Source organism: Pagrus major, chromosome 23 (genome assembly GCF_040436345.1).
Source record: "Pagrus major chromosome 23, Pma_NU_1.0".
NCBI classification, from domain to species: Eukaryota; Metazoa; Chordata; class Actinopteri; order Spariformes; family Sparidae; genus Pagrus; species Pagrus major.
The window spans coordinates 9785568-9927321 of record NC_133237.1 but is presented as its reverse complement, the minus strand read 5'-3'; the positions used below and the strand labels follow the sequence as shown (position 1 = coordinate 9927321).

Here is a 141754-nt window from a genome sequence, read left to right as displayed (position 1 = left end):
CAGAGTGACGGTTGACTCATCTAGTCTGCAGAAGAATCACGTGCTTGGAAACTGTCTGATTGTTTCCACCGTGATGCATTGCAAATGGTGAATTGATGCAGACCATGTAATTGATAATGTGCTCAAACCATTCAGTATTTTCAGAAACTGATGGATCCAACACACTAGTTACTGATGGAAAAAAGAAAATTTAAGATAAAGTACAGAGCAACAGGGCAGTTTGGCAATACCTTATCAAAAACCTCTTGCTGTAATCGTGAAGCCAAACCAGTGAAAATGTGTTTGAGTTAGCTCACACCAGAGTCAGGTTTGATCAAGCCAGTAAATAAAAGCCAGTATAGGACTTTAACTGAAGACAGCAGATCTGTTTCCCTCCGTGACAGAAACCATCAGATTCAGTTGTGTTCACTGGCTGATGGGGATGTGATGCCATGCATGTGATTTGCTTGATTGTTGTATGCTGTAAACAAAGTTTATTTCTCACACAGAGTTTTGGTCTGTCTATGCGACTGTCAGCTATCTCATGTAGTTGCTTGTTTCATTGCTGATTATATGGCTGTACAGACGGACCACTTAACACTGCATGAATACATGAAAAGGAATGCCTTTGAATGCCTATAGTTGCTTGTTTGTATGTCAGAATGCACTCTTTTGCACCAGTGTTTCCTTCAACCATAAATAAAGTCTGCATTGACATTAAATATCACACCTACAAGAATTTCCTCTTACTTAACTTTGGCCATTTTATGCTAAATGTTCTGGAGGAAACACTGGTGCATGTTCTTTCACAGTCATTGCATCTTCGATCTGCCTCATTATGAATGTGCTCCAGTATCTAAGTTAGATAAAATCTGTCAAGACGATCCTCTAATGTTGAAGAAGGCTTCTTTATGTTGTTTCAAATGCTTGTATTGCTGCTTTTGTTTCCAAAGTGTGTGATTCTTCTGATTTCAGTAGCTCCGTTCCCAGCTGAGTGCAGTCCCTCACATGATTCAGCCGGTCAGAGGTTGTACTGTAGGTCATAGCTGGTGTGGTGACCTCTGTTTTTCTGTGTTTACCCATGCAGGACTCTCTTAGGGGGCGGCCTAAAGAGATCCCCCACAATGAGAAGCTGCTGTCACTTAAATATGAGGTAAAACAGAATGCTGATTATTAGATGATTGTTCAAACCCTGGATTACATTCAACAGAACTATGATAACTGTAGCCTCTATGTGTGCCTTTCATTTTTGAAACTACTTTTTGGCTTGTCTGAGTTTAAAAATGACTGATGTTGCCAAATAATAATAGAAACGGTAAATTGAGTCCATAACCCAACAAAAGAGTGCAACAAAGAAGGAGATAATCTTCTTAAGCTGGCTGGTAACTCGAAACAGTTGATAAAATCAGCTTTGTGTTAACATATTTTTGGTTTGCTATGAAGCTGCTGACATTGATCTAAAGATATATATGGACACACAGTCAGTTGTGTCACATTTTCAAGATCTTTGTTTGAAGAATAGATCACCTTTATCTGTATTTTTCTCATTTATTGTACTTACTTTGTTCTATGTGTGTTATTCCAGAGTCTGGACTATGATAACATTGAGAACCAGCTGTTTCTTGAGGAGGAGAGGAGGATGAGTTATATGGTAAGTGGAGTGGGAATCCCCTGAATATATGTAATAATACCTTAATATTTTCCTGTGTATAAATGCATGGGTTTTCCTTCTTTTCATCTGCTCTCATCTCTCCTTCTCTGTTTGTTTCATCTCTCCTGCATCTCTTCATCTTATATTTTTAGGGTTTCCGCTGTCTGGAGATAAGCCGCTGGGTGGTCTGTGGTCTGATCGGCTTTCTGACCGGCCTCATCGCCTGTTTCATCGACATCGCGGTGGAGGAACTGGCTGGGTTTAAATACCAAGTGGTCAAAGAGAGTATCCTGAAGATCTGACCTTCACCTTTTGCAGGGTTTTTGGTGTTGTACTGAACGCCTGATGCCTACAAGTTCTCCATCTTTTGCTTTACATGTACATTTCATATTCAGGAGGTAACTGTATTAAGAATGTAATTATCAGGCAATATTCTAGCATCTAAAAGATCCCATTTCATCCTCATTTTCAGGTTCAGAATTTTATTTTGATTTAATTAAGAAAAAAACCCACAATTTTCCTCATACTGTCTGCAGCACCACTATTCATCCTCTGTCTGAACATTACATTTTAGTGCCTGTCTCTTAAAGGCCCCTCTTCCTGACAAGCCCAGTATGCTATGATTGGTCAGCTTCTCTTTTCGCATGGCTGTGGCCACATAGTTGTGACATCACAACCTTACATTTGTACAGCACCTAGACCTGCCTTATAATCAAAGAGGACATGTAAATCTCCCTTTTTTTGCTTACAATATGGGACCTTTAAGTGTTGATTCCTTAAAAAAATATGTTTTCTCGAATCCGTCTAGCTGTTGCAGAAAAGATTAGTTATTATGTTCCAGTCATTTCCATCATAATTATTGTCTAAATAATCACACTTAATATTAGTGTCTTCATCCTGCCTGATATTTGTTGTTGATAAGAGCTACTGAAACATCATAAGTGGCCGCAACAGTGTGACCCTGTTTAGCAAATTCCAGCCATGTGCTATAAGGACCCTCAGGTCTTTCCTTGACCTCTGACCCCTCACAGACATAGAGAAGTTTACAGAGGTGGGTGGCTTGTCAATCTCTCTCATCCTCTGGGCTGTCCTCAACTCTGCCATCGTCATGTTGGGGGCCATCATAGTTGCATTTTTTGAGGTAAGACTGGAGGAGGAATAATGTGACATCTTGGTAATGATGACTGTCTGTTTTAGGCACAATTCCTGTCTTTATATCAGTTCCTCTGTGGTGTGTTCTTCAAGCATGTGGGAAAGGATTTAGAAGAAGTGTGTCATCTAGCGTAATAATGTTTACAAGCCATTCAAAAAGATGTGGAAGTGAAAACGAATTGGTTAATAGCAGTGCGTATTACTGAACATTTGTAAAGATGGATCTGCTTCTCTGTTCGTGCCACTCTGGTTAGACAAAGTGTTTAAAGGTTTATTAAGTAACATTAAGTTTCATTTGCAACCAGACTGATCGTAGAAGTGGTGTAAGTGTGGTTTCTATTCCCACATATCAGTTGCTAATGCCATTTCATGTGATAATCAGTCAGTGAATGCTTTTTAGTTTCATTATGAATATGTTAACACCACAATTCTCACTTCCTCAGATATTACTCCTGTTATTATAAATACTATAAAGTCTGTAATTTTACTTTAACCCCCAACCTCCTCCTCCTTTGTCTCATCCAGCCCATAGCTGCAGGAAGTGGTATTCCTCAGATAAAATGTTACCTGAATGGAGTCAAGATTCCCCGGGTGGTACGACTCAAGGTACAGACTCATATAACACACACATGTGATTGAACCACTTTTGAACAGGAAGGACTTTCATAACCTGATGTTGTTTGTTTATCCTCCGCAGACGCTGGTGGTGAAAGTGTGTGGTGTCATCTGCTCAGTGGTCGGTGGTCTTGCTGTCGGAAAGGTAAACTGAAACTCTCACTGACTGTCCCCATTTACAAACCTCCTCATTTATAGACCACATACAAAAAGTGGGGATTTATAATTGTTAAACATAATTTTCATTCTTTGTATGTAACAGCCAAGTCTTGCCATGGACTCCCTTTCATAGCAGTCTTCTGGTTTACCTACAATCCCTTTAGGAAGGTCCCATGATTCACTCTGGTGCTGTTGTAGCTGCAGGAGTGTCCCAGGGCAGGAGCACCTCCTTAAAGAGAGACTTCAAGGTCAGTGTGTGAAGTGAATTTCTCTCTCAGTTGTGTGTGTGATGCTTCTCAAGTCTGTTTGTGACTAAGAATGATTGATAACAAGTATAATATGTTTATGTGTGCTTCTAGATCTTTGAATACTTCCGGAGAGACACAGAAAAAAGGGACTTTGTGTCTGCAGGAGCTGCTGCCGGAGTCTCAGCTGCTTTTGGAGCACCAGTCGGTAAAAACCTCAGAAACCACACCAGAGCAGAGTATACACATGCACTTCGTTATTAATCTGCTTGCCTGTGCAGGCAGTTTAGCTGCTATAAAGCCAATATGGCTACATGCCCAAACTAAAGACAAAGAAACCTGTGTGGAAACTCTCTAAAGTGCTTGTTCTCAAAGGAATAGGATTTGCGACATACTGTCAAGCTGCAGTTTTATGGCGATGATTGATTGACAATAGTGCGTCTTGATGAAAAATAAAGGTCTTACTCGATCTGGGTAGACTGCCCAGGTAGAGCCTTTGTATGGGAAATGATGCTGTAGGGAAACAGCTGCCTTGTGCTTATGAGGCTTTTTCCCTGCAGACGTGTTCACCAGTGGCATGGACATGCTTTACAAGCGGTGTCTGCTTGCAGTTTAACTTATGTAACCCAGTAAATGTTCAACTCCATTTGCGCACTAATCAATTAACACGATGTGGAGGATGTCATGTGATGCTACCAGCTAACTTGGCATCCATTTAAAATCAGCACATAATAGGATGGATGCTCATCATCAGAGAAGTGGAACAAAGGGATTATTTAGTTAAAATGCTGCTTTGGTTGTTGACAGTGTTTGTCTCTTTGTTTGACAGGCGGCGTTCTGTTCTCTCTTGAGGAGGGAGCTTCTTTCTGGAACCAGATGCTGACATGGAGGATTGTAAGTCACAGTGTCTTATGTGCATCGCGATCATAATCCCATTATTAATGATCGTGTAGTGTTGTCAAGGTGCTTGGATTTAGAGAAATGTTGTCACCCTTAATTTATTCATCATCCTCCCTGTTTTCTGTCTCTGTCTGCAGTTCTTTGCCTCCATGATCTCTACATTCACCCTGAACTTCTTCCTCAGTATCTATCACAACAAAACAGGAGACCTTTCCAGCCCTGGTCTCATCAACTTTGGACGCTTTGAGAGTGATGTGAGAAACTCATAAATTGTTTGTTTTTTTATGTGTTGTTTGTTAGTCAGTGTAAAAGCTGACATTATGTAACTTTGTTGTTTTTCAGAGTGTGGCTTATAACCTCTATGAGATTCCCTTGTTCATCGCTATGGGAGCTATAGGTAAAAATGCTTTTATTCTATTCTTCACCAGCTGCACTTGACTCGAGAATAATTAAGCCAGTTTTTCACGTTTTAAACATGACAGCCCCTCTGTGTGTATGTTTCTAAGTTTTTCTTCTCCCTCCTGTGCAGGTGGATTACTGGGAGCTCTGTTCAACGTTCTCAACTACTGGCTGACCATCTTCAGGATCAGGTTAGGCTTAAGAAGGCATGAAATGCTTACAAGTACAATGCAAATTGTCATTAACTTGAGGAAAAAAATTTCAATAAAGAGTCAGATGACATTTGAAAAATTGCTTTTGTACATGCAGTGTGCCAAGAAACACAAAACAATGTAGCACGAAGGCTTTGCTGTTGCCTGTCAGAGACAGGGTTGGGTGCAGGATGAGGAAGTTCAGCTGAGTGCTTTAAACAGCTTCTCAGAATCAAAGCATCTTGTGATTGAGTGTTTAAAAATAGTCACAAAGTTAGAACAGGTACGATCACTGGGGGACTGACTGACTGATCTGGGAGGAGACTTCTGCTAAGATACCTGCTGTTCCTGCTTCCTTGTCAGGAGCTGGATGGTACATATGTACAGATGTCATGATGATGATATGGCAAGCAGTTTTAATAATTACAAATAAAGTTTGTTCAACTAACCACAAGTAGAAGTTTATAGTTGATATTATATTGTAGATATATGCCAGTGGATAATAATTACAATCTGACCATGATAATCCAAATAACGTCAGTTCTAATCTGATTCATCAAAAGGATTAAGATTAAGATTAGATGCTATGATTTATTATTACCTCTGCCAAAGGATATTATGTTTTCGCCTGTGTCCGTTTGTTTGTTGGTTGGTTGGTTTGTCAGCAGGATTACGCTAAAACTACTGAACTCTACTGAGTTGATTGATTTTCCTCTTTAGGTACAACATTAAATTACAATGGTGGCTTTGATGAAGTCCTCTAATAGTCTTATTTTACTATCATAACTAAAGCTTTCAGACAGAGATACCTCAAATGTAATGTTATTTTATGAGATGATAGAGCCAGTTCTCCTGTATGGAGGTGATGTAGTGAGTATAGTAGCTTATGTATGCAATCCAAACTTAAGCTCAGGGATGAGTGCGTCTTTGCTGTTGTAGCTCGTTTACTGTGGAACAACATTCCCCTACCTAAAGGATCTGCATCCTTCATTGACTTTTAAGTTCAGACGCAAAACTTACTTTATTCACTAGTACTTAAATTTTCCTAATGTGGCTGACTGTAGTTTATGAAAACTCCCTCATCACATATCATCACATGTATAGAAATGAAAAAAATATATATTTATACATGTGATATTTAAAATAAAAAAACAGATCAACGAAGGACAGTATAAATAAAAACGAGTGGTTAAAAAGGAGCAGTGTAAAATAATTAGGATAAGGTAAAGAGTGCACTTGATATTAAAAGTTAGATATCCTCCATGGTGTTTGGTTTGCTTTTAAATATGTGAGAGTGGCCAGTTGCAGTCAGAATGGATATTTAAGTGTCACTTAGAGCAACACTTAAGAGATAAATGTACCCACAAGGAATAAAAACTTAAAGGTTCAAGATTATGGATCTACAGGGTTTGCATGATGATGTACATAGTGTTTCCATTAGTTTGGGAAAAATACTTCAACTTAGTTAATAGAAGTAATATGGCGTAAGTAAGTACTTATGTAAGTAGCCAAAATTTGCCAATATCAGAATGAATGTTTACAAGATAATGTGATAAGGCTGTGAAGTTGATATTAATGAATGAACAAGTGATCAAAATACTGAAACTAATTCATCTTGTTAGGTTAATAAATATGTACATGTTGAGTAGGATGCATGCAAAGCCTGTGTTTAACAAATACAAATAATTTGTAAAAGAAAAAACAACCATTCCATTGTTAGATTTATAAGGTGTTTGTGCGACATTGGTCAGCATAAATGGTAGTATATAAAATATTTTGATCTCTGGCATTTATTAAAACATTTCCAGAGATCAGCTGATGCTGTCGCTGCTGTTAAAAACGTATGCGCAGTTTATTATATTCTGTACCTGTCTGGGCAGCTTCTAAAAATATTCACCTCTCATCTGACACAGTGAGCGATTGTAAAGATAAAGTCTTGAACCCACTTGACATTTATACAGCCACAACGCCTGAAGGCAAAAAATGGCAGAGCTGGCAGTGAAGCTTTGTTTTCCACTCAGCTGTTTTTATTGCACCCAGAGTTGCCTCGTCACCTGGGAAAGTCCACATTGAGGCTGACAGTACATCAAGACTTTGGAAGTTTCAGATTCAGATTCATTAAAACCATTATATGTAGGACTTAAGATTTCCCGTGTGTGTGTGTGTGTGTGTGTGCGTGTGTGTGTGTGTGTGTGTGTGTGTGTCAGGTATGTTCATCGCCCTTGTTTGCAAGTGATGGAGGCCATGTTGGTCGCTGCAGTGACAGCGACAGTGTCATTCACCATGATCTACTTCTCTAATGACTGTCAGCCTCTGGGGCCGGACAACACTGAGGATTACCCACTGCAGGTACACACACACACACACACACACACACACACACACACACACACACACACACACACACACACACACACACACACACACACACACACACGTCACTTATGCCAGCAGTTAAAACAATCTCTTGCTGACTTTTCTTGGTTTAGCAATGACGTGTAATAAAACTAAAACTGGGGACATCATTCTTAGTCTCCAGAGCATGAATCCTACTGACTTTGTGCTGCCATAATGCTCACATTTGTGAATGAATGGCTCAACAATTGTTGATTGGATGCTATGAAATTTGGTACACACATTCATGCTCCCTATAGGATGAACTGTAATAACTCACAGCTGCTAGCACGGCTGTAGTGTCTTAGTTTAAATTATAGAGTCAATGTTAGATAGATGTAAATATTTATGATTACATCTTGGTTAGCTAGTTTTTACTTAGTTTTTTGCAATTTCACATTTTAACGGACAGATTAGGGACAGATAGAATTGGGAGAGAGATGTGAGTGACGTGACAAAGAAAATATTCGAACTGTATAATATTTACATGTTATGCATTTTGGACCACTGACCCAAAACAACACCAAATATACTTGACAATCATTGTGTCAGATGGTAGATAGCATGTAAAAGGACACAAAAACAGGAAGGACAGCTCTTTGTGTCTCCTCCTCTTTCTCTTATTGTGTCACTCTTATCATTTTCTGTCTCTCTCTCTCTCTAAGTTGTTCTGTGCAGATGGGGAGTATAACTCCATGGCAACGGCCTTCTTCAACACTCCTGAGAGAAGTGTTCGTAGTCTCTTCCACAACCAGCCAGGTAAAGCTGTTCACTTGCTAAAATAAGTCTTCACAAGCATGTGCACCAGCCATTTTTTCCTACCTTTTGTTCTTTCAAATGATCTCCTTACGTCACCTCTCATTCCTCTCTGTCTTAAAGACACCTACAATCCCTTAACGCTGGGTTTGTTCACTCTGACTTATTTCTTCCTGGCGTGTTGGACCTACGGCCTGGCGGTGTCTGCCGGAGTCTTCATTCCATCACTGCTAATAGGAGCAGCCTGGGGAAGACTGTTTGGACGACTGCTGGCCGCCATCACTTCCAGTGGCTCGGTTAGTGTCTGTGTCTTATGCTTCAGTCTGTGAGGACAAGACAACAACTTTCATCTCCTGTACTGATAAAAATACAAAACTCATGCCTGTGTGGTTTACTTAAGACCACATTTCCCATTGCGTTTCCACTGTGTCAGTGTTTATTATACCAAAATTAAACCAAAAATATATTTGTGTAGTGGAGAGCTTCTGTGAAAGTCTTACTCTTTAATTAAACTAATATACCATATGTTATGACTCACTGTTTGACTTTGCTGTGTGTGTGTGTTTTGTTTAGATCTGGGCTGACCCTGGAAAATATGCCCTGATTGGAGCTGCAGCTCAGTTGGGTGAGTAACGTTAATCCTCACATTGTTGGTGTTTTAGTTTTTAGCGCTTAACAGGAAATAAAAAATGGACCGTGTTGTTATGACCAATCACAATGACTCTCAGCTGTTTTTCAAGTAATCCATATTAACACATCTATTCTGTTAAATACTCTCTAAGATGAAATATAAAAGTATAGTATCTGTAATGCTGCACTGCTCTCCACAGGTGGTATTGTGAGGATGACTCTCAGTTTGACCGTCATCATGGTGGAGGCTACTGGGAATGTCACATACGGCCTTCCCATCATGCTCGTTCTCATGACTGCCAAGATAGTCGGAGACTACTTTGTAGAGGTGAGTATAGGAGTACAGACAACGCAATATTGCCTCCCTCTGTCTAACATCAGTTGATCGTTATAAATCCATATTATAGTATCCGTAAGCTCAGAATTCAAACTCAAAGCTGTTCATGAGCAAGTTTAGAGGACAGTATGAAGACTCAAACACAATGTAGTTGTGTCCCAAATACTTTTGACTGTGTAACACTTTTACATTAAAAAAAACTTTACAAACAACTTTTACCATTCAAAATATATTTTTAGTTTTTTAGATTAATATATAAATAACATTCTGAAGTTAAAGTAGTGTATTTTCCTGTCGGTACAAAGCAGTTTGGTATGTTGGTCTCTTAGTATACTACAAAGATAGGTTTATAGTGCATATGGTATACAGTTAGCATGTTGATCGGGATTGGGACACAGACAGACCTGTCTCTTCTGCTTCAGGGTCTGTATGACATCCACATCAAGCTGCAGAGTGTCCCCTTCCTGCACTGGGAGGCCCCTGCCACCTCCCACTGGCTGACCGCCAGGTAAGGTCCTACCTGTTTGTTAATGGCTGAGTTAGAGCCATTCTGAGTTGATGATGGTTAAATTCTACTCAAAACATTCAAGGACATGATTGGAGTGGTGTAGTGCTTTATTTGTTCAGTGTTATTGTGAAACAAGAATTCCCTCTTGTAAAGAACTCGGTGAACTATGATTTTAGATTTCTTACTCTCTGCTTTTTCTCCTCTCATTCTTTACATCCAGGGAGGTGATGAGTTCTCCGGTCACCTGTCTGAACAGGATAGAAAAAGTAGGAACCATCGTGGACACCCTCAGCAACACATCCACCAATCACAACGGCTTCCCAGTTGTCGTGCAGGTCACTGGTAGTGATGAGGTACTGTTTAATGGCTTGGGTTCTGTTTTTAAATGGGTTTATTTTGGGGGTTAGAGCAATTCATGACAAATAAATCTACCCTGTACCTTGTAACTGACTTGAATAAATAAAATGATCATATTTAAATACCTGCTTAATCCACTGATAGTTAAGGGGAAACACTACTGGTGAATAGGGTAAGCATTTTAACCAAAGAGATATCACCATGAAACTTCCCCAGTTGATTTCATTCATCAGTTTAAATATGAAGTGAGGCTGTTTTATTAAATATGCACTAATTTGCATTCAAAATTCTGAACTAAAATAGACACCAAAATGTGTATTTTGGACATTTTCTTGTCTGACAGAAGGCATGTCATAATGGCAAAATAACCCAAACCTCAAAATTGCATGAAAAAAAGGTGTAAGTAGATGATAGACTACAAAAAGGCACATAATCGCAGTTCTGGGACTACTCCTCACACAGGACATTATAGACTGATAATACTGTACCAGAAAGGGATTTTACTTTGAGGTTAAGCTTCAATGTGGATAGAAACTGTTTTTCTTTCATTTTTCACACTTTCCTTTCTTCATTTTTTTCCTCTTCCTTTCAGCCAGCGAAGCTGTGCGGCCTCATCCTCCGCTCTCAGCTAATTGTTCTCCTCAAGCACAAGGTAACATCAGCAATAGAAAAAGGGATGTCAAGATGTTGACAGCATTGTCGGCTACATCATCGATGTGACAGCTGACATGGAATAGCTAAGTGTTTGTCCCTGCTCTGTTTTGGCAGGTGTTTGTGGAGTTGGCTCGGTCCCGGCTGACCCAGAGGAAACTCCAGCTGAAGGACTTCAGAGACGCCTATCCCCGCTTCCCCCCAATCCAGAGCATCCACGTCTCCCAGGACGAGAGGGAGTGTATGATGGACCTCACTGAGTTCATGAACGCAACACCTTACACTGTACCACAGGTAACGCAGACACACACACACACACACACACACAATACAGACATATTAGACTACTAATGTAAAAGCACAAATTTGCACTGTTTTTAACTTCCTCAGTGAAAAGTGTTCAATGCAAAGTTTCTGAGACTTCTCTGTTGTTGTTTTTTTGGTACTATTATTGTGGAAATCATTCAAGCTAGTCTGGTTTTCCGTTCGTGTTCCTGTCTTTTTTCTGTTTTTATTTCTTTATGTAATTATGTTTATGCCTTTTGAACATTTCTTTCTTTTTTTAGAGGTCAAAGTTGTTTAAATGAATGAAGTTGAAAGAGGTGGTTTGTTTGCAGGAAACATCTCTGCCTCGTGTGTTTAAGCTGTTCAGAGCGCTGGGACTCAGACACCTGGTGGTTGCGGATGATGAGAACAGGGTAAGATTGTGTGTTTGTGTGTCTCTTTCTGTCATTATATATTTTTATTTCCCTGTGTGCTTCTGAGCTTTTTATGTATTGATTAAAGTCAAATTTATTGATCACATTAATGTTGCTGAATGCCAGAGTGCTGAGGATGATTTTTTGGGGTGTGACCCTCTGCAGGTGGTTGGACTGGTGACCAGGAAAGACTTGGCCAGATATCACCTTGGCAAACACGGACTGGAGGAACTTCAGCTGGCTCAGACATAGTACACACACACACTGACACAAATCCATGAACTATGACCACCCGATGCCTCGTCAGCTGTGAACCACCAGCTATGCAGCCTAAAACGACACCATCAAAGGTCTCAGTTATTCTTCGATGCCAAAATGGTCACCATGACAGCGTAAGTTATTAACAAAAAATACTCGTTTCAATTTCAAACGGCTGTTGGTTTAAAATTTGGAAGACAAAATAACTGACCTCTAACCTACAATTTGTCTGTCAAATCTGCGTATTGCTATTATCACAGTTTGTTTAATAGCTGCTGTGCTAGAACTTAAAATGATACCATAACATTTTGATACCTTGTTTACTTTGTTATGTTATGGTATCAAATAAAGCAAGAATGACCTTTTCAAAATTAAACAGCCTCTTCACCAGCTAGAAGAGAGGAGAAATCAGTTTCACGTGTGTTAATCTGATTCTGCTTCCCCATCGCTGTGTGAACAGTTAAATGTTACTTCCCTTGTGAAGTAACTTTACAATGATGCAGTGATACATTATTAATCGGTTATAACACTGGTTAATTACATTTTTAAACAATTCAAATGGATGCATTTAATGTCTTGTTATTCAACTAAACAAGACATTTCATTTGAAAACCTGAGTTTGAGTGTTCAAGTTGAAGAATGGGTTTGTAATATCAACAACTTCACTGACTGTTTAAGGTCTTTTTTGGCGACATTAGAAAGCATAGTCTTTTCCATTATTGTGTAGTTTTGCACTGAATGAATGCTGTTATTTATTGTTGACGTTGAAAACTTGTTTTAATTTTAAGTGTGTGATTTGGGTTCCACATATACCATAATTCAAGACACTTCCACAAGTGCAGTTTAAAAAATGGAGAGGAGTATTTTTGAATCTTGTGTGTGTCTGTTATTACATGGAGATACAGACTCTCCCTTCTCTCTTTCTGTCAGCTTTACTGAATATATATATTTATACTACTGTCAGTAAGGAATGGATTGATACTCAGAGGTACGAACATTTTTCACACATTCAAATGTTTGCACTTTGACCTACTGCTGAAGAAAGTCTGTCTTTGTTGATAAACACCCACAAGTGTCCCTCCTGAAGCTCTATATGAATGTAAACTGTTGTTTACCACCTTCTGTTTAAACCAATCAATTTAATCCTGCACAGTCAGGGTACCACACAAAACACAGATACTCTGATTTATCTTAATCTTATTTTTCTCAATTTGTAAATCTGACATTTCTTCAAGTATCAGTGTTATTTTTTCTGTCCTTGTGCACTTCATTGGTTTTAACCTTTGATTTTTTTTCTCTTTTGTGCCCTTTGTTTTGTTATACAGTTCTAGATGTTAAAATATAGACTATGCTCGATTTTATAACCACTGGATAATCCTTTTGCGAATTAATAAAGTTGAAATGTATCTATTGTTACATGATTTCTTTGTCTGTTTGTCGCATGGTGTTGATAAACACAGGTCATCATTTAAGTGAATAGAGTTGACATCAGAGAAATGAGCTTATCTTCATTAAGCATTTTCTGTGATCATTAAACACATTTCCCATCAACAGATAGGAGTGGATAGTTTTCTCTGAGCGTATACGTTATACAGCAGACAACGTCCCTCATATGTAGTATAGTGCTGAATTACTTAGACATTAAAAAGCTTAAACACCTGGCTGTAATAGACGCTGTCATTTCCTGAGGGATTATTATTATTAGCAAGATTGACAATCCAAATTAATGGATAACAGAAAAGGAAAAACAAACATAAGTGCGCAATAGCACAATAAGTTATTTCAAACATGCCCATACCCACCCTGTATACATCACTCTCCACTAGATGTCGGAAAGACGCCAGCTACCATCACTTGCTCTAATTGGAAATACCTACATGTGCATTGCTGAAAATCAGCTGTTCCATATTTACATATAACCTGCATGAATCTAAGCTCAATTTGGTTAAGTGGCTGTTCAATGATGTTTGCATTAAATACAGCAGAGTCAGTGATCACATGTTGGATTCAGGCAGATGAGCCACAGCGCCTAAAGCTACACGCACAGTAGGGCTGCATGATGTGGTCAAAAAATTATACTGCGATTACTTCAACAGATATATATGATTGCAATATGATTTATTATTGGTGGTAATGATTCTTACATCTTGATAAGGAGATTTATAGGCCAGGGCATCTCGACAGCACTTCAATACTTGTTTTATTACAAATTTTACCTTTATTTTAACAGGATGTTTTTTTTATCTGTTCTCGCACCTTTCACTGTACTTTCCTTGACTATTCTGAGTAACCGGCTGTTTGAGGTTTGGTTGCAAAACACAACATGTCTGTAGCCTTTTCAGTCCAAAGCCAAAAGTTGTGTTTTTGTACTTTTTCTATTCATCTGCCTCTCAAAGTCTCTTTTTAGCTATAAAATATGGATGTATTGCACTTTGTTAGAATAGCAAGAAATGTGTTTGGATGTGAATTGCTGTATTCAAGATTTATTGATTTAATAGAATTCTACAGGTGTCAAATGTGATGAATGTATGCTCACAACAGCATAATAACCATTAAATACCGTTTTCCAAGTTGCATCTGTGAAGGCAGAGTTCACACTGAAAACTGAGTATTTGAGGAGCATTTAGAACAAAGGTGCTGGCTTTGAACGATCGTTGCTTCTTTATATACACCCTTACACACACAATAAAGTGCATTTTTATAAACTGATGTTCTAGTCACCAGATACCAATTACAAGAAATCAGAATTCAGTGTCAAATAAGCGATGCTGTGACACTTTTTACAAGGAAATAAACAACTGAAACTGCATTTTTCATGTCACATTAAAATCCGCTCACCTATGGCCAATACATAAGTGATAAATACATGTAAATGGCTATAAATTAATATATAGTGCCCCTTTAATACATTGCATTCAAAACAGAATACACAAGAAGGCACAAGTGACTTAGAAGTTAATGCATCTGTTTTGCAAAGTTGTTAATGTTTCTCCTCATGCAACAACTTTTCCAGGAATCTGGGTATACTATGTTACAAGAATAATGCTTAGAAGAAACAGTGTGTTCAAAAACATCTGCTGCTAACACTGGCAGGTTAAGACAGCCTGAACATGTCATTTACATTACAGTGAACCAAATAGGGGGGGAAAAAAGGTAATCCATTCTGCCTGATGTGGCTTCATGTTGTTTCATGGAGGACATCAGCTGAGTAGGCGGCTCATCAATGTGGCCCAGGAGACGTGCGTACAAACTGCTAAAAGAATGTGATCAAATGCGGCTCAGCCCACCTCTGAATGTGGTCTGAGTGATCGGATCTCAGATGTGTCCTCAGTGCTCCTTACATGAAAAAGGTGGTGAAAGGAACTACAAGGTGCTAAAATAAAAGCTTGTCCCACTTGAAATATCCAGGGAAAGAAGTTCTGATTAAAATATATTAACTTCAATGATACTTTATTTAAAAAATCAATACACATGATGATGCTCAGATGGAAAACTGGCTCTGAGTCGCCCTCTATCTCTGTCTGTCCCATTCCCTCACTGGGCTCCTCTACTCATTCAGAGGAGCCTCTGAGTGTCTCTGTGGAGGGAGAGTGAGCGACGACATCTTCTGGCACTTCATTAGTACAACATGTTAAAAAATACACTGCTTCAGTCCCAATACACGGCCAGTGATGCAGGGAAATCTTGTGATTTGAAAATGTATAAAAAGGTAGAGTAACACATTTAGTGGGAGCTGTATTAAAAGCCCTAAGACGTGACATGTGCCTCTCACAACCTCCCCTACCTTCCCTTTAATGTAAATTATAATGTGTAATAATGTAATAATACATTTTCTTTTGTCATTTCACAGCAGTTAATGCCCATTTTTATCTATATTTGCAAGTATAAGTACATTTACGTTACGTTTTTTACGTTATCTCTTAGTATAAGTAGCCCCATAATTTGCCTCTTCCTCTAAATGCTTTTTTTTTTTGTCCACAACCCAAATATATTCAGTTTACTGTCATAGAGGAGTAAAGAAACCAGAAAATATTCACATCTCAGAAGCTGGATTCAGAAAGTTTCGACTTTTGTAAAAAAATTACTCAAACCGATTATTCGGTTATTAAAATACTGTAGTTGGCGATTAACTGAATAGTTGACAACTAATCAATAATTATTGCAGCTCTACAGAATTAACTGATAGATGTCTCCGAGCCCAAGATGAGATGTTCCACCAGGGTAAACACTCACTGGCCACTTTATTAGGTACACCTGTTCAATTGCTTGTTAATTATCCAATCAGCAGCGGCCCAGAGCATTTCTAACCTCCCTGTTTTACCGGACACGCGAAGTACGGCTGTGTTCCCCTACCTACTCCCAGACCGACAGGCGTAACATCAAAACAAATGATGGTGAGCTGATGAAACTCACACATTATATGTTTGAATAGCTGTGCTAAATGTTTATATAGGCCTAGGTGTTGTTTGTGTAGGATTAGTGAAATTAGTGAAATTTTTCGCGTGAAAAATTGTGAGACCATATTTGATCATTCGCCCTGTTCAGGTGAGACTAGTGCAGGTGATGGTATTATAACCATTATAACGTAGGACAGTAGTACTCAATAGTGTATTGGATGTTGCCACAGGTTTGTATGACATTATACAGTGATGCAATGAGAAATTTAACCCATTTATAGAAATCTTTAAGCTATAAATAGTGAAATATGTGTGATTTTGGTCAGTTTTATGACCTTGTAACAGTTTTTCATTATACTTCAATGGTATATATTGGTGTTTATTTTTTACCGTAAGCCTTATTACTGCTAAAATTGATTTAGTAATTCAATATTTGTGATTTATTTAGTTTTTCTGATTGAATTATAAGTGATACAGTGATGTTGAGTTAACATGAAACTTCTAAAATGCTGAATCCAAAGAAGGTGTCACAATATTTTTATGGGCTAAAATGCTTCCAAACAACTTCTTTATCATGAGTCTGAGTTTTCTGGAGCGAGAGCAGATCTTTTGACATCGGTCCATGTTCCAGATGGAAAAAAAATGGATTTAGTTAATCATCTTTATACATGAGGCTTAAACTGCCAGTAGTAACAGAACCTTTTTCATGCTTTCACTCTATCAACATGCCTGTCAGCCACAGTTACATCATGGTGATTAGTAAACTCACATCTCTCAAAAAGACAGCTGTCAAATAATGGGCAAGTATATTAACTTTACCGCATTTTAATTATGATTTTGTTATTAGTTGTGCTTAAAGACTTGAGCCTGCTGAGCATTTTATCTGGTTTGTCCTGTTTGAGTAAAAAATGTGTGTCTGCATGGCTGAACCCTGGGGACTCTTTATGACACCATCCATGACTACCTTGTTCAAGCACACATTTTATAGATAACACTCAGGCCATGGAGCCACTGCTGCTGCTGATTTATATTTCCATAAAGCAATATGAGGATAATGGGTTTATAGCAGTGGTTGCTTTAGGACAGAAAGGAAAAAGACCCACTGCTGACAGTGACAGGAGTGATTGGTGGGTCACAGCAATGACATTAAATCAGTCATTTAACATTTTAAAATGATAGGTTTGTACAATGAGGCTCGTAGATTTTTTTGCCAGTTTGAGGAGATTTGTATGCAGAGAAATACCTTGGTGATGTGTGATTCATACATAAACTACTGATGACCACACATCTATTCCTCCTCAAGGAAATCTCTAATCAAATAATCTGTATTAGTCATCATTTTATTGCATTGGTATTAAATTTTAGCTCCAAATTTACTTAAAGTACAAAAAGTAAAGGTACCTTTTCTGCAGTATGGCCCATTTCAGAATAATATATAATATATTGTTGAATAATAATTACTGATTTATTAATGTTTGTATCACTTCAAAGTTGCAGCTGTTAAAAGTGGAGCTAATTTGAGCTACTTTACTACCGGATAGCTTGATCTGTAATAATACATTGGAATCTATTAGTTGATTATATTTCGTACTAATAATCTTCACCTAAAAATAACAAGTTACTAAAGTGTTGACATAAATGTAGTGGAGTAAAAAGTACAGTATTTCCCTCTGAAGTGCAGTGGACTAACTGTATAAAGTAGCCTAAAATGGAAGTACTCAAGTGAGGTACAAGTACCTCAAAATTGTACTTTCACAGTTATGACTGATGCACTTATCCTTTCTACGACTGCAATAAGCATTCATGGACACTGAGGAGAAAGATCCTGTGAAACTGAGTTTTACAAAGAGTGCTCTCTGGTGGCTGACTTTGATATCAGGTTGGGAAGTATCTTAGAGTGCAGTAACAATTATCAGCTGTTTATAACTGCAGTACTAAATGACAAAAAACCTACATAACTCGACTGGCTACAACTGCAACAGGCTTCAAGACAACCAGGGAGCTGAGATCATCGCTGTTAGAGGCTTTAATGGGTGTTGGGACACAGGTCTGCTCACTGCTCACAGTGATAATACACTTATCTCAAGTATGCAAAAACTCCAGGTAATTATAACAGACATGACTTGTATTTGTGTTTTTTGTGTGAACTAAAAGTATCCTCTCTTCATCGGACCTACAGCTGTGCTTCATGTTAGTGACTACACTTTAGGCTCACAAAAAGATTCAGTTTGGGTCTACACTTTAGAAACTTGCTTGGGCTCTACATGCCTTTAAACTTTTAGCTTACTGACAAAATAAACTAAGACTATTATTGTAGATGGCTGAGAATGTCCCTGTTTGTGCAAAATGTAATAGGATGTCTCCAAGCATACATACAGGAAGTGTACAAATGATTTGTATATTTTCATGCCCCCTTGTAAAATACACTCAGAAGATGCTTGACATGACACCATGCAGGGTCACGGTTGTTATAGTTTATTCCTAAAAAAGGAAAATAAAGTATGTAATGTTTAAAGAAAACACCAGTCAATGTTTTAACTTCATAACATGATGTGTGCATGTGTAATGTACATGTGTGTACAGGTATGTTTATGTATGTATACATTTGGGTGCTATAGTTTGTTTGGTAAACTGACTAAAAGCTAGTTCAGTTTTATTCAACAGCCCTGAAAAAATCCTTATTTCAGATTTCAGCTTCATGGTCATGTTGGAGGATGCAGTTTTTTAGTGCTGCTGATTTGAACTGAAATGTGTTTTATAATTTTTTGTCCAGAACATTTATATGAAAAAGGGTCGAGTAAGGATCAGTCTCAACTTTCCCTGATAGCTAGAACCTTTAACATATGAGAGGTTATCATAACTGTAAATTAACCAAGTTTACCAAGTGAACGGTGATGGGATTATCTGTGACTTTTGCTTATAAGACTTGTTTTCCTGTCCAGTGTGATTTTGCAGAAGACTAACTGAGGGCGTGGCTGGATCCCAGAGAGGGATGGACCTGCAGGACCTGTAGTTCTGAGGGTATATAAGGCGCCTGTCAGTGTGACAAATAAGCTGCGGGACGAGTCCTCTGCTGACAACTTCTGTCAAGACTTTCTCACCTTAATCTGAAAAGGTAAAATTCTATTTAAATATGAAAAGATTTAGAAATTATAAAACCAGAAAAAACCCATAATTTTTAGAATTGTGACTGGTGAATTTGTGGTATAAAAGTTGAGGATCTGATTGGTTCTGATTGATCTGGTTGATTTGGTGCTTAGAAAAGCAAAGAGGGTAACCAGCAAAATTATTTTTGAACAGATTAGGTACTTAAACAAAAAAATACTTTATTTATTTTTTTTATTTAGAAGTTTATTGAGCACGGACAAATACATTGTACATTGTTTCATATAAAATATAAAATAGATGCCATGCATACAGGTTTCTAGTCAAGACTAATTTGCAACCCCTATCCCTGGTTAGGCCTTTACTAAAAGTTACACACGAATAAGAATACAGAACACATCAAATACAGGAGACATAAGGACAAAAACAAGGACAACGATTAATGTGTGTGTGCGCATGCGCACGCATGTGCGGGTCAATGTTCACAGAGTTTATTCAGTTTCATCCATTGTTTTACTAGTGTGTTAAAAACCTTGAACTCTGTCAATGTTTTAATTTCTGATGGTAATGTATTCCACAGTTTGGTGCCCATCACTGCAAAGGATGATTGTCCGAATGTGGTTTTGCGTTTCGCTATACTACAATTTCCACTTGTTGCACCCCTAGTTCTGATTCCCCTGTTCTGTTTGCTTATCAATTGGCAGAGTATTTCTGGAGCAAGGTTGTTCACACGCTTAAAAATTAGTTTTAAAAATGGAAAGTTTACAAAGCTGTCAAAACCCAGTAAATTGTGTTTCTTGAGAATTTGGCAATGATGCCATCTAGCGTAATATCTAGAGGTATATATTGTCTTATTAGGCGAAAGCAATTTAAGTTGGTCTTGACAGTTTTGCACAGCTTCTTAACATGTCTATTAAATTTAAGCTGAGAATCTAAAATAACACCTAAAAATTTGAACTCCTCTACTTGATCTATCTCTATCTCATCAATCTTTACTCTGGAATTTTCTTTGGCTTTTCTTTTAATTGAAAAGCACATTGATACTGTCTTTTTATAATTTAGAGTCAAATGATTGTTTCTGAGCCACTGGGATACACCAGACATCTCTTCTGATAGAGTTTTGGCTGCCAACTGAGGAGTTTTTGCAGACGCACATACCACGGTGTCGTCCACATACATTTGGCATCTGGCTCTTTTACAACTATCTGTTAAATCATTAATATATAAGCTAAAAAGTAAAGGGCCTAATATAGAACCTTGTGGAATTCCCATTGAACAAGTCTGTTGACAGGGTAGAATTGGATCTAACCCACTGCTCTCTATGTTTAAGATATGTATGGAACCAAACAATTGCCTCATCTGAGAAATTAAATGTTTTGAGTTTGTTAAGGAGAATTTCATGGTTAACCGTATCAAAGGCTTTTTTCAAATCTAAGAATACTGCCACCACTACATTCCCCTCATCTAACAGCTGTTTTATAGTTTCTGTGAGGTAGCAGTTTGCCAACTCTGTTGAGTACCTTGCTCTGAACCCAAATTGTTTGGGGTGCAGTAGGTGTTTATTTTCAAGGTAATCAACAAGTTGTTTAGCAACTGTTTTCTCAAGAACTTTTGAGAGTGCAGGTACGATGGAAATTGGAGTAATAAGAGACCAGGTCAGGTGAACCAGACTTGTGAATGGGAGTTAAAATTGCCTTTTTCCAGGGCTCAGGAAATTCATTACTTCTGATAGAGCAGTTGACCACATGAGTCACTGGCACTTGAACAACAGAACTGTGTTTTTTAATAAATAAAGTATCTAATCCAAAATAATCCTTAGCTTTAGATTGCCTTAACTGCATTATAACTTTACCAATCTCACTTTGATTAACTTCTTTAATATGAAAAGAAGTCGAGAGATCTCTCTGTATGTCTTCGAACTCAATTGGTCGGAAATTAGTTGCCAGTTCCTCAACTGATTTAATGAAAAAAGTATTAAATTTGTTTGCAAATGTTTGTTCCATTTATATTCAGTTCCACGTTAGATCTTTTCATATTTGATGCCCGATTAGTCAAAATATTTAGATGTTTCCAGAGTGCTGTGCTTTTCCCTTTTGAGTCAGCAATTAGTTGCATAAAGTAACAGATTTTTTTCCATACGCAACTCCTTTGTTGCCTTATTTCTTAAGCCTTTGAAAATAAGTGTGTCTGAATTATTTCTTGTTACCAATGACTGTTTAAGTGCGAGATCTCTTTTCTTCATTATTTGGCGAATATCCTTATTTAACCACGGTAAAGCCCTGGAACGTCGTGGCTGTTTCAATTTCTGAATGTATTTCTGCATCAGATCAGATCAGAAGTTTTTTGGTTAGTTTTCTAACTATTAAAACTATATTGTGGTCAGACAGGCCTGTGATTAAATTGTATGTCTTTGTCACTCTCTCAGTTCTATTAGTGAAGACCAAGTCAATAAGGGTTTTGCTGACTTTAGTAAGTCTTGTTGGTCCTTTAATTATTTGCTGAAAATGATGCTTTGAATAGATTGTTTTTAATGTTTGCTTGCTGCCTTTATCCAACCAGTTTATATTATAGTCTCCCAAGAATACAGTTACACAGCTACAAGTTAGTTGTTTAAGTAGTTTGTCTAGATCTTGGTAAAATGAGACACCATGTGAGGGAGGATTATATAGGGTTACAATATCAAATTTCATTTTTGTTGACAACACTACATTAATAGCAATACACTCTAAAGGTGTGTCCAGATTAATTTCAACACATTTAAAACTCTCTCTTATATAAATCATTACTCCACCCCCCCTGCCCATCAATCTATCTTTCCTAACGCATACATAACCTAGTACATCAGTCATATGTGTTGGGATATTACAGTTAAACCATGTTTCAGTCAAACATAAATAATCTAGATTGGAGTCTGTTAGTAGGTGTTGAACCTGATCTTGTTTTGAAATAATACTTTGAATGTTCAAGTGTCCTCCTTTAGCATCAGCTTCATCAAAATTAAGAAATACTCTCTGTTTATGTTTTCTTGTACCTGTTTGCTGAAGTAATTTAGTTGTGTAATCCACTGACTGACAGAAAAATTGACAGTTTTGACAATCAGTTAGTCCTTTATTAAAGCAACAATATGTAGCTTTTTTACCTTAAAATAACAGCTTCAAAATCATTTTTATTGAAGTGTACAGTACGGTGGTACAGTGTCTTGTAACAGGGTGGATGGTGTCTCTCTCTCAGCCGCTCCGCCCCCCCATCACTTGTTTGTGCACTGTGTAAATTCAGTGAGAGGGTTGGATCACAGTGTTACATACATGTTTACATAAAGATATAAGTTTTCAACACGTAACATTGTTATGATGTAATTAGTGTTGATTGTAGTTAGCACCTACATTACATTAGTTTTGTTGAGTTTTCTTTAACCAAGCAAGCAATTAAATGAGCATTTTCTGGCACTAGGCTGAACGGTGCATAACTACTCAAAAAGATTAATCAATAAACAATACTGAAAATAATTATTGCAGCATCTTTGAGACTGAACTTAAGCACAGTAAGTATGTTAGCATGCTGATATTTTCTAATTTAGGCTAAACACAAAGTACAACTGAGGCTGATGGGAAGTGTTGGACAAATTAAAATTTTGACCCAATAGAATCATTAGATTAAAAATTAAAGCACCCCTTCCCAAAGTGAAAGTTAATGTATGTTAAAAATGTAATGGCAATACATCCAAAACTTGTTGAGATATTTTACTACAAGCTACAAATGTAAACCACATGGTGGTGCTAGAGGAAAAGTCAGAGGATCATCACAGCCAGTAGCCCTCACCTTCTGAGAGCCATGAATGTCTGTACAACATTCACTGGCAATGCATCCAATAGGAGTTGACATATTTCAGTCTGGACCAAAGTGATGGACCAACACAGAGACATTGCTATCCATAGAGCCATGCTGCTAGCATGGCTTAAACCAAACCAATGTCAACAAACAGTGTTGCATTTGTACTGAGTGTGACTTCCTGTGTGTGTGTTTACAGAATGCACATGCTGATATATCCTGATACACTGTCCAGTCTGTTGTTTTGTGTCCCATTATTTGCTGATACTACCCCCGTAGCTCCTCTTCTGCCTTTGATAAATCGAGTCAAACTCATGTACATAATGCTCACTCATCACCCGACAAAAAGAGCCTCTTACTCATTCCTTCATCCCCCGACACACTTGATTTCCACCCCTGATTCCCTCCATAGTTATTCAATCATCGCCTGACAAACACCTTTGTATTTATTCATTCATCAGTGCCCAGACACTACCTTTACTACATCAAATTATTATTCATTCCCTCAGAGAATTAGCGTCTGGGTTATTCAGTCACTCTCAGTCAGACTAAATCAGGCAGTTATGGCTGAATAAGCTCCAAATGAGTCGGGTTATTCTTTCCACACTAAACGGAGATAAAGGCTCCCCACCCAATATGCCGTTGGGAAACCATTTAGACACTGCTGACACGCACACCCCAAGTGTATAGCTTACATACTGTATCTGTGTGTGTGTGTGTGTGTGTGTGTGTGTGTGTGTGTGTGAGAGAGAGAGAGAGAGAGAGAGAGAGAGAGAGAGAGGGGGAAAGCAATTATCCAGAGCTCATGTACCCACGGCTTAATGGAATAACTTGCCAAATCAATGCAGATTACACTTGCAAATCCATGTGATATCACTCCGTGAATTCAATTTGAGGTGTGTTACTGTATGATAATTGTTTCTCCTCGCTCGCCTGCACTACCCGTGCACCTTATCATGATGATAAATTAACTTTTGATTGTGATGTAAACAGCATGAGAGATAACTATAACCACTTTAACACTGGACAAAAACCCGCCAACACCCACTTACATCTGGCTAACATCCTTTAATGGGAAGGGGTACAACTGGCATTCATTACTGGTCCAAATGACTCTGCAGTAGTCCAGTAGGCAGTGATGGAAACACAACACCTGGGTGGACATGCACATTTTCCTTATTCCAGTGTTCATATGATGTGTGTTGAAGTTACAGATGATTTTGTGTGACTACTTTTCAAGCTGCACTTGAACATCCCTTTCAGTCGGCATTGAGTTTGAGAGAGAGACTGAAGTAATGAGTGTGGTTTTCCACAATCAAAATGTATTTTTTATCTTGTTTGTTCTCCTAATATCCAGTATGAAGTGTCTCACACCTAAAAGTGGTTGGACAACAGGAGCTTTAAATTAGCGTCAAACAGCTAATTGTTGTTTTATAACTGGCTGGCAAGACTTCCTAAACCTGTAAAACCAAAAAAAAAAAAAAGCTCTATATCTTTTCGTTCATACAGTGAATGATGGACTGGTTTTGTTGGGGTTTGAGGCGATGACTTCATGTTATAAAGATAACACCTAAGCGCAGCAGGTCCTCGGTCGGTGCCTGCTGAGCATTTTATCAGGTTTGTCCTGTTTGAGTAAAAAATGTGTGTCTGCATGGCTGAACCCTGGGGGCTCCTTACACCGAGACACTCTTTATGACACCATCCATGACTACCTTGTTCAAGCACACATTTTATAGATGCCACTCATGCCACGGGGAACCACTGCTGCTGCTGATTTATATTTCCATAAAGCAATATGAGGATAATGGGTTTATAGCACCGCTTGCTTTAGGACAGACAGGAGAAAGACCCACTGCTGACACTGACAGGGGTGATTGGTGGGGCACGGCAATGACATTAAATAAGCTTTTACTGACGTCAACCTTTTTAAAATGATGGATTTGTACAATGAGGCGCAAGATTTCTGCTGGTTTGAGGGGATTTTTTTATGGACTGTTGTGAAACGCTTCTATTTTTGTATAAAACGATCTCTGAGGTCTCTTTAGAATAATAGTCATCATTTTGCTGTACTGTGTCTGAGAGCAGAGTGACCTCACTGTCTATACTGACCTCCAGCTGTGCTTCACATTAATGACTGAGCCTGCAGTGGTTGCAGCTGAACCTGTCACTTCAGTTCGGCCTGAAATTGTGGTCTCACAGTGCAGAAATATCCAAGTCTTACCAAATACAGTTGCCTCATTCCTTAAATACTGTGAGGTATTTGAAGTATTTGTATTTTACTTGAGTATTTCCATTTCCTGCTACTTTATTTCTCCACTCCACTATATTTCAGAGGCAAATACTGTACTTTTACTCCACTAGATTCATTTGATAGCTTTAGTTACTTTGCGGATTACATGCTGTATCAGAGCCAAAGAAGCACATTTAAATTGATTTATTTTATCAGCGATCAGAAACAAAACACGGATTCCAATAGTCAGAAAAATGTTGAATATGGGATCCAATAATTTGCCAAAATTTATTTTATTTAATCTTGTTTATCAGGTTTCACTCAGGACCAAAGTGATGTTGTGTGAGGCACATTAAGTGTTGTCTGCACATGTGCATGGTTACAGACTAGTATATCATTCCTTATATTAAAAACCTTAATCCCGTTGGTAACCCCTTTTTTTACTGAATGTATCTGTGATATAATAACATTTTTTGTAACTTTACTGGAATACAGTTACCTACTTTGTATCCTGATTACGTTACATGTATTCCGTTAGTCCCCAAGCCTGCTTGTTTCTAGTCAACATATCTCATTACGCTTAATAAAAGACAAAATCACCTGGAAAGTAACATTTTAGTGTCCTACAGTATTTTTAGACAAAAGACTTTTTAAAATTATTACAAGCAGGAAACACCTTATATTGTTTGTTTGTTTTGTTTTTTGAAGTGGCATTATTTCCAGTGCATTTACTCTTTGGGCTCACAAATAGATTCAGTCTGTGTCCAAGCAAACTATTCTCATGTTTTATTTAGCAAAAATAAATAATGACAAAATAAACTAAGAATGTTATTGTCCCCAGCTGAGAATGTCCCGGTTTGTGTAAATATACACAGATAGCACTGATATCGGATGTGTGCAGATTAAATGCTCTAAATTTTATATTTCATGTCCTCTTATAAAATAGACCAAATAGATTGACACCCCCAGGTTTACTAGGGATGGCACGGATGTTATAGTTTATCCCAAAAAGGTAATGTAATGTTTAAAGAAGCCAAGCTGAAATTACGAGCCAATATTCAGTTCCATGATGTCACTGATTAAATAGGTTAATTGTTTCAGATTGTTGTCTCAAGTGATCTAAAAATACAGTATCTAAAACATTAATATGATCAGCAGTGAAACACGACTGATATCTATTATTCAAAAGAAATATTGACCCAAATTTATTGGTCTGGCTCAAACCTACAAACATCCTCTCTGTGTTGTGCTCACTGCCATTCGCTGGCAAGACAGCAAAGACGAAACTATCGCCAAATTGAGTTTGGATCAAGACACGGGCTCAGCTCTGTGTCTCCTCTGCTTCAGTGTTTTTTAATCTCTGCCACTCGCTCCCACTTCCCCAGTCGCTAATTTTCATTTTCTTTCCGAGCACATGAGCCGACGTCCCCTCATTTATCAAACTGGCCCTTTTCGCCTGTAAAAACCTGCTCTCTCTCAGTTAGTTTGTTGAGTTTAAACATTCATTATAATGTGACAAAACAAATCTGGGTCAGGTTACAGTTGATTTGTGAATTTTGTTCTTCGAGTCGAATCAGGAAAATTCATTTTATTCCACAGATTTGAACCACATTACATTTCTGCATGTTTCAAATAAATGTACATATGTGGATGTAAAATATTGATAAGGTTTGCCAGAGTCTGAGAGACAGTTAGAGAGAGAGAGAAGTTGTTTCACATGACATGACAGCTGAGCAACCGCTGAATGACAGATTAACAAGGTGTGTGTGTGCGCGCAGACGTGTGTGAAAGGGTTTGTGTCTGATTGTCAAGAGGCGAGAAGCAACCCCCTTTGTATTCTACAGTACTACTCTATCTTAGCTCTGGGGATGTCAAGAAGAGAGGAGAGGGGGAGAAAAGACAAAAAGATGATGCGAGAAAGAGATGGAGTGGAAAAAGAGAGTGAGAGTCATGATTGAAGCAGACTGCTGACAGGGTGTGGTCATTATAAGACAGAGGGAGATAAAGAAGAAGAAGAAGAAGAAGAGGGAGAGGGTGGGGGTAAGATAAATAGAGACACAGAGAGCGATGGCGTGACACAGTGATGAATAGGTGGAGGGAGAGAGTGGACACCACAGGAGAATTCATAAAAAGTGATGAAAAATGAAGAGGAAAATAAAAGCATGAAAGAGTTGAAGAGTAAGGGGGGGGGAGGAGGGGGGGGGGGTGCGTGAGAAGGAATGAGGTGTGGAAAAAGAGGGGGGGGGGGTGAGGCGAGGAAGAGTGAATGAGGGAGAGAAAGAGGGAGGAGGAGGAGGAGGAGGGGGGGTAAAGGATGAGCTCATTGCAGTCTCTGGGCTGATGACACGAGGAGGAGGAGGGAGGGAGGGATGCGGGGGGAGAGAGGAGGAGGAGGGGAGGGGTTCGCTGCTCGTCTGCGAATCGATAGCCAGCGTCTGAGTACCACACATACACACACACACACACACACACACACACACACACACACACACACATGCTGCTGCAGACAGCTCTGCCGGCTGAACCAGCGTCTGCCTGCCACTGTTAGCTTCCAGCAGCTAACAGTTAGCATTTTAGCCTCTTTCTTGTTCTAGTTTAAGAAAGAGAAGAAGAAGGAGAAGAAGAAGAAGTGTAGGAAGCCGGCTGCTCCTTGTGTCTGCTGCCTCTCCCTCCCTCACCCTCCCTGCCTCCATCCTCTCTCTCTCTCTCTCTTGCTCACACACATCCCCATCACATCCACACCCACACCCAAGGAAGGATACCCTCCCTGCCTCTCTGCCTCTCTCTCTCACACCAGCCTCCCCCTTCAGCCCCTCCAACTACATTTTTTTCACATCCTCCGGGGAAGAAGATGCTCGTCTGACCCCCAATCTGAGACTTTTTTTTCTGTGGATGCTCTCCTCTTTAATCCGTCCCTGCTCTGCTACTTTGTTGCTACCTGTGGAGGTTCCCCGGTTCTCTGGTTCTTCTCCTGCCAGCCGTCGCACAGGGCGCAGCCCCCGCAGAGAGGCACCATGCTGGGAGTGGACGTGTGTGAGTTTGGGGGTCAGGTGCTGGAGCTGCTGTGGCTGACTATGTGCTACAGAGGTGAGGCGATGGAGGAGCGTGTGTGTGTGTGTGTGTGTCTGTTCTAGTGAATTAGTATAACTTCAGTGATCCAAGTTATTTCACTGTGCATGAATTATCTATTTTATGGTGTTTGTTTTACAGGATTTATTATACAGGGATTAAATTAAAATCATGTCTGTGTGTGTGTGTGTGTGTGTGTGTGTGTGTGTGTGTGTGTGTGTGTGAGTGAATCTCTGTGTGTGTCTGTGTGCCATATGCCTCTATCCTGGCGGGTGTGGACATTTTTATGTCTAACATGAAACGCTGCCAAGACAAGCCAAAGGTGGCAGATCAATAATTATTGATCACATCCTACACTATCTCCTGTGTGTGTGTGTGTGTGTGTGTGTGTGTGTGTGTGTGCATGTGCACTGCCAGCTTTTGTAATTATGTTTCTGCTCACATATACATACACACACCCTGGCAAAAGGTTGTGCGTCCATGAGAAATGTTGGCAGAGGTGGGAGCAGCTGTGTGTGTGTGTGTGTGTGTGTGTGTGTGTGTGTGTGTGATGACACAGCGTATGCAGGAGTCAAATGATGTTACGACTGTCTGCTGTTATTTCAAACAGTATTTCTTGCTTTTGTATTCGCAACAGTACGATCTTTGCAAGGCAAGGGTGTGTGTGTATGTGTGTGTGTGTGTTCGCCACACTGCAGCAGTACCGAGCAGTTACAGATGGTGGAACAGTCCTGGGGTTTCCCCTCACACAGGTGTGTGTGTATAAGAGTGTGTGTTTTTGTCAGATGAGTAATTTGAAAAGAGACACACTGAAACACACACACCGAGGGAGAAAAGAGGCACGAAGACCAAACCAGTTACGACAGGAAAAAAATGAGATCATCTTAAAGAGAAGCTCTTGGAAGTGGAAGTGAAATGTGATTTAAGATCTGAGGCGGCCATGAATAATCTGTTCCATTAACTGTGTGAATTTCAAACAGCAATTTGAATTGATAGCTCCGCTCCAGTCAGGATCTGAGGAGTCACCCACCGTACATCTTCACGTCACAGCTTTCAGTCTGTTTCTTCTGCTGATTTACTCCTTAATTCATTCCTTTAACATCTTAGAGAGCCACTTCTGAAGCAATGAATCTTATATTCAAATATGTTCATTGCTGGTTTTGCATATTTTTCAGCTTCTAGCAAGGACAAACTGCACACAGGGAATTTTTGCAGCGTCTGTACATGTTTCTATGGATATGACACATCGAATCTTGTCAAAAACACTTGGCTGAGATTGAATTTTGAAAAAAAAAAGCGAAGAGCAGGAGGAGATTTTGATAGGAACGTGGGAGGTGACTGAGTGGAAGATAAATGGCGAGGGTATAGGGAGCAAAATGACGAGGCGAGAGAGGTAAAGAGGTTTGGAGAAGCGATGAGGAGGTGAAGTTATAAGCAGAGGAGGAGGAGGATAAGTGGAAACGGTTAGAAGAGAGTAGGCGGAAGATGAGGGAGAGATGAGGCAGGTGGAAAGGAGGAGAGGATTTCTTGTAGAGGTGGAGGAGGTAGGGGTTAACATGAAAGAAAGGAAACAAAGGGAGATGTTGGCGGGTGAGATCGACGTGTTCTGTCAGCAGCTGTTTCCAGGAACGAAGGGAGATATTTTACAAAGTGTGTGTTTGTGTGTGTGTGAATGTGTGGTACAGAGAGAGAGAGTGGGTGAGGCCCATGTGGCAGCACGCTCTTTGTGAGCTGTCAATCAGCGAACACTAGCGCGCGCAGAGAGCAAACAGGCTAATTGAAATCTTTTTCTTCTTTCTTCTTTTTTCTCTCTATCCTCATTTTCTCTGAGGTCTTACTCTCCATCTTTCCCTTTCTCTATAATCTCTCCTTCTCTTTCGTTTTTTGAGGTTGAATAGGACGGATGTTTCCTTCCTGCCTCTATTTCATCCTCCCCAACTTCTTTTCCTTCCTCTTTCTTTCTTTACTTCCCTCCTTTTGTCTTCCTTCTGTCCCCACTCATTCCTCTTTAGATTAACTAACACAACCTCCATACTTCACTCTCTAATCCTCCCATCCCTCCTCACTTTCAGCTTGTCTTATTCCCTCTCTTCTCTCTTTTACCTGCTCACTCCCACACACACACACACACATGCACGCACACACACACGGTAATATGTCCTCAGCTGCTCCGTCAGCCTTGTTGAGACAGCAGGTTGTCTAATTGACTGACTTGATTGGTCTCGTATGTGTCTGCTCTGCTGTACAACCTCATTTATCACAGCTGGGACAGACGGAGAGGAGGAGGGATGATGTGAGGAGCAGATACTGTACAGTTGCTTAAACACATCTGACAAGGTGACAGCAAGTGTGTATATGTGTGTGTATTTGTGTGTCTGTGTGACCTTGTTTTTCCATATTTGTGGGGACCAAAAAAGCCCACTCACGGTGTGGGGTCCGACAACTTTGTGAGGACCAAAATGGTGAACCCTGTTACATCATTCAATGCTAGGGTGAAGACTTTATTTAATAGTTTGTGTTAGACAAATAGTGGTTAGGGTTAGGGAAATAAATGTATGTAATGTATGCATAAAGTACTTTCATTTTGCTTTGTGTTTATAGGGCCAAAATCATGACATCATCATCACCCCTGTTCCAGAGGTTTACTTTCCATATTCTAAGACCAATAATAATAATTATAATCAAATGTGTTTATTTTATTTATTTATTTAACTTTACAAAGCCAGTTAAAAACAGTCAATAAACTAGAGCAATTAGTCAATTGCATACCTCTGCCAAGGCCCAACCAGTCCCCTTTAATTTAATCAGGCCTAATCAAATATAAAACTCAATATCCTTGTATCACTCTAAATTAATTTGAAACCTCCCATAACTTTTTGACCATAATTTAAGCTCACCAGATCTTGGATCTGTATCAAAATTGTACTCACTCATAGATACCAGTCACCTAAATACGCGTAATTTTTTTTTATCCAGGTCCATGCATTATTCTCTGAGAAAAAAAAATCCTGGATCCATCCATTCACCCAAATCTGCACCAAAAGTTAACGTGGTCTATTCTAGGCGGTGATCCATCCTCCATCCAAGTTTCATGGAAATCCATTTGGGTTTTTTTTTTGTAATCCTGCTGACAAACCAACCAACCAACAAACAGACACAAGCGAAAACATTACTGTATGAGCAGAGGTGACTACAGCTCTTATGAAAATGTAGCCTGCAAAGGTATAGGGTTTATGGGAAATGGTGTTTGTTAAGTCCACTAAAAAATGTAAATAGTAAATATATCATATTGGTATCAACTTAAAACAACACAGTATGACATTGCTTTGTGAGGCCTGAGTGGCAGGGAAAGAATTGGGACAGAAGTACATGGTGTTTCTGCACTTTCATTTAAGTATATTTATATCTTTTATATTTGGTAATGTTGAGGAAGCACTTTGTTGTTTATTGTCATTTTTTGATTGTAGCTGTTGTGGTTGTATTTGTTTGACAGTTGCCACAGACACTAAACACATTTCCAAAAGAATAATTAAAGAAACTAAATGAATAAAAAAAGTATCGGCCGTGCTCAAATATTGTAGAGCTATCATACCAGTATTGGCCTTTATTATCTGCAACATATCGGGCATATATCAGTCTTGTGATGGAGGTTCCTTACTGACTGTACTTGAAATATAATTCTTTATATTTTATTTGACTAAGAAATGTATCTCTGAGTTGAGAGAAGGGGTGTAAAGATTTGTGAAGAAGCTGCAGTGTCATTCATGAGACTGAATCTCAGCTACTATCATATGTTTGTCATCTCAGCCTTTCATCAACAAGGAAACATGGGAAATGAGATTCCAACGATTTGCTGGTTAGCATGACAAAGTGTTACTAGGGTCTCCAGTGTTGACAGGGCGTTCGCAGCCTTACACGGAAATCTCACAGGTGACAGATCGATTCCGGTCGTGTTGTGGTGGGAAGGGGCCATGCACTGACAGCAGCCTCGGAGATGGAAGCAAACCCCGCTCGCATGGCCTGCTGTAATGCTGTTATGTTGCTCATCCTTCCTTTACTGCCTTTTCCTTCATTGTAAAAGCTGTTATTGGCTTTGCAGAGCCCTGAAAGATTGCGTTTTATCTTCCGCTGTGTGTGTCCTTTTGTATGTGTGTGTGATTCAGTGTCCCAGAGGTCTCGTTATAGTATTAGAACAGAGCAGTGACAGCGGGCCTCGAAGGACTATAAAAAACAGCAAATCAACGCTTACGGCACACATGCTCACAAACACACATATATAGTAGACACACATAGTGAGAACGAAGTGTTTTCCTGACACAGTGAACAGTTATCTGGGTTAAGCAAAGTGGAGGCAGACAGGAAGTGATTATTAAAACAGAGGAAGGCTGTTGAGGCAAAAGGAGAGCAGTTTAACTTCGATTACTTTAGATGAAATTAAACAGTTCCTGTTCAGTTTGTGAGATAATGCTTTATTTATGATACAGAATTCTCAATAAATGTCAAAACAAGGGTTTCTCTTCATTCAGTTTTTAGCTCAGTGTCTATTGTGTAGATAAACACCAGAATTGCACACTTAAACAACCCACTTAACCTTAATACTTAAAGGGAATTACAATTATTTGCTTTGTGGCAGAGATTTACATGATACGATTGACACCACTGTCTCTTAAATTTGGAGCTACAGCCAGCAGCCGTTTAGCTTCGCTTAGGACAAAGACTGGGAACAGGGGAAACAGCCAGCCCAGCTCTGCCTGAAGGTAACAAAATCTGTGCGATAGACCGCATAAAACATGGGTATAGTCTGTGGGTTATCTAAAGGCACTCTTAAGGATTTCAATGTCCAAAGACGCAACATTTATCCAGCTGCAAATTTAGTCAACTCCTGCATACAGAGCATTTGTGAATGGCTCATGTCAACAAAGAACTAACAGAAGAACATGCTCAGTGTGTGTGTGTGTGTTTGAGGTCCCATGTGAGCAGTCCCCTTTGAATCCATCTTCCCCTAAAGCCACCTCTCCCCTGCCAAACAGATTGCAGTGTTGATTTTCACTAAGCATGTTGGTTTAGCTGTAAATACCAGCAGATGAACACTGAGTCTGAGCATTGCGGTTGTACATACTGACTGTGGATCCTCTGTCTTAGTCTACAAAGTAAAATCCTTCGCAAAGGCTGCTTGATTTGGCGAAAGGGTTAAAATTTTGCATCTGAGGTGGTTCAAAACAGTCACACTGGTTTTTAGAAAATACATTATTTTGCATGTATTGAAGTGAAAACAGTAAAGATGCATTTAAATTGTTTGACTATTAGGCTGTTTGGCACTCACACAGCACATAGAGTAGGCCACAAATCCAATAATATTCTCACTCAATGACACAATGATGTCTTTTTTAGAGGTGACAAGTGTCCTGGGCATGTTTTCGTTTTTTTTTTTATTTTTCCTAGTAGCATCTCCCTTTTGACACCTTTCAACAACTAAATAAATGCCTCACCAGCCATGATTTTAAGCTTTTCTGCAATAACAGCACTGATTTACACTTGTTTGTGTATTTTACCGCAGGCATGTGTGTAATGATACAGAAGATGCTCTCAGAAGCTACTGGGGTAATGAGGCGGTTTTATGGGCATCAAAGAAAATCCAACAGTTAATATCACATCACAGATGGGGGGCTGAAACTGTTGGAACACCACACACACACATCCACACATGTAGAAAACACACATGCACACACACTGCTGGCTTTTTCGCTAGCGTTAGCTTGTTTCTAACACCAGATTCACACAATATGGAGGGTGTTAGCCCTGCATGTTTTGGCTTAGTTCAGCTGTTGTTTCATGTTGTGCAATGAAGAGTTTTCTCCCTTCCTTTTGTAACTGATAAAACTTATAACAGGGTGGAAAAGCTCTTTAAGAAGTCAGTCCGCTCTTAAAAATGACATTTTAATTAGATGCTCCATGAACAAATGTTACAGAAAATCAGCCTTTGGATCAGATTCGTTAAGAGCCTCAGTGTAACTGGTGAGAAAGGTTGACATACATCTACTACCACATACTACAGCTTTGAAAGAAATCCATATTAAAACACTCAGTTGTACAAGAGAGGAAATCTCTGTGGACCAAACCCTGCCTTTTCAAATAAATGTTAATTGATACGGTTACTGTGACAGGTCAGCAGTCTGGAGATCAAAGAGGAGCTCTCAGATGTCAGGAAACTTGTTTTAATAGCAGCTCAGAGACACGTTTCATGTGCAGTGTGGGTACATGTATGCACACGCACGCTCATGTGGGGCCAGGCTGCAGAGTTTGATATGTAAATACGGCTGGGTGAATCATTCATGATGTCATGTACTATATCTGACATACTGTAGAGTTTCATGTGTGTGTTTGTGTGTGTAGAAAGCAGCAATCAGCTTGAGATGTTTGTGTGATTTTTTCAAACCAGATTTTCAGCAACTTTGCATGGAGACTTTTTTAAAGCGTGGTAGGATCACGCTCTTTCAATAAACCACCGTTGTGCTACACTTCCTCATGTCTCTCTGAGATCTCAAAACAACTATTGTCTTTGTACAAAGCTATGCAGAGTAAAAATAGTTTGGATTATTTATTGCATTTCATGTTTTATGCATGTTTAATATTTGAATCAAGGATATACATGAATACATATTGTTCCTAAGAACATGTTAAAAGACTTCTTCAAAAAGACAAATTCTTTTTATTTGTTCACCAACCAATTTTTTACCATAACAGAAAGGAAACATATGTGTGGGGCTTACAGTAATTAATCTGCTGGATAGATTTAAGACAAAAGTTTGAGGTGTGGAAACTAACCTATCTGAGCCTTATCCTGTAAATTATGTATATATGATGTGTGTTGAGTACTGTACCATTTCTCATGGAGAGAAGATCTCATCTTTAAACTATCTAACTTCAAACTATCTACTCTTAGCCCTTTTTTGTAAAGCAAAAATGTGCAAGGAGACACTCAACACAGCAACAAACTGTAACATCCTGGAGAAAGGATTTTGTTGCCTAAATTATCTATTTCTTTCCATCCACTGTCCAGCTGTTGGGACAAATCTGTGTCAGCACACGATCATAAACCTGTAAATCATCCACCGATTTATTTAAATTTAAAGGGGGGGAAAAATCAACAATACATTATCACTTATCACCTGCTAAGTGATGACTTTATTATCCATGTGTTGACCCCAGAAGGTCATTAGGTGTAGCGCTGCATGCTAACAATATACCACCCTCTGTGCTGACGTGTGTGACGGTAGATTAGCCTTATCTCAAAAAATGAGAAAACTTCACTGCAGCAAAAAGCCTTTATTATAAAAATAATCTCCGTAGAAATGCACTTTGGCTAAATACTGAATTAAGTAAAACTGCAACCAGGGGGTTAAAACCATCCTGTTATATATAGATTTATGGAAAACATGTGCACTGTGTATGTGTGTGCGTGTTAAAACTGATATGCCACTGCATCTCTGTTGCTGCGAGTGAAAATAAATGCTCCGCTGTGTATATTCAGTCACATAAAACAGATCCACAGCAAAGGTGATGTCACTGCAAGGGGAGTTGAAAGGGTTGCCATGGTGACGGGTGAAGGCAGCGGTGGTTTGGCCCTGACTGGGTGGGGTGCTGCTACAAACACAGAAGAGTGCACGGGTACACGTGTACATCTGTGTGTGTGTGTGTGTGTGTGTGTGTGTGTGTGTGTGTGTGTGTGCGTGTGCGTGTGTGTGTGTTGACACTTGCATTGGCTGGTTAATGTTCCCATTTAACACATTTGATTTCCGCTAATGTTTACAGAACACTGTGTGACTGTGCATTTATATGCATTTCTTGGGTATGTTTGTGACTAAAGTGTGTGTGTGTGTGTGTGTGTGTGCATTTGTGTACTCTCTGTGTCATCCAATTACCTCGACACACAGCTCTGAGCTGATGTACACCGAGCAGTCTCATTATGAACAGTAAAAACAGAACCAGGGGCTATTACACAAACCTGTTACAACACAGTAAACAGGCGTCCACAGCAGAGTTCGTGTCCATGTTTCCTGTTCTCCAGATAATTAGAGTCTGGAGGTATGCATTGTGCATTTACGTCAGCAGTCATGTAATGTTTTGTTGTAGGAAATTATCTGTCCTTGTGTGTGTGTACGTGTGTGGGTGTTGTCCTTGTAAGTTGATAAGAAGAGAACATACATGCATAATGTGAAATTTCACCCTTTAATGGCCTTTCTCAGGCTTGAAAGCCAGGTTTTTAATCACAAAGACACTAAGTTACAAAGACAGGCAACAATCATAACATTAAAGACTTAAATTTTTTGCGTCTTTGAGTTCATTCAGTATTGAGAAAATGTATTAAAGTTAGTAACATGTCTGCTTTTATTGCCAAGGTTTTAATGCTGTTATCAAGTCAGTGCATCATTACATGACTGTTGTCCTTTATACAATATATGAGACAAACAAAATATGTGCCTCTCTCCTAAACCATAAAATGGTAAAATATGAATTTATTTGTTTATTCCACAACCACCAATGCATTGAAAAAAGGACTTTCCAATCTCAGGCCCTGAATTTTAGGATCCAAAAGCACAAATATACCAAGTAACAAGAAAGATGGCCTAACAATATGTCTGCTTTTATTGTGATCAAGTTACATTATTGCCAATGCTAAGCTTGTAATGCAGTCATGAAGTCAGTGCATCACAACAGCACAATAACTTGATGCTCACTTTGATGTATTAGCTGGTATGTAAAGCAAATTTTAAAGGAGACCTACAGTATTATGCTTTTCATTTTCTCCTCGTTTTTTTTTGTATCTGTTTTTGTGCTCGTCCGTACCAACAGAAGCTCCTCTCTCCCACCAAAAACCCTGATCCTGAAATGCCTCGTCAGTAGTCCAGCCTATAATTCTGTGACTTTGTGACATCATACTACGTCACAGACTCACACATTTGCATAATTTTTGCCCAGTGGCTAGTTTTGCAGTTAAGAGTTTATTTGGCACAGCTGGTCTGTTGTTGTTAGCGGTGTTGGCTCAGGTGTGTGTGAGCTGACCAATCAGAGTAGACTGGGTATTCAGGAGGGGGCCCTTGAAGACACTGGCGCTAAAACAGAGGGTAAATAGAGGTGCTGCAGTACTGGACAATATGAGAAATCTGATGCGTTTTTTGTGCATTAAAGCACGTAAACCTTTTCTAGTGGTAACCCAAAACAAAATTAGGAACCTGAAAATGAGCATAATATGTCTCCTTTAAAATCATTTTCAGTTGATTGTCACATGAAAATGTCCCATAACACGTCACCTTTTTCAGTAAGGACATTGATGCATCTTTATAAATAATAGCATGTACCGTACTTAGTCTTGTCAGTTTTAAAGTCTCACCTTTAATGTGATAGGAGTTCAAAATGGTTAACATGTTGACAATTTTGCAGAAATGCTTGTGTTGTCCATTAGTTTAAATAGAGCTGCTGTGTTTTCATGACTGCTGTCAGCTGTGGTTTTGTCTGGCCAAATCCTTCCAGTTATTATATTTATTCCAGTCTGCAAGTATTCACTCTCTGGAGGTGCGGATGAGGTGGAGATGCTAAAATGAAATTTCAGCTTGCAGAACACATTATCGAATGTCTGTAAACCTCAATATTGAATCAAAATCCCTGATGAAATCAGAACCCGGATGGCTGGAGCTGCCCTACATACAGTAATATGCATCTTATCCCAGACAGTAAAGCAATCTTGCCGGTGCTGGTTGAGTTTTCAGTCACTGAAATAGAACAGAAATATTTACTGCAGAGGACCTGTGCAGCAAATGTTATTTGCCTTTTGCTTCGCTGCATTTTCCAGCTGAATGTCTTACAGAAGTCAGCTTTGAATATTTTATTTGATTTGATTTTTTTATACCATCAGGAAGGTTATAGGTGCGCATCATCTTCCTTTGTCCGGCAGAGAGGAAACTGTTTTAATTTGAGATGGCTTTGATTGATAATCATGTATACAAGAGTAATGAAATTAAATTCTATCAACAATATACAAGGATTTGGAACAAAAGGCAGCTTGCGCTCAGGCTAACAGACCCATTTGCCCATTTTGCTCCCGTAGTAGATTAGAAATACTCTAGTTCAGTGATGTCTAACCAGGGGTAATAGACAGGGTCTACCTCTATTGTCAGAAGGTACGTGGAAAAATGGTGAAAGTAGCTCGAGTAATTAAAAAAAAGAAAGAAGAAAATTATGGCTTCATTTTTAAAAAAGAGTTGCCAGTTTTTTAGTGCTATGATTATTGTGGAGGATGTACTGCTGATAAACATGCTTCTGATATTTAGCCTGACCAACCAAAATTTGTTGACAAAGCAGGCTAAACAAATGGACAAACAATTCAAACATTAAGCTAGTTGTTAAATAATGGATAAGTAGGCTAGGCCTCGTTGAAAATGTTAGCTAAAGTTATTGCTAAATGGTTATGGTAGCTAAAAGTAGGCCTAATTGTAAGCTAAAAGTAACGTATAAACAATCAAGACTGTTTGATAATGGATAAATTGCGGAAATAGTTAGCTAAACATATAAACTTTTGCCGGAGTCATCAGATATAAGTGATGGGTACATGCTTGAATTAGTTAACTCAAATAAAAACATAATGCTAAAAGTAGCCTTGCAGTTGAAATAGTAAACCAGCTCAAGTCAGTGCTTCTCAAATGTCGTGTTCCAGGATGTTCCCAGCAAAAATGGGAATAATTTCTTTTCACTACAATTTCATATATAAGTAAAACACAATGTCAGTGTGTGTGACTTTTTTGGTCATGTTTTTCATACACTTTTCTGTAATTAAAACTCTAAAAGCAAGGGACCAGATGGTGGGTCCCTAGCTGGAACAAAATATTATCAAATGGGGGTCTGTGGTCTGATATGCGTCAGTTTTGGGGTCCTTGACATGAAAAAGTTTAAGAACCAGTGACTTAAATGATGAATAAATGGTGAACAGTTAATGAGCTTAGAGTAGGACTGTTGGTTGAACCATCCAGCCTCTACGGTTCTAAATAGTAATAAGGTGAATGCAGGCATGACCTTAGCTAACTGAGCTAAAAACTGACACATCAATCGTGTGAAACCATTATTGTAAAAAAAATTACATTTTATATTTTTAACAGTGTCAATCCAGGGTAAAGTAAATTCAATGGGAGAGAGTATAGGACCATGTAAGACATCAAAACAGGTTGGAAACTTGTCCTGAAAACTACTTTCAGACAGTGCAACGTCTTAAAGTGCCCCTTTAATAGTTTTCTTCCCTTTTTCTGTAAGGTCTAATGGCTGACAAGAAGGATTTGCCTATTGAGGAGGAAGGTGATGAGAGAAACCTAAACTACAACCCCCCGGCCCAGAAGTCTTTGGAGGAGATTCAGAAACTGGACAAAGATGACGAGAGTCTGGTCAAGTACAAGCAGACCCTGCTGGGGACAGTACCCATCACAACAGGTGTGTGTGTGTGTTTACTGTTTACCTGAGGTAATAGAGGAGCTGGTGATTCACCCTGGTAGCCAGTGTTACTGCAGCTTTAACAGTACCATTCACTCAATATAACGACTTGGTGCATAGTTTCTCACAGTCATCAACTTCCGATCAAACACACAAACACACACACACACACACACACACACACACACACACACACACACACACACACACACACACAGTCACACATACACACACACACACACACACACACACACACACACCCAGTCACACATACACACACACACCCACACTGGAACAGACCTGCTTGCCTCAGCATCTCTAATCCAGCAACCAGGCCATGACAGCTGATATCAGTAGAGCAGCTCTGACTCCTCCACTGCTGTTACCCAACCTCACCTCATCTACATCTTGAATTCATCGGGAAAGGCTGAAATAAGTGAAAGGGAAAGCGGAGAGGTGCATGGGACTTTATTTCAGAAAAAAAAAATACAGTCAATAGGGGGAGGCAAATACATTTTAATCCCGTTTGAGTTTTGCCATGAATTACACATAAAATGTTTGTCATAAAGATGGTAAAATACCATCTAGTTTTGTGTTAAACCGTTCAGTGAACTACATCGTATCGCTCAACATAGGTCATCAACACCAACATGGCCGCTTCGGCACAGAAAAAATATTAACAAAGGTGAAAAATCACAATAAAACTGGCCATGTTGACAACTGCGGGTATGTGAAAGGAGAGTTCGACAGTTCTGCGAGCAGTATGGGAACGTACAACCTACAATATTTGAGTTACGTTTTTTTTGTGAGCATTCAACAACACAACATCACTAACACAATGGCTGGCTGTGTAGTCTTTATAATTACATCTTTTCTCAGTCTTAGATTAGTTTTATGACAAAATGCTATATCTTTTAAAATGACAAACATTATATGTGTAGTTCAAAAACTTATTTATCTCTCTCCATTCACTGGCGTTAATATTTTATCCGAAATAATGTCCCACAGTGGTCCAACGGAAGGGCCGTGATTTCAGCTCGCTATTAAATTACATGCAGCTTCCTCTTGAGCCACAAAAGGCTTCATACTACTTTTTTTAACATAGGCAGTCATACTCACCAAGACCTGTCAACACACTTTAACATTACCCTTTAAGCATGTGTCCATCTTTAACTATGCAAGAAAGCAAATAAAGGATTTCTTAAAAATGTCGAACTACACCTTTAAATGAGTGAAAGGGCTGAATACTGTAATCACCACACTGTTTTTCCTCTCCAGACCTTTCTGGGTCTAATGTCCAGGTGACCAGACTGACCCTGCTGTGTGACGAGGCACCTGCACCATTAACCATGGACCTGACAGGTACGCTTTGCTTTCATCACCCTTTCACTCCTTTGTTCATTCTTCTCTATCCGGCATGACTTACCTCCCTCAACTGAGGTTAGTGGTGGATGTGGTATGATGCTGCTATGCCCTCGCATCCAATATGGTGACACAAATCACCAATCTGCCCTGGAGCAAGGCATGTCACCCCGACCGTGCTGCATTTTTTGTGCAGAAAGACTGCAGTGGGTGTGTCCACGTGCTTGAGAGAGGAGAGACAGCTAAATGTTTGCTTGGTGGGCAGTATTGACATCTTCCCCCTGGGTGCAGGCGACATGCAAAAAGGGGAGCGAGGTGGCTGTACATTTATGTGTGTGTGTGTGTGTGTGTGTGTGTGTGTGTGTCTGTGTGTGTTTGTGTGTGTGTGTGCGTCTGCAGTGCATGGTAATCGGGTGGCTGCAAAGAGATTATGTCACTCCCTACAGGGGACAAAGTTGAGGAAAGGATCGATCTGTGTGTGTGTGTGTGTGTGTGTGTGTGTGTGTAGATTCCCTATCATCGACTAGTGTGTCGGGGTGTGTCTGATAAACGGGACAACAGTTGCTACGACTGAGCGCGTTCGTCTCTTTCAGGATTTGCTCGATTCTTCCTCAGTCTGAGGATTTCCCTGCCTATCACATACGCGACTGCACATACATGCACACTCACGCAGAAAAAGACACCATCACAGACTGCTAATAGGAAAGGTCACGCAGTTGCTAGGCGATGCTGACTTTGTACTATGCAGTGTCCTCTGAATCAAATGCAGACAGACAGAAAGTATCTGGCAGCCTTTAATGTGCATGTTTCAGAGTGTAATGGAAGATCTGCTGAATCGCTCGAAATGGAAGGAGCACGCTGTTCCTCCACACCAGACAGATCTAATGCTTTCAGATCTGATCTCAGTCATAGATGATGGAGGAAGAGAAAGGCGGATGGAAAATCAATTGAGTAATCTCGGGGTTGGACTTTGGCACTACAATTTTTTAAGAGAAAGATCGTGTTTCAAACGGGGAGCGTGGAGTTGAAAGGGGCACTCCACCAATCCACCGATTATACACACAAAGTTAAGTTAACTTCTCATGAGGGGAGTACTAATCCGCCTACGGAAACAGTCGTATTATGTTTGTAGCTCTAACCCTGATGATGTCATAGTGATGTCATCAGGAGTGTCGGTTATGGAATGTTATCTTGTTGAGATTTAACATTTTTAACGGGGAGCTTGCAGTATAAACTTCAGGTGTGGAGGTTAAAAGATGTGGGTGTTTACCAGGCAGGGAGTGACTAACGAAAAATGCTATCCAGTTGAATTGTGGGAAATGTAGGATGCAGTGTTTCGGGGGATTGACTTATATTAGGAGCAAATATTTAAGATACCATGGCCTCTGCAGCATCAAATACGACAATTTCACAAGATGGATGCAGACAACCCCTCGCCCCCGAGTTTATTCATTAATTTAGTCATCAGAGCAGATAGCAATGGTGCCAGGCTGTCGTAGAGTGGCAGGGATGAGGTATTTGTGTTGGCTAACCTGAACCTCTGTGACGTTTAATGTACTGACAATCTTTGTAGTCTCATTAAACCACTTGTTACCTTGCAATCACCTTTTTAAAGACTTAAACACTTTATAAATCACATGTTGGGTATTTACCAATGTATTTCATGTTGCAGAACAAAACATGAACAAAACAGCAAAACAGTGTTGCAGCATTTTCCTAAACAAATGAAGAAAATGGGGACTTGTTTTACAATGTAAAAACACCTGAGAAAGAAAAATAATATGGCTCCATACAGCTTTTCCGGTGTAATCCGAGTCCCCTGAAGCCCGAGTATCACACTGTACAGTTGGTTGTTTTTTTACATTATAAAACAAGTCCCCATCTACTTCAGTTGTTAAGCAAAATGCTGCAATGTTGTTTTTCTGTGAGGCTCCAGAAATGTTTTGTGGACTACAAAACTTCACCCGAATTTTCTTCGGCATAGTGGTGTGTAGATAATGACAGAATTCTTATTTTTGGGTGAACTGTTCCTTTAAGCTTGTGTTAACCACAACCTTGAAGATAAAAGGTTTTGAAAATGTCCCTTCTGTCGTATTTTAAGTAAGGCAGACGAAAATCCTTTGGTCAATTGTAGGAAACACTCTCTGAAATTCAAGGCCTCTTTTAGAAGGTCTTGACTGCACTGAATCCAAAGAACATGTTTATCTAATGAACCTGCAGAATCTCAACAGTGAAAAAAATAGTCTTGTCCACATTTCCCCTGGACAAATGAACATTAGGTTTAAGCTGGATGAATGTGTGTATTCGTGTTGCAGAGCTAAAGAGAAAAAGAGGGATTGCTGGATGCTATTGTGAGAGAAAAGCATCCTTAATCATTAATCTACAGAGTAAGCAGCAGTGTAATAATCGGGCCTGCTGGTGTATCATGTTGCAGTCAGCTAGCCGAGCCGGCACCAGACTGGATGTGAAATGGACTTTCCATCGGTGGCTGAATGCATTAGAGACCTCATTATACACTATATGCTGTTACCGATGCAGCATGGTGCTCTCAGTGATGACAGGCGTTTACTACTCTGTATATGTGTGTGTGTGTGTTCATGTTAGAGAAAGAGAGAAGAAGGGACAGCAAAACACAGGGAGAGATACATTGCACCATAGTAGATAGAATTGTAGACGACATTTTCTGCACACTTGACTTATTGTCCCGTCTGAGACCTTTCACATCTCAGAGGTTGTTTGGGTGCGTGTTTCAGCCTCAGCTTCTCAGTTCACAACTGCTCCCTCGTGCACTCAGATGGTGTGAACTGTCTGAGTACATCAAACCTCTGACTCTGTGTCAACACAGACAACGACTGGACAGGTGGTGCTCGGAGCATCTGCTTTCTGCTCCACTACAGTACAATTCATAATTTATTGTTTTGTATGTCCGCACTTTTTTACAGTAAAAGAGCCACTGAAGATCAACCAAAACAGATTGTGTGGTTTTGTTCATATAAACTACTGTAATGGTGGGTTCAAACTGTTATTAGCCAAACCAAACCAAAAATGGGTGTCGGTCATGACCATTGATGATTTTATCCCATCTAGTGTATGATTTTGGACAACAACCAACACCACATCTGGTGCGCCTCACCAAGTCCCCGCAGAAGGACCAGCCGTTTATGGTTTTTTTGGCCTTCTACGATGTGTTCTAAACGTTAACCAATAGGAGCGCAGAGCACTCTTTCATGCACAACTGTAAACAATGGCGTACTTTACTTTTCTTTTAAAGGCTTTTTGAACGGAAGACAGGCAGTATAGGGACACCATTGTTGTTGTCTCCGGAAGTCAGTCTCTAGCACCTCCTTCCCAATGACATCATGCCTGTCATGAAAGACGGCAAAGTTTTGATTGGTTTGGGTCACAGCAAGAATTTATGACTTTATCATCGCCTAATCTGACAAAGTGACCATTGTAAGAGACAAAAATATCTTGTCTCCTGGCATAAAAATCTATCCCACAATCTTAAAGGTGCAATATGTAAGAAATGGCCACCTGTCAAATTCATACTCACAACAAAAGTTGGGGGAGCATATTGCCATAAGAACAGCTAAGTCCTGCTAACTGTAGCTGCCGTTACCTAATTAGCTCAGTTAGCCATATAGCTAGTGGTCCAGACTGGTGGCTTGTAGCATCAGGAGATTGTTGTTGTTTACATCACTACAGCAAGAGCTTTGGACAGGGACGGGGCTAGCTGGTTAGCATGCTAACTTCAATAGATATCTTAACAACACAATGAACAGACATCATAACGCAAAAACTGTTCACTCCTCACATTCTGTTAATAATTTTAGTTTTTTAAATTTGTTTTCAACTTGAATTCTTACATATTGTACCTTTAATTATAATATACAATTCAGGCTCATTTTATTGCTTGGGTTGTTTTTGTGCATCATTGTTCAGACCAGGAAACACAGCCAGCCATGAAGCCGTGAGGGCCAACGGTAAATTTGCTCACAATACCCATCGTAAACCCATCACAGAATGACGTTTTTATTCTGTACTGATGTTGTGCACACTCACTTTTCCTGTGCACTGAGGGATTATTACAGTGACTCTAAGATGTAAAACTCTCGGTTTTAATTGCAAATGAAGCTTAGAAGTTTAGATAATCTGGCTACAACCAGTCTGACCACTCTCATTTTTCTTGCCTCACCTCATTTTCTGCCTGACATGACACTTGCTCTTCCCCATTTTGAATTCATCCCAGCCAGAACATCACTACCTTTTAATCAGCACTGCTGCTGAACTGTGACTTAAGTTTTAGATTTATTCTTGCTCTCAAGAAATTACAGTTCCTTTGTCATTTCAGTTGCTGCTTTTGTTTAGATAAATGGCCTGAATGTTGATGCGTTGAAACATAAAAAACACTTTTCTTCAGGCTGAGCTGATGGCACAAAAACAACTTTTAATGTGTTTCCACGTCTCAGTGGATACAGCAGTAGAACTGCCAGAAGTAACGTATACTGTAAACACAATACTGTTCAGTTAACACTCTACATTAAGCATCAGATTTTTGTGCCATTTTGTGCCATTTTATTACAAAACATTTGCTCGAGCCATATTTTATTTTTATTTTTTTATTCTATGTCTCACTTGATGACACACTGCACAACCATATTTCCATGCTATAAGTTTTAACACCACACTGTGGTCTATGATATATGGTGTGTCAGATACTGTACTGTGTGGCCCGCTGCCAGACCGCACTATACCAGACATTATTCTCGACTGTGACTTCTCAGCGCTCTGGTGCCCTAAATGTAAGCACTGGCTTTGTTAAACTTTCATGTTCCCTCAGGGTTGTTTTGCTGAGCACGCATACCGCTACACATTTAGTCACACTCATCACACATCTCTACCCCACATTTATTATGAGCTGTAGGTACAGTATAATGTTAGTAATATGTGACCACTTGAAGGGGATTTGGTTTGTGAAATTCATATAATAAAGGGATGAATCTTTTTAAAAGTGAATAGAAAATGTGTAAATTGATTCAAAAGAACTGCATGCTAGTCTCTGAGATGGGAACAGATGAAACCTTCCATGTGCACAAAGCAGAGGAGGAAGAGGATGTTTGGACTACAGGCCAATTTCTAATCTTTCTTTCATATCTGAACTTAATGAAAGATGTCTCCCATAAACTTATTGCTCATTTGTCATCCAAGATTCTTATTGATTTATTTCATTAAATATAATTACTTCACTGAAACTGCAGCAATGAAAGTTGCAGCTTCCCAGCTGACACAAGATCACACTTAGCTGACTACCGTGTCTGACATGGTTATCAGTACTGTTGGTATTTTGATCAATTATTTAATTAAGTAGTAATATCAGGATGTAAAATGCCCATTACAAGTAGAGTAAATTTGGAAAAGTTAAAGTAATAGATATTTTATAATAATAGATTTTTACTACTGATGCGTTCATGTGCTGGTACCATTTTTAGCCACGCTAGCAGCATTGTGTTATTGGATGGATTGCCATGGATTTAAAGACATTGGGATGAATTACGTTGGTGATTCTCTGACTTTTCATCGAGTGCCATCATTGATCAAAATGTCAGCTTGTCCAGTACTTTGTTTTATGGCATCCGCATCAGGCTCAGCTGCACTTTCGGTTTGTTGCTAGTTAGCAGATTGTATCATGCTTACTTAACTACTAACAACAAAACTAAGATGGTAAATATTATTAGCATTGGCATTGTTTGCATGTTAGCATCCTGTCATTAGCATTTAGCTCAAAGCACCGCTGTGTCTAAGTGCAGCCTCATAGAGCTGCTGGCATGGCTGTGAACTCTTAGGCCCCAATCACAGTCATCACCACAGGCGTGGCTGCTTCAGAGACACTTTGGAAAAATTTTTAATGGTACTTTAGTTTAAAAAAATCAAGAAAAATCAAGAAAAAAATAAACAATGCAAAGAAATAAGAGTTTCAACATTAAGTCAAAGACATCTGTGTATTGTGTTGCAGAGATATCTGCTTAGGTTAGTATGCTAACCAGCTAACCCTGACCTGTCCTGTCTTGTAAAACCACTCTGACCTCCCAGTCTGGACCACTAACTGCTGCTAACTGTAGCTGCCTATAACCAGTTCGCGCAGGTTAGCCGTGCAGCAAGCGGCTACTATGGCAAAATGCATGCTCCGTACTAGTTTGGAGAATTAATTCAAAAGGTGGCTAATTCTTACATATTGCACCTAAAGACTGCAAAAAAAACAAACAAACGTGAGATTGCGTGAGAGGAGCGAACGTCTTTATCGTACCAAAACAATGTTTTTTTATTCTAAGGAGCCAACTGGGGTCTGGCGACTTAAATTGTCAGATAAATGTAGTGGAGTAAAAAAAAGTACAATATTTCCTTATTGTATAACACTCATCTGATATCAGAATTGTTTATTTTTTTATTTATTGTTGGATTTTAAATAAAATAAAAAATAATGAAAAATAATGCTAACCCAAAAATACTACTATGCCTGTTATTCCTAGTATTTAGTATTTTAAGTTATGAATTTATTGCAGGTTTTACGGTAAATGCATGCAATTTATGGCATGTATTGTTGAATAGATCATAATCTAACATGGTAAATCAGACATTTTTCAGTCATTTATTTTGTACATTTTTGGGCTTTTCTGGCTCATGTTAGTGCAATCTATGCAATATCTGCCAAGTGTGAGCTCCAGCTGTGTGTTGAGTGGATGGGTTTGCCTGCGCATGTGCACAGATGAAACCTTCCATGTGCACAAAGCAGAGGAGGAAGAGGATGTTTGGACTACAGGCCAATTTCTAATCTTTCGTTCATATCTGAACTTAATGAAAGTTGTCTCCCATAAACTTATTGCTCATTTGTCATCCAAGATTCTTATTGATTTATTTCATTAAATATAATTACTTCACTGAAACTGCAGCAATGCAAGTTGCAGCTTACTAATACATATTACTATTATGCCTGTTATTCCTAGTATTTAGTATTTTAAGTTATGAATTTATTGCAGGTTTTACGGTAAATGCATTTCTACTGGTATGCAGCAGCTATACAGAAAAAAATTTGTTAGAAAAAGAATTGTGAATTTATGGCATGTATTGTTGAATAGATCATAATCTAACATGGTAAATCAGACATTTTTCAGTCATTTATTCTGTAAATTTTGGGGCTTTTCTGGCTCATGTTAGTACAATCTACACAATATCTGCCAAGTGTGAGCTCCAGCTGTGTGTTAAGTGTGTTGGTTTGCCTGCGCATGTGCATCCCTGCGTGGATAGACATGCATGAAGGCATACTGTGTGTGTGTGTGTGTGTGTGTGTGTGTGTGTGTGTCTGTGCCTGTGAGGAGAACAGGTAGACAGCTCTCCACACTGACCTATTTTCTCAGTCAGACGCTCCCAGGGGAGGCCAGCATCTTTTCTTTTCTCTCTCTTCGTCTCCTGAGACGGGAGAAAAAGGAGGAGGAGGAGGAGACGAATCAGAGGGAGGAGACGGTAGAGCAGAGTCACGTACCACAGTTCATAGAGGGAGATAGACTGAATGAAATGAGGCTGAGACAGAGATGGAGCAGTGTATAATGTCACTGAGGAACAGCTTCATTATCTCGATAACATGCATTTTTGATTTTATCTAATGGGGAGTTTCAAGTGTTTCATGAGGTGGTGTAACACTCCCAAACCTCAGGGGGATGTGTGGATTCTTAATCAAAGTGAGAACAGTCTGTCAACATAAGCAGAGTTGGGAGACTATCATCATGCTTTCTTGGAGGCTTTTACTTAAAATGCCACAAGTGCATATATTTTTAATATGGGTGAAACCAGAAGGAATCAAACCTCTAACCCTGTACAGAGATCTTATGAGGGAGAGATGTACTCTGTTTGTGTGTGTGTGTGTGTGTGTGTGTGTGTGTGTGTGTGTGTGTGTGTGATCTGTAGGCCACTTCCTTTCTTTGCCCGATCTGTCTTCTTCCACACATCACTGCTGTCTGTTTTTATTCACCTCATTCTTCTATCTCTCCTTCATCTCCTCCTCCTCCTCCTCCTCGCCGCCTTCCTCTGTTTCTCTCCATCCATTAGGAAGCACTCAGGCCTGATGGTCGGGTTTAAATTGAGATATAAAGTGATTAGGCAGTGGATGCAATTTTTGATTGTGATGTGCTTTCACAATGGTCCAGGATGCTTCTTCCTCCCTTCAGTATGAACCCATTCAACCCCAAAGCACAACAAAGACAGTTTCATTGTCCAGAGAAGATATTCTGGTTTTAGAGTTACTGGGGCATGAATGCCAACTTAAGATATGACTTAAACTCTTCTTATTTAGCTGAAAACATGAAAATGCTTGAGTCTGTATATATATATGAACGATTTTTTATAATGCAGTAAGCCCTGTTCATCATATTGTACATTTTTTATGGCACCCCTGTGACTCCACAGTAAAACAGCAGCAGTGTGATCAAACAGTGAGTCATTTTGACCTACTGCATCAGGTGATGTCATACATGTAAACCAATGAGTAATGTTTTGTTGTTGTTGTTGTTGTTTGTTTGCAGACCTTCAAGCTCTGAAGGAGAAGACCCTTGTCTTAAAGGAAGGAGTGACATACAGACTAAAGATAGACTTCAAGGTAAGATGGGTGGATGTGGTCACACAGGAGAGGTTTACTGTATTACAATATAGATTGAATGAACAAACAGATGATCAGGTATTTACTGTAAGTGATAAGAGAAAGAAGGGGAGAGAGAGAGAGAGTGTGCTGAGTAAGCCACCATGTACAATAAAATCAGACCACAATATCAAACAAGGCCATTATCATATTTAATGAGCCTTTTGGTGCTCTTTCATTTTATAGTGCCAGTAAGGAATAATGCTGGTGAGGCAACTCTGTCAGCATGTTAGTTGCTCAACTCTGACAATTGATTATCTTTTACATTTCTAAAATTAGGGAGTGAGTCAGTACATTTAAATTTCATTGATTTTAGCCAAGCTAGCGACATGGCGCCATGGATGACACTGTCAGTCTGTCCGTCCAGCTCTTGGGTCCAGAGGAGGGTTGTAAAAAAGTACCCTTAAGATATCGTGTTAAAAATATCTTAAAATATCTAATATTAACTGCACCGGAGTACATGGAAAGTATTTTCTTTGGCAATAAATGCACTTAAGTATCAACAGTTAAAGTAAATGTTACATATGTTAACATAATATTTGTATATATTTATATTTGCTGTATTGTTTATTCTTTTCGTTGTTTTTATGGTTTGATGTTTTAATCAATCTCACTTGGTAAGCACCTTGTGACTTTGCTCTGTAAAAGGTAGATATATAAAAGGCATATTAAAAATGTTTTGCAGTGAAGTTAAGTACTTGAGTAAATGTACTTAGTTACTATTGGACAGATTTCTATGAAATGTGGCCTAGATATACACGGTGCCCAGGAGGAACCTTAGCAACTTTGGTGATCCCCTAACTTATCACATGATGATTTTACTCATCCTGTGAAATATATCAAAAACTTCTGAATAGATGGGCACAAACCTTTTGGTATACTGACATTCAAAGCCCCCAAAGAACAAGTCCTTATGAGGTTCACATTGGTCTTTTTCAGTGAAAAATATCAGCAACAGTTAGTTGGATTGCAATGAAATTTACCCGTTTACATTCATGTTACCCTCAGGATGAAAACAAATCACTTTGATGACTTTTCCTTTAGCGCCATCATCAGGTCAAAACTGAAATCTGTGCAATACTTTGATTATGCACCTTCAGCTGTAGTTTGTGCTAAGTGCCAATTAGCAAATGGTTGCACACTAAGCATCGATCCAACTGTAAGAAAGGTAGAAAAGAGCAAAAATCCAGCACAGTAGCCTGCACAACCACAGCGAGGGTAGGGTCAGTACCACCTCCTGCTCCTGTTTGCTGCCTTCAGTACTTCATTTTTGCTCAAACAACTCACCAAACTGATAGAGAAAGTTACAATTCCTCATTTTCTCACCGACAACAGGCCTGAATCCTGACCAGTTCACCTTTAACATAAACAGAACTGCTTTTTTCTACAATTTCTACTGTTTTCTGGTGTGATAGCTAAAAGGAGAAATCATTGATAGCTCTGATTCAAACGTAAAACTCTCATCAATGACTATAACTTTCAATTAACTGCTCCCTCCCGGCCTCTCTCCATATCAACGTCTGACTTTTTTCTCTTCTCCCTTGCGTTCTTTCTCTCCTTTTTCTCTTCATGCCCCGCCTCCGCCTGCACTTGTTACCCTCTCTGTTTTCTCACACCTCCGTCCTCTTCCATCTCCTTCCCTGCTCTGTTACAAATAACCCACTCAATGTAAACACACAGCAGCTTTTTCCCATGCTCTTTACCTCTGTGTCCACTATAAATAATTACAGACTGGGGAGGAAGAAATACTTCTGAAAGGAAATGCAGAGCAGATATCCACGGGAGAAGGAGTGTTGCCAGAGACCAGAGAGGATGTTTATGGGAGATTTATAAGATTATGAATTATTATTATGAATTATTAAATATTTCTATATTTGACCAGTTGGCCACACAAATAAGACAAATGCACTAACAAACAACAATATCGACCACGGAGTGCAGGCTACATCTGCTGGCTACTATTTCATTCTGTAGTAGCTGATAGTGTTTGTTCATCCTATCTCTAAAATTCAGTGGAGCTGCTGCAAAACACACACACATAGGTTGAATACCTGATTATCTACTGCTTCGGTAATGGTTTGCGAGTGATTCAGATTGAGGGAAATATTTCTGTACTGGATAGGACAGTAAGAACAGAAGAGGATCAAAATGAGAAAATAGAAAAACCTGAGACGTGAGGAACTTTATTTGGCATAAATGGAAATGTAGATTTGATGGGCAGCTTTTTGTTGTAATCAAGACACCGCATAGCTACAGAGAGAAAAGAGGTCAGCGTAGATGTGTGTGTGTGTTTGTGTGTGTGTGTGTGTGTGTGTGTGTGTGTGTGTGTGTGTGAGGTAGTACTCCAGGGACTTGGCCCTGGAGGAAAAGGGAGATGTGCAGAGAATGACCAACAGCTGAGACTCCACTCTGCTGTGAGGACACCTGCTGGACAAACTGCTTCACTGCGTCTTTAAACGCAGCCTCATCCAGAACAAAAAAGCTCTTGTGTGTTGATTACACGTTCCCAAAAGAAAGGATATTGTCAGAAAATTTAAACTTAGTCACTTAAAAAGTTGTTACAATCTGGATTGATTGTGGATTGCATTGTTAGATTGTTTACTGCAGCTGAAAAGTGTATTCAAATAAAGTTATTAAAGGGGTACTCCACTTATTTTACACATGAAGCTGAGTTTTCTTGTCTGTCAGAGTAATTCCCAGCCTGTAAGCCTCTAAAAGACTGAAAAAGGTGTTTGAAAGAAGTGGGAATTTAGAGGGCAGGGGATAAAGGAAGCTGTTAAGATGCATTATGGGAAATGTGATATCCAGTGGTTTTGGAGCTTGGAACCATACTAGGGACTAAAAGTCAGGTTATCTCGACCTCCGCTGCTTCAGTTTCAATCTTTCTTTTAAAAATGTGCCTCATGTGAGTCCCCAACTTTACGCACCCCTTTAAATATACGGTGTAATAAAGATGTGCAGAGAAGCACATTTTGTGTTGTCTCTCTGTGTCCAGATGGCATGTTTCATTATGTCTGTGTGGGCTCCTCCTTGGTGCTTCATTTTCCTCCCGCAAAAAACACCCAAACACATGCATGTAGACGAACCGGACACTCTATGTTGCCTGTTTTTAATATGTGTCAGCCTTGTGATAGACTGGTGAAGCAGTGTATCCCACCCTTTTTTCCCAGTGTGCTGAGAAGAGCAGGATAAAGTGAGTGTAGAAAATGGTTGAATCCATGTGTAGCTGTGGTCATAGAGGAATAATAACCTCTAGCAAGGTGATAAAGTTTTGTTTGTAACTGACAGAAAAGTCCATGACAAGATTTGATGAAACTGTGTGTGTGTCTGCAGGTGAACAGAGAAATCGTCGCTGGCTTGAAGTACCATCATGTGATCCACAGAAAAGGAATAAAGGGTAAGTTCAATTCAGCCACTGTATACCAAATGTAATATACCTTTTGAAGCCTATATACAAGACTACCCATCTAGTTTTCTTAATGATGCTGATCATAAAGTGACAAAAAGACACAAAGCAACTGAACATCAATCAATGTTGGTTGACATTTATGACTTGCAGTTTGACTGAATACCCTTAAAAACAGATAATGATAAGTGTGACGAGGCATCCATCATGTGTGCTGTTGCAGGAGTAAAGCTGAACATCAGTCGCTGTGTCTGACAAAAAGAAGGAATGCAAACCGTTACCATTTATGACCTACAGTCTCCCCATTTATACCACAAATGTATCCTGCATGCAACTGAATGTACCTTTAACATCTGTAACCAAGTATGATGATTATATTTTTGATCAGGAAATTGTACATGTATGTAAAAGTGCACTAAAAGAGGTAAGGAAAAATTATTTGTCAAACAGCTCCTACTTAGTGAAGCAGCTCTGAAGTCATCACATGATGAACCACATGCTCAGTGAGGAAATAGGTAATCGCAGGACTTATGTTACACTGCCCCGCAGTGTTAAAAACAGAGTTAGGGTTAGTCAGTAATGTGTTTTTTCTGCAAAAACGTTTTTAAAATAGATTATTATTATTAATATTATTATCGGGTTAGGTCCTTAATATTTCCAGTAGATTACCAAGTGAAATTAACAAAAATTGCAATATATTTATTGTATTGTGCAAATTATTTATGTTTCAGCTGTAAAATGTCCCATTTTAAGTAAGTTAAATCAATTAATCAATTAGATGAACAGTTTTTATTTTTAACATTGTCAGATTCACCATGGACAGTTTTAATAAAAGCAACAAAATCCATGCTGCAGAACCAGATATCATTGTTTTTGTTCCACACGTTCTTCTTCCTTTTCCTTTTCTGCCTATATTACCCACAATGCAACCCAAGACCTGTAGACAGACCTCGATGTGTAAAATCAGTGGAGCTTCACTTTAAATCCAAAAAATAATGTTTTGCACTTTGATAGATCCAGGCTCTGTTTACTTAGTGTCCATTTTGTGTCTGTCCTGCAGTGAACAAGGTGTCACACATGGTGGGCAGTTACGGCCCAAAGGCAGAGGAGCATGAGTTTCTGGGCCCGGTTGATGAGGCACCCAAAGGCATGATGTCACGTGGCTACTACGGGGTCCATTCCCGCTTCATCGACGATGACAAGAACCTCTACTTGGACTGGGAGTGGAACCTCAATGTCAAGAAGGACTGGGATCAATAGAGAGAGAGAGATGATGCTACTCTTACCTTCTTGCACCCTTTTCTTCACCTCCGTCTTTTCCTTCCCCTCTGTTGCCCTGTGAGAGCGGCCTTGCAATGGCCCAAGACAGGAAGCTCTCCTCCTCTTCCTCCTTATTCTCCTCTTCTACCTTTTTCTTCTTCGTCTGTTTAATGCAGGTGTCCTGAAACCAGACAGGGACCTTTAGAGAAGAGAAACCCCCCCCTCTCTCTGCCTTCTGTCCCTGCAGTTATATTATTATTTTATTCATCCATGTGGAGTCGTCCACATGACGAGGCTTCTGGGATGATAAGCCTCCCTTTTCATTTAGTATCATTCTTCTGTCTCCCACCCTTCCTTCTCATCCTTTCGTGTATCCCTGCCTTCATAAAGCAGCAGTGGAGGTTCTGCAAAGATGATTAAAGGAAGTCAGTCTGAGGCACAAAGGGAAATACAATATATACAATGCATAATTACAAACATTCAATATCTGTCAAACAGACTTTTCCAAAGAGAAGAGATGAAATATGTAAATACAGAGTGCATTAGTTAAAAGTTTAACAGTAAAAGAGATCTGAAAGGAGGGCGGAGAGGAGTGACATGAGGCAAAGATACTGTATCAGATTAAAGGGGCAGGCGCATGCCGGTGGGAATTAAGTTGTTCAGGTTTAGCTGGCTGAATTTTCTCGCTCACCAACAGGTTCAATAGTTGGAGCTGCAGCAGGGGCTGTAGCTGGGTTTTCATCCACCTGTTTCTTTGTGCAGATTAAAGAAAAAACTGCGTGGAAATGCTGAAAATCGGAAAAGAAATATTGAAAATCACAAAAAGGTTTTTACCCCTGGCTGAGTCAAAGTGCAACGGAAACACACGTAGAGGATTAATGTGACTTAAACGTCCACTGAAGCCTCTGCTTCACCGGAGAGATGAAATAAAGTGGAAAAAATCAGATGTGGAGGTTTAACGTTCTTCTAATTATACATGAAACGAACAGAAATGCCATATTAACTTTATATTTTCTACATTGTTTCCACCATTTGAGGTTTGCGCCCTCTTCTTCTGCAGTGTCTCAGTGGAACCCAACTGGACAATTCGTGACTGATCCGCTCTACGATGTACGAGTGGTTTGAGATTGGTTAGGGTTAGAATTACCCATAAGCCAGGCATGAGCACCTGACCTGCACACATGTGTAGAATGGATCAATAGTGGATGGAAAGACGCAATAACTCACTTTTTTTTTGCCAATTTTCTCAAAGATTCTGTTAAAATGTGCGCTACATTTGTCAGAAAACCTGGCTGGTTCATGGAGCAGTTATAGTACTGTAAAACAATTAGCATCTGATCGCACCCTTCGCATCAGAATTCATATACCTACCATTAGTCATAAGTCAAATCTAAACACACAGACATGATACACATTATTACATTCCGAGTGACTAAGCCTTTCCGACGATATCATTGTCTCCAATGTCCATCCTTAACAAACGTCCATAAATCCACTTAGAAATCGTATAAAAAGACTTTTCTTATAACTTGCCTGAGAATCATCATGTTTTTACAGTTTCTGAATGTGAAAGTGCTCCTGTGACAGCTGTGTCATGGGTGCACTGAAGACTAATTTAGGATATTTTTAGCTGTGCCAATTTTTGACTAATACATTATGGGAACTGTAGTTCCAGAACTTAAGGCACGATTTTTTTCCCCCAAATAGCAGCGAGAAAGAGAATAATAGTAGAGGTGAAAAAATACATTTGTCTCAGTTTTGTTCTACACTGTCAGCCCTCTGGTTTAGATTATATTCTGTTGGTCGCAGCATATCTTTTTAACCCATGTCATAGGGTTTAGATTAATTGGTCTGTTCAGTAATTAAGTTAAGGTGTTCAGTCAAACATGCAAATACTTTTAAAATATCACAGGAAATAGTATACATCATCAACTCTACAAGGAATAAAATAATACTTTGAAATTATATATAAAAATGACTCTCTAATCATCTGAATATTGTCTTATCAAACCATTAATTAACTGTGAAGAGGAGATGCATCACCTCTCAAGATCTTTGACTTGTGTTTTATCAAATTTAAACATGGTGTGTCGTGACATTGAAGTTTGCTTTCAGAGCACCTGTCTTCTCGAGTCTTTGTGGAGCTTTTTGAAAGAGCAGACCAATTAAAGACTGTAACTGAACTGTGCATATTGTAGAAAGACGTGCATGTATGTCCTTTAGGATTTGAAACTCTTCGCTCAGTAAAAAAAAAGAACAAAATTAGCCCTTTCTAAACCTCTCTCGTATACCAGGGACAGAAGATGTGAATAAGATTCTGCTTTGAACATTAATGAAACATTTTCAGATGGTAGCTGAAAGCGACAGTCTAAAACGTATATCAAGGGATGAAGTAATTGTCCTTAAAAAATAAGAAATATCATTATTGTGTTAAGTCTTTAGATATGATATTGTCATTGTTGCTGAACATATTGAACATTGAAATACCATTTGAAATCGTTGTGATCTAAGACTAACTGTAAATGTTGGCTTGTTGGGTGTTGCATGGTTTAGCAAGATTCTCTCTTCCTTTTTTTACGACTTTATTGTAAAATTTAATGTGATTTTGAAAAAATAAGATACTGACGCAATATCCAGATGTCAATGGTTGCCATATATTGCAGGTACAGTATATCCAGGGATATTTTTAAAGGCACAGATAGCTGGAAACATTTGTCTGTGTCTCATGCCCCAGCCTGTAACGATCAAGTGCTGCATCCGCAAATATTGGTGTCAACTCTAGTATCCTGTATCTTTTAATAAAGGCAATTCAAACAACCAGTATGTTTCTCATTTCTCATTTTCTTAGAATTCAAACCCAGTCTACCCACTCAGCAGATTAGGAAGGGAAACATATCCCTTCCAATGACAAAATCTGACTCATTGAATACTTTTGTAGTTATTTTTACTGTCTTGAAGTATTTCCACGCTACAACATGAAGAGAAATGACCAAACAAGGCAAACGAGAGCTTAAACTTTTAATTTCTTGTTTAATAATAAGACCAGGTACTCTAATATCACTCAGTTAAATCAGTCAGTCAGTTAGCTTAGCTTAGCTTAGCTTGTAACATTCATTACTTGTTTAAAAACGTGGAAAAATAGGCTTAAAGTTGGGTCTGTTTAAGTAGCGCGCTTTCAAAGCACTAGTAGGTGAATTCTGTTATATTTGTTCAGAGCAAGCTGTTTCCCCCGAATTAAACTCTTTATGCTATGCTAAGCTAAGCTAACCAACTGCTGCTGTAGCTTCATATTGAGCGGACTTAAAGGAACTTTTAATTTTAATGCTGATGCCATGTTATCCTTAAAGCCTGCCATCTGGTCCAATCCCCGACTGTACAACCCAGCAACCAAATCTGTGTTTGAATGACACTAAAACAAAGTCTACTTTGTTTCACCATCATCATCACAGTTATTAATCTTACACACCCACAAACATTACCTGATGGCAATGCATCCTGCAAACAGCTGTGTGTAAAAAAATTGCGTCTTTCTTTCACCGCTTTTGATCCCAGGGACTGCCAGAATCAACAAAAATAATATTCCTTGTCGCTGCTTTAACTATAAAGATGTAAGAGTGGTGTCAATCTTCTCATGTAAGATGTATATTTCTGGAAATGAAACTATTAGCTGAGTGTATTTGTGTGTTCGCTCCAGTGTTGTTTTTATCTTTGTGAAAGCATTTGACAATGAGGCAGGTGATAGTTTGGCACCTGCTTAAAGGGATGTCAAGTAGCTTTTAATCTCCCAAACCGCCAATCAACAGCAGCTAAAACCACAGACAATTTAGTTAATAACATTTTTACTTGCACAGACTGTCCCTTGATGCCATTTATCACATGTGACTCATGAAGAGCACTAGAAAATGCAGCCACTCAATCAGTTCACATTGTCATTTTGTCACAGACTTCTTGAAAACCACGCTTAAGACCAGGTTAATCCACTGTTCCACTGTTCTGCTGTCACTTCTGCATTCTTAAAGCTCTTCATCTATGTTTCAGTGTTTCCGTCTGTCCTATTCATCTGTGAGCCAGTCCTCCTTGTCGGCTGTGGTCACTGCCGTGGTTGTGTTGTTGCTCCTAAGCGCCTGCTCCAGCAGGGCTCGCTGGGCTTCAGCTGGCAGGTAGAGGAAGAAATAGACCAGAGCCAGCAGCAGCAGGGCCAGCAGCAGAAAGAAGCCCCAGTCTGATGTCATTATAGGCTCCTCACAGCGAGCCTGCAGAAATGACTTCGGCATGGTGACAGATCACAACACTAGCGGTGTCGCAAGGTGAAAGAGAAGAGTGTCCCAAAGTAACAAAATAAAAAACATTTAAGGGCAAAAAAGGGTGAGATGTGCACAGTTTATTATGTCACACCTTCAGCTTGAAAGCTCCAGACTGCACGTACAATCACGCCTGTGGAGGAATCAAATGATACCAGTCCGTGAGACACAGCTCGTATTATAGACACCTTTATCAGTCTGGTTCCAGTTCTCTACCAAGCTTTTAAGCTCCTCAAAAGATCCAAAGAGCACAAAGGATGAAGTCCAAGATGGAGAAAATCACCTTGGATTCCATGAAGTCAGCAAAATCCAGACATGAAGTACGACATCCAGGCGGGTTTTCATTCAGAAAGCCTTCCTCTAGTCTCTTCACAAGGATGTAATCTTAAAGTTGGTAATATTTCCAGTTAGTTGTTGAGATTTAATAGATAAGAAAGCAAAAGAATATCCAGTTTTGGATCAAGGAAAAAAGTAGAGCCGTGTGATTGAAAGAGATCATAATGAATGTCTTTAATGTTTTAGAGCTCTCCTCGTCATCTTCTCTGTTATCTGAAAGAAACGTTTGTGATTCCCAATGAAACTGCGTTGTGCCACGTGCATCACTTTGCGTGTGTGTGTTTGAATCTCAGTCTGTAGTCGCACCTGTCTCATTTACACACACACACACACACACACACACACACACACACACACACACACACACAGTGGCAGATTGGAAGATTGGCAGACTGTGTTGGGTTATGAAATGCCAATTATATAATGATTCTTGATCTTCTCAGAACACATTCATACCTGGCTGTGTTCAGGGATTACTGGACGAGCTTGCACTTTATTCAACCAATGTGTTTCAGCACAGTATGTTCCAAACAATCATTTGTTAACTCTGAGCCAAGCAGAGGTCACAGCATGATGGAGCTGGGATCACACAAGCCGCGACCAATGCCCTCAGCATGTTCACTTTCCGACCCATGAATATTCAGTAGTGATTACTACTATCATTACATAAGTTCTCAGTAGTCAACTACGCACCTGTAAAGGTCTGTGACTGCTTCTTGCATGGTTGTGACGCAATCACGTTGACAAAAACCTGTCCACAGACAGACAGACATATAAACAGTTAGCAAAATACTCTAATCTTCTTCTCTGTTAGTTCCCGCTACAATAGATGTCTATTTTATCATGACGACACACAGAGACTCACAATGTGATAACTTAACCAGCAGATCATGGACGCGGGAACTAGGGGTGAAACGAGGCATTAAAGAAAACATCAATTTATAATAATAAAGTGTGACACAGACTCTCAGCAGAGAGAGAAAGTGGGAAGAGTGTGACAGTATGAACTGAAGTGTCGACAGGATATGTAAGACTTTATTTGGTCATGAAGCCTGAAGTTGCTCTACTGTCCTGTGGTTTGTCAGTTAAGTGTATGAACTATACAGCAGACTGGAGTCTCAGTATACAGTGACAAACAGGCAGATCTGCCTACAAGCTCACATGCGTCTTTGGTGATGCGATCATCAATTTTATAATGGAGTCTGGGGACTTTCTCTCCCTTTTCATCTCCTTGCTGTTTTTGACTGTAGTTGATGTGGCTGCTGTTAATAGGCTAACTATTAGCTTACTATTAGCCAACTAACAGCCAATTATAAGTTATCCTGATCATTCAAATGACTACAAAAAACATGAATGTCATTATATAGTACTGACCCCTCAGCACCACCAACTGAAACTGACTTCCTGCTTCCCTGCAGCCGATGCTGTTGCAGCTGGTAATTAGTGTTGAGGAATGATTAGTGTTTGGAACAAGCTGAAAATATGGACCCACAACACAGAAGATGTTTGCTGGAGGAGTGGTTTGAGAAAATAAAGTTGTGTGTGTAAAGTAATATTTGTAGAAGTAGGTGAGTTGTTACTGCAGCTAACACTGCAATCGTAATGTTTAAGGACAGCTGGACTGTTGAAGATAACACAGTTAAAGCAATGTTTGCCTTCTGTATCAATATAAGGACTTGAGATGCAAAGCCCCACAACATTAGACAAAATACAGAAAAACAACACCAGAAAACACAACATCACATCAGCACAGCATGCTCACAATACTGGATGGAGCGTGTCATCAGAGCCGGTGACCCCTGCCAGATAAAAATGTCGAGGGGAGGTTGAGGTGAGAGATTACGGACGTCACAGAGAAAAGGTGAGTGACCTGGAGCGGTGAGCAGAAACAGATGAAACAAATGCAATAAACACAATCCCCTGTGTCAAGATGATGGACTCTGTAGTATTGCCCTAATCCAAAAATGTGCCCATTAAAATTGATTTTAGTAAATTAATCAGGAGAGAAAATGAAATTACAGTAATCTGCTTTATTGGATGGGATATCAAACTGAGATTAACACATTCACAGTTGCAGTTTGTCATAGCAGGAAATTCACTGGAGGAACTAATAGCATTAGTGATTGCTCTGTTCATTGTCTCAGTATGCCTATGCCAGTGAGTCAGCATCAATAATAATGTTGTAGTAACACTTGTGCTTTTCTTCCAGTAACATGTAAAAATAAAACTGCTGTAATAAAAGCTGTATTCAGTTTCCACTTCACCAAACCTGCATGTCCACATTAAAGAAAATAAAGTCTAAAACAGTGACTGAGTATTTTAAGTACATGTAAAGGGTTGCATTAAATGTGTTTTTTCTATCATGTTGAATCAGGGTATAGATCAGATAACTTGATGTGTGATTTATTTAGGAGACAGAAGAAACAATAGAAATGCATTAGTTTATTATTAATACTTGAACAATGAACACTTGAGAAAAATACATTTTGTTTATGTAGAAGTTCTCCGTAACTTTATCTGTAAAAATTGAATAAACATATAAGGTTTATGTAGAAGTCTGCATGAATATGAACATGATAAATCTGAGCCTGAGGGGTCACATGGTAGTTAAAAGGATAAGAGATAAGTTTAACCTTTACCTAATCTTTTCTTTTTGGGGGAAAATTTGTATTGGTTAGTTTTTACCAGCCTCTATAATTTATCCAAGTGAAACAATCTGAGAAGGAACAATCACTTTATGGTGTAACTGCCCACACAGGCAGGCATTGCTTCATTTTAAGGGGTCATGAGGTAAAAAAGGAAGAAAAGTACTAAACTAGAGGTGACTCACAGACACAAACTGACCACAGAGAGGCTTGAGGACAAAACAAGAGCTTTATTGAGTTATCTCTGGGATCCATTACCAAGAAGCAAGGTTTAAGGTTCAAGGCTTTGCTTTATTGTCATTTTATAATACAGGATTGCGCAATGTAATGCAGTTCTAAGCCCTTCAAGCTACAAACAAAGAAGATGTATAAACAACTATTTTAAATTGGAATAGCACAAATCAATAAAATAGGCAACACAACAGAACATAAAGATATACAGTTACATTACGTAAATACACACGTATACACATAATAAAAGATATACAAATATATACCAAATACATACAATACAATACAATACAAGTGTAATTTGTAGGCTATACTGCAAAAACTTCAGGAAATAGTGGGAATTAGTGAAATGAGTGGGTAGGTGGGTCATGGTGTGGTAATCTGTGTTAGACCAAAACATTATAGTTTGACTGAATGCAACGTATAGATCAGTGTACAGTAGAATATGTGAGGAGGTTTACTGAATCACTTGAATAACTGTCCGGAGTACAATCAAGAACCGGCTCAAACCTGTAACACTGACAGATGTTTTTTTTAAAAAGGGGAAAAAATGGAAAAAAAACATACAAGAAGCAGTTCTGGGTCTTACAAAGGCCACAATGTGACACATTCCAGGACAGTAGATGGCGCTGTACAACTCTCCCATTGGCGTTTTATCCACCATAACAACCAAAGAAGAAGAAGAAGAACCGACTGCGCATGTCCGTGTCAGCACTTGTGGATTTGTTTACATCTTTCTTTCCATACAGATGTGCGTTTACTTTTGGTATGTCAAAAAATACACCACACATTAGTCTTGGCTAGGTGTTCGTGGTAAATAACCAGACAGTGGCAGTAGTGTGACGCTAACAGATAGCTAGTTATCTCACGGTGTTAGCATACAGATACAGTAACGTTAGCAAGCAAACTAGCATGGTTGCTAACCAGTGTAGCACATTATAGACTGGTTAGCAAACATGCTAAACAGTCTATAATGTGCCTCTGCTGCTGTCTATCCTTAAAGTTGTCTTCCTGACTATTTAAAGTAACCATAGCCGGGGAAGGTGTCTCTTCAGGCTCTCGGGCTTTTGAAAACGCTGGTTTGCTGCTGGGTAAAAAAAATGAAAAGACCTTAAAGTTGAACCCTTTAGATTCCTTTTTTTGAGTAAAATAAATTCTCAAAGCAATTCAACTAGCATTTTTTTTTTTAAACAATCTATGGTATTATAACTGTCTTACTGCACAAGAGACATTTTTGAAAGCTGTGCTCGAAAACTAAGTACATTCACTCAAAGTGCAGATTGAAGTACTTGTACTTTATTGGAGAGTTTCCATTTATTTTGTACCTTTACATTTCAGAGGGGATGTTGTAGTCCTTTTTACATTCTAGTACTTCTCTTAAAGGCTCTGAGTAACACTGCCAGATTCGATCATAATGAAACTTGAACAGTGAAATATTAAGACAACCACCTTGTCTCTGCAGGCCTGCGTGACTTGTGTCAGTTAAACTCTGCACATGATGACCACCAAACCTGCCAGCCTGGAGAGCCTGCATGTGCTGTACCAGAGCGATGACTACATTGTGGTCGACAAGCACTGGGACATCCGCATCGATAGCAAGATGTGGTATGAGAAACAAACCGTGCAGGCACAACTTCGGCACCACTTCCCTCACCTGGCGGACCCCAGCACCTACTATGGATTCAGGTCAGAGTCACTCTAATATCAACTACATCATTTCATACACATCATCAAGAGTAACAGTCATCTGTTCCTCTAACCTACAGGTTCTGTCATCAGTTGGATTTCTCCACAAGTGGAGCTCTTTGTGTTGCCCTCAATAAGGCTGCAGCTGGCCGGGCGTACCGCTGCTTCAAGGACCGCACCGTCACCAAGGCCTACCTAGCCCTGGTATGTAACATAAGCACGGTGACACACGTGCATGCAACAGATGTATTATCATATGTATCTGTGTGTGTGGCGTGATCAAAAGATCTTCAAGGAAATTAAACAAATTTTAAAAATTGCCTCCCAGGTACGTGGCTGGGTGGAAAAAGAGACACAAACTTTGGACTTCTCCATCGGCAAGAACTCCTCAGAGGGAAAAACACACATGATGTGTGTTGAGGGAACAGAAGGTACATGAACCTGGCTTAGCTTGAACTGTGTGTGTGTATGTACTTAGCTATCTTTGTGAGAACTAATATGAGTGTCAGACCTTTGAAGTGAGGACACTGGCTCACTTTCAGACAGACCTTTTAAGGGCTGCTGAGGATAGGACTTGGTTTGAAGGTTAGGTTTGGCATTTGCTTTAGGTTAGAGTAGGGGAACTGTTGAACTTGTTGAATACTTGATTATGAATGCATGGCATTGCTGAACTTTTATACACTGCCCCACCTACTCATTCAACTCAACTAGGCTGAGGGAAACATGCCTACATTTAAAGTTTGTGTAGAGTTTATCAGAAAGATAACTAAAGACTATTTATCTTCCCACATCCTTCTCTCGTTAGGTTGTGAGAACCCCAAACCTTGCCAAACTGAGCTGATGGTCATGGAGTATGGCTTGTATGATGGAGACCCTGTCACCAAGGTGCTGCTGCAGCCACTCACTGGTAAAAACACTGCATTTTTTTTCGTGTCATATGAGGGATAACTGATAAGAATTTAAGCATCTGTCTGTCTATACCACTGGATACTTATTTCCGAGAAAGGACTTCAGAGAAGGATTATCCTGACCTTGAAATAACCTGTGTGGTTCATTAAAATGCTCTGCTACAGCTGTGAAGAGTCTGTCTCCATTTCTTGCACCTCACTACTATCTTTTACTCCCCAGGCCGCACCCACCAGTTGAGGGTCCATTGCAGTGCGATAGGCCACCCCATCGTTGGGGACTTCACCTACAGCTCGGGAGCGGATGACGCCCCTTACCGCATGATGCTGCACGCCCACCTCCTCCACATTCCCCTGGAACCTCAGCCCCTGCTCGTCTCAGCTGGAGACCCCTTTCTTCCCACTGAGGATCCCAAGTGGCTTCCTCAGCGCTCGTTACGGACACTCGCGGCCACTGTGGACGCCCTGCTGGAGCGCAGGGCAGAGGAGGACAGGAAGATCAAAGAGGAGGAGAGGGAGAGGGCAAGAAAGAAGGAGGAGAGGAGGAAAGGAAGGACTGTGGAGGAGAGTGAGGAGCAGAGGAGGCAGTGTCAGGATTGGCTGAGTGAATGGGCTGGAGACTAATGTATTAATCATTTTTTATTTATTTATTTTAGATGTTTATTTATGGAGGCCATGTTGATCATGCTCCATCTCATTGACCGCTGTTGCAGCTAACTGCATTTAAATGGCATACATGGAGGTGAACCAGTATCCTAATTCCCTCATAAACCACTTACCAACATGTAAGAGAAGACTTGGTTGAGCATGTAAGCTGCTGCTCTCTTAAACAATCCGTACAACTGGTAGCTGCCAACTATAACCAGTGCTTACTGAGCAGTTTTATTGCAGTCGCTATGAGATAAGTGCCTTGCTCCAAGTTTATGTTCATAAGGGAGATGCTGGGTAGATGCCATTGATTTTTCTAATACACATTCCACTTTCAAGAGTGTTAGAAATCAAGGTGGTGGTCTTTGTGATACGTCTATGCTATATATGTTTAGACGACCTCACTACGTGGTTGTGACGTACATGGAACCCTGTGTAAAAGCAAATAACAATATAGCACTGGATGTGTCTTTGCAATTAAACTGTGTCTGTAAGAGGATTAATGATTTTATTTTTCATTTTGATGTCTGTTTCAAAGCTTTTAATCAGACTGTTTAACATAAATAAAGCTTTTATGTCAATGTAAAATAAATGTCCTCAAATGAATCGTGGTTCAGTACTAATATAAAACAATAAATCAAAGAAAACAAGGATTCAGCTTCCTTTTCTAAATCATAACTGTTGCAGCCATTTGTAGAGCAAATGTGTATAATCAAGAAATGTGTAGGTTAAACACACATCTGGAGCAATCCAGCTAATGGACACTACAAGACAAGGAACAAGCCAAAAATAATCAGTCGTAAGTTGACTGAAAAGACATCAGAGGAAGGGTGCAGGGACAATTCAAGGGCACTGAATATCCTGTAGAGTACAATGATGTCATACAGTATAACAAAATGGAAGTAATAGTCTGTGAAAAGAGGATGATAGAGAGAGGTCACCAAGAGGTCCATGGCAGCAATGATTGAATTATCAATGTGAATAAACAATTCATGACCAGAAATATAGAAACTGCTAGTGTGAACCACATTAGGCCCTGATAACAGCTGCCACATATCACTGCAGTCATGAAACAAGCATGAAGGGTTCATGCAAATGTGATGTGTTGAGCTCTGAGGCCACTCACACAGCTACTGCTACCTGTTACTGCACATATAGCATAAGGCACCATACAGCTCATGATTACTACAGTGGCTCGCCTGCAGTTTTCATTTTGCATCATAGGTTGAGGCCCTCATGTTCTGTTGCTGCACCATAGTGGTGTACTCCAGCTCACAGCTGCTGTTTGTTAGCCCACTGCAACTCCATAAAGGTATCTTTAAGATGCCGGTCACGACCATAATTACACCTTTTTCAAAGTACTTTAGATCACCGCTGGTGTCAATTATGCAAAAAATTCAAAGGAAGTGTAGATTGAAAATTGTTAAATTGTTGATTGGAGATGCTGTTAAATAAACCAGTGTAATAACAGCAGCTTCATAGTAATACTCTATATGTAAAAGCAAGCGATGGAAGGCATGGGCTAGTTCTTGCCCCGAAAGGACCACCATTTTTTAGGAGTTCTATAAATGAAAGAGTAAACTTTTCCTGCACTTCTCAAAGTAACATCAGGGGAAGTGCAAGTATTTCTACATGCCTAATATAATGGGTATAGTAATAGTGAGGAAAATACTTGCAGTGTAATAATGTTATGCAGTGTGATAATCATTGGCACTTTATTACAAGGTTAGTATAAAACAAAGTTGTACAGGAAGGATCTGTGTGACAAGCACTTCGGATGAGATGTTGTCGAGAGTGCTAAGCAGCTTGAGGAAAATCCTCATTAATAACACAAATATACCGAGTTAAATGTAGAAAGTTGTAGTATTAGTAGTAATGCATCATTTCGTCCTCGAATCTCTGCTTGGATTGATCGTGCAAATACTCCTAAAAGGTAAAAGAGTCAAAAATTACAAATATTTTGAATGTGAACTAAGGCACTTCGTTTATATTTTAGAGGAATTAGGTCAAAACTAATCATAACGGGTACTATGAAGAGAACTACGTTACCCATGATGCATCCGTGTTTAGTAGAAAACGTCTGCGAGGGTCATCCACAAGGAAGCGATCCCTGATAAACAGTCAGCACCAGTGTGTGGACTTAGCAGCTGTTTTGCTTTAGTTATAGACTTTAACCAATTGGTTAATGGTTATATTTTAGTCGAGCAGAAGGTCGGAAGCACAAAATAGATTAAAAATGAGCTCCGAGGTTTTCTCGTACGAGAGTTTGGTCCATGCTGTATCAGGAGCAGTGGTAAGTTAGCCTTACTGTCAACATTCATTCCTGATGTTGAGTGTATAGTGACAGCAGCTACAACTGTTTGATTGGCTCTCATACGCTGTAAATCTTCCACACAGAACTCCATTCAAAATGTTGCGTGTCCTGATGTTTAAGACCTGTTAGCGCCACATATCATATTAAATAGACCAAGATGTGTAAATCTTCAAATGTTGTGACCAACCTTTCAATTCGGCAATAGTTGGTGTAACATATAACCCAACAAACCTGCCGAATTTAGTGTTTTATGATCATTCAGAAAATGCTGTATATTCGGTCTCCGTGCTATTATGTGCCCTGTAATTGTTAGAATTGTTAATGGTGTTTGGTGTAAGATCTCTTCCATTCCTGTAAATGCTGAGTCTATCCACTGTTTTAGGGAAGTGTGACTGCCATGACAGTGTTCTTCCCCCTTGATACTGCCAGACTGAGGCTTCAGGGTAAGAAACACTAGTGACGCAGTCTTATTTACAGTTATTATGATAATCAGTGTAATGTATTTAATTAAAACAAGTTGTCTCTTTGTTTGTGCTTAGTGGATGAAAATAGGAAGGCCAAGTCAACTCCAGCTATTCTGGCAGACATTGTCAAAGAGGAAGGACTGTGAGTGAAAAAAATGTGTCAGCCCAGATTTGATTTAGTTTTTTGCCAGTAAATTGTTGATTCTCTGTGTTAGTTTTGTCAGTATGTACACAGATCCTATGTCTACATAAGCACAGTATACCCATAGTTATTTTGAATACAACAAATGTGGGAAATGAAGTTGAAATTATGCCTTTAATGTCCAGTGTTCACGCCATTAACTCTCCCATTATTTGCACAATATGCTCACTACAGTACAGCAGGTGCAGAGTGCTAAAATATGTTACTGTGTCTACTGTCCCCACTTTGCAGACTTGCTCCATACAGAGGTTGGTTCCCGGTCATCTGCAGCTTGTGCTGCTCCAACTTTGTCTACTTCTACTGCTTCCACAGCCTCAAGGCTAGCTGGCTGAAGGGAAAGCAGTCGTCACCCAGCACTGACTTAATCGTAGGCATCGCTGCAGGTAAGCCTCATGAACTCAGATCATAAAGCGTTGTCTAAGTGACTCAGGACAAGAAAGTCCATCTAATTTCAGAGTCCATAAACGTTTCTTTATGACTGAGCAGGTCGACCTCTAACATGAACTTTTCTTGTCAATTTCCAACAAAACTTTTAAATGTGTCTCCAGAGACCAGCTATGTAATGTTCCCAGTGTATAGATAGTGTTACGAAACAATGCTACAAGATTTGCAAATGCTGACACTTAACCCCAGTGAGTGTTTGCTTTGGTTGTTGGCTTGAGTTTAATCTGCCTTCTTGTCTTCAGGTGTTATAAACGTACTGGTTACCACTCCTCTGTGGGTCGTCAACACCAGGCTGAAGCTACAAGGTTCCAAATTTCGCAGCTCAGACATACGTCCCACCAACTACTCTGGCATTCGGGGTAAATCGTCATTATGTGATCATGCTTTTATGTTCTTTTAAGTGAGTCCAATACACTGAGTTCAATCATTTCTATTTTTCTCTTTTGTTTTTTGCAGATGCATTTGTGCAGATCATCCGCGATGAGGGTGTGGGAGCACTGTGGAACGGCACCTTCCCGTCCCTGCTGCTGGTGCTGAACCCCGCCATCCAGTTCATGATTTATGAAGGCCTGAAGAGGCAGCTGAGGAGAGGAGTTCCCCGAGAGGTGAGTGAGAGTCGAGAGAGATGAGGTAAGGACCAGGAGAAAACAAACATCTTAAGGAAAGATGACGAAATAGAGCAGTATTTAAGAGCAGAGAATGCTGGGTAAAAGGTAGGAGAAGGATATATAAAGAATACAGTTGAACGATTTGACTTGAAAATTACAATATCATGTTTTTATTATTCATTATTCTCTTATTCTGACTTTGTTGCTGATGTTCAATATCATTTCAGCCTCTGCCAATATCGATATTTAAGAGAGAAAACAAAAATCTATTAGGAACATAAAACATAAACATAAAATATCAACAATATGTAATTAAAGCCCAAACTATGTTAAACCTCCTGTCTACTATCCTGATTGGTTATTCAGCTCTAAGAGACTGCATTCACAGAGGAAATTAGTCTAGATTACTTTTTTCTTTATGTACTTTATTTCTTCAGGAATTGAAATCATTTAAAAATGTGTAAAATTGATTTTAAAAGTAAGTGATAATACTGCCACATCATGGGAATAAAATAAATGAAAGACACTTATAGATGCTTGCAATTAACGATTGAAAATTCAAAGCTATGGAAGTTACTTCAGATCATCCCATCATCTGGATGAGTAGACACTCGATATGCCGACGCTCGGTAAATCTGTTCACATGATTTTTGTGTGGCTTAAACAGAGGTAAAGAAGCAGACAGTCTTGATGGATGTGTGCCCAATTCCATACCTATAAAGCATGTTGACTATTTTTGGCGCAATTGTGGATAAATATAATAGTTAAGGGTAATCTGATGGTGTGTCACATATTCACATACGCAGTTAGGTGTTGACAACCATACTCCTCAGAGGTGGCCACTGTTCCACTAATAATGTGAAAATGTGTTTGTCTTTTATCCCTCAAGCTGTCGTCTGTCGAGGTCTTCCTCATCGGTGCAGTTGCTAAAGCTGTTGCCACCACTGTTACATACCCACTGCAGACTATACAGTCCATTCTTAGGGTAAGTTTTGTATGTCTGTGCCTGTGGGTCTTTGTTTACACATGTAAAATGAGAGGCATGTGGTTGGATGAAATTTTGTCTAGGAATGTATATTTCTTATTTATATTAAGTAAGTATTTAAAAATTCTACTCTTTGAAGAGCAAGTATTTGCTTTTTGTTTTACAATTACTACAGTTCGGTCAGTTCAACGAGTCAAAGGACAAGTCAAAACTGCTGTCCAGCCTGAGGACTATCAAGTGTCTATTGGTCAACAGAGCGAGGTGGGTGCAAGCAAACACACACACACACACACACTCACACACACACACACACACACACACACACACAGATTTAAACTAACATTGCATTTTTAATTTTGTAATGCATAATGCAACGGTGAATTCTGACATGCAGTTAGAATCCCTTTAAATTGTGTTTGTTTTAAAAAGGTGGTATACCAACAGTGACTGTGTTCAGACTGGCTACCCAAATCTGGTTTTGGTATATTAAGATTAGAATCGGCTTGGTTTTAGGTAATCTGGATGACAGCGAATAAATTACACCTTTCATTTTCAATCATTCATAGCTGGTATATCTCAGTTTCGCCTCTCAAATCAGGTTTCTAACAGTTCTTTACATAATTTAAAATGACGTGCAGTGACCTAGAGCATGTTTTGTCAGCATGACTTGTTCTTGCTGTGAAGAACTAGAGAGCACATCTCCATCATCTGGCCTACAACTTGCTTTTATGGCAACTTAAAAAATAATTTTAGAGATATGTCTTGATTTTCCTGCAGTCTGAACAATGGGCCTCATGCAAGAACATTTTCATATTCATATCCTAAATCGCTTGTAGTTTTCCCTTCTAGGTTTGCGTGTACAAGTGTTCCAAAATGACTAAACTTATTTAATGCCACCTGTTCATGAGTATGTGCACATTCATGAGATCTGAGCATCATTATCAACGCCCCTAAATGGCCATATAAGGATATCGATTTCATCAGCAAACAAAAAGATAACAGATTTAGAAGTCATTTTAGGGGAGCTGAAACAATTGAAGAAAATATTTATAGTACAGTTGCCAACAACGTGTCATCAGAGCAGTGCTGTACTGTGAATGAACTAAAGAAGGAATGATTTTATATGAAGTTAGGTGCTAAAAAACGCCTTACAAAAGCTGAGCAGTCTGTGACAAATGTATTTATTTGACTTAATTTTGTTATAATATTTAAGATTCAGATTCAGTCAGATTAAGGTGTTATGATTTCAGGCCAAATTAATATTTTATTTCCCCTGTGGAGAAAGTCATGTCAGTCAGTCAGACTATCTGTACATGATTCGCACAACAGGTCTGGACAACTCGTAAATCTGGTTCACACTAAGAAGAAATCTGTCCGTACAGGTGGTTTCTTGCCTGAGGCCCATTGTCTTTTTAACCATTATATTTTCCTTCTACAGGAAGAACGGCATGTTGGGTCTGTTTAAAGGCCTGGAGGCCAAGCTGCTGCAGACGGTGCTGACTGCTGCTCTCATGTTCCTTCTCTATGAGAAGATTGCCAGCTGCACCTTCAGAGCCATGGGACTGAGCAACAACCACTACAAGAAACGCTAACTAGCAAGACACCTCACAACCATGGACACTTGATCACTGATTGCGAATGAACTGATGCCTGCTGATTTTCTCCTGATGACTTGATGAAATGATTAAATGGATGTTTTTCGTTTTCAGTAACTAGTTTTTTTAATAACTGATGTCACTAAGGGCCCAACCTGAGCATGTGATCTCCAGGTTGTAGAAATAGGAATTCAACGATGAACACTGCCTTAGTGCAGATCCAGACTGAGGACAGTCAGAGATGATCCACCATACAGATCTGTACAAGGAAAACCTTTATTCTCCCCGTTGAAACAGCAGACCCACAGTCTATCAAAGTTTCACTCAGTTATTTACTGGTCTCAACACATCATCAGGCTCTGAACTGAAAACAAAAGAAGCATTATTGAAAGATATATTGTGAGTTTCATTTGAACAGAAATGAAACCAAATTAAATGTTTCTTTCTGAGCCTGAGCATCCAAAGTCAAGGCCTTCGGTCCACAGAGCCCCACAGCCAAGTTCCCTACAGACCACCTCTGACTGCATCCTTTGGTCAAAGTGAGATTTTCACACAGACGACCACAACCTGTTCTCTGTCTGAACACAGACTCATCCCATTGACCAGTTTGAGAGTCGAAAGAGAGAGGATTTATACATTTTAATTTATTCACATTACTATCTTTTCATCAGCAAATGTCTACAAAAATTATTTCTCCCTCCGCTTGTGGTAAAATGAAGTTGGCATATGTATTTATGAGAACCCACAGATAAAAACCCAAAGAGCTGAAACTTTATATCTAGATCTTATTAGAATAATAAAATTATTACCCTCTCTTAATCTTCATATGATTGCAACTCACACCATTACAATGTATATTTAAATAGGACTTTGAGGCACATGTTAATATTTCCCAAAGTGCAGCAGCTCTTATCTGCATCAGCCCAGCCCATAGGCTCAGACTGGTGTGGGACACACACCATGGGACACACGTGGAACCGTCATGATTGCCTGCGCTGACAGACACATATGCGATAGGTGAAAGCAGCACAACCGGAAGGTATACTGTCCATCCACACAGCATACAGATCAGGGGTACGACAGTTACGTGACGCGGCTGTAGCTCAGACTTTCATAATTACGTAAGCACTTCAGCGGCTGTGTGGCTCTCCCTCATAACAAATAGTATTGAAGTTAATTTGTGCCTTTTCGCCGCCATGGATTCAGCAACCACAAAAGAAACGGAAAAGCACTGCGTCCTGTGCTGCCAGGAGGTCGATATCTTCGCTTTGGGAAAATGCGACCACCCGGTTTGTTACCGCTGCTCCACCAAAATGAGGGTGCTGTGCGATCAGAAGTACTGCGCCGTCTGCCGCGAGGAGCTCGACAAGGTGGGCCTTCCGTCGCTACTGTGGCCCGGGGATGGCGCCTGGTGGTGCTAACTAGGCCGCATCGTTCTGGGGGGGTTTATTGTAGAAAAACCAGCAGATATTTGTATGATAAACTCTTAGCTGGGCTCACAATGAATGAAAAACACTGCTGGTGAATACGACATAGCCACCTACTATGTCTAGCAACTACTTTTGTCTCATGAGGTGGCTCACGCCATTAGCAAGTCTGTCAATATAGGCTAGCTAGTTAGCTCTTCTGAAGTCAGGTAGAGTTAGCTAACCGGTTTGCTTCCGCACATGAGCAGTCGACAGTGTGCTAGTGTAGCATGGCTTATTCATTTTACTCAATGTGACTGTGAATTTGTCTTACAGTAAATTGTCGGTGCATTTTAAGCTGAACATGTCAGCTGTCACCTCTCAAACTAACCAGCGTGAGCACGTTGGAGTGGTCCAGCGGGGGTCTGTGACGGTGGCTTCCAAGTTGTCACACTCAGTTGCTGTGTATTTAATGATATGATAGGCGATTTTTTGAAGGTGACGCGTGTCTGTCAGTCAAGCCTGCCCTTTAGACATCTGTCCTAACAGGTAGCACAGGTAGCTAGTTTGCTATGGACTTAAGCCAACTAGACAGCTCAGCTGGACAGTCTGATACCAATAATGGCCCAGCACTCCCCTTTAAAGTTCATTGTCAGCTGATATTACAGCTGGATGTTGTTATTAACACAATGTTTTTAACTGCTTAATTCATATATACTGTATGTATGTATTACCTTATGTACTGGCGGGGTTTCATATGGTAAAGGCATTCCACCACATTACATAAGATCTTTGTGAGAGCAGTGGTGACTATATGTCAGCAGCAGCATTTCCAGCAGCAAGATCAGTTTGACCAAACTCTTTATCAAACCAAAATCTGCCTCAGAATATTAACCTTGGTGTGTGTGTGGCATGAATTGATCAGCACTTCTTCCATTCTGACTGTCTTGTTGTTTTCAGGTGGTGTTTGTTAAAAAATTGGAGGCCTTCTCCTGTCTGCCCTACCAGCAGTTCCCCAGTGAGAAGAAGCATGATATCTATTTCAGTAATGAGAAGATCTATGCAGAGTACAGGTACTTCTCTCTTCCATTCTCCTTTCTTTATGACTGTGTTCATAGCCTGGTAATAATTTAAACTCATTAACTAGAAAAAGTGGAGACTCGACCATCACTCAAATGCTGGTAACATTTCAATGTGTCTAATAATTTTGTGCTACCAGGCCCTCGAAAAGTAGCCACAGTCAGGTTTATAGATTAAGAAAAACCTGGTAATAACCTGATTTCCTTGCATTTATGCAGCTATTGTAGTCAGGGGAGCAATGCATCTTTGTCTCCAAAATAATTAAGTACAAAGTTAACTTGTACTGAATATAAGGGGTAAAATCTACACATGTACACACAATGAGAAAAACACTTCACCAGACCAAATCTCTGACAATGATGTTAACAGGCAATGTATACATGCCAGTTTTGCTACTTCTTCTGTGGGTGTTTGTGTTGTTGGTGCAAATATATAGCAAACGGGTACAGATGCAGGGAGTAGACCTTGTGCTGTCACTTGTAGGATCATTTGCTTCAACAAAAGAGAGCATTTATCTGAACCTTCCTGTTAACTATACTGAAATAATCATTAATGTATATCTTTTATTACTGAGTAATAAAGTCAATCACATATAATGACAGGAGCAATTTCTCCATGTAACCAAGAGCTAATTTAGTAAGGTTTTCAACTCTCACTGAATTTCCTCTTTATGTGCGTCTTATCAGGCGTCTGCTGATGCCAGAGTGCCTCCGCTGTTCAGAGCCTAAGGTCTTCTCCAAGTTTGAGGAGCTGGAGTATCACATGAGGAAGCAACACGAGCTCTTCTGTTGCAAGCTCTGCACAAAGCATCTCAAGGTATGCTCATGCTCATACCCAACCAGCCGATCCAGGGGCGAGCCAGTCGTTGACAAATATAAGAAATCATTGTTCTTATGTTGTAAATGTTGAAAATACTGTGGTATACTTCATCAACTACATCAAGATATGCAGTTTACTTTTTCCACCTCTTGAGGGCACCAAATAATTACCCCTCTTAGTGGTACTTGACTATAGACTGCAATGTGAGTTGAGTATCAACAGCACCAGGAAAGAAAGTTATTTTTAAATGTCAGAATTACTAGTAAATATTGATCCATCTAATTGTTCCCAGCACAAGTTGTTTTGCAGCTATTTATGATTCTCTTTACAGTGTGTATTTATTGAAGGATCTGTTTTGCCCCATTAAACTGAAAGACTGTCTAGGTCATTCAAACACAGGAGTCCTCACATTTAAAGAAAACTAGAAATTGATTATTGGAACATTTTGAGGGCTAGTTCAACTAGTATCTAAGTTATATGTAGATGATGCTCATTTTCTTCTTGAAGTATTAGGAATATTATGTGCGCAAGCTGGGTGAGGAATGCCCCCCAAAAATTACACAAGATCAAGATCGCAGTGCTGTCAGAGATGTGTTCTTTAAACTTTACCTCTCCGACCAGATCTTTTCCTATGAGCGCAAGTGGTACAACCGAAAGGAACTGGCACGCCACCGAGCGCATGGAGACCCAGATGACACCAGCCACAGAGGGCACCCACTCTGCAAGTTCTGTGATGACCGATACCTCGATAACGATGAGCTGCTTAAACACTTGCGAAGGGACCACTACTTCTGCCATTTCTGTGATGCTGACGGTTCCCAGGAATACTACAGGTGTGTTTAACAAGTTCAAATGCGCACAGAAACCTCACACGGTTATTTAGTTTTTCTTTTCATCAGTCTTTTTTTTAATGTTAGTTGCATTCAAAAAAAATCTATTATTATCTAAAACTATTTTTGTTGTACAAAAAAAACTATTTTTTAAATGGTTATTTTTCACTCTATCAACAGTGACTATCAGTACCTGAGCGAGCACTTCAAAGAGAGCCACTATCTGTGTGAGGAAGGTCGCTGTGCCACAGAACAGTTCACCCATGCATTCCGCACTGAGATCGACTACAAGGCCCACAAGGCTGCAGCACACAGCAAGAACCGGGCCGAGGCCCGGCAGAACCGCCATATCGACCTACAGTTTAACTACGCCCCGCGACAACAAAGAAGAAATGAAGGTTGGTGAGAAGGGTATTGTTGTGTGTTTTTGAGTGTTGAGAAGATATTGTTGATATAACTGAAGTTTGAATGCCGTGAATGGGAATAAAATATGTGCATGTGTCCTTAGGTATGATGACAGGTGAGGACTATGAGGAGGTGCGTCACAATCGAGGAGGAGGAGGCGGAAGAGGAGGAAGGCCTCAGGGGGGACAGAAGAGCTGGAGGTACTCCCGGTGAGTCTAAATAAGCTGATTGGATTGCAGCACCATCAACATGCATAAACTCTACAGGATACACAAAGATGTGGATGCTATCATGAGCCCGGTAACCTGACTGCTGAGCATCCAGAGCCATTGTTGAGGAGTGAGCACGGAAAATATTTAATGAATGGCTGCATGACTTTGTCACAACTGAGGGCCCCATAACCTTGTACTGCCGCTGTGTGTGTGACATTCTTTTCTCTGCAATTTCTGCATTGATGTGTAACGCTTGGCAGTCCGCAAATGCTTCACCACACAATATGTTCTTAGTCATGGTACATTTTTGTCACGCATTTTTTTCTTCTTCTTGCTTTTTGAGTGCTATTGAATGTGTGCTTGTCCATGCAGGGAGGAAGAGGACAGGGAGGTGGCAGCTGCTATGAGGGCATCCCTGGCGATGCGTAGACAGGAGGAGAGGGGGGCGGCGGCGCAGGAGAGGAGCGCTCCCAAACACTGCCGAGAGGAGAGGACGGAGAGAACAGAACCAGAAGAGCCCAGACACAGGACCGGACGAATCAAACCAACGAGCAAACCTCCTGGTGAAAAAGAAGGCTATATTTGAAATAAGGTCTAATTAGGAATATCCAAATGGAATAGGCTATTTACATGACCCGTATCAGATTCAGAATGCATGTCAACTTAGTCCTTGATGTCAGTTATTCAGCTGTAAGGGCTAAGTAGTAGTAGGCTGAAGTATTGCACAAGCAGGAAGTCTCTCACTGTGCTCACATATTCTTCTTGTTTTCACTTTTACAGTAAGAACAATGAAGAGCAATGATCCAGAAGATGACTTCCCAGCTTTAGGGGCCACAGCTGCCACATCCATGTAACTTTTTTGCACACGCTACAGACTGAAATCCTCATCATACACCACGTTGTGCTGAAATGTTTAATTTCTGCTGCTGTTGTTGTGTCTCTGTCCAGTATAAAGCCAGCTCCTCCAGTGGTGACAGCAGCCCGTGCAGCTTTAAAGGAAGATGACTTCCCCAGCCTCTCAACTGTCGCTGTCTCATCCCCTATGACCCCGGCTTACTCTGCCCAACCTAAGAAGAGTTCCTCTTTCCAAGATGAGGATTTCCCAGCTCTTGTGTCCAAAATCCGACCCTTCAAAACCGCAGCTCGCAGCAACTCTGCCTGGTCCAGCCATGCTACTGTAGCTAAACCTGCCACACCACCCCCTTCTTCCTCCAGACCTCCCCCTCCACTCTCATCTGCATCCTCTGGCCCTCAGCCTCTCTCCTCCTCATCATCTTCATCCTCACGCAGGAAGAAGAAAGTAGGGGAGAACGGGAAAGCAACATTAAACCGGTCTCCTCCTTCCTCTGATGATGAGCGCGGAGGACTGACGCAGCAGGAGTTCCGTTCAGTGCCAACCATGTTGGACATCTCCTCACTGCTCACCGTTAAAGGAGGCAACAGCAAACCCCCTGCTGTGACCCCCAACCCTCCTAACCCGACCCCCAACCCTGATCCTCCTACCTCTAAGGCCAGCAAGAAGAAAAAACAGCAGAAGAACACAGCTGCTCCCTCTACATCTGTGTCTTCAGCGTCGGGGATGACGCAAAGTGTGAGTGCAATCTCCGTGGAAACGGCAGCACAGAAGGAGAACGTCCCTGAGAAAACTCGGAGCAAACCTGTTTCTGGTGGTGTGACGTCGGCAGCGATGAGTGTATTGGTGAATGGCCACCCTGAGGAGTCACCACCTGTCATTAAGAAGGCAGTCACAGTAGCCCCTCATCCCAACACAGACCCCCCTCTTGAACAGGAGGAAGAGTTCCCTGCGCTCATGACCAAGAACCCACCACCAGGTACAGCACTCCAGGATGATAACTTATCATCTTTTTAACAATTTCTTTTGTTCACTATTTTCTACCAGGGCTGTGACTATCGAATATTTTCATTATCGGTTAAAGTGCTGATTATTTTCACAATTAATCAATTCATTGTTTGGTCAATAATACTAAAATAATAATAATAATAGTTCTATCAAAAAATTGTTTGAAAATGCTCATCACAGTTTCTCAGAGCCCAACGTGAAGTCTTCTGGTGGTTTCTTTTGCCCCACCAACAGACAGAACTCAAGACTCTTCACTCTTTACTATCAGCAGCTCTATTTTTATTTTTATTTTTTTTTACTGTTGACCATGATCACATCTTTCGGATGGGAGTGCATATGTGTGTGCTTTTCATCTCAGAGTAACATTCAGTGTATGTTGCAATTGGTCTCAACATTTAGTTATTGGAAGCTGACTGTGTACCTGCTTTAATGGTTGCAGTCTCTTTAAAAAAGACTAATCAGACCGACTTTCTGGAAGTGAATTGGAAATGCTCCAATTTATCTTTTAAAATACAAAGTCGATAAGAATTTCCACAGCAGATGGAAGTCTTGATGGCTAATTTCCCTTCTCATCTGTGTGGCAGTTTTGAAAGTTATTGTTTGGTCAATATTTAGGCTTATAGAGGTCTGTATTTGCTGAATCTACAGCTGTTTGAATGTCACTATCAGCTGTACGGATGGCTGCCTCAAATTATCTCCAGGATTCATCATGTTTCCCAATAAGTCAATTAATCAATCAGTTGATTGAAAGAAAATCAATCAACAACTGCTTTGATAGGCGATGAAGTCGTTTTTCAAGCAAAAATGTCAAACATCTGCTGCTTCCGATTTCTTGAATATGTGGATTTGCTGCTTCTTTGTCATTCATGATGGTAAATGAAGAGTCTTTGGGTTTAAGACTGTTGGATGGACTTAAAGGGAAACTGAGATGAGAATTTTTCAAAACATTTTGACACCAATTGTGAAAATAATCAGCATATTAAGAGATGATGAAAGTAACAGTTGCGGCCTTATGTCTTACATACTCCAAATAGGTCAGTTTTTTGGTGGTGTTTCAGCTGTGTCTTTATATTTCAGGCTTCAAGAGCTCCTTCCCATTGAAAGCCTCTGCTCCCGCCCAGTCCTCTGCTCTGCCACCTCCTCCACCCGGCCTGGGAATCTCAGCCCCTAAACCTCCCCCAGGATTCACCGGGATCCCCCTCAACAGCAATGTGTTGGAGCCACCTCCTTCTGCAGTCAACCTGTGAGACAATCTCCCTTTTGTATACATGATCTCCTTTTGATGTATTCATGTTGGCCTCGTCAGGTACTTAGTAGGTGAATGCATTTTTTTTTTCAGCCCCCCTAAGGTGTCGAGCAGTGGTTACCTGGTACCGGATGACTTCCATCAGAGGAACTTGGAGCTGATCCAGTCCATTAGAAAGTACCTCCACAACGATGAGTCAAAGTTCAACGAGTTCAAGAACTACTCTGCACAGTTCAGACAGGTACTCAGCACTTAATGAAAACGATGATCCTGAGAAATTTGTTTTCCCATCATTAATCATACATTTTACTCCTGATTGTGTACTTTTTGGAACATAAATCAATTATTATAACGACAAATAAATTCTGTGTTAAATAAACATTCAGGTACAAACAACCTGCCAATATGCAATAGTTATTAATGTGGAGACAAAAAGATAATATTATAGTACAGTTCTGTGTTGATAGCTTGATGGCCTCCTCTTTGTTCCCAGAGTGTGATATCAGCAGCCCAGTACCACCGCAGCTGTAAGGACCTGCTTGGAGACAACTTCAACCGCATCTTCAACGAGCTGCTGGTGCTCTTGCCAGACACCAGCAAGCAGCAGGAGCTCCTGACTGCCCACGGAGACTGCAAAGCGTTGGAGAAGCAGTCAGGCACTGGAGGAGGGAAAAAAAACAAGAACAAGAAGAATGCCTGGCAGACGCCAACCACAGCGGCTAACACAGCAGCCGAGCTGGACTGTCAGGTGTGCCCCATTTGCAGACAGGTACTGGCCCCCAAAGACTTCAACTCCCACAAGACCCTGCACATCAGGGACAGCGAGGAGTTCCCATCCTTGCAGTCAATTAGCCGTATCATCAGCTAGCCCCTTGTGTTTTTTCATTCTGCTCCGTTTTCCATCATGGGGTGAATTTTCAGTTGCCTCCCGCAGCCCTGTTAAAGCCCTGCAGCAGCCAGTGTGGAAACCAGCAGCCTGTTTGCTGTGGGAGCACATCCCAGTGGAGTTTGGGGATAATATCTCATAAAGAATTGGAATAAAGATGGTTTATGGTGATTTTACTTCTGTTGGTAAGTTTGTGTGAATGGTTTCGCAGTTTGCCCCATTTTAACTCCACATCGTTTGAGGACATCTCCAGCTGGCACTGGTCCAACCAGGACTAACAGTTTATTTAATGAAGAGGAGAGACAAGATAAGGCTATGCTTGAATGCATTGCTGCCTAATACAAGATCATTATTTACATTTTTTTACCTTGCTCTGTGTTTTCACTTTAACAGGAGATGACAAAACGTATTTTGTCAAAATTGAATATGTATGATTCCCCAGCGGGGCTGCTTGGTAAAATAACAAAATAAACACAAACATGTTTAGTTCAACTATTCAGCACCATATTTATTTAAGTGTAGCTCTCTAATTGCTTTTAATTGTACGTTGCTGTACACAAAAAAAAGGCCTGTTAAGTGTTTTGAGTGGGTGGTCATAGGCATCAAGTCAGAGCGGGAGTGACAGATGTAAGCTGCTTTGTGAAATTGCAACAAATTTTGGTTCACAGATTGAATCTTTGACTTGTTTTATTTAATTTGTTCTCATGACTGACAATTAGGTTTGACTGATTTGGTGATTTTTATGGATTGGTTAATCAGTGCCACGGTGTGAAACAAAATGGAACTAAACAATGAAATGGTGTCCTGTTGAAAATGACACCATAATCACTTCTTTTTTTTAAATATCCAGGTAAAATTGGGGTAAACTTGTTGTTATGAGTTATGAAGAAATTCCTAGAGGGATCATAATGCTTGCAACACTAAAAAACAATGTCATCCTGACTCTGACACACACTCGGCACTCTGCCTCCATTTGAATTCCAGCTTTGACACAGTGTTCATTCAGTGTGTTAGAGAGGGCTGCTTACATTCAGTACACAATCTGTTCATATTCTCTCTCAGGACCTTTAGCTGGCACTGCTGCCCACCTGGGTGTGCGTTCGTCTTGTGTTTGCGCGTGTGTCTGAATGAATGTGTACATCATACAGCAGCTTCCTCTTTTTTCTGTCTGGCTTTAATAAAGCTGTTTCCGTCAGCACTGTGCGTTTTTGTATCTTTGTTAGAGGTGTGTGTGTCTTTGTCTCTGTGTGAGTGAGAGAAATGTTTGGTAACACATTTATAGATGGCCAGGTGCTTTTAAGCATCCTTTTAGTTTCTGCATAATGAGACATACTTCCCATATAACATCACATACATAGTTGTTCTGTAAATGATATGTCTCGTATAGAAAATATACATTGTTACTTTGCCTAAAAAGTACTGTACTGGTACCCACGGGGTTGTGATACATTTTCATGAAATACATTGTTTTGTTATTCAAACCTTGTTAATTTTATCAATTTTTCTAATCAATACTGTATTGTTATACCTTAAATATTGAATAGAAATCCAGTGTTAACAATCTGAACACAACATTGCAAACAACGCTCATTAGCTGTTAAAGAGCAAAACATTATCATTCATGGGGGGGGGGGGGGTCTAATATTCAATCTTCTTTTAGCTCTGTTTTGGGTATTTACCAACTACTAAGAAAGATATCTTGATTTTGGGCTGCTAACTGCTCCACTATGTCCACCAGCTAGTTGCTAAATGTCTGCTGTTCAGTGCTGGGTTTTTAGAGCTTTCTCACTGAAAACCGCTGCCTGCTGAGGCTGAAAATGACACTGCAGTGCAGTGAGTGAAACTAAACAATGAAGTTGCAGCCAGAGAGCTACACAATGAGCCAAAAGGAGCGAAATCAGCTCAGTAATACAGAGTGGAGCTGCAAATTCAGGTGATAGTTCTCTTGATACAAGTTATGATACACGTCGTCACACATTAAAGTCAGGAACAGAAACAGGCAGTCCAAAACATGTTTTCTTTTTTATTGGAGTGACGGTCAGACTGCAGTCCAGAGACATTCAGGTAATAGACAGTGACACACATCTCTGTACACAGCGTTTTTACACTGAAGAGGTCAAACACCTTCAGAACAGGAAGAAACATGTTAAAGGGGGAGCACGTTACAAAATCAATGTTTACTTGTTTGTTGGTCGATGGGGATTTAATTTTTATTATCAATATTATGGGGGGAGATATTGTAACATCCATGCAATGTTTCATACTGGATACCACACAACTGATGGCACCAGCGTCACTACATATCATCACCTTTTATTATCTCAGTCTAACAAAATGACAGCATGATCACATATAACTTTGATTTCGGTGTCGACGGCCCCTTTAAGAGTGGTCAAACAAAGTATTTCCAACAAAGAGTGCATTCTAGTTAATAAATAATCATTATTATTAATATTTTTTTTATTTTCAGTAGTACAGGACAAACCAGACCCTAGACAGCATCACACACAGGTTCCATTTACTTCAATAACGTACTGTATTTTACAATCAACCAATACCACGGTAGTGTACATGGGCCAGAGCACAAAACATAGAGAATGCTTGTATTATTATTTTTTATCTACCACACAGATTGAAGAAGAGACTGAAGCACTGAGAACAATAATACAACCTGACCTGATAGTACCCCAAACTACCTAATAGTACCCCAATATTACCTAGTACCACCATCAATACCCCAGTCTCACTTAACCACAGTTAAGAGGTAACTAGCAGCCCAGTAGTAACCAAGATTTCAAGGACTACACTTGTGGTTTTTCTTATTTTAGCATACTTGTTCATATTTTACATTATTACTGACACTTCACAGAGCATGCCATAAGATATTTTTAATTAATTTCCTTCCTTTGAAAAGGAACAAACCTAATTTATCACTGTTAAAATCAAGTTATTTGAATCCAGCTTGAATTCAGCACGTGAATTGTGGACCCTGCCACTAACAATAACTTTCATATAGGGGCAATTGCAGTATGTAAATACATTTAATGAGCATAAATGGTAAAAAAAAAAAATGGTGTTTAGGTCTAATAGGATTATACATTTGATTATAAAGTGTCAGTTTCTGAAAAGCATTGCAATTCCAAGATATTGTCAGATAGCATCAGGTCAATTCATGTCTTGATTCTCTGCAAGCTAACATTCATATAATATTAGAATAAGCTAAATCCAACAACTTTTTAAAAGATTGCTTCTGGAAATAATTAGCAGAAATGTTCACGCAACAGGTAACTGGCTATAACATGAAAAACCACAACGTATAGTCCTTTAACTGCATCAAAAGGACTTAATGCTTATCAAACTATACCTCCCAGGGTACCTGAAACCCCGCCCAGTAATACTGCCTGCTCGAGCACTGTTGCACCCTTTCCCAAACCACAATATTTTTGTGTTATCCCTCAGTTTATAATATAAGCCCACTTTACCATGCACTCACTGACAGACAGTCTGGGGAATAAAATTTAAAAAAACTAAAAATAAATAAAATAAAATAAATCATGCTTACAGATCATTTTAGATTTGGGTGATCTCAGCTCTGTTTTATGAGACTAGATTGAAATTATTTTAACCCTTTTTGATACTTTACTCATCTGTTATCTTGTGAGTCGTCAGGTGTCTTAGCTTTTATTTCAACATTAAATGACCCTTTTTATCTCTCATTATACACTTTTTGGACTCGACCTGGAACATGAAGCCTACACTTTGTTAGCTGACATTGTTGTCAGTGTTGCTCCAGGCCCTGGATACTCGGGTCACATTAAGATTCCTTCACAACAACATAAAGTAAAGAAAATGTGAGCATTCCTGGTACAGTTTCACCCTGGAGCTTTCTGATAAGTACACAGTAATGCATGTGTACACGTGACCAACAAGATCATGAGGTTGAGATAACATCACAGAAGAAACAAAGAGCTGTTTGGCTTTATGGGTGCAATTCTGACATTAAACTGTGATTAATATAACGCTAGGGGAAATCCTGTCAGCTGGCGAATCTCACTTTGCAAAACATTTTGACATCAACTTAAGAATTACATAGTATTCAATATATAATGAGTTCTATACAACAACTTCATGCATTATTATCATGATTACTTTTAAAACTCTGGGAGCCACATTTGGCCCCTGCTGCAGTGCCTTCTCTGGTCTGCAGAGGGCGCTGTTTACACATCAGTTAGAATAGTAGGCAAGGCATTCTACAGGTCAATTAAATATATATATATATGTATTTGGCTCTGTTCATAAACAAAAAAAACCCTCTTAGTTTTTTACTTTGTATTTCAGGTATCTTGAAAGGGACTCTGATAATATATTTTATTTTGGGGAATTGATTCATTGGTGATTTCCTCCTCTGTATACTAAAACTTTGACAAACACATGTTCAAGAAAATAACTTTTACGCACCACAAAATTTCATCAACTACACACATTCACACATTTCCACACAAACAGAAACAGACCCGCACATCTCTCATGCACGCCAACACACATGCACTTGTACACTTGTTGCACGTGGACTCACTCACACACACTCTCTCTCTCTCTCTCTCTCTCTCACACACACACACACACACACCAAAACTACAGATTCGCTGATGGCGAGTGTACGTGAACCACGACACAGACACTGTTACACACCGGCATGTTTGGGCATGGTTACTATTTACATCAGGGCCCTCAGTAACCCACATCCACCCAACCCTGTGCCTGTCACCATGGCAACAAATTCTGAAACCCCCCCCTCCTTCAATGGCAGGATTGCAGGATCAATTAATTAGCCAGCTAGCGATCCTTAACATCCTACAAACTGATTTTTCTTTTGCCTGAGACAGCACTGAATCCTCCAGCAACCTGACCTCCCTCACTGAATAAAAGCTCATCTGTTGCCCTCTTGCTTTGTGATTACATTAAATCCTAGAGACATTAACAACATAGTAGCAACATGGTAATCAGAAGACAGCAATAAGAACACAGGGCAGTTTGGCAGCTTCTAAAACGTAAACATAAACAGACCTGACTTACCCAGAATCTCCCCAGTCGCCCCAATTTACACACACAACACTCAACATAGACCACTGTCTCAAATAACACACTGCATACATTCCCTGGTACCATGGACGGATTATTACGCAACGGGCCCCTGGGCACAGACAGGTGAAAGGCCACCCACACCGACTAGATAGAAGCAAGACCTCTGGATTGAACAAAGTGACTACAAATGATGGCCACATCTCTTTATGGTCAGTTTGAATCTCTGTGTAGCTGTCTTGTGTCTCTTTGTAGTTGTTTGTGTCTTTTTGTGTCTCTTTGTGGTCTTTTTTGTGGTTGTTTTGTGTTTTTTTTTGTGTGTCTTTGTAGTTGTTTCGACCTTGTGGTCATTTTGTTTCTCTGTGTAGTCACGTTGCAACTTTTTGTAGTCATTTGATTGACCTTTCCAACATGAAAATCACTTCAAACAGAGGTTCTGGCCGAGCTGCCCCCTGACCCCTTTGGCCTTTGCCCGGAAGGCCCGTTCAATAATCCATCCATCCATGCCTTGCACAGAAATATAACTGAACACTAGAAAGTGATTCACTGTGGATTTACATTTCCCCAATGAATCTTGAGAAAAATGACTCTTGAATGACATGAAATAACAAGAATCATACAGATTCAGCTATCTTGACGCTGTTTTTGTTTAAATGTGTTAAAATAATTATTCCACCATAACAAGGAAGGCCATAAACACTGGGAATGATGCTATAAAAGCTTCTTGACCAATACTAATTTTATTTAAAATTGTCAAATAGCTTTTGAGGATGAAAAGTTCTCTCAGGATCTGTTAGATAGACAGCTACCTCTATATCTTGCAAACTTCATCAGTCAGATAAACAATTTAAATTTGGAAACTTGCCTGAGATTTGTAAGTACAATTCAAAGACTAGCATGTAATTTGAGACAGTGCCTACAATTGCTCTTATCTGACGGTAACTATCCTACCTACAGTACAGTATATACCTACCTACGGACCTACATAAGAATGTGAGATATTGCACTTGGTCACAAAACATTGTTGTCGTTGTTTTTTACAGCATGTGGAAATCTACTAAATTAAGTCACTGTCTGAGACACACAGTACAGTATGGCACTTAGTTGATGTCTAAGTTTGGAAACATGCAGATTCAATACACATGATCACTTTTAACTGCAGCAGGGAAAGATGAGGAAAGACCAGACCGTACTGTAGCTAAAAAAAACATTCCCCGTACTGTTTGGCATGAAAGGGGATTTTTGACACTTCAATGAATGAAAGGAATAAGACGAAGGTGCTGTACGTGAGTGTCTTCTGCACTATTTTTAGTGATCTAGTACTGCTTTGTGGTGGAGTCACTCACTTGTTGATCCCTTCATCTCTTTTTCTTCTTCAAAATAGTCTCAACACAACAAAGCAGCCTCTTCTTCTACATTTCCTCTTCTTGTTTTCTTTTTTTATCTCATCTGCTCTGATCCAAGGACACTAGTAGGAAATTGAGTTTGACATACAGGCCTAGAAAAGTGCAGATAAAGCTGGAATGTTAAGGGGAACAAGAGGAGGAAACAAAGAAGAAGAGACCTTTTTTTTTGACAATTATTGAAAACTCAGTCCAGATCAACACATAAACAACTGCAGGTGTAACATCACAGGAAGCAATTTTCTATTACTTTCCTCTCATCCCTCTCCTGACCTTTCTCTTCCACCATCAGGTCTATCTTATCTAGTAAATGGGAACCTGATATGTGGGTGCTGCGTTGTTCTCGGTGAATGGTGGGCTCTGGTAGGTCTCTGTGGTCTCAGTGGTGCCGCCGACTGGTGAATTGGAGGGGTATGGCTGGGTGGGCGCGCCGCCGTCCATGTGCTCCGTGGTGAACAGAGTCATGTCTGTGCCGAGCAGATACTTCTGGACAGCACGCACTGTTAGGCCAGCCTACAGGGGGAAAGAGGGGGAGCCAAGGGATGGAAAAGGTCAGAAAAAACAATTCCAGGTACTGTGTGCTGGAAAGCAAGCCAGACTAAATCATGAAAGCTCCGTTTTCATAGACAGATATTAGTCGAGAAACCACCTTTAAAGGGAAAGGTGACTGTTGCTATAGAAATAAAGTTGACTTGGATTATTTGCATTCTGGCAGAGAGTTAGAAGAGAGGCTTGATATAATACTCATGTCTGTCACTTAAAGGACCACTGTGTAGGATTTTGTGGCATCTAGCCGTGAGGTTGTAGATTGCAACAAACTGAAGACCTCTCACTTCACCATCCCCTATGGTGGCCAGTAAAAATGTGAAAAACATGAAAAGGTCCTCTCCAGAGTAAGTGTTTGGTTTGTCCATTCTGGGCTACTGTAGAAACATGGCGGTACAACACTGGAAGAGGACCTGCTCCCCTGGTAGATATAAAAGGCTTATTCTAAGTAACAAAAACACAACATTCTCTGTATCAGGTGATTATACACCAATGAAAACATAATTGTGAATATTGTATTCCATTCCTGCCAATAGATCCCCCTAAACCCGACACAGTGGTCCTTCAAATTTAAGATTACAGGTCTGGTTAGTTTAGCATAAGGACCAGGCCACAGCAGAAACAGCTTTTCTTTCTTTCTGTCTTTCTTTCTTTCTTTCTATCTATTTTTTTGGACAGATTAACCAAAGAAGATAGAAAATGTTCATGTATGACAGTTAGAGGTGCTGGTCAGTCGATTTTGTTATGTTTGCAAAAAGAGTCAGGATAGCTGTTTCCATCTATTCCCAGCCTTTGTGCTATGCTAAGCTAAACTGCAGCTAGCCAAGGCTTGATATCTAACAGACAAATATCAAACAGTCAATCTTTATTGGTATAGTGCCAATTCCCAACAAAAGTTATCTCATGACACTTTCCAATTTGAGCAGATCTTGACCATACTCTTTAATTAGCTAATTTAGATATGTGAGTGGTATCAATCTTACCACTTAACTCTTCGTTAGTGTATTTCCCAAAATGCCAAACTGTTTCTTTTTTAAAAAAAGAAAAGAAAATTGTAACGAATCCATTAAGCTTAACCAAAGGTGAGCGTAACTGTTTAGAAGATGACGATGGCGCCTCCAAACTCACAAGCCTCATGGGTAACTACTGCATAAAAATAAAAATCGCAGGATTCAACAGATGCATGACCAGTTTCTCACCTTTGATTTAGTCAGTAAAGGATTACTGTCACTAGTTTAGCTCATGGGTGGATTATCAAAGGGGCCTCCCAGGCACAGGCACAGGCACAGGGGCCAGACTGGTCAGAGTGCCTCTAATCCAGAGCATTCGTTTGAAGTGTTATTAACTTTTCCTTTTTGGAAAGTCAGATTGCTCAGTCAGAAGTGGGGATGTCCTGATCACGGTGACTCACCCATGCGCAATATACTGACATTATTAAATTGCTTTACAACTCAAAGCAGTTTTAATCAGGTGTTTTACACCATCAGCAGCATATTAATGTTATGGGAGACCTGCGAGATATGGTTGACGAATATGTTAAAATACTGAGGGTGCAGATGTTTTTGCTCTCATAATCTGCCCACGGTTTAGGTGTTACTGGACATTTACTCAATGTTTGTGTGTATTTTCTGCAATCCTGAAGGGAAAACCGAAGAATAGAAAACATTTGTCCAGTAGAGGTGTTAGAAACACTCATGATAATGTTTCAGTGGAGGAGAACACATTTCAGTCATCTGTTTTCAAATGCCTGCCAAGCCTCTCCAGGAGATGAAAGATTCTATCCAGAAAAACATGAGTAAACTCAGCCTTAATGTATTCCTATATGAACATTTACATGCGTGCGTATGTGTGTCTCTGTACGTATATGTCTGTCTAGTTGCATGTTCTCACCCAGGTGATTATGGAGAAGAAAGAGAAGGCGATTGCAGCCCGGGCTGCATCTGCCCCCTGGTTGAGTGGCAGCTCATCCGCGGTGGTCCGAGACCACTGATTGGCCAGGAAGCAGAAACTTACAAAGTACAGGAAGGTCCAGAAACCTGCCAGAAACCAGCAGAACAATCACACTTTGTTACGGGAGAAAAAAAGGTAATTTCCCAGATAACTTTAGACATGAAACACGAGGTGCAGATGTTGAGTTCTGAAATCCTGACCCACTGTTCTTTGTTCCCTTTAGAAGTTAAAAATATGCTGTCTTTATGTAACATTACAGGTTTCATTTCTCTTGATGTGTTGTGGTGCAACAAAGTAGTCATCTGAAAGTCATCTGAAGCCATGTTGTGCTACATTTTGGGGATTTTTGGGAAACCCAGCCTTTGATTCTGATCAAGCATTAAGGACATTTTTTAGGGTTTGTTTATAAACCTGTGTCTTGCACTTCCTGGCTCTTGAGAAGCTGCAAGAATTATGTCAAAAACTGGATTATAAAACCTATTTCTGACAATTCTGGACGTGATGGCCTGCTCACCCGAGAAGCCGATCTCAAGCATTATAGCCTTCTTCCTGTCTTTGACAGAGCTGATGGAGGAGAACTTGAAGTCGAGCAGGCCGAAGAAGGAGCATGCCAGCAGGCCCACCAGGCCCACGAACACGCCATAGTTGCAGGCATCTGCGTTCTTGTTGAAGACACAGTACAGACGCTCACTGCCAATGTTAACATAACCCTCGTTCACGATGGAGGCAAAGACCACCAGGGAAAATATCTGCAGACAGGGGCAGAGGAGATGGAATAAGAAATAAAGACCATGTAAATAATAACAATCAACATATCTCCATCGTTCTCTTATTGCCTCCCTCACACAAACATTGTTGCAGCCTCGCTGGAAACAGGAACACTACTGGAGAGCGCTTCTTTGAGCGTGCTCAGACCAAAGGCATTAACCTAATTTCTTCTCTTTCTCTCTGACTGACTGAAGAGGTGGATGCTTCACTTCCCCTCAAGAATCGCACAGTCCTGAGGCGGTGTGTGCACCAAAAGAAGAAGTGTGATAAAGGTTTTTATAGCATTTTCTCTCTGTTTCATTTTCAAAAATTCTTTAGGTCTAATCTGAAGTTAATTGTATTTTTTCCTACCTCTGCTCTGGACTCACACACAGATCAGCTGACTAACACTCGCTGGCAGAATAGGGCCATGTGACACACACACATGCAGACATGCACTCACACTTGGGGGTTTGGGTCATATGATGGTGGAGGGACACACAATGGGATAATGCCGGGTCCACATTTTAAACTAATCACATGTGTGGATATAATCTGAGCAGAGAGACACTCAGGTGCTTTTAGCTAACCAGCATGATAAAGCTGCTTATATATGCGTGTCAACGTACTGCATCTCCAAATGGAAAATTCTACTAATTTCTTTGTTGATGATTTAAAAATATGAAAGCGTATGTACAGCGATACAACAATTTTAAGCTCAATTACTCAATCATTTCCCCTGCACTTGTCTCATGTGCTTTACACCTGGATTCCCTTGTGACCTTAAAAGGGGCACTGTGTAGTCTTGGAGAAAATATTCAAACTCAGATTTTTAATATTTACAATATTAATGAGGTAATGATGCAAACTCAGAAATATTTATTTTTTTCCATAACTGAATAAACAAGCTGTTCTCAGAGGAAAATAAGGTCCCCAGAACACTGTTTGAAGCTAGAAAGGTGTCAGGGTCTGCCACATATAAACAAAGTGAAACAGTATGAAATTGTGTTGTCCTTTAACGTCAATTTGTTTATTCAGTTTATTCAGTCATAAAATCAGAAAGTTTGTTAATCAAGTTTGCATAAAAAGTCAGTCACTCTTCTGATCAAAATGTCTTTACATAGACTACATACATAATTACTGAACTTCTTGCAGTCAGCTGTAGGATTTACAGTATATAAAGTCGGGGAGAGCAGCAGCTTTAGCAATAGTGAAACAAGACCTCATTCTAGCTGATGAAGCAGCATGTCCTGTTGTTTATCGAGGCCCAAAGGTGTCAAAAGGTGTCATCTACATTGTTAAAATTAACTAAAAAATAGGTTGCACCAAGAAATAATAACTGACAAATAAGAAGACATGAATTTTTATGTCATTTTGCATATATTGAAGACCAATTTAAAACGTTTTGGGTATGAAGTGACGTGCTTGCCTTTGCCTCTACTTAACATGGCTCCTGTTTATAGCCAGTGGTTACAAAGTCACTAGGTACGTTCACAAGTACTGTGATTTTTAGCTTAGTTGTACTTTACTTGAATATTTCTACTTTGGAACTGGATTAAACTAAAAAATTTTTTAAAAAAGCTCCACCTTTACCAGTCAAAACAGTAAAATGGTTCTGATGCATTGTTGCATCAATATAAATAATCTAATGATGTCATATATCAATACTTCAGTAACAGGAGACATTTTTCTGCATAAAGAACTACATATACTTTCTGTAGTATAAGTAATGGAGTATTTTTACAGTGCTGTATTGGTACTTTTACTTAAAGGGTAACTCCGCCAATTTTTCCACATGAGAGTGTGTTTACAGGTCTTGGGGGGAAAAAAGTATAAAGCCCTTTGTGGCTCCAAAGGAAGCTGCATGTAATCTAATAATTGCCTCCAGTGATGTCAGTCAGTGGCTAAGTTGCATTGTGGGTAATGTAGGAACCAGGTTTTCAAAAAGAAAGAAGAATGAATCCAATGAATCTGAATCCAACAGTGGATAGGAGAGTGCAATGTTAGACCAGTGGCCTGCTTTTCAAAACATGGCACCTACATTACCCACAATGCAACTTAGCCACCAAGTTTTTTATTCACATATGCAGTGGTAAATATCAAGATGTGATGCTGCAGAATCTACATTTGGCAGGTTTTCAGCTGCAATGGGAAAAATGGACAATTAAGCTTGAGAGCACATTAGTCTAGATTGTTTTAAAAGGGATCGATGTGGACTATTTGCACTGACGCTCCACATGCCCAGTGTAATAGGCTGATAATGTATGACAGAGCTCCGAAGTAAATCCCGCGTATATATTAATAGGTACACAATTAATATAGTACCTACACTCACACTCATGAAACCAGAGACTCGTCAGGAGGACATTACTCGCACGCATCTCATTTCTTGGATAGCTTCCTCCTCGGTGTGTTTCAGAGAAGACCTTCTCCGTGTCACCCAAAGGTGATGCGTTACATCAAGCGTCAGGGCACGACGCGTCTCCGTGGCCCTGCGTGCGTAATGATGACCGCGGACCAATCACAGGTGGGATGACGGACGACGACCGTTTAGGGTAAATCAGCAAAATCATTAGCTGGAAATAGGATTGGCGATGTAAACGAAGAAGGTGTGTGTGGTAAATCGCAGTGTTGTATTTTAGAGATTAAATTAAAAAAAGAAAAGAAAAAAGAGTAACAGGAAGGAGGGAGGCTGAGGGATGAATAGGTTATGGGTCTGTCTTTCTCATTTTCTCCACAATCCAGGTCCGGTCTACTGCACATCTTTGGTTGTATCTATGAATCAATAATAAAGCAGGGTTTTTAAAATAAAGATAGGCGCGTTACTGCCCCAGAAAAACATCTGTATTGAAACCAGTTTCGTGGTCAGGGTGTCAGACACCACCAGGCCTTGGTTACACCCTGTACGGTACATTTCTCTATAAAGACACTCCGACAAACACAGTCAGTCCATGGTTTCCATTTTCACACCCTGCTCATCAATTATCGCTGGATTTCTGGGCTCTATATTTGCAGTGAGAACACGTCACGGGTCTCGCGCAGCAACGACAACAGAGAGGACCCCCCCACCACACACACACACACACACACACACACACACACACACACACACACACACATTCATACATATACACATCCAAACAGCAGTACCGGAAAAACCCCGCTCTCACCCAGGACAGCACTCTGAGGATGGTCTGCGGCTGTTTGACGAAGGCTAACGGGTCGATAGTGGACCCGGCCCGGCCCGCTCCGAACGATCCCACTCCGTCCATCTTCTGCGGCTCTCTCTCGCTCTCTGTGCGCTCCTCGCGGCTCCACGCTCCCGGCTCCACGGCAGGATGGATGCGCTGCTGCTCTCCGCTGTAGGGACGGGTCCTGCGCGCACCCAGAGGCGCGCGGGTGCGGCGTGCGTAAGGGAGCGTGCGCGGGCCGACGTGCCCGCGCAGTGATAAGCCATTTAGACACAATTTAATCACGCCAATATATCTGTTGTGGCTTAAACACACAGCAACGTTGAACATGCACTGTCAATTTTGAGATTTGGGCCTTTTTTTTTGCTTCCATAACATGTAAAATAAAAATAATAATAATAATAAAAACATATTTAGGTGTTTATGTAATTAGATGGCATCATTTTTTTTGAAAACAAAATAAAATAATTTACGGTTTTAATGAAAGTAATCGACTTTGGATGTTTCAAGGTGATATCTATTAGTTCAAATTTTGACCCTATTTACCTCAATTATCTAATTTTTGGTCTAAAAATATAGACCTATGGTTGTTTTGATACATATCTAATTATACATAGGCTATCTATATTTTACAATATCTTTATAAGCCATTCTCACAAAATGATATTTTCCCAAACTCAAATAATTGTCTTAATGTAAAAAATGGGGGTAGTTTTCTTCTATTAGTAAGAAAATTTATCCTTTTCACCTGTAGTGATTCCCCTTAATCACAGTGCTTTAAAGGGCCGTTCCGTGATTTAGTACTGTGAAGATGTGAAGATGGCTGATTCACAAGAGAAAGACTGATCAAAATAAAGCAGCAGAGGTCAAGATGTACTGACTTTCAAGTAATATCACTGGATAATTTGCTATTATGCAATTTAATGGCATCTTTGGTAAATATCCAAATGTTTCAAGCTCCATGGACCCAGTTCTAGTGCAGATTTTCTGACTTAAAAAATTTAAAAAATGAATATGTCTGAAGCCCAATCAAAAATAACCTTGATGTCATTGTGGCCTCATCAGGGTTTGGTTTTTCAGACTGAAGTAAACTCCCCTCAGGGCCACAAACAACTTTATAGAACCGTTTTCACATGCTGAGAGGTCAACTTCTAAATTTGCAGTGTTCCTTTAAGGCAGTTCCTGCATTACTGACCGCACTTTTGTTTTCCGCACCAGTTTTTCCCTGTGTGAGTTGAGTAGCTTAGAATGGATGGGGTTGTAAATTATACAGACTGTATGGGTATTTGTCCTGTAGAGGGGCCTTATGTCAAAACATACACGGTGCATTTGTTTAAATAAAACTGTGTTAAACTAAATCACCACAAACCAAGCATCGTTAGGGGCTCACAGCTCAGGACTGCTGAGGTCATGATTCCACCTCCCATCCATCACAACTATTTTGTTTCAATTTTAAAACAACTACACATACTGGTGTTTTCTTTTAGAGGCATTATGGGTATTATATGTGAGGTCACCAAACTCACTGTGCCAGTAATAGGAATAAATTGAATTGTCCCACATGAGGGAGTCTTCAAGAGGTTCTTTTCCCTGAGATAAATAACTGAAATAGGTGAAAAAAACCTGTATACCATTTGTGTGTAGCACCCTTAAATACTAATAAATAATAATGAATAATCAAATTCGGCCAAGATTTTACAAAGTGAACATGACATTGTCCTCAATACCAGACACAGGCCTGGAGCTACTATAGATGTTGGACTCCATCTAAATATAGGCCTCGAGGACAATAGACTGAGTGAAAACTCCTGCCTGAATCGTTCATCAGTCACAGACATTGCAAAGTAATAAAATATGAAATGGAGTCTCATGATGATGATGCTGTGCCAAATACCACAACACAGTATAGTCACAAGTCCCCTATCATGGGATATTTAATTATCATGGCCAACAATGAATATTTATCTGAACACTGAACAGTCTCAACCAAAAAAGTAAAGAAAAAGGAGAGATGAAAACCAGTGGCTGTCCAGCAAAGAAAGTTTATAGTCTGGGTAAAAAGTCTGACTGATGATCCGAGGCATTAATGCTAAAAATCCTTTATTAACTAGTGGAAACCCCAACGTGTTCCAATGTGGTCTTCATCAAGGCAACAAAATAAAAAAAATAAAAAACTTTACTTTCCAATACGTAGGCTATATTCTGCATACTAATATCATATTATTATTATATAATAAATACAATTGTGCTTAATAGCGAAAAGCACAAATGGGATCTGAGATGATCCATGAGATAAAAAGCTGATCATTCACACTATCTGCTCCTGGTAGTATTTCAGTGATTACATACTAGTAGTCCAATACTCTGGTAAAAAAAAAAGTACTCAAGTAAAAGCAGTGATGGAATGTAACTAAGTGCATTTACTCAAGTACTGTACTTATGTATAATCTTGAGGTACTTGAGTATTTGCATTTTCTGCTACTTTACACTTCCACTCCTCTAAATGTTGGAGGCAACTATTGTACTTTTACTCATTACATTAATATAATAACTTTAGTTACTAGTTACTTTTCAGATTACATGCTGCATCAAAGCCAAACGAGTGCATGTTTGAATTAAATTATTTTGTAGACAATCAGATAAACAGAAAACACTGATTCCAATAATCTGAAAAATGCTGAGTATTGGATCTGATAATTGGTCTGGCCAATAATCAATCGACCCATAGCATACAGTATATGCATACATGTAAATATATGCCTGATCTACTTTTACTTGTTGATATTCATTCTTCATTTTTTGCCTTTTGATTCTTAAGTGCAATTATTATCACTAAAAGTAATATTTTAACATGATATCTTTACTTTTACTCAAATATGACTTTTAGGTACTTTATACAACACTGAGTAAAAGTAGAAATGCCACAGTATAAAAATACTGTTACAACTAAAAGTCCTGCATTGGAATGTTTACTTGAGTAAAAGTACACAAGTATTAGGATCAAAATATACTTAAAGTACCAAAGTAAAAGTACTCATTATGCAGACTTTCAGAATACAGTATCTAATGTTATTGAATTATAATTATCAATGCAATAATGTGTGAATTTCCCCCTGGGATCAATAACGTTTTAGCTTAATCCATATTATATACAACATCATTCATCTGTATCTATATTATTATCATTATTATTATTATTTTTATTATTAAACTAAATCTGCAGAGGAACTAGTCACTAAAGTTGTCAAATAGATGGAGTTAAAAAGTAAATATTGGCTTCAGAATTGTAGTGGAGTAGAAGTATAGAGCAGCAGGAAAGTGAAATACTCAGTGTTAGGGTTAGGCTTAGTTACTTCCCAACACTGAAAATGGCAAAGTCAAGCTGCCGTGTACAAGATCATGCACAGCTGGCTCACACCACTAGAGGTCAGTCACAGTTTCTTGAGAATTGCATATTTTGTCAGTCATGTTGAGAGGAGGAGAAAAATAGTCATAGGAAAGAAAGTAGTTAAAACCAGGGCTGAGGGTATAAATATATAAATATATATATATATATATATATATATATATATATATATATATATATATATATATATAAAACTAAAATGTTATAATACTATGATAACAGTAAAACAAATAGTAGCAGTGGAGCATTAGACTTGTCTCAGTGCATGTGTGTGTGTCAGCTGGTTCCTTAAATAACAATATAGTGATCAGAGAGTTTATATGAATAGCACAAGGACAGATCAGGTCACATGCCAGGTTCTAGCCTCAAAGCACCTTGACTGGAGGAGAGAAGGATCTCACATGATACTTAAACCGAGCGGGGGCAATTATCTATTAATCCAACGATCTAATATCTATTTATTGCTTGTCTCTTAAGGACAAATGGCCATAACACGTTCCCAGAGCCCAAAGTGGTTCAAAATAGATTGTTTTGTCCAACAAACACACAAAACATTCACATAAAACAGAGAAACACAAGCCAATGATCATTTTTGAGAAACTGTAATCAACAAAATATATGTATTTTCAATTAATATAATCACTTAAATGATTAATTACACATCAGAACTACATAATTACCATTTTCAGCGCTAAAATATGCAAATAAATTAGCATACTCTCTGCAGGTATATCACGCACAAACACACAAACTTGAATGTGGTATAACAATGTGTGTATGCCATATGTATGTATTTCTCTTTTAACAGTGACAGCTGAGATAATGGCAATGGCAACATAATAAACATTTTTCACACATTCAAGAATGTGATAGTTAGTGTTTTTCTGGTTAATCAACAGACCATAAATTTACTGCTTTAACAGAAAAATCAGTCACACCTGAAAAGACATCCAAAAAGCCTAAATGTTTTAGTATTTCACAAAACCCATAAGATAACCAGAATTATCAAGAGGTTTAGTGAAACTCTGTCTTGGTTTTAACCTGAGAAACATAGAGGAAGACTTTGTGTATCTATCGTTTCATTTCCCCATCAGTTGTATTTATTAACCACAAAACAAGAAAAGCCATTCAACACGTACCAAACATCTCTCCTCACACAAATTTGCTCCAGAGTTTACTCCACTTTGTTGTCCTCCCACTCAAAGAACATTTTGCGCCCACTCAGTCACAGGAGCCATCTTTCCATCCATCTTTCCACCTCTCGTCCACACGGGAGCAGTCGAACTCAGGCTTGCCAAGCCGGATGTTGATGTCATTGTGGATACCACACAGCCACTGAGAGAGAGCATGGCGACTCCTGGTGTCGGGCTGATTGGTTTTTAATCTGTGGAGAGGAAAATGGAGCCTTTAGAAATTGCCTGCTCTTCATCTTAAAATGAGGAAATGTGACAGCTGCAGATCTGTTTGCATTCTTGAGCTAAAACCAAAGATGAGAAGAGAAAAGAACTGTGGCCCTCAACTGTGTTACGAAGCAAGGATGCTGCAACTTTGAACAAAAATGTAAAGCAGGTGCATATAATAAAGCATGTAAAAAACAACTGCTAAGATCATTTCAGTGTGAGCACAAATCTGCTCCTTGTTAAGATGCTACCAGACCTGATATGTGACTGCATATTAAATCTAAAGCAGCACAGTGGCCTGACCTGCCCCTGAGGTCTTCTGCACACTCATCACAGGGGAAGAACTTGGAGAAAAGGTTGATGAACTGCCCCATCTCTTGCTGCTGGATAGAAGATGGCTGGTCGGGGTAATATGCTGCCATAGTGTGCAGGAAGGACCAGGTGTTACGCCCCAACTCCCCCCTGTCCAGTGGACACTGTGGGTCTTGTGGCTCTGACTCAGCAGCTTGGGTCTCCTGAAGAATCATACAGACACAAACAGCAGAGTCAAACAGCTGCCAATTCAAAGAACTTCTTTTTGCCCCTTGGAGATTTGTATCAAATAACTATGAGGATCACATTAGAAGTTTTGGATAAGATGAGGACACATTTCTCTGCTCTGTGGCTCCAAAGGGCGCCTGGCACTACTGCATGAAACCCACTACTAAACAAACTTTCTGATAAAGCTTTAGGGAAAACAAAATTCAATTATAAAAGTATATCAGTTCATAAACCATCTTCGAGTAAAGCCTTACGACTGTAAAAGTGATAATCCAATAGATCCTCAGAAAAACCTGTCAACCTGCCGTGACCTCATGTCACCTGTACAGCAGCTGTCGTCTGTTTCTTCTGGACCTTCATCCACGATTTAAAGTCCGTACAAGCCCTGCACGGCTTCTTCTTCACATCCCCGGTCTGCTCCTGCTCTTTACCGGCACCCTCCCCCGGTGGTCTGCCGCCCACTGCAAACGGAAAACCTTCAAAACCAGGCGGGTTGGCGGCTTGCGATCCCCTCGGTCCTGTGGGCGCAGCCATGTTCGATATTAGCTAATAACTCTGACCGAGCTGTAATGTCCACACACGTCAGGAATGTCGGGCTGTTGAAACGCAGTTACCTCTGACCGGACACATTATCGCTTTTTAATATTTCATTCTACCGTGCGGACAGTGTCATGGTTACGCCGCACACTTCCCGGTTGATGTGAGCGATAAGGATACGTGAGACAAGATGTGCGTAAGTGTTGTTTCACCCGGACCTTTCAAGGTTACGGACCGTGTTCCGGTTTGTGATGTCAGTCATCTGTGCATGCAGCGGAGTGTAGCATCTGTCAAAGTGTAAATTTCTATTGTTTTACAACATTGTAAACGGTTGTCATTGTATTTGTTATATGAGAATACATTTTAAATCTACGTTTGGTGATAGCCAATTGTTTTTAATCCGTTTTGTAAACTGTTCAGTCCCACTGGTGAGCTGGTTAGCCGGGTGGCTAACGAAGCTAACAACTGTGGAGTGACACGTTTCTTTTCCTATTCTCTCTCCTTGGTAGTGTAGCTGTAGTCCAACTGAACTGGCACAATGGGGATCTTGGAGAAAATCGCGGAAATAGAGAGAGAAATCTCTCGGACACAGAAAAACAAAGGTAAGAGAGGAGCAGTCGCGGTGCTAACTGTTAGCCACGCCATGAACGAACTTGTAGCCAGCTGTGTGTGTTTCAGTGTCATCTGTCCGTGTTGTGTTACTCATTAATCTCACAGAAATTCAAGGAGTAGCCTTAACTGACACTGTAAGATTGATGACAGTTACCAATACAACTATAAGACAATACTCATACATTTTTATCTTTAATTGATATCGAATAAGAATTAAACTAAAACCCCAATGTAATGGTTGTGGTGGTGGTCATCAAACTTGTCAGACAGAGATTTTAATTGTTTTTATTCTTTCCTCCAGCCACTGAGTACCATCTGGGTTTGCTCAAGGCCAAGCTAGCCAAATACAGAGCTCAGCTCCTGGAGCCCTCCAAGTCAGCAGGGGCCAAAGGCGAGGGGTTCGATGTCATGAAATCAGGGGATGCTCGTGTTGCTCTCATCGGTTTCCCCTCTGTGGGTAAGGTACGTCAACATGACAGGTAAAAGGTTGTGTTTTCCAGAATAGATCTGGAAAATAAACACAAAAAGTTATTTTTTCAGTACTGTTTGTTCTTAATCTTGTGCCTCAAATACAACTAACTCACTAACAAAGGCACCAGAAAGAGAAGTGAAACAAAAACTAAAGATTCAAAATTTTTCCTCATCTAATTGAATCCTCTGTTGTCTCCTGCAGTCCACTTTCCTCAGTTTGATGACATCAACAGCCAGCGAAGCTGCTTCTTATGAGTTCACTACCCTCACCTGCATACCTGGTGTCATAGAGGTACGCACATTCACACCATTGCATATCTGAACACTTGAAGCTCTAAACAATGCCTAACAATGTGTCATTTACACTGTTTATTTTTACTCTTCAGTACAAAGGAGCCAACATCCAGTTACTGGATCTGCCAGGAATCATTGAGGGAGCGGCCCAAGGTAAGCTTAGGTTTAGTGTTTTGCACAAGCTCAAAGTGAGCAGAAATTGGAGACCTGTAATATGTCTATTATATTACTATGAAGTTACATCAGAGTTATAAACGATTGACACACAATAAATAAATGAATGAGAATCAAAACAAACTGAGTGGCTGTTTATGGATACACTTTGATATTTTATAGGTAAGGGTAGAGGTCGGCAGGTCATTGCTGTTGCCAGGACAGCGGACGTCGTCATCATGATGTTGGATGCCACCAAAGGAGATGTTCAGAGGTGTGTGATGCCCACTGTTTGTGTGTGTGAGCAAGTCTAGGGGGTTTGAGGGGCAAGAGTATTTTCATCAACTAATTCTTGCATTAAACTGCTTTTTATCTTTCTAGAGAACTTTTGGAAAAAGAGTTGGAGTCAGTGGGCATCAGACTCAACAGGCTAAAACCCAATATTTATTTCAAGGTACATTTTCTGTTTTTTTTTTCTATTTTGAGCAGGCTGTGAATATCAACAGCAAATTTCAAAGACACAAGGCTATTCAATATCGAGGCATCACATACAAATTAAGTGGCATCAGCTACGAAGGTACCTTACTGTGCTGTATAGACAGACCAACTCAAGGCTCAGGCACACAAAACTGACATTAAAGAACTAGCAGTGACAAATGCAGACTGTTTATTCTCACGTCGCCCGTGTTTCGGCCAAAAAGGTTCACTTGATCACAGCACGAAGGCCACAGCGGTCGGCCAGCTAGCTCATACGTTCTGCACCTGAGGGAGGTGAAGTTACTCTCCATACCACCAGGTCAGGAATGTGCATTTATAAATCGTTGTAATGATAAAGTTTTTTTTTGTTTTTTTTTTACCACATTCTTGCTCATATGGCAACTTCTAATTGAAAATAGGTCTTATGAAAAGTTACAAATGGCACTGGTGAAGACCTTTGCCAAAAATATTTAGGAACTGCACTCGATAGGTGAAATCAACAATACTAAAGCAATATGCTCAAGGGTTTTCCATGTCTCTTCTCGAGCACCGATTTGCTTAGCGGGACTGCCAATCAGAGTTGCTCCGCCTGCAATTCTACATGCCCGGTTTGAAAGCAGCTGAAAAGCTGCCAGCAAGGGCCGATTAGTGCCAACAGTGCAGTACACACAGCAAAAACTAGGTCCACAGATGCTCAACGACGGCCCGACATTGGCAGACAGCTCATTGTTGGCCTGGTGTGGCCATTCGTATGATTTTCAAAACATCCATGCTAGCTTGTCATCTATAGAAATAAATACACAAACTGTCATACAAAACAAATGTGTAAAAATGTGTCATCTGTCTCTCTGTAGCCCAAGAAAGGTGGCGGCCTCTCCTACAACTCCACAGTTCCACTCACCCACTGCTCTGAGAAGCTTGTTCAGCTCATCCTTCACGAATACAGTATCCTTCACTCTGCCAGCGTCAGAAGAGGCTGCATATTTCTGACTTTTTTTCATGGGACTTGTTAATAAGTCAGAGTAGTTTTTGGCTGATTTCTTTAACTCCTTCTTCTCAGAAATCTTTAACGCAGAAGTTCTCTTCAGGGAGGACAGCACACCAGACGAGTTCATCGATGTCATCGTTGGGAACAGAGTTTACATGCCTTGCCTATATGTATGTTGGTACTCACCAGCTGGGATGAGTCAAAGCCTCGTACTGCTAAGCTTTAACTGTTTGGAAGTCAAAGCTCAAAGATGTTTTTCATTTGTGAAGTGAAAACAGGAAAATCACTCTCACTATTTGTTGTTATGAGGTTTTGGCGAATCTCTCTAGTTTGTCTGTTTCTGTAGCTTGTGTACCATTTGTTTGTAGTCTCTTTTTTTCCTCATATTATTTGTGGTATTTACAGGTGTACAATAAGGTAGATCAAATCTCCATCGAGGAGGTGGACCGCCTGGCTCGCAGACCTAACAGTGCTGTCATCAGGTCAGATATCTGAATGTGTTTGTGAATAATAGCTGTCTCGGTTGGAAGCTTATCTTTCTATTTTTTTTTCCGTATGTATACGTGAGTTCATCAGCGTCCTCCTTTTTTTTGTCCACCTGTATATTTCAGCTGTGGGATGAAGTTGAACCTGGATTACCTTCTGGAGACGTTGTGGGAATACCTGGCTCTGATTTGCATTTATACAAAGAAAAGAGGAGGTATATACCTTTCCCCTCATGCAGTCATTGAGTCTGTCACATGCACATGAATGCATATCTTTTTTTCTTTTTTTTAAATTAATTTCTCCCTTTTCTATTAGAGCGCCCAGACTTTAATGATGCCATCATTATGCGAAGAGGAGCAAGTGTAGAACATGTGGTAAGTAATGCACACATGAATTCACACATATTCTGTTAATACCAAGATCAACATTTGTACATAAATAATAACACTACAGGAAGCAGACCTACAGTATCCTCACTGTCTGGTATGTTTTCAAATATGCCCATTTTGCTTTTTCCTCGCAGTGCCATCGAATCCACAGAACCTTAGCCAGCCAGTTCAAATACGCTCTGGTTTGGGTAAGTTCAAGTTTTCAGAGGCAATGACCCTCAGAAACTTAACTCCTTGTCCTTTTGTCCTATAAACAGTTTAAACAAAACAGACCTAGGTCACAATTCACCAATTTTTTTCAGCGAGTAGAATTTCTGTTTATCAATTTTAGAAAAACAGCACTAAACAGTGGGTAAGGGGTCATGATTTTTGCTGCATATGACCATTAGGTTATTCAACAAAAGCAGTTGGACAACTGAATTGCAAAACTGTCACATATGAAAGGAAATTCTATGGGAATGGCATTGGCATGAATACTCAAGTACTCGATTTGGGCGTCAGTATTCTTTCAACATAGCAGCTGGAAAAATGTGATAAAATGGTGTGAAGGCAACAGAATAGTAGGGAATACTTTACGGTTTGCTTTACGTGACATTATCAAAATCAGTCTCTGATTTCCACTGCTGCATATCCTGTATTATTGCGTGTTACTACAAGAATCTGGTTGCTGGTCAAGGGTATCATCAGTATCTTATTCTGCAATGTAGTTCAATATGTGGTGATTTACTATATTTTAAACTCAAAAAGGAAAACTCTGAAGTGTACCATCTGTTGATCCTCCAGGGAACCAGTACCAAGTACAGCCCTCAGAGGGTCGGCCTAACACACATCATGGAGCACGAGGACGTCATCCAGATTGTTAAGAAGTAAAACAACCTCCTCACTGGACCGAGGAGAGACTGAGCAGGAGGAGGGACACTTTTGTTGAAAGGGTTCAAATAAAATTCACTGTACAGTAGACACACAGCAATGAAAAATAGCCACTATTCTTATTTTGTATATGAAAATCAACAAAACATATTTGGAGAGGGGGTCAGATTTGAGTTGGTTGTGGGCAGGAAATGGTGTGTTTTACTTTTTGATTAAGATCGAGAAGATGCATTGATTTAAGGAGACAATGGATAAAAAAAATGTCCATAAAATTTTAAATGAATCCTTGTTTTTCTTTTCTTATCAGTTATGACTCCATCTCACCTGGTTCAGATTCAGTCACATGAAAATACCTCACCTATAATGCCTTGATCTTTCCAGGCATATCAACAAACTGTGTAAATGATAGAAATGAAACAAGTTATGAGTTTAGAAATGATTGTGACTATTGTTATCATTCTTATTTTCATAATAGAGATTTAAATCGGTTCATTTATACGTCATAGAAGACATAGGCTTAGGTTTTATAGGTTATTTGTTCATGTGGGGGCAGCGGAAACGTTATCACTTACTCCCCCATCACTTGTTTCTGCACTATGTAACTTCAGAGAGAGGGCAGGATCACAGTGTTACATACATGTTTACTTCAACATACAAGTTTGCAGCACATCATATTGTTATGATGTAATGAGTTTTGTTTGTAGCACTTTCTCGGCATCCGCCCCCGATAAAGTGGATGCATTGCTCATCACTCTTTATTATAATTTTAATGCTTCTTACTTCAAATATATTTCGCTAACAGTACTTCCGCTCGTTACGTCTCTGACATGTGGAATCTACCGTGTACCAAAGAGCAGTAAATGTCCTTGTGAAATTAAGCAGATGTAAATCTTTGCTGCTGATTTTAAACACAAGTTTTCAATAAAATGTCATCAGTTGAAAGCGGAACGAAATGCTGCCACACTTCCACTGTCGGACCTTAATAGTGTGACATCCAGCGGAAGTAAACAAAGACAGCGCTAGTAGCGTTAGCTACGTGTGGTAGTGAATGAGCTGGAAGACGATATTGTAGTGAAAGAAAAGAAAAGAAAATGAGCAAATGTATCTGAGTCCAACAGATTTCAACTGGCAGGAGTTGAAAAAGAAAGATGTTCTCTAGAACATGAAATAAGGAAGGCACAGATAAACAAAGATGCTTTTTTATATAGAGAGAGATATGGGGAGATGGATTACCAGTCAGACTGTAGATTAGGTATAAGAGGTCGAATATTTAGGTGGAAGTCATGTATTGTTTTCATTGATGATAAATGATGTATTTATGGAAATGGTGAGTGCAACGAAGGAGCACTTTCCACCATGTGCGAGCAGCAAACACTGAGGACAGCGCGCAAGATCCTTCAGGACCCCTCTCACGCTCTGTTCCCAGCATTTGAGTGGCTCCCCTCGGGACACCGGCTCCGCTGCCCGGGATGCAGAACACAGAGGAGGAGAGCAACCTTTGTTCCCAAGGCTGTTCAGCTCCTAAACTACCATCCAATTGGGACTGAGATAAAATGGAAGTTATATAATCAAGAGTTAGAGAGACTGAAACACAAGTTTTTGGGGTTGTGGTTTGATGAAAAAATTACACGGGCTGTACATGTGCGGAAAGTGGTGGACAAATGCAAAAAAATATTAAATGTAATTAAATTTACAAGGTACATGGTAGATTTATTTGTCAGCGTCCTGCTACATATATTTGAAGTGTTGAGAATGAGTTTAAGAGTCTCACGGCTTGAGGAATGAAGCTGCTCTGCAGTCTGGTGGTACGGCAGCAGATACCTCTGTATCTTTTACCAGATGGCAGCATGGTGAACACACTGTGGCTGGGGTGGGTGTTGTCTTTTAGTATCCTTTGGGCTCTGATCTGATCTCACTTCACCGATGTCACTAATGTTTGGTAGATGGGTACCAGTGATGTTCTGGACGATTTGAATCACCCGCTGCAGAGCTCTCCACTCTGGACTGTGCACCAATCATGCACATTGTCAGAAGAGAATGGGGGGCAGACATAACTGCTCTGAGGGTTATATACAGTGGATTAATAGAATCAACATTAGATTATGGGATTGTGGTATATGGGTCAGCAGCAAGCACAACACTCAAAAAGTTGGATAACATTCATAATCAAGTTCTTAAATTATGCAGGGATTTAACATCAGCAAGACCAAGGTAGAGAGCATTATCAAACAGAGATTGAACGAAAGGTGGCAAAAACAATGGGAAGAAAAGAGGAAAGGACGCTGGTTTTACAGGGTGCAAAGGAAATAAGAAGAAATCCAATGATAACCATCATTTCCAGATTTAGATTTGTGGTGGCACACTGTCTGAGAGAAGGAAAATGACATTCAAATCCCAGGAAAATACGAGTACATTTTTGTTTGTTTGTTTGTTTATTGGTTTAAATATACAGAGACAATGCACATTAATAAACATTTCTGTAAACATGCCGGTTTAGCCACGTTGGCTAATTTTCAACCGTAGTCTCTGGGGCAGGTGACTTGAGCACTACAATAATTAAAAATGCATTAAAAAATAAACAAACACAAAACAGTACTATGCCTACTTATAAAGTACAGTATACAATACAATATATTACAGTGCATACAATAAAATACCTTCATTACAGTTTCAGAACAGATGGTCACATAATTGACCGTCTCTCAACCATAGTTTTAAATTTCTTTTAAAAGAAAGATAAGTGTCATACTCCCTGAGCTGCACTGGAAGAGTATTCCAGGTGTGAGTAGCTCTCACCGAGAAGGCTGCCTGACCAAAAGCAGTCCTTCTTTTTGGAACTACACAGTCCCCTCTGCTGACAGACATAGTATGTCTGTCAGTGGATGTTTTCTGTGTAATAAAAGTACCAAGGGGGGGAGGAGCCAAGCCATGTAGGATCTTATAAGTGAGACAGGCATCTTTGAATTTAATGAAGTTGTCCCAGCTCAATAGATTGTAATTTGAAATGCTGTGACAATTTTACAACAATTTTAACCTCATAGTCATACTACAACAGACCTCAAGGTTTTCCTTCGTGGTTTTTTGTTTGTTTTTGCATATTGCACAAGACCTCCTGATCGATACCCCATACCAGCTGGTGGAGGTAACACACGTTGTTTAACTCAAAGAAGAAGAGGAAGAAGAAGAAGCGGAACGAAAAGCTGCCGCACTTCCATTGTCGGACCATAACAGTGTGACATCCAGCGGAAGTAAGCAGAACACAGAGCTAGTAGCGTTAGCTGCACAGCTAATTATTGAATTTCTAATAAGCAACAATGTCTTCAGTTGAGTGTTTGAGAGAGTTTGTCAACGAGCGACTAACTGCTGCTGCTGAAGAAATATTCAGAGTTTTTAAACAAACTATCGTCGAGTACGAGGAAGAGATCGACCGTCAGCGCAGACTGCTGGATATCGTTTGGAAACCTGAAATAAAGTTACACAGGATAGGTGTGTGAAACTTTACTCTTTTAATGACACAATACACACATTTGATTCTTAAATGTGTATTTTTTACTAATCTCACATGTCCGCATGTTTTCTTTACCATCACAGTAGCATCTTATTCCTTTTGTTCTGTGTCCCTCCAGAGCTCCCACAGCAACATGTCTGTAAGGAGGAGGAGGTTCTCGATGAGCAGCAGCTCTTAAACCGGGAGAGGAACTCCAGTCTGGACCAAGAGGACCCAGAGCCTCCACAGATTAAAGAGGAACAGGAGGAGCTGTGCACCAGTCAGGAGGGAGAGCAGCTGGTACTGAAGCTGGAGACTGATGCCTCTTTATTGACTCCTGCTGATGAGGAAAGTGACCACAGTGAACCAGAACTAAAAAGTGACCACCAGCTGCTCTCTGACAACTCTCATGTAGCTGAGAGCCAGGATCAGAAAGGAGGCAAGCATGGAGACTCAGGATCAACTAGAGATGCAGAGCCAGAACCAACGGAGAAACATCACAGCAGTGAGAGTCACAGTGACAACGAGAACAACTCCAACATGTCAGAGATTCATCAGAGTACTCTTACAGACAAGAAGTCTTTCAGCTGTGACACTTGTGGGAAAGATTTTAAATACAAGAGCTATCTTAAAAAACATGCAAGAAGTCACACAGGTGAGAAGCCGTATTCGTGCAAAACATGTGGAAAAGATTTCCGAGATTGCAGTGCATTTAAAATTCATATGAGATTCCACACTGGTGAGAGACCATATACTTGCAAAGTATGTGGGAGTGGTTTTGTATCCAGTAGTGAATTGACAAGGCACATGCGGGTCCACACAGGTGAGAAGCCGTACACATGCAAAACCTGTGGAAAAAATTTCAGAGATTGTGGTGTGTTTAAAATTCATATGAGATTCCACACAGGTGACAGGCCATATACTTGCAAAGTATGTGGGAGTGGTTTTGTATCCAGCAGTGAATTGACAAGGCACATGCGGGTCCACACAGGTGAGAAGCCGTATTCGTGCAAAACATGTGGAAAAGATTTCAAAGATGGCAGTGCGTTTAAAATTCATATGAGATTCCACACAGGAGAGAGGCCATATCCTTGCAAAGTATGTGGGAGAGGGTGTATATCCAATAGTGAGTTGACAAAGCACATGAAAGTCCACACAGGTGAGAAGCCGTATACATGCGAAACATGTGGAAAAGATTTCAAAGATGGCAGTACGTTTAAAATTCATATGAGATTCCACACAGGAGAGAGGCCATATCTTTGCAAAGTATGTGGGAAAGGTTGTATATCCAGTAGTGAGTTGACAAAACACAAGAAAGTCCACACAGGTAAGAAGCCGTAAATGTAGATGGGTGGGAAAATAGCCTCTTGGGAGGACAGTAAAGTATACTATATAGTATGTTAAGCCAATTTGAATTGTTAGTGAGATGTATATGTTGTGACGCATACAGTGTGAGGCTGTTAGCATATACATGCAAAACGTGGGAGAGTTTGTACATATAGCTCTACATGAGAGTCCACACAGGTGAGAAACTGTTTTCAAGCGATACATTTCAGTTAATTTTTTATTCAAATCACATACTTGAAAAAACACCTGAGGATCAATAAACCATCGAGTGTTCATCCACTAAATCATAGACACTTTTGCAATGGCCTCCTCTGTGTGACTGAATGTAAAATGTTCTCCATAAAGATGAGATGTCAAAATCTCAGTGTAAAGTTTCCCTTCATATGACTGATTTACTGATATTTCTGTTAGTAACAGTATTTCTTTGAAACAACTTTAATCTCCCAAATGGAGGAAAAATGTCAGTTTGACAGTGAGAGCTCAGTAGTGTCTGTTAAAGTCATGGTGTGATGTTGATGGTTTTACCAAATGTCGACTTTTGAACCATCTCAGAGTCACTTTTAGTTTAAAGTTTAACGAGGACTTAAAATCAATCTGTGATCGTTCTGTATGAAGCCGACTACACATGTTTACACAGTCAGATTTTACATTTGAGAGTGACATCACTGTTTTATTTTACCATGTAAGAAGTTCTATTAAATGTGGACTTGACTTGTTTTTGCTATTTGTATACACAATCTCATGTGTGCATCTGACCAACAGAATAAAAGCACATTTTTGTTTGATCAGATTTGCTCAATAAATGACTTAATCGATTAATTGATTGACTGATTGTTGAGAAATTGGATAAATCAGGTTTTAATTTTGAACTTTTTTGATTAAATATGCTTTTTTCCTGTCATTACTTAATGTTTGTCAACAGACACCATAAAAAGCTAATATTCCTATTTATTTAGACTTACATAGATTCAGAGCTTATAAATGATTGTCTATACCATACAGTATACATATATGCTATTAAATGCTAAATATTGACTGTTGTTAATTTTTGTACTACTTCACATGTACTCCTTTAGAAACTCTTACATCATGCAACTATTATCATTAGCATTAAATAATCAAAATAAGAATTTTGGACATACAAACATTTTTTTATTTAAAAAAGAGAATTACTTTAATGAATCCTCTACATTTGAGGAACAGGTTGTAAAAAATTCATTTAAAACAAAAAAAATGTCAATCTGACGGTGGTGACTGAGACCTGACGGTGTTGACATCGATCTGTTGGTGGTGATGTCGTGTCTCGACTTCTTATTCTTTGTTTGTTCAAAAAGGTTTTTCAGAGTTTCAAAACTTACCAATAGAAATAATTTAAAAAAAAAGGAGTCCTCAAAGCTGAGTGCGATAATGCTTTATTGCCAGCAATAAGAACATGAGATCAAACGAGACGCAAGCCCATAAACAAGTGATCTGGCTTCGTATACTGAATGCTCTCCTTATATCTACCAAGATGGGGCGGTGAGCCCCATGACCTATCCAATCACTCTTCTTTGTTCCACTCCTCATTGAATTTCGCTGACACAGCTGTTTTCCATTATTACTATCTCTTCTTACCGGGACATGCTTTGACCTTGAGCTGGAGCGATATGGTTGGACGCTCACTCCCTTTTGGCGCAATCTCTATGCTTTAAACTCTCTTTGGAGGAATATGGCTGACGCTCGCTAATGAGGTGTTCATCCTTGAGTGAAGTCAGCTGCTTTCAAAGCTACAAAAGCCTGCTGCAGGACCGGAGATAGTCTGAGATGGTGTTGACGCAAAAAATTCATTAGGCTCTACAGAAGCGCTCTGCAGAATATGGCCTTGAGCTTTATCTGAACTCCCTCCAACTGCACATCCCCTCCTCTGAGCCTCTGCTGACATTTCACACTCATGGTTTCACATTTCAGCGCTTCAACTGTTAGGTACTTATTCAATCAGCTGATGTGGAATAACATACATTTTTATCCATCTATCATGATTTCTTCACACATGACTATTACTTAACACGCACATTGAAAATAGTTTCACTTCTGTGAAAATTCATATTAGAGTTCACACAGGGGAGAGACCATATACTTGCAATATATGTGGGAAAGGTTGTGTATCCAGCGGTCACTTGAAAATGCACATTAGATTCCACACAGGTGAGAAGCCATATTCATGCAAAACATGTGGGAAATGTTTTACATTAAGTGGTGATTTGAAACTCCACATAAGAATGCACACAGGTGAGAAACTGTATTTGTGCAAAACATGTGATTTGAAATCTCACATGAGAACCCACACAGGTGATAAGCTGTACCTGTATTTACCTGTATGTACCTGTACTTGTATGATTTGCGGGAAAAGACAAACTACTGCATCTAGTTTGGCGAGGCATATTAGATCACATACAGGCAAGTAGCCTGGTATGTGCAAATCCTGTAGGAGATGATTCAGTTTATATAGGGAGATAACAGCTAGCAGCAGCTGCAGCTAACTCAGAAGAACAGAACAGTATTTCTTTAAAACTAGCATAATCTGAATGCAGACTTCTTACAAATATTTGCCTTGTTAAAATAATATTCTTTTTTACAACCTTGATACACTGCCTCAGTTATATGAGTGGATTGAACTATAATGTTGAAGCTGAGAAACACTCTCCTTTGGTATTGGGCCATATATACATATATATTTTGTGATTGGCTCAGCTTCATGTAATTACCTTCAACAAGGAGATGATGCTTTCACCCATTAACCTAGCCTAACCTTGGAAGATTTCATTAACTACATGCGACAACAAATCAAGTGGTAGCAGTGCACAACATGATTAGTGCCAAAGGGGAAATTGGCACCAGAATTGTCTGTTTGTTTGTTTGTTTGTTGTTGTTTTGTATAATCTCCTGTATTCTAACAATAAAGCTTTGTAAGTGTTTTGAAAATTGAAGGTTGTATCGTGTACATGTGTTTATTAAGGTATTGAATTCTACCTTATTGGTGTTAATTAAAATGTGAAATTATCGTGAAGCATTTGTTCAACCAAAAAGAGTAATTGTAACTGAAGCTAATAATAATATCTTGACAGTAAACAGCTGATATAGACACAGATAAAAAGTCATAGATCTCTATCAGATTACTGTACCATACCTTTTAATAATAATTTAATAATATAATCAACATCAAAGTGGAGAGCATACCTTTGCCAAGGCCCAACAGTCCCCTTTTGGACTCACTCATTGATACCAGCCACCTAAATACACCTGATTTCAATGGACAACGGACAATTCCCACACTAATCAACAAACAAACAACTGACAGAAAAAACTAAACAAACAAGGTGTTTAATGTTATTATAATTGTACATGTAACAACCCAATAGCAGCAGGGACCAATGACTGCTTGATTAAGTTGGATCTTCTGCATCTCTGTATATTAAATCTATGACCAGATGGAAGCAGCTTGACCTCCAATCAAAGGTCGACTAGGGTCAACCAGTATTGACTCATCTTCTGAATTGTACTGGGGCTTTTTTATGTATATTGGAAAGCAATGTTACTGTTTTTGATCGGTGTTAAATGATCCTTGAAAAACTGTTGAGTGCTTTGAGCCTTTACATGTGGTAGATTCTGGCCTTTTATTCCCTAAACCATCAATACCAAAGATGTTATTTATATAAAATAACAGCAGGACATTATAACATTTAGGTACCTTGTCTCACTCAAACACTATGAAGCTTGTTCTATAAGAGCTTTACTGTTACCCAAACAGGACCTGCTGTAGGTCAGAGCTTTCATCTCCTTTAAGAAAAAGGAATTAACTAACATCCACCTGACAGGTGTCTTTAGATAGATAGATAGATAGATAGATAGATAGATAGATAGATAGATAGATAGATAGATAGATAGATAGATAGATAGATAGATGTCTTTGTATTTTGAAATCGAATTGAAAACATCTTTTAGAGACAAAATCAAGCATGAAAATAATTGGCAGATTACTCTGTAGTGATCATTAGTTGCAGCTTTAAAAAGACACACGGGGACTAAAAAAAGGAACATTATCAACACTACTGTTAACTCAGATGGGTTTTTGTTTGTCTTTGTTTTCGTGTGTGTGAGTGTCGGCCTGGCAAAATGTGGTGCTGGAGACACGTATTTATGCTGAAACTAACACAGAAGTACTTTGCCAGGTGTTTAGATGTCTGTCTGTGGACACATTTTGTCAGTGCTACAGTACCACAGAACTCATGAGTCAGACCACACCCCTTTGAACATGACTGTAATTTTGATGTTAACTACACATCTGTAAAGCTCTTGACTGCATTTTGTGCAGCTGTGGTGATATCGTGTTGACAAAATGTGTCCACAGACAGAGATATAAACATTTAATCACATATGCAGTAGTCCTCCCCAAGACCTTCAAACACACTCCAATGTTTGAAATTATCCTTTGAGTAAAGGATCTGACTGCTCCTGAGTCAGGGTCCTCGCTGACGCCTCTCCTGTTCTTGGGAAAGCTGCACCCTTGTCTGGTCCTGTGGATGTTCCTCAGTCAGAATGGTTTGTTCCTGAGTCAGCGCTCTTGACGAGTCCCGCTACTGGTTCCTCGTCAGTGCCCCAGCCAAAACTTGCTCCTGGTTTTCTGTTGGTGGGCCGGCCGACTCCTGCTCAGGGTTTTTGGCATCTGATTGGCTGACACCTGCTCCTAATTGTCAGTTGGTATCACAGCAACCGTTCTTTCTTTGCAGAACACCTGTTTCCCTTGCTCGTCTGGCTCCCCTGCCAGTTTCCCAGCCGCTGTACTGTTGCCAGCCTCCAGTCCTGCTGCCCTGATGCTGGTCTCCAGTCCAGCAGCCCTGTCCTGGTCTCAAGTTACATCGCCTGCATTAAGGCCTTTGTCCAGAGCTGCTTTATCCTTCGGCCCAGCCTTTTGGTCACCCTAGCTATCCTCACCAATTTCCGCTGTCTTCCAGATAACTTTGGTAAACACGATTTAGCATGAATAACTCGGCTTCCACTCGGCCATCACTTCAGCTGTCAGCATTCACGCTCTTTTTGTTGCAGGAAATACAAATTTTCTAATTTCTGGTAAATTAATCTAAATCTGGATCACTCAGTTAGTATGTTGAACTGACTGCACACTAGAACTACTGACAAAACCAAAAGATGCTGCTCTGTTAAAAAAATGATCATTTAAGACATTTGGAAAATGGTCTTATCCACACAATCTGTCATCTACATCTCACCATCAGTTTGACAGATGCCACAGTGTGAAACAAAGATTTCAAATTTTTTATAGTTGATTCATTTGTTGACTATTGTCACAATTAATTGATTAGTTTTTGGTCTATAAAATGGGGAAAAATGTTGATCAGTGTTTCCTAAAGCCCACAAACATGTTCTCGCAGGTCTTGTTTCATCCACAACCCAAAAATATTCAGTTGACTGTCAGAGAGGAGTAAATAAAGCAGAAAACATTTATATTAAAGAAGATTGAATCAGAGAATTATGAGCAAAAAAATACTCAAACCAGTTTCTTGATTATCAAAACAGTCAGCTTTTAGCCCATCAGATGTGAGGTTGTGTATACAAACAGAAAAACAAGTCAAGTCCACATTTAATAGAAATCTGACTGTACAAACATGTGTAGTCGGCTTCATACAGAACTATCACAGATTGATTTTAAGTCCTCGTTAAACTTGAAACTAAAAGTGACTCTGAGATGGTTAAAAAGTCGACATTTGGTAAAACAATCAACATCACACCATGACTTTAACAGACACTACTGAGCTCTCACTGTCAAACTGACATATTTCCTCCATTTGGGAGATTACAGTTGTTTCAAAGAAATACTGTTACTAACAGAAATATCAGTAAATCAGTCATATGAAGGGAAACTTTACACTGAGATTTTGACATCTCATCTTTATGGAGAACATTTTACATCCAGTCACAAAGAGGAGGCCATTGCAAAAGTGTCTGATTCAGTAGATGAACGCTCGATGGTTTCTCCTGTGTTTACTGATCCTCAGGTGTTTTTTCAAGTATGTGATTTGAATAAAAAATTTCCCACGAGTGCTGCAACTATGTGGCTCCTCACTGCTGTGACTCCTTCTGTGTTTTGATGACAAACTACAAGAACTGAGTCGTCTCCCACATGGTCTGCATATACAAGGCTACTTGCCTGTATGATTTCATATGCTTATCCCGCATATTTTACAATGTAGGGCTTCTAACTTGTATGGGTTGTCATGTGGAATTTCCAATTGAAGTTTTGTGTGAATCCTCTCCCACATGTGTCGCAAATGTACGGCTTCTCCCCTGTGTGAGATCTCATATGACTTCTCAACCCACTTCTAGATTGGAAATGTTTTCCACAGGTTTTGCACGAATATGGTTTCTCCCCTGTATGACTTCTCAAGTGTATTTTAAGATAGCACTTGTATTTAAAATCTTTCCCACATGTCTTACATTTGAAGGACTTTGTGCCTGTGAGAGTATTATGTTGAATCTTTGGTTCTGGTTGGCTGTCATCACTTGAATGAACTCTCATGTGGTCTATTAAGTTACTGTTTAGTTTAAAATCTCTCCCACATGTATTATAAGTATACGGTCTCTTACTTACATTGGTTTTCATATGAGTTTTCAGTTGTGTATGAAACTGGGACTTAAATTTAAAAGTTTTTCCAAAAGTGTCATAGCTGAAAGACTTCTTGTCTGTAAGAGTACTCTGATGAATCTCTGACATGTGGGAGTTGTTCTCGTTGTTAGTTTGACTCTCACTGCTGTGATGTTTCTCCGTTGGTTCTGGCTCTGCATCTCTAGCTGATCCTGAGTCTCCATGCTTGCCTCCTTTCTGATCCTGGCTCTCAGCTACATGAGAGTTGTCAGAGAGCAGCTGGTGGTCACTTTTTAGTTCTGGTTCACTGTGGTCACTTTCCTCATCAGCAGGAGTCAATAAAGAGGCATCAGTCTCCAGCTGCTCTCCCTCCTGACTGGTGCACAGTTCCTCCTGTTCCTCTTTAATCTGTGGAGGCTCTGGGTCCTCTTGGTCCAGACTGGAGTTCCTCTCCTGGTTTAAGAGCTGCTGCTCAGCGAGAACCTCCTCCTCCTTACAGACATGTTGCTGTGGGAGCTCTGGAGGGACACAGAACAAAAGGAATAAGATGCTACTGTGATGGTAAAGAAAACATGCAGACATGTGAGATTAGTAAAAATATACATTTAAGAATCAAATGTGTGGTGTTTGTGTCATTAAAAGAGTAAAGTTTCACACACCTATCCTGTGTAACTTTACTTCAGGTTTCCAAACGATATCCAGCAGTCTGCGCTGACGGTCGATCTCTTCCTCGTACTCGACGATAGTTTGTTTAAAAACTCTGAATATTTCTTCAGCAGCAGCAGTTAGTCGCTCGTTGACAAACTCTCTCAAACACTCAACTGAAGACATTGTTGCTTAATAGAAATTCAATAATTAGCTGCGCTTTCACTACAATATCGTCTTCCAGCTCATTCACTACCACACGTAGCTAACGCTACTAGCGCTGGCTTTGTTTACTTCCGCTGGATGTCACGCTGTTAAGGTCCGACAGCAGAAGTGCGGCAGCTTTTCGTTCCGCTTTCAACTGATGACATTTTATTGAAAACTTGTGTTTAAAATCAGCAGCAAAGATTTACATCTGCTTCATTTCACAAGGACATTTACTGCTCTTTGGTACACGGTGGATTCCACATGTCAGAGACGTAACAGAGCGGAAGTACTGTTAGCGAAATATATTTGAAGTAAGAAGCATTAAAATAATCACTATGCAGAATGACCCTTTTAGTGCCACATGATTATATATTTGATTTTAATTACTGATGCCATAATGTGTAACATTTGTATGTAGCACCGAGTGAAGATGGAGCTCAGGTTTACCTGTTTTACAGCCCTCGGAGATTTGAACAAAGCATCTTATTTCTTATCAGTGTTTTAAAAACAAATCGTAGCTTGTAACTTTAACTGTCATATAAATGTTTTGGGGTAACAACTTAACAGCATGTGTTTCTGAAAGTGGTGAAGAATTCATTCAAATATTGCTTACATTCTTATAATTATGTGATTACAGAAGTGAAACTATTTTCAGTTGTCAGTCTTGTTTCCTGTCAGTGAATCTGAATCTGGATCAGTCTGTCAGTATGTTGAACTGACTGCACACAAGAACTACTGACACAAACCACAAGACACTGCTCTGTTAAAAAATGATCATTTAAGACATTTGGAAAATGTTCTTATCCAAACAATCTGTCATCTACATCTCACCATCAGTTTGAGAGACACCACAGTGTGAAATAAAGATTTCTAAGATATACAAGACTGTGACTGTTCTGAGAAACATTGCTCAAATATACTTTAATGTACGACATGTCAATACAAAGATGCAACAATACCAAACCTGTTAAGTCTACATCTTTTAAGTGAAGTGAACCAGAGCTGCAAATAATAATAATTTTCATAGTTGATTCATTTGTTGACTATTTTCACAATTAATTGATTAGTTTTGGGTCTATGAAATGTCAGAAAATGGGGAAAAATGTTGATCAGTGTCTCCTAAAGCCCACAAACATGTTCTCACAAGTGTTTCGTCCACAACCCAAAAATATTCAGTTGACTGTCAGAGAGGAGTAAATAAAGCAGAAAACATTTATATTGAAGAAGATTGAATCAGAGAATTATGACCAAAAAAATACTCAAACCAGTTTCTTGATTATCGAAATAGTTGGTGATTAATAGTTGCAGCTCTTTCTGTCTCCATGCTATTCTTTAAAATTAACTGCCATCAAACAGCGAGCAGTTTGAAAATCAATTCATCCTCAAAGTCATTTATTAAGCAGAAAAGTTCAAACAAGATTTGGCTTTTAGTCCATCAGATGTGAGGTTGTGTATAAAAAACAGCAAAAACAAGTCAAGTCCACATTTAATAGAACTTATATAAAAAAATAAAACAGTGATGTCTCTCTCAAATGTAAAATCTGACTGTACAAACATGTGTAGTCGGCTTCATACAGAACTATCACAGATTAATTTTAAGTCCTTGTTAAACTTGAAACTAAAAGTGACTCTGAGATGGTTCAAAAGTCGACATTTGGTAAAACCATCAACATCACACCATGACTTTAACAGACACTACTGAGCTCTCACTGTCAAACTGACATATTTCCTCCATTTGGGAGATTACAGTTGTTTCAAAGAAATACTGTTACTAACAGAAATATCAGTAAATCAGTCATATGAAGGGAAACTTTACACTGAGATTTTGACATCTCATCTTTATGGAGAACATTTTACATTCAGTCACAGAGAGGAGGCCATTGCAAAAGTGTCTATGATTCAGTAGATGAACACTCGATGGTTTCTCCTGTGTTTACTGATCCTCAGGTGTTTTTTTCTAGAGATAGACCGATATGGTTTTTTCAGGGCCGATACCGATTATTAGTAGCCAAGGAGGCCGATAACCGATATTTGAAGCCAATATTAATTTGCAGTAAAAGGGAAAATATTGGCCTTGATGCAGTTACATTATGTCTTAAGTCTTGAACAGCAATATCCTGCTCCTCTCTACAAGAAACTGTCAAAGACAGCTTCAGGACACACTTCCTCTAACAATATGTCATTTTCTGCTGCTTGGGATCTCTCAATCAACACAGAAAAAGGTAAAGTAAAATAAATTGGCAGTTAAACAGCCATTATTGCCCTACAGTTTTCTCTCAGACAGACGGTGCTTTGCTGTCAGTTTCTGCAGCTTCTCATGTGGCTTACACACACACACACACACACACACACACACACACACACACACACACACACACACTATTCTCTAGCCATCCCCTCAACGTGCTTCCCTGCAATAAAACTAACTGAATTTTACTCACACACACTTCTTACTTTGATCACTGACTATTTCCCTATCAATATTATCAGCAACCTTGTTTCAAGTGATTAAACCTTTAAAAACACTAAATAGCCTAGCAGCATCTTCACTTTAATAATCAGTGTTTATCACAGGAACAGACAGCTGCCGCTAACGTGTTGGGCCTCACAGTAACGTCAGTAGTCGTGAGTTGTAGAGTTTCGCTACAGTCTGCTGAGCGTCCAGAGCCAGAAGGAGAAAGCGGACCGGTGGGGCTACCGGCGGGCTACGTTACTATCACGGACTATTTCCATATCGATATTATCAGCAACCTTGTTTCGAGTGATTAACAAGCACGTCTGGAGGGACTGCGAGCGGAGAGGAGAAAAAGTTTTGCCGAACGGAACCGGCGCTGTTCCTGGGGGCTTGGTTTCGAAGGTAAGTTAAGGCAGCAGACTCTCCCGAAATTGTAATAAACATCCCAGTCCTCTACACTCAACTAGTAACATTACTGAGCCCATTAACGTTATATAAACATAAGCGGCAGCTCTGCCCGCTCGCGGTCCCTCCAGACGTGCGTGTTAATCACTCGAAACAAGGTTGCTGATAATATCGATATGGAAATAGTCCGTGATAGTAGAAGTCTGTGTGTGTGTGAGTGAGAGAGTAAAAACCTAATGAACTCAATTCAGTCCAGTTTTATTGCAGGGAAGCACGTTGAGGCGAAGGCTGATTAGCATTAGCGTAATGTTAGCCCACCGGTCCGCTTGGCTCTACACGCTCAGCAGACTGTAGCGAAACTCTACAACTCACGTGAGCACTGTGCATGCACAGCTTTCACTGCTGATTGGCTGTTACCTGTGCCGTGGCTCTGCGTGTAACCAGAGTGTGTAACCAATCAGATGGTGCTGTGGGTGGGACAATGCTGGAGACAGTAGTGACAGCAGACGGAGAGGTGCGGCTGCATCAGAGCCAAAATAACCCAGTTTTAAATTGATCTGTTATCGGCAGTCGGATTAAAAAAAAGGCCGATGCCGATATGCTTCAAAATGCCGAATATCGGCGCCGATAATCGGTCTATCCCTAGTTTTTTCAAGTATGTGATTTGAATAAAACGTTTCCAAAAAGTGCTGCAACTATGTGGCTCCTCACTGCTGTGACTCCTTCTGTGTTTTGACCACAAACCAGTAGAACTGAGTCGTCTCGCACATGGTTTGCCGATACAAGGCTACCTGCCTGTATGTGATCTCATATGCCTTGCCAAACTACACGCAGAAGATAGTCTTTTCCAACAGATTTGACAAAGGTACCTTTTCTAACTTGTATGGGTTGTCATGTGGAATTTCAAATTGAAGCTTTGTGTGAATCCTCTCCCACATATTTTGCAAATGTACTGCTTCTCCCCTGTGTGAGATCTTGTGTGAACTTTCAAAGCACTGCTGGATTGGAAATCTTTTTCAAATACTTTGCATGTATACGGTTTCTCCTCTGTGTGACTTCTCATGTGGACTTTCAAACTGCCATTTTGTGCAAAATTTCTCCCACGTTTTGCATGTATACGGCTTCTCCCCTGTGTGAATTCTCATATGATTTTTCAATGCACTGCCATGTCGGAAATCTTTTCCACATGTCTTGCATGTATACGGCTTCTCCCCTGTGTGAATTCTCATGTGGACTTTCAAATTAAAGCTTTTTGTAAAAACTCTCCCACATGTTTTGCAAGCATATGGTCTGTCACATGCGTGAATCCGCAGGTGTCTCTGCCATGACAACCTTTGCTTAAAATCTTTTCCACATGTTTTGCATGTATGCGGCTTCTCCCCCGTGTGAATTCTCATGTGCATCAAGAACTGACTACTGGATACAAAACCTCTCTCACATATTTCACAAGAATATGGTTTCTCACCTGTGTGAACTCTCCTATGAACTTTCAATGCACTGCCATATCGGAAATCTTTTCCACATGTCTCACAGGAATACGGTTTCTCCCCTGTGTGAATTCTCATGTGGACTTTCAAATTAAATCTTTTTGTAAAAACTCTCCCACATGTTTTGCAAGCAAATGGTCTCTCACATGTGTGAATATTCAGGTGTCTGTGCCATGACAACCTTTGCTTAAAATCTTTCCCACATGTGTCACAGCTGAAAGACTTCTTGACTGTAAGAGTACTCTGATGAATCTCTGACATGTTGGAGTTGTTCACGTTGTTAGTTTGACTTTCACTGCTGTGATGTTTCTCTGTTGGTTCTGGCTCTGCATCTCCAGTTGATCCTGAGTCTCCATGCTTGCCTCCTTTCTGATCCTGGCTCTCAGCTACAAGAGAGTTGTCAGAGAGCAGCTGGTGGTCACTTTTTAGTTCTGGTTCACTGTGGTCACTTTCTTCATCAGCAGGAGTCAACCAAGAGGTATCAGTCTCCAGCTGCTCTCCCTCCTGACTGGTGCACAGTTCCTCCTGTTCCTCTTTAATCTGTGGAGGCTCTGGGTCCTCTTGGTCCAGACTGGAGTTCCTCTCCTGGTTTAAGAGCTGCTGCTCAGCGAGAACCTCCTCCTCCTTACAGACATGTTGCTGTGGGAGCTCTGGAGGGACACAGAACAAAAGGAATAAGATGCTACTGTGATGGTAAAGAAAACATGCAGACATGTGAGATTAGTAAAAATACACATTTAAGAATCAAATGTGTGTGTTTTGTGTCAATAAAAGAGTAAAGTTTCACACACCTATCCTGTGTAACTTTATTTCAGGTTTCCAAACGATATCCAGCAGTTTGCGCTGACGGTCGATCTCTTCCTCGTACTCGACGATAGTTTGTTTAAAAACTCTGAATATTTCTTCAGCAGCAGCAGTTAGTCGCTCGTTGACAAACTCTCTCAAACACTCAACTGACGACATTGTTGCTTATTAGAAATTCAATAATTAGCTGCGCTTTCACTACAATGTCGTCTTCCAGCTCATTCACTACCACACGTAGCTAACGCTACTAGCGCTGGCTTTGTTTACTTCCGCTGGATGTCACGCTGTTAAGGTCCGACAGCAGAAGTGCGTCAGCTTTTCTTTCCGCTTTCAACTGATGACATTTTATTGAAAACTTGTGTTTAAAATCAGCAGCAAAGATTTACATCTGCTTCATTTCACAAGGACATTTACTGCTCTTTGGTACACGGTGGATTCCACATGTCAGAGACGTAACAGAGCGGAAGTACTGTTAGCGAAATATATTTGAAGTAAGAAGCATTAAAATAATCACTATGCAGAATGACCCTTTTAGTGCCACATGATTATATATTTGATTTTAATTACTGATGCCATAATGTGTAACATTTGTATGTAGCACCGAGTGAAGCTGGAGCTCAGGTTTACCTGTTTTACAGCCCTCGGAGATTTGAACAAAGCATCTTATTTCTTATCAGTGTTTTGAAAACAAATCGTAGCTTGCAAAGCTTTTGTAACTTTAACTGTCATATAAATGACAGACACCACAGTGTGAAACAAAGATTTCTAAGATATACAAGACTGACTGTTCTGAGAAATATTGCTCAAATATACTTTAATGTACAATACGTCAATACAAAGATGCACCAATACGAAACCTGTTAAGTCTACATCTTTTAAGTGAACTGAAGCAGAGCTGCAAATAATAATAATTTTCATAGTTGATTCATTTGTTGACTATTGTCACAATTCATTGATTAGTTTTTCGTCCATAAAATGTCAGAAAATGGGAAAAAAATGTTGATCAGTGTCTCCTAAAGCCCACAAACATGTTCTCACAGGTCTTGTTTTGTCCACAACCCAAAAATATTCAGTTGACTGTCAGAGAGGAGTAAATAAAGCAGAAAACATTTATATTGAAGATTGAATGAGAGAATTATGACCAGAAAAAACTCAAACCAGTTTCTTAATTATCGAAATAGTTGGTGATTAATAGTTGCAGCTCTTTCTGTCTCCATGCTATTCTTTAAAATTAACTGCCATCAAACAGCGAGCAGTTTGAAAATCAATTCATCCTCAAAGTCATTTATTAAGCAGAAAAGATCAAACAAGATTTGGCTTTTAGTCCATCAGATGTGAGGTTGTGTATAAAAAACAGCAAAAACAAGTCAAGTCCACATTTAATAGAACTTATATAAAAAAATAAAACAGTGATGTCTCTCTCAAATGTAAAATCTGACTCTGTACAAACATGTGTAGTCGGCTTCATACAGAACTGTCACAGATTAATTTTAAGTCCTTGTTAAACTTGAAACTAAAAGTGACTCTGAGATGGTTCAAAAGTCGACATTTGGTAAAACCATCAACATCACACCATGACTTTAACAGACACTACTGAGCTCTCACTGTCAAACTGACATATTTCCTCCATTTGGGAGATTACAGTTGTTTCAATGAAATACTGTTGCTAACAGAAATATCAGTAAATCAGTCATATGAAGGGAAACTTTACACTGAGATTTTGACATCTCATCTTTATGGAAAACATTTTACATTCAGTCACAAAGAGGAGGCCATTGCAAAAGTGTCTGATTCAGTAGATGAACACTCGATGGTTTCTCCTGTGTTTACTGATCCTCAGGGTTTTTTTCCAAGTATGTGATTTGAATAAAACTTTTTCCACAAGTGCTGCAACTATGTGGCTCCTCACTGCTGTGACTTCTTCTGTGTTTTGACCACAAACCAGTGAAACTGAGTCATCTCGCACATGGTTTGCCGATACAAGGCTACCTGCCTGTATGTGATTTCATATGCCTTCTCAAATGAAGATAGTCTTTTCCAACAGATTTGACAAAGGTACCTCTTCTAACTTGTATGGGTTGTCATGTGGAATTTCAAATTGAAGCTTTGTGTGAATCCTCTCCCACATGTCTTGCAAATGAATGGCTTCTCACCTGTGTGAGATCTTGTGTGAACTTTCAAAGCACTGCTGGATTGGAAATCTTTTTCACATATCTTACATGAATACGGCTTCTCACCTGTGTGACTTCTCATGTGGACTTTCAAACTGCCATTTTGTGCAAAACTTCTCCCACATGTTTTACATGTATACGGCTTCTCACCTGTGTGGATTCTCATGTGCATCAGCAAGTGACTGCTGGATACAAAACCTCTCCCACATATTTCACAAGAATATGGTCTCTCACCTGTGTGAACTCTCATATGAACTTTCAATGCGCTGCCATACCGGAAATCTTTTCCACATGTTTTGCACGAATATGGCTTCTCCCCTGTGTGAATTCTCATGTGCATCAACAACTGACTACTGGATGTACAACCTCTCCCACATATTTCACAAGAATATGGTCTCTCACCTGTGTGAACTCTCATATGAACTTTCAATGCACTGTTAGTTTGGAAATCTTTTCCACATGTCTTGCATGTATACGGCTTCTCCCCTGTGTGAATTCTCATGTGGACTTTCAAATTAAAGCTTTTCGTAAAAACTCTCCCACATGTTTTGCAAGCAAATGGTCTCTCACATGTGTGAATATTCAGGTGTCTGTGCCATGACAACCTTTGCTTAAAATATTTCCCACATGTGTCACAGCTGAAAGGCATCTTGTCTGTAAGAGTACTCTGATGAATCTCTGACATGTTGGAGTTGTTCTCGTTGTTAGTTTGACTCTCACTGCTGTGATGTTTCTCCGTTGGTTTTGGCTCTGCATCTCCAGTTGATCCTGAGTCTCCATGCTTGCCTCCTTTCTGATCCTGGCTCTCAGCTACAAGAGAGTTGTCAGAGAGCAGCTGGTGGTCACTTTTTAGTTCTGGTTCACTGTGGTCACTTTCTTCATCAGCAGGAGTCAACCAAGAGGTATCAGTCTCCAGCTGCTCTCCCTCCTGACTGGTGCACAGTTCCTCCTGTTCCTCTTTAATCTGTGGAGGCTCTGGGTCCTCTTGGTCCAGACTGGAGTTCCTCTCCTGGTTTAAGAGCTGCTGCTCAGCGAGAACCTCCTCCTCCTTACAGACATGTTGCTGTGGGAGCTCTGGAGGGACACAGAACAAAAGGAATAAGATGCTACTGTGATGGTAAAGAAAACATGCAGACATGTGAGATTAGTAAAAATACACATTTAAGAATCAAATGTGTGTGTTTTGTGTCAATAAAAGAGTAAAGTTTCACACACCTATCCTGTGTAACTTTATTTCAGGTTTCCAAACGATATCCAGCAGTCTGCGCTGACGGTCGATCTCTTCCTCGTACTCGACGATAGTTTGTTTAAAAACTCTGAATATTTCTTCAGCAGCAGCAGTTAGTCGCTCGTTGACAAACTCTCTCAAACACTCAACTGAAGACATTGTTGCTTATTAGAAATTCAATAATTAGCTGCGCTTTCACTACAATATCGTCTTCCAGCTCATTCACTACCACACGTAGCTAACGCTACTAGCGCTGGCTTTGTTTACTTCCGCTGGATGTCACGCTGTTAAGCTCCGACAGCAGAAGTGCGGCAGCTTTTCGTTCCGCTTTCAACTGATGACATTTTATTGAAAACTTGTGTTTAAAATCAGCAGCAAAGATTTACATCTGCTTCATTTCACAAGGACATTTACTGCTCTTTGGTACACGGTGGATTCCACATGTCAGAGACGTAACAGAGCGGAAGTACTGTTAGCGAAATATATTTGAAGTAAGAAGCATTAAAATAATCACTATGCAGAATGACCCTTTTAGTGCCACATGATTATATATTTGATTTTAATTACTGATGCCATAATGTGTAACATTTGTATGTAGCACCGAGTGAAGATGGAGCTCAGGTTTACCTGTTTTACAACAAATCAAATCGTAGCTATCTTTAAAAACAAATCGTAGCTCCACGGTTCACTCTGGCGGGACATCTTTAAGGCATCATTAAGGCCAGCAGTGTCAACTCACAAGGAGCAAAATGTAAGAATTCTAGTTGAAAACATTCAAAACTCAACTATAATTATTAACAGAATGTGAATAAATAGCAGTTTTGACATTGAGACGTCTGTGTATTGTGTTGAAAATATATCTTCTTAAGTTGGCATGCTAACCAGCTAGCACCAGCTGATCCTTATCCAGAGCTCCCAGTCCGAACTGCTAGTTGCATGGCTAACTGAGTTAACTAACTAAGGGCAGCTACTCTGGTGATATACTGCCCCCTATTTGGTATGAGTGGCCAATTCTTACATTTTGCACCTTTAAAACTATCTGAAGGGGGGAGTTTTCACTGCTTTTTCTCATCTAGACCACACTGGACCAGGCCCAGATAAAACAAAACAAAACAAACAAAAAAAAACACTACAAAGATTTGTCTGCCCGCGTTGTCCCCATCGTTAACTTAGACTGTGTGAATATTTAAGTTGGGTCATTATAAAATAGGAGTTGGCTTACTGAATACCAAACTTTAGACCTATTAATATTAGATTAATAAATCAGAAGGCACTGATTTCAAGAATGTATCTGCACTCTCCACAGGTTGTCCGGTAAGAACAGGAATGATGTTGATGGGTTAATGAATCCAATTCACACACACTCTCATTGAGATGCCCCTCATTTATTGCTGAACTCTTCTGTTGATACTGTCTGTGTGGTTACTACAATAAAGAAATAAACAGAAATGTGCATATTAATCATATGCAATATTAATAATAAACAGAAATAGACTGGCATAAATTATACAATGCAATAATAAGGCTATGTAATGATAAACAGTAAAAAGATGAATAAATGAGAAGATTTGAGTGTTTAGAGATTTAAGGGACTGTCAACAAAAAGCAACCTCTTAGCTCAGGAAGGCCCATATCTATTTCACTGGCATAGTGTGCACAGAGGGAGAGACAAATAAATGTGCGACGATCCCTTAATGGACGCATCTGAACGCTCACCACACTGCCGTGACATAACTAATAATCACCTGAGAACCACAGCGATACACCATTAATCAACATAACAATATTATCAGGGATCATATACATCAATTGGAATATCAATTCGGCAACAATTAAACAATGCACCAAACACAGTACAGTACGATAAACTAAATTGCCAAATAACACCCAGAATATAATTAAGAACAGTAACAGAATGATAAATTATTACTCACACTCTCATGGACGCACAAGACGGAGCAATCAACAAAAAGGAAGAAGCGAGAGTCCTGAAAACACAGCTGCAGGTTAAAATAAAATCCAGAACTACTGAGATGAATACAACTCTCTTCATCGACTCGCGCCAGACACTTCTCACAGTGCAGCAGAGGTCTCTGATTGGTTCAGCGCATCCTGACATTTGTTCATGTGCGCTGCATGCGCGTTCATGTGAACACCATGCGCAAGGTAACAGTCTCTAGGACTGTGCATGTGAACTGTGAATGGGCTGATGAAGGATGCTATGTTAGAAATTGGCAATGAAGGGCTAACCTTCTGAACAGTCATGTTGCAGTGAAATTCTGTTCAGTCTAGCAGTAACATTAAAGGACTACGGAAGAGGATGAGGGCCCTTTTTCTGATTTCAAATCTTTTTTTGGCTGTCAGACTGCTGCTGCGATGTGGATGACAGAAGAGCAGTTAAGAAAAAAAGTACCAAATGTCCTTGATAATGAAGCAGATGTAAATCTTTGCTGCTGATTTTAAAGACAAGTTTTGAATAAAATGTCATCAGTTGAAAGCGGAAAGAAAAGCTGACGCACTTCCGCTGTCGGACCTTAACAGCGTGACATCCAGCGGAAGTAAACAAAGCCAGCGCTAGTAGCGTTAGCTACGTGTGGTAGTGAATGAGCTGGAAGACGATATTGTAGTGAAAGCGCAGCTAATTATTGAATTTCTAATAAGCAACAATGTCTTCAGTTGAGTGTTTGAGAGAGTTTGTCAACGAGCGACTAACTGCTGCTGCTGAAGAAATATTCAGAGTTTTTAAACAAACTATCGTCGAGTACGAGGAAGAGATCGACCGTCAGCGCAGACTGCTGGGTGTCGTTAGGAAACATGAAATCAAGTTACACAGGATAGGTGTGTGAAACTTTACTCTTTTAATGACATTATTTCTTATATATATATAAATATATATATATATATATATATATATATATATATATATAGATATATAGATATATATATATATAGATATATATATATATATGTGTGTATATGTATATATATGTGTATATATATATGTATATGTGTATATATATGTGTGTATATATATGTATATATATATATGTGTGTATATATATATGTATATATATATATATATGTATATGTATATATATATATGTAAATATATATATATATATATATATATATATATATATATATATATATATATATATATGTATGTATATATATTAGTAGTATTAGCATCTTATTCCTTTTGTTCTGTGTCCCTCCAGAGCTCCCACAGCAACATGTCTGTACGGAGGAGGAGGTTCTTGCTGAGCAGCAGCTCTTAAACCAGGAGAGGAACTCCAGTCTGGACCAAGAGGACCCAGAGCCTCCACAGATTAAAGAGGAACAGGAGGAGCTGTGCACCAGTCAGGAGGGAGATCAGCTGGTACTGAAGCTGGAAGCGGATGCCTTTATGTTGACTCCTGCTGATGAGGAAAGTGACCACAGTGAACCAGAACTAAAAAGTGACCACCAGCTGCTCTCTGACAACTCTCCTGTAGCTGAGAGCCAGGATCAGAAAGGAGGCAAGCATGGAGACTCAGGATCAACTAGAGATGCAGAGCGAGAACCAACGAAGAGACATCACAGCAGTGAAAGTCACAGTAACAATGAGAACAACTCCAACATGTCAGAGATTCATCAGAGTACTCTTACAGATAAAAAGGGTTTCAGATGTGACACTTGTGGAAAATATTTTAAGGCTAGATTGACATGGCGGAGACACCTGAGGATTCACACAGGGGAGAGACCTTATTCATGCACAACATGTGGAAAAGATTTCCTAACTAGCACTGCGTTGAAAGTTCATACGAGAGTTCACACAGGTGAGAAACCATATACTTGCAACGAATGTGGGAGAGGTTGTACAACCAGCAGTCAGTTGATGATACACATGAGAATCCACACAGGTGAGAAGCCGTATACATGCAAAACATGTGGGAGCGTTTTTACACAAAGTTTTCATTTGAAACTCCACATGCGAAGTCACACAGGTGAGAAGCCGCATTCCTGCCAGACATGTGGAAAAGATTACCGATCTAGCAGTGCGTTGCAAGTTCATATGAGAGTTCACACAGGTGAGAGACCATATACTTGCAAAATATGTTGGAGAGGCTTTGCATCCAGCAGTCACTTGCTGATGCACATGAGAATCCACACAGGTGAGAAGCCGTATACATGTAAAACATGTGGGAAAAGTTTTTCACATAACAGCAGTTTGAAAGTCCACATGAGAAGTCACACAGGGGAGAAGCCTTATTCATGCAAAACATGTGAAAAAGATTACCGAACTAGCAGTGCATTGAAAGTTCATATGAGATGTCACACGGGAGAAGCTGTACACTTGTGAAACGTGGGAGAGGATTCACACAAAGTTTCAATTGGAAGTTCCACATGACAACTCATACAGGTTAGAAGCCGTACCTATATAAAATCTGCAGGAGAAGACCATCGTCTAGTTTGGCAAGGCATATGAGATCACATACAGGCAGGTAGCCTTATATCTGCAAACCATGTGTGAGACGACTCAGTTCTACTGGTTTGTGGTCAAAACACAGAAGAAGTCACAGCAGTGAGGAGCCACATAGTTGCAGGAATTGTGGGAACAGTTTTATTCAAATCACATACTTGAAAAAACACCTGAGGATCAATAACACAGGAGAAACCATCAAGTGTTCATCTACTAAATCATAGACACTTTTGCAGTGGCCTCTCTGTAAAAGAGCATTACTTCTGTAATCAAAATATTTACATGCTACAAAAGTTACACATTTCACATTATGGCATCAGTAATCAAAATAACTAATAAACATACTGTATAAATATAAGGTGCCAACAGGGTCCCTCTGGTATAATGATCAATTTAACGCCTCTCATTGTAAATGTGTTTTCCTAATACTATTGTTCTTAAAACTTAATGAGTTTAATATCACTAAATAGAGATTTATTTTTTCATAAATAATTCTAGTTCTTTGATGACCAAACCAGAACCAACAATAAGACATCACTAAAGTGAAAGTCACAGTAACGATGTATACTACCCAAACTTGTCAGAAAAAGTCCACATGGGAAAACACACAAGTGGAAAGTTGTACCTTTGCAAGATCTATGGGACAGAATACTTTAGCAGCTAATTCTGTTCCATAGATCTTGCAAAGGTACAACCGCCCTGAACAGGCTGTGTAAAAGGGGCTAAAGTTTAGCTCCTTTTACACAGCCTGAGCAAGGCGGGACTGTTGCGCCTTAATCCATGTTACTGTTCTGTAGATATGGTTTGTTGTTCCGCCTCTGTCGGCAGCAGAGGTACCAACAACCCCAAATTGACCTCTGTGTAAAAAGAGTGACAGGACGGGACGGGACAGGGGTGTGATGGTTTCACCACTTATATGGGGAGATAACAGCTAGCAGCAGCTGCAGCTAACTCAGAAGAACAGAACGGTATTTCTTTAAAACTAGCATAATCTGAATGCAGACTTCTTACAAATATTTGCCTTGTTAAAATAATATTCTTTTTTACAACCTTGATACACTGCCTCAGTTATATGAGTGGATTGAACTATAATGTTGAAGCTGAGAAACACTCTCCTTTGGTGTTGGGCCACATTTATATATATTTTGTGATTGGCTCAGCTTCATGTAATTACCTTCAACAAGGAGATGATGCTTTCACCCATTAACCTAGCCTAACCTTGGAAGATTTCATTAACTACAAGCAACAACAAACCAAGTGGTAGCAGTGCACAACATGATTAGTGCCAAAGGGAAAATTCACAACAAAATTATTTTTTTGTTTTGTTTGTTTTTTTAATGTCCTGTATTCTAACAAAAATAGCTTACAGCTTACAGCTTTGTAAGTGTTTTGAAAATTGAAGCTTATACTGTGTACATGTGCTTTTTAAGGTATTGATTTGTACCTTGTAAGAGTAAATTAAAATGTGAAATTAAACTGAAATTACAGTAAAGCATTTGTGTAAAAGTAAAACCCTTCTGTATCCATTCAAGAGTCATTGTAACTGAAGCTAATAATAATAGCTCTTACAAAAGTATTGCATTAATGAGTGTTAATTTCACAGATATAAAATCTCTCATGCTCAAAATGTGTTTTGTGGGAATAGGAATTTACTGAGCTAACTTAATTTACTTTATTCAAGGCGAGCAAGTTAAAGGTACTTTTGGTGTGCAGCTTAGCTAACAGCTATGCATATAGCTTGCCATGGAGGTTTTGTCTCAGACCAAATTAAGTGTGAAGACAAGGCTGATGAGTCCTTTGATGCGTGCTATCATTTATTTCCTCCATCCATTCATCTTCATCCACTTATCTCGGGTTGGTTGCGGTGGTACTGATCACTGTATTCATTACTACTGCTTAGGCTGGTTCATTCTGACAGCAACATGTTAAACATAATCCACAATTTGTGTTTGTGTTTTGTAGCAGCAAAATGTTTTAACCTCACATATAATCGTTACCTTTTCCCTTTGCGTATTATTACTATTCATTGTTCACTTTACATAATGAACTACCTTTTTACCTTGTATAGTATTAATCCCTTGTGTATGTGTGAATGGGACCTGATCTGAGCATGAACTGTGTAAGTTACTTTTGACATGGGTTGAGCAGAGACCTCAGCTGATAAACGGGAAACTGTGTCGGCACATAACATTCTGTTCATAACATTCTTAGGACGCTCATCAGTCCTACATAGGTACTGCGATACTTTCAAGGCTGTCTGGACATCTGGTGTTTCACTCTGAAACCTCCCTTTTTGTCTTGTCCTCCTAGTATAAACTGTGACTTTCACTGTAGTCCTATGTCAGATTCACCCAGAACGCCCTGGTGTGAAGCTGACCTTCCAGTTGAAATGAATTGACTCTGTTATTTTCTATTTTTCTATTGTATTATTTTAGTAAATAATACAAAGACAATCTTTTGTCGATTCATCTTTTACTTGTTCATTTCTGTATAAGAGAAAATAAGAATTTCTAGCTCAGTTAGCCATGCAACTAGCAGTTCGGACTGGGAGCTCTGGATAAGGACCGGCTGGCGCTAGCTGGTTAGCATGCCAACTTAAGAAGATATATTTTCAACACAATACACAGACATCTCAATGTCAAAACTGCTATTTATTCACATTCTGTTAATAATTATAGTTGATTTTTGAATGTTTTCAACTAGAATTCTTACATTTTGCCTGTTTAAGGCTTTACTTGACATTTCTAACACAACAGGAAGAGCTGCCAACATTCTGGATTGGTCCCTCAGCACTGTGAGTGTTTCTGTCACATTTCCCCTTAAACTTGCAATGTAAAGTTTGTCACTTTAACATACCATTCTGAAGTAAATACTGACTGCACAGTGTAATAGCTGTAGAAAAATGACACGTATTGATTGGTTCCCTATAAGCATCGCATTCACAGGTGCCTCTCAGGTGGGCATCCCTGCACACCTTTATTCCTACTCAGCTGTACAGCAGGGGAGGGTCAGTCACCTCCAACCCCTCCCACTGCCTCCATCCCTGCTGCCCAGCTGTTTGTGTCGCTGTCTCCAAGGCAGGCTGACCAGAAAGTGTGGACTCCCAGCCTATGCTCCCCATTCACTCGCACGCACACACAAGCACAATAGCGCCATTAAATATTCACTAGCATCTCTTTGGTCCAGGAGAGGGGGACTGAGTGGAAGGCTTTATGAGAGAGAGAGAGGGGCTGTGAGTTGACACTGCTGGCCTTAATGATGCCTTAAAGATGTCCCGCCAGAGTGAACCGTGGATGGAGAGATTCTGCTTTGGAATAACCTGAAGAGGAGAGGAAAGATGGAGGGATAATATTGTGGAGAAAAAGAAGAAAACAAAGGTACGGTCGACTGGGTGTGTATTGTGTGGAGCAGGCATGACACTTGATGCTGCTTGGCTCCATATGGCATGGCTAAGTGTGTGTGTGTGTGTGTGTGTGTGTGTGTGTGTGTGTGTGGTGCCAGGACACAGAAGCAAGAACAGGATGTTTGATTAGAGTCCTTATTTGTAAGACTCATTTTCATGCAGTTTGTGAGTGAGTTTAGTTTTCATGAGTTTGCCAATTAGACTTTTTTTTAAAAAGCAAAATACAAAAAAATATCAATTTTCTGTCCTCAAATGTGAAGATTTGAGCACTTGCTGTGCAGATAACTGAGCTAACTAGCTACATGCAGCTACAGAACCACATTTGACATAAAATAAATATTTACTGAGAGCAGTTACCCTGGTGATATGCTGCCCCCTATTAGTTTGAAGTATGAATTTTAGAGATGGTCAGTTCTTAGATATTGCACCTTTAATTTTGATTGGAGACCAGACACCAAACAATTAGTTTGAAATCCTGACTGTAATTAATTCATCTATTTTTCTAACTTACTGTATATCACAGGAATTTTCCAGGGAGCAGTATGTATTGGCTGCTGGGTGATGATAATGAACCAGTATGAAGACCTGAGGTCATATGACTTTAAGAGTCAGCAGTGCCTCCATGACTCTTAACTGCAGCCCCCTGTGGTTAACTGACTGTAACCTAAGAGCCCTTGTCCTCTTGTTTTAACACTAATGATTACATGTCAGTTACACGGTCTGTTTCCTATACATATAATCCACTAGGACACCCTTATAGTAATTGGTTTCCATCATGCATCACTTTTTGTCATGGCTTTGGGTTTAAGATAAGTTTTTACCTTTTTTATTTTGTAGGTGTTATTCTCACATCTTGCTCTTTTTTACACTTCCTGTCTTTGGGTTTTTTCCCCCACCTTTTTTGGCTGCTCTATTAGTTTCACCTGTCCCTTGTTTGTCATCCCCCTCTAGTGTATTTAAGCCTGTGTCTTCGTCTCTCCTCTTTCAACGTCAATTGCTGCTTGTGTTCCTTATAACTTTCTGATTTGTACTCAGTCAATTGACATTAAAAATGTCAATTACTCTTTCAGGAGACTGTGAAATATATTGACCAGAGGCATATAGGTTTCATCTGTTCTTAGGTCATGTTTGTACAGAATGCATCTGCAGTACAACATATTTACACTTATGACTTATTTCAATTTAAAACGGGTATCATTGCTGTGTACTGCTTTGTGCTCACTGAAAAACTGGAAAACTGTTCTGCGTGACAAGAAGATTTACTGTTGGATCCCACTTGCAAATGTACTTTTTGCAGAATTAATATGCATAGTTCAACATTTTCTGGCTGATAGAATAGAAATTAGCCAGAGACAAAGATCACCAGCATAGGAGATGTACCAGGACTGTGATTACTGTGTCTCTTCTGCCCTCTTCTGCTTCAGCCTGCTCATTACACAGAGCTTTTTACCTGAGCTGTAAATCAGGTTACCACCCTATGTAGCCTGAGGAGTAAATGGATGCATGGATGCATTTATATATCTGACCATTCAAAGTGCTTTACAACACTTGTCACATTCACCCGTTCACACACATACACATGCATATACTGATGGCAAAGGCTGCTATTTAGATGCCGACCTGCTCATCAGGAGCAATATAGTGTTTTCTGCCTAAAGCCGCCACAACATTTCAATGCCCAGCCATTCACACACTCACACACTGATGGAACAGCCATCAGGAGCCTTCGACATGCAGTCGAAGACGGTGATCGAATGCCCGACTCTCTGATTAGTGGACTACCTGCAAAGATTAGAAATCCGAGGGAAACGTCTGACTTACCTTCAACTTATTAAAAATGTACTAAGAGGTGAAATGTCTGAGTGGGAATTTAATGAGATACAGTTCAACTGAAATTGGCCAATACTGAAATAAGTGGAGAGGTAACCACTTTTATCCCGCTACTACAAGGACAATAGACCGTATACACACGGCGGCCATTTTCTTCATCATCATGGTCAGGGTGGGGAGCTCATATGTCGTATTGCTCTGTTCAGGGTTGCAAGTCCTACAAATGTAAACAATCTGACAAATAATTATCATTTTACCGCGTCATGATGATCAGCGACTGAAAGACAAGAAATCGAGAAAATCAGGAGGGACATAGGGCCGTATTTAAAGATAGAATAACATATTTGATGATGCATTCAACCACCTTGTTTGACAGTGTACAATGACAGTGTACAATGTACACAATATGATAGGAAAGGCTTAAATATTATTCTAAAATATCACCTTCTTAGACACATTTATTTAACCGGGAAGTGAAACAAATTGGATACCTGAATGCTTAGGCTACATTAGCTAACGGATATCAAATATGTTGTTTTATTTTGAAAAACGGCCTGATTTCCCTCCAGATGTTCACTATACATTGCCCATACAGTTGCTGATAAATCAGGAAGAGGTGAAATGATCACAATTCATCAGATTCTCTACAATCATATGACTTGCAACCTGGAACATAACAACATAACATCCCAGCATTCAAGCTCCCACCCTGAGGATGATGCCAGAGGAAAATGGCAGCTGTGTGAATGTGGTCCGTGCAAGCCTAACTACAAATTCTTAGTGCTCAAAACTACTGGCTTTATGGTACACTAAGCAAATAATATCCCAGGAAGAATTTCTCAGACAATGAGATGACTGAGTTCAATATCCACCAAACAAGTAACTTTACAGTAACACAGGTGTTGTCTGATTTTTAATCTGTTGCAATGTGGCGGGAGGATTTCATTTGCTGGGCTTGGTTCTCCTCTCCATCAAAATATGATTCATAAACAAAGAGCAGATTTAAGCTCACGTATGTGCAGAAATCCTTGTTTACTCAGCCTATTTACAAGAGCACAGACATGTATGGAGCGTACAGTATATTCTATAAGCAAACAAGGATGAATAGTCTTGTTTGTTGTGTGTGGACAGAGCTCATGGCTGACTGACTTAGGTGTACAAGATTTGCCTTTATGTTGAGCTAATCTCTTTTTAAGGCTTTCAACAAATGTTCTCTGCCATTCTTGTCCACTTTTTGTATATTGGCAAAACATTAGCCCATTGACACACAGAAAGAAGCAGGGCTGTGCAGAGAAACACTGATCCAGCCCTCAACTGTTCATAGATTTACAACTTCAATGTTGTGCTTTTAAAGAGAACTGCTGCATCATGACGACTTAAAGTGTCCAACAAAGACTCAGACACAATTTTGAAACATTAAGGGGTTTTTAATGGACCGTGTTCCTGGTAGACACTCACAGTATGTATATATCTATTGGACATTCAGGGCTGAGATGCACACAGACACTAAGGAAGACGATTGGTTTATTATGAAACATCGAGACAAAACCTGAAAACCAAACACACATTCATCATTTTCTGTCATACTCTTCTGTGAATATGCAGTGTAACGAAGACAGTATTTGGTTCCTGTAAAGTAATTAAAGAGGTTTATTAAGCTGTAAGGTTAACAAGAGGTGCACACATTCTTCTTTGAAGGTATACTATGTAGTTCTGGAGAAGATTATTTTCTTTGCCTAAACAAACAAAATAAACTCCCTTAATTTTCATGACTGGATAAACTGAACAAACAATCTGTCCTCAAAGGCCTTAAAACACCTTAAACACAATTTCATACTGTTTTACTTTGTTTAGATTTGGTGGCCCCTTCCACCTTTTTAGCTTCAAACAGTGTTCTGGGGACCTTATTTTCCTCTGACAACAGCTTGTTTTTTCAGTTATGGATAGAAACAAATATTTCTGAGTTTTTATTATTACCTGATTAATATTGAAAATGTTAAAATTAATTTGAATTTCTTCTCTAAAACAACATAGTGCCCTTCTAACGAGAGAAAGACTATACTTTACCTGATTAACTATGAAGGTTTATCTCTGGGTATTTTTTCCACAATAAATACATCCTGCCTCTATGTTCTTTGGAACATGGAACAATCAAATAATGTATGATGTATAATGCGAATTAAACAAACAGCATTAATTTAAGAGTTTTGGCTCATCAGAACTAAACTCTATCCACATGCTGTGTGTGAGAGATGTTTTTTGTGGTGTGTGTGTGTGTTCTGATATCACTCCCCAACACACACACAAATACAACCTATTGTCACTAAAGGGTTTTCTTCATAAATCTCTCTTGAAGGCTCTGACGTTAGAACGCCAGTGTGGGATGATGATAGCGTGTGTGTGTGTGTGTGTGTGTGTGTGTGTGTGTGTGTGTGTGTGTAATCCAGCAATTAACGCACAATGGACCTGCACAATTGTTTACTCTGGCACTTATACAGAGGGGGACAAGGTTGCATCACACACACAACATTTGTACAAGTGCAGTACGTTTACAAAGAAACCTAATCGCTGCATTACTGATGATGCATGGATTGATGTAAAGAGTCTTATAGCTGAACATGCTCTCTCTTTCTGTAGACGTAATCACTGAAGCCTCACTGAAGTAACAGAGGGTGTGTTTACCATTGAAGGTCCATTGTGTGAGTCCAAATGGGCTGTGTAATTGAAGGAAAGGTTTGCTGTGTGTGTGTGTGTGTGTGTGTGTGTGTGTGTGTGTGTGTGCGCGCGCGCGCCCGCGTGTGCAGAAGGCTATAAAAAAGGGTCCAGAAGACCAGGAGTCTGTGAGTTACATTTTGTGTTCAGCAGACATATTGGTGGATTTCTTTGAATAATAGGGGGTCAACAGCTCTAAAACACAGGCGAGGTAAGCTGACTGTGTTTATAGAAATAATGCATTTTGTCATGAGAGGGTGTGGCAGTTCACACCCTTTAGATTTTGTCTAATTGCTTCTGAAGCTGTCAGCAGGTCTGTGCAGTCAGCTTTGCTCTGTCTTTTCTTGGTTGACTTGCTTGTTGCAACTCAGGTGGGTTTTTACCAACAACGATGTTGAAGCAGCCTAGCGGCCTTCTGGACAAAGAGAGAAGGGGATGATGTTGTCAGATGTGAAAATGGTGTTTTAGTCTTTTTTTTTTAAGTAGACAACTAAGACGAGGTTGTAGTGTTCACCACTGCATAAATAATTCCTTGTTAAATTGATTTTTTCCCCCCAACTCTTTATATATATGTTGGTGTTCATTAAATTCTTCTTTGGCTGAACCTTATCATTAAAGTCTGTTAGGTTGCTTCATGCTGACACATGGATGAATCATGCTTTTTGAACTGTGTTTTGGCATTCAAAATGGTTTAACAGGCTTTATTGGAGAGTTCTTTATATAAAACAAGTAATTTCCCAGAAAGTAAAATTATTGTGGCCCAGGTGTAGTCTGCTCCTGTCAGATCTAAGCCAGATCTGAGCCATGTCAGCCAAGAGTGAACCAACTAAACCAGATCTGGGCCAAATCTAGGCCAGAGTTCATTTCTATTCTGGTGGGCTGATCTGGTACAGACTCTCAGTTTGCTCTTGGTTGACATGTGGCCATGGTATGGCCTGCTTGTGGTTCAGATCTGGTTTAGATCTGGCAGGAGCGGACCGCCCAAGTGCCATCATCATTCTTGAGGTACAATTTTGCTATCTGGGTGAGCATTCAGCACTTTAATAAATTTGGAAGTACTCACAAGACAAACATTTAAGAAATAATGAAGCCTCACATGCTGAAATAGCATACATTTTAGTCACAATGAAGTCCAGAAACACTGGTCTTTACATTTCCCATAATGCAATTATATAGCATCAAGACACCCCACCTCCTGCTTTCTGTGAAACAGTTGAAACTTCAAGTCTAAACCTGTACTTAAAAAAAAAAAAAAACTTGAAAAGTTTGTCCCAGACACACAAACAGCACTTTTCAACCATTTTCACAGGCTGTGTAGTATTATTCATGATGAGTAAAGTGAACTTAATGTGTGAATTCAGTGTCTTTATTGCTTTCGTTGCCAAGCACCCCTGTCCTGGAGAATAGTATTGGCGAAATGACTACAAATACCCTCTGTATAGAAGTAGTTTTGTAGTGATCAAGAAATTGAAGGATCTGGTTTAGCTTTCTTGCACTAATTTTGGATTAGCCCACATATTTTGTATTTGATTGTTTGTTGCTGCCACTACACACTGGTATTTAAATTCACCTGTAACTGAGTCATTGTGTCTTGGACTGGAGTCAACTCAACTCACTGTTTTGAAGACTTGAATTGAGAGTAAATATATGGAGCTTGGACTTGGAAGGTAAAGAGTTGTTACTCGACTTGCATTAAGACATGATGACTCGAAATGACTTGTCTCTGTTCATTTCGTTTTCAGTTTAGTTTTTCAGTTTTTTATAATCTGGCTGCAGTTATTCACAGATTAAAATTGATGGGGAGGATTTTCTTTGGGATTGAGAAGAATTTAAGAACTACATAAGGTTGTATAAAGTTATTTGTCGTTATGTGACTTGCCCCAAAATTGACTCTGAGGAAAAAGTGTGAGTCAGTTGTCTCCTTGTAACAAATACATTAAGGTCAAAGTGAGCTTCTTATTTTCTGATCTATTAATAGCGGTCTATACAGCGGAGAGTTTGATCCTGTGTGACAGGTCTTCACTGTGTTAGCAGCGTCTCTCCATTGTCAAGTCACATGGTAATCTGGCAGTAAAGGTTAAGACCTGAATGGGGCTTAAAGGCTTACAGGAAACCTGAGTCCAGCCTCCTCATCCTCCGGTCTCACCTTCTCTGTCTGGAAAGACGCTCTCTCTCCCCCGTCACTCTGTCTTTTATTCTGTCTGTCATTTTCCTCCTCATATTGTACATATATTATTCATGATCAATAAAATGTTTCCAGGAGCAGTGTGACTTTGACCCTCATACCATGTTAAACACATAACTGTCATTACGACTATAGCTTTTTCTCATGCTAGTGGTGTGTCTCTCGGCAGTGGGGAAAAAAGTAACAGAGTACATTTAGTCAAGTACTGTTTACTAAATGATATTGAGATACATTACTTATAGAGAGAGAGAGAGAGAGAGAGAGAGAAACTGTGTAAAACTGTTAAGCTGATGTTAAGTATATGACATGCATCTGCTCCTGACCCTGAGTGTGTGTGATGTCACTGTGTCAATGCCTATGGGAAAATGTATTGCATTTGCAGCATGTGGCGTGCTTTCAATCCCAAATTAATGTGCGTGTGTGTAGCTGTCAATCTCTAGTCTCTCCAGGGGATTCAGAGTAGATCCTGCATTCAGTGATCGCATGCAATCTCCATTATGAGACCTGTGTGTGTTTGTGTGTGTGTCAGTGCGGCCACAGTCATTAAATGAGCCTGTTGGCGTTGCTCTGCTCAGGTGATCTCCTTTATTAGACTCGTGTCGCTGAGTACGTCTGCTGAAAGCATGTTGTCAATGATTGGCACGTAGATGAAGAGACTCTCCCCTTCATCTCTCATTCTCTCACTCGCTCTCCAGTGTCTATATCACTCACTCTCTCTGTCATCTGCCCATCTCTTTGCATCTTCTGTTTCTCCCTATAACATCTCTCTCTCTCTCTCTCTCTCTCTCTCTCTCATTTTTTCTGTTTCTGTTTCTGTTCCCCTGCCTTGCTTTCCCTCTTTAATTTTCTGTTATCAGTTCCTCTGAGTGACTCTCTTTTGGTCCATCCTCCTTCTTATTTTCACTTCTTCTCAATCCCACTTCTTTCTGTTCATCTTTTCAGCATTTGTGTAATCCGCAGTTCATTCATCAGCAGTTCATTGATGCACCTCTGTCTCCGTTTCCCTCCTTAACTTTGCCCAGCTCCCTCTCCTCTTTCTCCACCTCCTCCATCTCTGTCATCTGCACTCTATTCATTACCAGTTCACTCAGTCAATGGACCACATCAGCCAGACAGCAGATACATATCACACATATCAAATAGATCTCTTTGTGCATCTCTTTACCTGTTAGGTGACCAACAACCTTCAGTATGTGTGGACCTGATGAGCAGCAAGGAACTTTTGAACTTTCCTCTGTGCCCACTCTCTGTCTGTATCCCCTTATCTCCATCTGCAGTTAGATGATACCAACATCTGCTGTTGTTGTTATTGCTGTGCAGCCTGCAGACAGGTTAGAGTTTTGTCATGGTGACTGCCCCTGGGGATATGTGATACAGATTTCTGCTCAGATCTTATCTCAGGTCAAGACTATTAGTCCGTCTACAGTGAGTGAAAAGAAAACTTGGAGGTGACCCTGCTAACAGTAATTGACAAAAGTGATCAAGATATTTCTTCTCCTTTTGACAACTTTAATGTAATTACTTACTATTTCCGTGTAGATAAATGTTTAAATGTTAGTGTCTATCTTGCAGTGAGTTATGAGGGAATGATTGCTTTTCTTTCTTTTGCTATTTGCTCTCTATCCTCCGTCTGCACTGTGGTGTCTGGCTGTTAACCCCTGACACTAGCTTGTATGTATAATATATTGGTTGGCGAGCAGGCCAGGGCGGGGTTGACCCTTTGTGATATATTTAGAGCGGCCTGCGATGAATGTTTTATCCATGCTGCGTAGGCAGAACACAGGGCAGTCATTAAACATTCATATCTGCCACTGAGATGACCTCCTGGAATATCAGCCCGTCATCAATGAATTAACATCAGGCCATCATCAATGAGCTAACATCAGACCATCCTCAGTGAATTTACCGTTTATGTAATGCTGTCACACCTCACAACTTGA

At 39.7% G+C, this 141754-nt stretch overlaps 13 protein-coding genes across 14 annotated transcripts in view; 8 read left to right on the top strand and 5 right to left on the bottom strand.

Annotated features, from left to right (window-relative positions):
• clcn7 (chloride channel 7) overlaps window positions 1-13296 on the top strand; it is a 15404-nt gene extending 2108 nt beyond the window's left edge. For both annotated transcript variants that reach the window (XM_073494547.1, XM_073494548.1), the window contains 23 exons: window positions 1067-1132; window positions 1565-1630; window positions 1783-1915; window positions 2662-2771; window positions 3308-3388; window positions 3480-3542; window positions 3721-3804; window positions 3916-4009; window positions 4631-4695; window positions 4839-4955; window positions 5044-5098; window positions 5231-5291; window positions 7499-7640; window positions 8351-8444; window positions 8565-8737; window positions 9015-9066; window positions 9272-9399; window positions 9831-9916; window positions 10137-10269; window positions 10866-10925; window positions 11042-11218; window positions 11542-11622; window positions 11788-13296. In XM_073494547.1, coding sequence (XP_073350648.1) covers window positions 1067-1132; window positions 1565-1630; window positions 1783-1915; window positions 2662-2771; window positions 3308-3388; window positions 3480-3542; window positions 3721-3804; window positions 3916-4009; window positions 4631-4695; window positions 4839-4955; window positions 5044-5098; window positions 5231-5291; window positions 7499-7640; window positions 8351-8444; window positions 8565-8737; window positions 9015-9066; window positions 9272-9399; window positions 9831-9916; window positions 10137-10269; window positions 10866-10925; window positions 11042-11218; window positions 11542-11622; window positions 11788-11874 — 2208 coding nt within the window. In that variant the 3' untranslated portion in view covers window positions 11875-13296. The remainder of the gene's footprint in view (window positions 1-1066; window positions 1133-1564; window positions 1631-1782; window positions 1916-2661; window positions 2772-3307; window positions 3389-3479; window positions 3543-3720; window positions 3805-3915; window positions 4010-4630; window positions 4696-4838; window positions 4956-5043; window positions 5099-5230; window positions 5292-7498; window positions 7641-8350; window positions 8445-8564; window positions 8738-9014; window positions 9067-9271; window positions 9400-9830; window positions 9917-10136; window positions 10270-10865; window positions 10926-11041; window positions 11219-11541; window positions 11623-11787) is intronic.
• Window positions 13297-28454: 15158 nt separating this feature from the next.
• On the top strand, window positions 28455-54704 carry LOC141019898 (rho GDP-dissociation inhibitor 1-like). The gene is made up of 7 exons (XM_073494924.1): window positions 28455-28527; window positions 39811-39984; window positions 41263-41346; window positions 44207-44209; window positions 49920-49993; window positions 53366-53429; window positions 54499-54704. The coding sequence occupies exons 1-7, from the start codon at window positions 28455-28457 to the stop codon at window positions 54696-54698; spliced, it is 672 nt and encodes a 223-aa protein (XP_073351025.1). The 3' UTR covers window positions 54699-54704.
• Window positions 54705-62907: 8203 nt separating this feature from the next.
• Window positions 62908-66101, top strand: rpusd1 (RNA pseudouridine synthase domain containing 1). The gene is made up of 6 exons (XM_073494465.1): window positions 62908-62977; window positions 63674-63897; window positions 63978-64101; window positions 64226-64328; window positions 64703-64804; window positions 65026-66101. Exons 2-6 carry the CDS (start codon window positions 63707-63709, stop codon window positions 65424-65426), a joined length of 921 nt encoding a protein of 306 aa, XP_073350566.1. The 5' UTR covers window positions 62908-62977; window positions 63674-63706; the 3' UTR covers window positions 65427-66101.
• A 1465-nt stretch (window positions 66102-67566) lies between these two features.
• Window positions 67567-72175, top strand: slc25a17 (solute carrier family 25 member 17). Its single transcript, XM_073494362.1, has 9 exons — window positions 67567-67743; window positions 68147-68207; window positions 68304-68370; window positions 68662-68813; window positions 69117-69233; window positions 69331-69479; window positions 70372-70467; window positions 70643-70728; window positions 71906-72175. The coding sequence occupies exons 1-9, from the start codon at window positions 67687-67689 to the stop codon at window positions 72057-72059; spliced, it is 939 nt and encodes a 312-aa protein (XP_073350463.1). The 5' UTR covers window positions 67567-67686; the 3' UTR covers window positions 72060-72175.
• A 971-nt stretch (window positions 72176-73146) lies between these two features.
• znf598 (zinc finger protein 598) lies at window positions 73147-82002 on the top strand. Its single transcript, XM_073494572.1, has 12 exons — window positions 73147-73432; window positions 74429-74541; window positions 75235-75364; window positions 75989-76200; window positions 76378-76595; window positions 76706-76811; window positions 77187-77377; window positions 77595-77664; window positions 77763-78646; window positions 79753-79918; window positions 80015-80162; window positions 80415-82002. Exons 1-12 carry the CDS (start codon window positions 73259-73261, stop codon window positions 80787-80789), a joined length of 2787 nt encoding a protein of 928 aa, XP_073350673.1. The 5' UTR covers window positions 73147-73258; the 3' UTR covers window positions 80790-82002.
• A 5559-nt stretch (window positions 82003-87561) lies between these two features.
• Window positions 87562-93807, bottom strand: syngr3a (synaptogyrin 3a). Its single transcript, XM_073495079.1, has 4 exons — window positions 93706-93807; window positions 90303-90537; window positions 89729-89874; window positions 87562-87805 (listed from the first exon to the last, which is right to left on the bottom strand). Exons 1-4 carry the CDS (start codon window positions 93805-93807, stop codon window positions 87596-87598), a joined length of 693 nt encoding a protein of 230 aa, XP_073351180.1. The 3' UTR covers window positions 87562-87595.
• A 4452-nt stretch (window positions 93808-98259) lies between these two features.
• On the bottom strand, window positions 98260-99693 carry gfer (growth factor, augmenter of liver regeneration (ERV1 homolog, S. cerevisiae)). Its single transcript, XM_073494691.1, has 3 exons — window positions 99394-99693; window positions 98836-99047; window positions 98260-98516 (listed from the first exon to the last, which is right to left on the bottom strand). The coding sequence occupies exons 1-3, from the start codon at window positions 99604-99606 to the stop codon at window positions 98354-98356; spliced, it is 588 nt and encodes a 195-aa protein (XP_073350792.1). The 5' UTR covers window positions 99607-99693; the 3' UTR covers window positions 98260-98353.
• Window positions 99694-99823: 130 nt separating this feature from the next.
• Window positions 99824-104632, top strand: drg2 (developmentally regulated GTP binding protein 2). Its single transcript, XM_073494689.1, has 14 exons — window positions 99824-99906; window positions 100119-100211; window positions 100523-100683; window positions 100895-100984; window positions 101079-101139; window positions 101323-101413; window positions 101521-101593; window positions 102471-102561; window positions 102677-102774; window positions 103010-103086; window positions 103216-103304; window positions 103406-103464; window positions 103614-103667; window positions 104263-104632. The coding sequence occupies exons 2-14, from the start codon at window positions 100148-100150 to the stop codon at window positions 104347-104349; spliced, it is 1095 nt and encodes a 364-aa protein (XP_073350790.1). The 5' UTR covers window positions 99824-99906; window positions 100119-100147; the 3' UTR covers window positions 104350-104632.
• A 2959-nt stretch (window positions 104633-107591) lies between these two features.
• Window positions 107592-110002, top strand: LOC141019001 (uncharacterized). The gene is made up of 2 exons (XM_073493755.1): window positions 107592-107835; window positions 107976-110002. The coding sequence occupies exons 1-2, from the start codon at window positions 107664-107666 to the stop codon at window positions 109175-109177; spliced, it is 1374 nt and encodes a 457-aa protein (XP_073349856.1). The 5' UTR covers window positions 107592-107663; the 3' UTR covers window positions 109178-110002.
• Window positions 110003-114806: 4804 nt separating this feature from the next.
• Window positions 114807-116722, bottom strand: LOC141019006 (uncharacterized). Its single transcript, XM_073493759.1, has 2 exons — window positions 116480-116722; window positions 114807-116338 (listed from the first exon to the last, which is right to left on the bottom strand). Exons 1-2 carry the CDS (start codon window positions 116649-116651, stop codon window positions 115434-115436), a joined length of 1077 nt encoding a protein of 358 aa, XP_073349860.1. The 5' UTR covers window positions 116652-116722; the 3' UTR covers window positions 114807-115433.
• A 3750-nt stretch (window positions 116723-120472) lies between these two features.
• Window positions 120473-122016, bottom strand: LOC141019004 (uncharacterized). The gene is made up of 2 exons (XM_073493758.1): window positions 121811-122016; window positions 120473-121669 (listed from the first exon to the last, which is right to left on the bottom strand). The coding sequence occupies exons 1-2, from the start codon at window positions 121980-121982 to the stop codon at window positions 120549-120551; spliced, it is 1293 nt and encodes a 430-aa protein (XP_073349859.1). The 5' UTR covers window positions 121983-122016; the 3' UTR covers window positions 120473-120548.
• A 1075-nt stretch (window positions 122017-123091) lies between these two features.
• On the bottom strand, window positions 123092-125452 carry LOC141019002 (uncharacterized). The gene is made up of 2 exons (XM_073493756.1): window positions 125210-125452; window positions 123092-125068 (listed from the first exon to the last, which is right to left on the bottom strand). Exons 1-2 carry the CDS (start codon window positions 125379-125381, stop codon window positions 123888-123890), a joined length of 1353 nt encoding a protein of 450 aa, XP_073349857.1. The 5' UTR covers window positions 125382-125452; the 3' UTR covers window positions 123092-123887.
• A 2381-nt stretch (window positions 125453-127833) lies between these two features.
• On the top strand, window positions 127834-130078 carry LOC141019003 (uncharacterized). Its single transcript, XM_073493757.1, has 2 exons — window positions 127834-128060; window positions 128441-130078. The coding sequence occupies exons 1-2, from the start codon at window positions 127889-127891 to the stop codon at window positions 129562-129564; spliced, it is 1296 nt and encodes a 431-aa protein (XP_073349858.1). The 5' UTR covers window positions 127834-127888; the 3' UTR covers window positions 129565-130078.
• The last annotated feature ends 11676 nt before the right edge of the window (window positions 130079-141754 follow it).

Excerpts from the sequence above, each read along its gene's own strand:
- LOC141019898 (XM_073494924.1), top strand. The coding sequence starts at position 28,455 with ATGCTGGGAGTGGACGTGTGTGAGTTTGGGGGTCAGGTGCTGGAGCTG. Across the intron at positions 39,985-41,262 it reads GACAGTACCCATCACAACAG|ACCTTTCTGGGTCTAATGTC; the intron begins GTGTGTGTGTGT and ends TTTCCTCTCCAG. Across the intron at positions 49,994-53,365 it reads GACTAAAGATAGACTTCAAG|GTGAACAGAGAAATCGTCGC; the intron begins GTAAGATGGGTG and ends GTGTGTCTGCAG.
- rpusd1 (XM_073494465.1), top strand. The coding sequence starts at position 63,707 with ATGATGACCACCAAACCTGCCAGCCTGGAGAGCCTGCATGTGCTGTAC. Across the intron at positions 64,102-64,225 it reads CCAAGGCCTACCTAGCCCTG|GTACGTGGCTGGGTGGAAAA; the intron begins GTATGTAACATA and ends ATTGCCTCCCAG. Across the intron at positions 64,329-64,702 it reads GTGTGTTGAGGGAACAGAAG|GTTGTGAGAACCCCAAACCT; the intron begins GTACATGAACCT and ends TTCTCTCGTTAG.
- slc25a17 (XM_073494362.1), top strand. The coding sequence starts at position 67,687 with ATGAGCTCCGAGGTTTTCTCGTACGAGAGTTTGGTCCATGCTGTATCA. Across the intron at positions 68,371-68,661 it reads ATTGTCAAAGAGGAAGGACT|ACTTGCTCCATACAGAGGTT; the intron begins GTGAGTGAAAAA and ends CCCACTTTGCAG. Across the intron at positions 69,480-70,371 it reads GGAGAGGAGTTCCCCGAGAG|CTGTCGTCTGTCGAGGTCTT; the intron begins GTGAGTGAGAGT and ends TTATCCCTCAAG.
- znf598 (XM_073494572.1), top strand. The coding sequence starts at position 73,259 with ATGGATTCAGCAACCACAAAAGAAACGGAAAAGCACTGCGTCCTGTGC. Across the intron at positions 73,433-74,428 it reads GCCGCGAGGAGCTCGACAAG|GTGGTGTTTGTTAAAAAATT; the intron begins GTGGGCCTTCCG and ends TGTTGTTTTCAG. Across the intron at positions 76,201-76,377 it reads GGTTCCCAGGAATACTACAG|TGACTATCAGTACCTGAGCG; the intron begins GTGTGTTTAACA and ends CTCTATCAACAG.
- syngr3a (XM_073495079.1), bottom strand. The coding sequence starts at position 93,807 with ATGGACGGAGTGGGATCGTTCGGAGCGGGCCGGGCCGGGTCCACTATC. Across the intron at positions 90,538-93,705 it reads TCCTCAGAGTGCTGTCCTGG|ATATTTTCCCTGGTGGTCTT; the intron begins GTGAGAGCGGGG and ends CCCTGTCTGCAG. Across the intron at positions 89,875-90,302 it reads GCTTGAGATCGGCTTCTCGG|GTTTCTGGACCTTCCTGTAC; the intron begins GTGAGCAGGCCA and ends GGTTTCTGGCAG.
- gfer (XM_073494691.1), bottom strand. The coding sequence starts at position 99,606 with ATGGCTGCGCCCACAGGACCGAGGGGATCGCAAGCCGCCAACCCGCCT. Across the intron at positions 99,048-99,393 it reads AGACGACAGCTGCTGTACAG|GAGACCCAAGCTGCTGAGTC; the intron begins GTGACATGAGGT and ends ATGATTCTTCAG. Across the intron at positions 98,517-98,835 it reads GCAGAAGACCTCAGGGGCAG|ATTAAAAACCAATCAGCCCG; the intron begins GTCAGGCCACTG and ends TCCTCTCCACAG.
- drg2 (XM_073494689.1), top strand. The coding sequence starts at position 100,148 with ATGGGGATCTTGGAGAAAATCGCGGAAATAGAGAGAGAAATCTCTCGG. Across the intron at positions 100,684-100,894 it reads GTTTCCCCTCTGTGGGTAAG|TCCACTTTCCTCAGTTTGAT; the intron begins GTACGTCAACAT and ends TGTCTCCTGCAG. Across the intron at positions 101,414-101,520 it reads ACCAAAGGAGATGTTCAGAG|AGAACTTTTGGAAAAAGAGT; the intron begins GTGTGTGATGCC and ends TTATCTTTCTAG.
- LOC141019001 (XM_073493755.1), top strand. The coding sequence starts at position 107,664 with ATGTCTTCAGTTGAGTGTTTGAGAGAGTTTGTCAACGAGCGACTAACT. Across the intron at positions 107,836-107,975 it reads AATAAAGTTACACAGGATAG|AGCTCCCACAGCAACATGTC; the intron begins GTGTGTGAAACT and ends GTGTCCCTCCAG.
- LOC141019006 (XM_073493759.1), bottom strand. The coding sequence starts at position 116,651 with ATGTCTTCAGTTGAGTGTTTGAGAGAGTTTGTCAACGAGCGACTAACT. Across the intron at positions 116,339-116,479 it reads AGTAAAGTTACACAGGATAG|AGCTCCCACAGCAACATGTC; the intron begins GTGTGTGAAACT and ends GTGTCCCTCCAG.
- LOC141019004 (XM_073493758.1), bottom strand. The coding sequence starts at position 121,982 with ATGTCGTCAGTTGAGTGTTTGAGAGAGTTTGTCAACGAGCGACTAACT. Across the intron at positions 121,670-121,810 it reads AATAAAGTTACACAGGATAG|AGCTCCCACAGCAACATGTC; the intron begins GTGTGTGAAACT and ends GTGTCCCTCCAG.
- LOC141019002 (XM_073493756.1), bottom strand. The coding sequence starts at position 125,381 with ATGTCTTCAGTTGAGTGTTTGAGAGAGTTTGTCAACGAGCGACTAACT. Across the intron at positions 125,069-125,209 it reads AATAAAGTTACACAGGATAG|AGCTCCCACAGCAACATGTC; the intron begins GTGTGTGAAACT and ends GTGTCCCTCCAG.
- LOC141019003 (XM_073493757.1), top strand. The coding sequence starts at position 127,889 with ATGTCTTCAGTTGAGTGTTTGAGAGAGTTTGTCAACGAGCGACTAACT. Across the intron at positions 128,061-128,440 it reads AATCAAGTTACACAGGATAG|AGCTCCCACAGCAACATGTC; the intron begins GTGTGTGAAACT and ends GTGTCCCTCCAG.